Source organism: Schistocerca cancellata, chromosome 4, assembly GCF_023864275.1.
Source record: "Schistocerca cancellata isolate TAMUIC-IGC-003103 chromosome 4, iqSchCanc2.1, whole genome shotgun sequence".
NCBI classification, from domain to species: domain Eukaryota; kingdom Metazoa; phylum Arthropoda; class Insecta; order Orthoptera; family Acrididae; genus Schistocerca; species Schistocerca cancellata.
The window spans coordinates 234,823,186-234,967,364 of NC_064629.1; the positions used below are offsets into that span (position 1 = coordinate 234,823,186).

The following is a 144,179-nucleotide window of genomic DNA, read 5'->3' on the forward strand; positions in this document are numbered from 1 at the left end:
CATCAGCCTCACACTCCGCACTAAACGCAACACTGCTCCCGGCCACGACTGCATTACCTACCGCCACCTCAAACACTGCCCTCCCTCCTTCCTTTCAATCCTTGCCACCCTCTACAATGTCATCCTTGCCACTGGCTTCTATCCCGACCTGTGGGAAACCTCCCATATCCTGATGCTCTCCAAACCCAACAAGCCTCCATCTCATGCCTCTTCCTATCGTCCTATCTGTCTCACATCGGTGTTCAGCAAGCTCTTGGAATCCATCCTTTCCCGGCGCATCCATCACCACCTCCGCCAAAACCACCTCCTCCCAAACACCCAATGTGGCTTTCGACATTCCTTCTCTGCTGATGACCAACTCCTCCGCCTCACTCATCTCCTCTCCCTCCAGCTCAACTCCCGTCGCTCCGCCATTTTTGTCTCCCTTGACCTCGAAAAGGCCTACGACCGTGTCTGGCATCCCGGTCTCCTGTTTAAACTCCAAACCTACGCCCTTCCTATCAACTACATCTGTCTGGTTGCCTCCTTCCTCTCCCACCGCCCCTCCTATTTTACCATCCATAATGCCAATTCCCACACCTTCTACCCCTCTGCTTGTGTGCCCCAGGGCTCTGTCCGCTCCCCTCTCCTCTACCTCCTGTACACGGCAGATATGCCCCAACTCCCCCCTCCAGTACACCTCTTGCAATATGCTGATGACACCGCATTCCTCGCCCTCGCTCCTACCCTCCAACGGTCCCAACGCCTTCTCTAGAATCACCTCGACCTTTTTGCTGCATGGTGTAACCAGTGGCTCCTGAAACTCAATCCTTCCAAGACCCAGGCAATCATCGTAGGTCGTACCACTCGCTCATTCCAGCTCCTGGATTTCTCCCTTACTGTCTGCGTCCGTCCTGTCTGCCTCACCCCCACCCTCACCTACCTTGGCCTCACCATTGACCATCAATCACCTGGATCCCTCATCTCCGCTCCATCCAATCCAAAGCCCACAACCGCCTCCGACTCCTCAAACTCCTCTCTGGCCGGACATGGGGGTTGCACCTCTCTACCACCCTCCACACCTACAAATCCTTAATCCGTCCCATCCTCTGTTATGCCAGTCCTGCCTGCATATCTGCCCCCCCCCCCAAATTCTATAAGTCCCTCCAGATCCTTGAGCGTCATGCACTCCGCCTCGCCTTCCGTATACGCCTCCCGTCCCCCATGTGGATCCCCTATGATCTTAGTCCTTTCCCCCATCTGCTCCTATTCCTCGAACATATCCGCATCCTCTACACCTCCCGCCACCTAGAACCCCCTCACCCCCTGGTTGCTCCTCTCCTCTCCCATACCCGCCCCCTGCCACATCTTCACTGTTGTGTCCCGCCTACCCTCCATCTCTACACCCTACATCTCCTTTCCCAAGGTGGCTTCCATCAACTCCCCCTCCCGGATGATGCCCTCTCTCCGTCCATTTATCCCTCCTATCAACTCTGATCCTCACTCCCCCTCCTTTCCTCTGTCCTTTTCCCGGGCTCCCTCTCCCCCCCTTCCATCCTCTTTCTTCCGCACCTCCCCTCTCTTTGCCCCCTTCTCTCCCCCGAGTCCTTTTACATTTCCCTCCTCTGCCTCCTCTCATTCCCTCTCACGTCTGCCCTTCTCCCCCTTTATTAGTCCTCACCCTCCTTGGGTCCCCCCCTTCTCGTTTTTTCCTCTCCTCCCTCCTTGTTTTTCCCCCTCCTCCAGGTCCCCCCCCCCATCTGCCTTTGGCTCGGGAGTGACATATTTGTGCCGCAATTTTCGTGCAGTGTTTTACCGTGTGTGTTTTTCCAGTGCGTGTTCTGTGTTGGGTCTTTTGGGAAGTGTAGCGAACAGCCATCACACTGTCGCTGGGTGTGATTTTTTATCTCTTGTGAACAGAAACCAGACTGTCGCCCTGTTTTTTAATTGTGTGTATACTATGTTACTTGCCTGATTCCTGTGTATTTTATCAACATTGCCAACCCCTTTTGCTTTCTGTTTTAATTTTCCGCATTTTTACGCCATTTTACACTTTAAGTCTCCATTTTATCGCCTGTTTTTCCTTGTTTCTTTCTTCTTTCTTTTTTTAAAAAAAAGGTCTGTAGGCTGTAGAGCAGCGTACTAAGCTGCTGCCAGCCCGCCCCCTTCGGGGGGAATTGAAAATCAATAAAGAAAAAAAAAAGAGTTTTGCCAGAAAGCCCGGTGCCGTCTGCGATAAAACAACAGGAATCAACCAGGAACGATGAAGCACACACATATCAGAACGGATTTCGTACGTTCAAATACAACCCGCAAACGTTGACGATGACTTCCCATTTTACACAAAGCTTTCCATCGACGAGTGCAATAACATGTTGGTTTGGCGTTATAAATACAACACTTCTGGTCGAATGTTGTAAACAAACTTTACTTTCTTATCAAGAGATACAGGATGTCCCAGGAGGAATGATCAATGCTCAGGAACTAGAGGAGAGCGATCGTTCAAGGCAAAAACGTCTAGTAAACATGGATTCTGAAATGCATACCTTAAAAGCTATGTGCAGTTTTTCATCTGCGATACTGGTATGCACTTTAGAGACCACGTTTAATAAATGTTTTTGCTTCAAGTGATCGTTCCTGTCATATACCTGATTCCTGACGATTCCTTCTGGGACAACCTGTAGCCTATACGAAATTCTAAACCACAGAATAATAATTAAGTAATAGGATATTTTAAACCATTTATGTTAATTTACGAAACCTTGTGGCATTAGCTATTTATTCTTAGCTATTTATTCTACCAAAAACTTAATTCCTACAATATTCTTACTTCTACCTACATACTTTGCAAAGAAGGGAAAACACCCTAACAGATGGAAGTTTTGAGTTAAGACATGAAACGGGCCTACATACCTCAGTTGGTAACATCTTATCACTAAAAAAACTTTAAAATAGGATATTTGAAATAGATGCTATCTATTTCCATTGATCCCCATAAACATAAAAGTTTGCCAGTAGAGTTTTACACTGAGGTGGCAAAAGTCATGGGTTAGCGATATGCACATATACAGATGGTACAAAAGGGCAGTGCATCGGCAGGATTGTCCTTTGTACTTAGATGATTCGTGGTAAAAGGTGTCCGACGTGGTTATGGCTGCACGACAGTAATTATCAGACTCTGAACGCGGAATAGTAGTCGGAGGTACACGAATGGAACTTTCCATTTCGGAAATCGTTAGGGGACTCAATATTCCGACATACAAAGTGTCAAGAGTGTGCCGAGAATAGCAGATTTCAGGCATTATCTCTCACCATCAACACCTCAGTGTCCTACAACATTCCTTTCACAACCGAGAGCAGCGTTATTTGCGTAGAGTTCTCAGTGCTAAAAGACAACCATCACCGCGTGAAATAACTGCAGAAATCAATGTGGGACTTATGACGAAGGTAGCCGTCAGGACAGTACGGAGTTAATGTGCTATGTCAACAGACGACCGACGTGAGTGCCTTTGCTAACAGCACGACACCGCCTGCAGCGCCTTTCTTGGGCTCGTCAGCATATCAGTTTCAACTGGAAAACTGTGGCCTGTTCGGATGAGTCCCGGTTTCAGCTGGTAAGAGTTGATGGTGGGGTTCGAGTGTGGCGCAGACCCCAAGAAGCCACGGAACCAAGTTATCGACAAGTCACTGTGCAAGCTGGTGGCGGCCCCATAATGGGGTGAGCTGTGTTTACACAGAATAGACTGGGTCCTCTGTTCCAAATGAGCCTATCATTGACTGGAAATGGTTATGTTCGTCTACTTGGAGACCATTTGCATTCATGGACTTCATGTTTCTAAACAACGATGTGATTGGGACACAATCTCACTCACCAGTTTGAGGAATATTCTGGAAAATTCGATCGAATGATTTGGTCACACAGATTGCCCGACATGGATCCCGTCGAACATTTATGTGGCGTAATCGAGAGGGCCGTTCGTGGCCAACACCTTGTATTGGCATCACTTACGCCATTATGGACGGATATAGTGGAAGCATGGTTCAATATTTCTGCTGGGGACTTCCATCGACTTGTTGAGTCCATGTCACGTCAAGCTGCTGCACTACACTGGGCAAAAGGAGGTTAAACACGATATTGGAAAGTATCCTATGACTTATGTCACCTCAGTGTATACAGGCTTACTTCAACCGGTATGATCTCAAACGGATTCCAGATTACCATCATGAATGTAAATTTCGATGTTGTTGTTGTCTTTCTCCAACTAAGTTGCTCGAAGTATCATCCATATCCCCATGTGGTACATTGCGCAATTTCTTTCGACGAATTACATTATATCCCTTATTTTTACACAAAATCCACGAACAAACATGAGTAGGATAAAAATATGGAAACACCAAAATCCCAACACCTAACCTGTGGAATACGGTGAAGGAAATCCGTTGGCATACAAAACACTCACCACCAGTCTTCTCAAGTTGGATAAATACAGGACCTGTACGGTTTTCAAGGAGATATCATACTGTTCTTTTGGCAACATAGATTCTTTTCGCTAAATTGTGACAAGTTCAGGTAATCATGATGGTCATGGATAGCGATAAGCCGGTCGGAGTGTCCGAGCGGTTAAATGCGCTACAGTCTGGAACCGCACGACCGCTACGGTCGCAGGTTCGAATCCTGCCTCGGGCATGGATGTGTGTGATGTCCTTAGGTTAGTTAGGTTTAAGTAGTTCTAGGTTCTAGGGGACTTATGACCACAGCAGTTGAGTCCCATAGTGCTCAGAGCCATTTGAACCATTTTTTTGATAGCGATAACACAGCCTTCTCTCCAAAGGCTCAATAATATTGATATCTGGTGAAAGTGGTGGCCAGACGCTCACACATGGTACAAACATTCGAGGGACCTGAGTAGTCGAAGAGGACAAATAAACCTTGGCAGTGATGCGACCTTACAGGGTAACCATGGGACTCATAGAATACCATGATATTGTTGCGCAAGTCTTTACCTAACCCTCACCATGTTTCATTCTTGCGATGTAAATTTCGCCAGAAACTGGAAATAGTGTGAAACAAGACTTATTCCTCCATTGCTCCAAAGTCTGGATTTTCTTTTTTCGGCAACACATTTCCCTGTTATGGAAATTTGCGTCACAGATGTTTGGTTTTGCAGTTCCCGATCGTCCTGCCATTGCCAGCTTATTGAGCTGCCTTCGTGTTGTTTTGGTTCTGGCAGGATTAGCGAGCGTGACATTCAGTTCTGCAGTGACTTCTGCAGCTGTCGTACTCTTATTTTTCGTCACGATCCCCTCCAATGACTGTATGTCAGCACCACTCAGCACACTCCTTCGTCTGCGTTGTGACTCAGCAGAAGGTTTTTTCCCATTTTTCCTTTATGCAGTACGAGTATTCGATACGTTGATTCTTGGAACACGAGCCGGCCGGGGTGGCCGAGCGGTTCTAGGCACTACAGTCTGGAACCCCGCGACCGCTACGGTCGCTGGTTCGAATCCAGCCCAGGGCATGGGTGTGTGTGCTGTCCTTAAGTTAATTAGGTTTAAGTAGTTCTACGTTCTAGGGGACTGATGACCTCAGAAATTAAGTCCTATAGTGCTCAGAGCCTTTTTTTTCATTATTGATTTTCGGGCTGGCAGCAGCTTACTACTCTGCTCTACAGCCTACAGACTTTTTTGTAAAAAAAGGAAGCAGAAAGAAACAAGGAAAAACAGGCGATAAAATGGTGATTTAAAGTGTAAAATGGCGTAAAAATGCGGAAAGTTAAAACAGAAAGCAAAAGTGGTTGGCAATGTTGATAAAATACACAGGAATCAGACAAGTAACATAGTAGACACACAATTAAAAAACATGGTGACAGTCTGGTTTCTGTTCACAACAGATAAAGAAATCACACCCAGCGACAGTATGATGGCTGTTCGCTACACTTCCCAAAAGACAACACGGAACACTCACTGGAAAAACACACCGTAAAACACTGCACGAAAATGGCGGCACAAATATGGCACTCCCAATCCAAAGGCAGATGGGGGGGGGGGGGATCTGGAGGAGGGGGAAAAACAAGGAGGGAGGAGAGGAAAAAACGAAAAGGCGGGGGGGAACCAAGGAGGGAGAGGACTAATAAAGGGGGAGAAGGGCAGACGCGAGAGGGAATGAGAGGAGGCAGAGGAGGGAAATGTAAAAGGAATCGGGGGAGAGAAGGGGGCAAAGAGAGGGGAGGCGGGGAAGAAAGAGGATGGAAAGGGGGGAGAGGGAGCCCGGGAAAAGGACAGAGGAAAGGAGGGGGAGTGAGGATCAGAATTGATAGGAGGGATAAATGGAGGGATAGAGGGCATCATCCGGGAGGGGGAGTTGATGGAAGCCACCTTGGGAAAGGAGATGTAGGGTGGAGAGATGGAGAGTAGGGGGGACACAACGGTGAAGACGAGGCAGGGGGCGGGGATTGGAGAGGAGAGGAGCAACCAGGGGGTGAGGGGGTTCAGTGCTCAGAGCCATTTGAACCATTATTTTGAAACTCGAATCGCCTCGGCCAGCTACGAGCACGAACAATTTGCGGACATGACTCGCATCATGCTTTCGTATGCCATTTTTTCCTAACCTCTGTGAATTTTCACTTGAAGCTACTGAGCGGGCGCCATGTACCCGTTATCTCTGTTAAATAAATCTGCAATCATAGCATTACACGTGCAACAACAGTTCCCGAAGTTGACATTTCGTCAGGAAGGAACCCAAGGAATTTTGGAGGGTGAGAAAGATGTGTCAGAAGAAATATTTGTGCTTCTGCATGGAGAGTCAGTGGAATGTGTGGTTCGTATACGCTCGCCTGTGCGCACAATACAGATGAGCGGTACAATGATGACGATATGTGCTTAACAAGTGAAAGTGATACTGAAACAGGTCTCGAGCCATGTAGGTCATCATGCTTGTCGTCCAGGGAGACACAAATCAGGTCTCCAGTGAAACGTAGTAAAAGACAATCGTTGTCCATGGAGCGGACAGTAAACCTGATTGTAAACACAAAACGAAAAAGAAAACAATAGAGAGAGAGAGAACTGATTTCGAACAACTCCGCAGGAATATGATCGTGTAATACAGTTCATCATCTATAAATATATGGATGCAATATAGGATGACTTGCAATGTGATTAAGACAAGATATCTTCATAACGTAAGACATGGCAGTTGACCCTGAGCAACGAAAAGTATGAGTAACTCGACATGAGCATAAAAAGATTCTCTTAAATTTCGGTTAACGCTAAATTTGAAGATAGTCGATTGGTATAAGCACCTTGGAACTACACCTGCCAGCAACTAAAATTGGAACCACTCTACTTAAATAGCGAAAATGAAAGGAAGGCTGCGTGTTATTAGCAGAACCCTTGGAACATTATGACAAAATAGCGAGTGAGTGTCACGTATAAAATAAACGAGTTCAGGTAGATAGACCTTTTTCGCTGCTGCCATATCTTTTCGTGGCATTTCAGTCGCAGTTTTGTCCTTCGAATGTCAAAATATTTTTCTGTGTCTCATCTACAAACTTAACAATGCCGATCGCAATAAAATAAGATAAATTAGAGCACTCGCGGAAATACGTGGGTGTATCTAGAATGAAATTTTCACTCTGCAGTGGAGTGTGCGCTGATATGAAACTTCCTGGCAGATTAAAGCTGTGTGCCGGACCGAGACTCGATCTCGGGACCTTTGCCTTTCGCGGGCAAGTGCTCTACCAACTTTTTTTTTTAAACCTTTCTTTGCCTTTCGCTGGCAAGGGCTCTAGCAACTTTATTTTTTGGACGGACAAATAACATTGTAAATTTAATAAAAGTGCAACCGATTACACGTATTTTCCCCATTATATCAATTGTAATATAAACGGTAAAGAAAATGACTGTGTTGAAAATAAAAAAATAAAAAAAGACAGACGAACGGGACTCCATCCCGCGATTACGGGGCTTCAAGACTAACCATTTTTTTTTAATATAAAAGTGGGCAGGTGCTGTACCACCTTTTTATAGAAAGCTTCAATGTCTACAGCCTTTGCTGACATACATTGTGTTACACGACCGCATAAATAGTGTCCACAATGTCTAAATGTTGACAAATAGTGGCTAATTAGAAAATTAATTAAGTAAGTAAATGAATAAAACTGAAAATGTCCAAATGAAAAGGACATGAAGACATCGCGGATAGTACAAATACAAAAGAAAGAAAACATGCTCCTCTAACAATGAAATGAAATTCGTGTCGGGGGCAACACCTGCTCAGGATACGACGTTAGATAGAGCAATAGAGCCATCTATCGAACCGTTCTCCAGGCGTTGGTGTAAGACTGGGTCGTCTTCTCGAAATTAACTAAGGGTCCGTTAACTGTGAACGATGTCTATCTCGGCTTACTTCGTCTATCTCGTCTCTCACCCGTCACACCCCATCTTTCCGGCGGGTCGGTAAATGTGATTCCCAGGTAATTAGCGAAGACTTGCCTATATTTCTTATGCTGTTGCAGCTTCGTGTGTCCATCCAGGAGAAAAGGCCAAAAATCCATTTTGTCCTTTTCCTATTCGTTATAGACGTACCCCACAACCATTCCCCGTACCCATGTCACTGCATTGGCTTTTTGGACCGGAAAATAAGATTCTTAGGGGAAAAAAAGTGTGTCTGATGAAATTGTGTGAGGGGCGGCGCGTAACAGGAACGTCAATACCTGTCGTGCCAAGTGCAGCACCGGAGCCGTCCCACTACATGTTAAACGATGTTCATCAGTGTCCACTTTTGCACAGCCTAAACATAGTGGAGTGTCTGCCAAATGAATCGCGTGCCGCCGTTGATTCGTTGCGAACTTCCTATTTACCACCACATACCATGTTGAGCGTACCGACGTTGGGAGGTGATCGTTCCGTATAAAGCGCCATATCTGTCACCAGTTCTTGTCTGGGTACTTCTTTTCCAGGGTATTCCTGGGGCACCGGCGCAGTAAGAGTTGGTATACATCTCGCGTCATCGGTAGTCGGGTTGTTGGGAAGGCTTCTCTAACATAGCTAAGCTCGAAAAAGAAACACTTGAAATGTAACATCTTCGGTGAAATACGGCTCACATTGACTGGGGGCAGCATTGAAGTGGGCGCTAGTACAGATATTGCGAAATTGACCGCGCCACTCTCGTAAAATCGTACTGACGAATAACGCCTGTGACTTTTCATATACGTTCACCAGACCAAGTCCACCTTCTCCAGGTGGTAGCGTAAGCATTGTGCCTTGGATATTAAACAGGTGTCCCACACTCACGTAAGTTCCGAAAGGTGCTTGTATCCGTGATGCCATTGTGCGCGTTAAAGGCAGGACATGCGCTACGTGAGTGAGTCTCGGTGCTAGGTATATGTTAACATAGGTCACCCTCTGAATTATATCCAACGCCCTTAATTTCTTTGCCGGCCGCGGTGGTCTAGCGGTTCTGGCACTGCAGTCCGGAACCGCGGGACTGCTACGGTCGCAGGTTCGCATCCTGCCTCGGGCATGGGTGTGTGTGATGTCCTTAGGTTAGTTAGGTTTAAGTAGTTCTAAGTTCTAGGGGACTTATGACCTAAGATGTTGAGTCCCATAGTGCTCAGAGCCATTTGAACCTTAATTTCTTTAGCAGCGCCATTGTCCGCATCAGCTTCAATATGCGTCGGTAGTTATCCGCTGTTATCCGCTGCACATCCGTGTGGAACGTAATGCCTAGACATTTTATGGTGTTAACTAACATGAGCGGACCTTCCTCCCCGGTTGTAATCCTCGACCGACATTCATGCAGCGTGACTTCTGTAGATTAAGCACGCTTTCCGCCGCCATCCAGTATCGCTGTATCCATGCCAACGCCGTACAGTACGTACTTCGTCGCCTGTCCTTGCCATCAGCATCACATTGTCAGGATAAGCGCGGCAATGAAAGGTTAGTTGTGGCAACGGCACTCCCTCCAGCCGTCTTCGGAGACCATATAGACAGGGTTCCAAAGCCATCGCAAACAAAAATATCGAAAGGGGGCAACCTTGACCAACTGACCTTGAAATAACAATGTAGTCAGTGCCCCGCCCATTCACCGAGACCTTTGATCACTAGAATGAAGGCCTGTGGGATTCCCAATCTGCCCATCACTGCGTGCAAAAAAAATATGATCCACTCTGTCGAATCAACTGCGCTACCCAAGCACGACTCACGGCCCGTCCTCACAGCTGTAATTCCGCCAGTACCTCGTCTCCTACCTTCCAAACTTCACAGAAGCTCTCCTGCGAACCTTGCAGAGCTAGCACTCCTGCAAGAAAGGATATTGCGGAGACATCGCTTAGCCACAGCCTGGGGGATGTTTCGCAGGAGAGCTTATGTGAAGTTTGGAAGGCAGGAGACGAGGTATTGGCGGACTTAAAGCTGTGAAGACAGGCAGTGAGCTGTGCTTGGGTAGCTCAGTTGGTAGAGCACTTGCCAGCGACAGGCAAGGTTCCCGAGTTCGAGTCTCGGTCTAGCACACATTTTTAATCAGCCAGGATGTTTCACGTGGATGTTTTTTTTTCGCATGTGTCTTACAGTGGATGCATTAATCCTCTGCCACACACTTAAGTCCGAAACTCCAAAGTAATCATGCAGGTGTAGATTCCCATAATTATATCGCTAAGAATAAATTTTCAGTTGCTGTACAATAAATTGGACGATGGAATTCTAAATTGCATCTTCGTCCTCAACACACCATTAGCTGTATGTCTTTACTAATATCCTAATTCATCTTCCTTTGCTTCATATGTCAAATCACGGATAAACCAGCAATAAAACAAACAGCCGACGTGAATCCATGGAACAGGATTAGTGTTTTACTTTGATAGAAAGTAAATTAGTATTGACTCCACTTAGAGAAGAGCTTGTAAAGCACACTTTTCAACCGAACGCCATCTGTTGTTACGTAACGTAACGCTCGTAGTCCAACGAGCGGGTCGGCTATTTGCGCAATGACGCGGGTACTGACGCTACAGATGGGTATATCATTCTACTTTCCTTTAGGGAAGCTGCGATGTAGATAACACATCATTTAACACTCTGTCCCCAAACATCCTCACGTTAAAGGAGATTTTTGTTCTCGAATCCTTGCCGATTGCAGCAAGCTGCAATAGAAATATGCGTAGTGAAACAACGGTAGAGCGGAAGGTCCACGGCCGTATGTGATAAGACTATAGGAATCAGCCAGGAACGGCGACAGACGAGAAGACAGCAGCGGCATTGCACGTTGCACGACGCCCGCATGCGGTGACGATGACCTTCGTTTTCTGGAAATTTTCATGTCTCTGTTAAATGCAGACAATCTGACGAATACTTTCACGGCAAACACAATCGTCTTGGGTTCTTCGAGATTGCAGTTCGTATGAAATATATTCTTGATTTAAAAGTGTATTTTCACAACATGTATCATGTTTTGTTGTGCTCCAGAACCTTTCCTTCTAATCTAAACTACAGTCAACTCAAGTTTCAATATAATGCTATAATAAGATTCCGTCATATTACTAACATACGCATGCGTCGTCATTGTTCACGGTACTTCCACTTTACACCTACACGGTCCCAAGATGTGCAGAGGACATCTGGTAAATAATAGTCTGAATTAGAATTCATACCAAGATGTTTATCGCATCCGTGTTACCGGAACAAACGTGTGAAACAAAGTTTTCCATCTCCCCGCATTTGCAGGTAACAGAGCCCAACGCTGATTGTCGTCATAGAGCATTAGGATGAGCACTATCAGTAGAATGATTGAGTGCGTAATATTTCACGTGCAAACAGCGTGTTTAGTGTCTATTTTATTACACGACATTGTTACCACATTAATTATAACTGTACAAATTTAGTAATTGTCTTAGATTACTATCGTTGTTTCGTCCCACAACCGTTGTTGAAAGTGGAACACATGGTCGTCCATTAAGTACAGAAACGGTTCGTCTTCGAAAGTTATTTACTGTACAGTCTGTTATCCCCCGAGGCTCTCTACACATATATAGATACGACTTGTGCTTGTGGTTGGTTGGTTGGTTTGGGGGAGCGGACCGAACAGCGAGGTCATACCAGACAACACTCATGTATATAATTCTATGTGTGCGTCGTTTGTTTGATGAAAAAGTTTCAGTGCGGATGTACAATCAACGTCCGACATCCTAAGGGAATCAGACATCTTTGAATAGCGGGTTAATGGGGAACAGTCGTCGCGCTACAGTGAGCGGGAATATAGGAGTATCAGAAAGCGTGTCCGGATGTCTGAGGCAGTGGCTGTCTGCACTCAGCAGTACTGCGGTGCATCATAGGCATACATTTTTCCACAGTCAGAAGCAGAATGTATGTGTACATTATCAATGCCCCAATGTGACACGGCCATTATGGAAGCAAGTCAAGGACACTGCTTCTGCCTCCCAGATGGCAACAAATGCACTGTTACTGTCGGTCACGCATATCTAAGCGTCCAAATAATTAGGGTTTCAAGCTGCCTTTTCAACTACGCACCGAAGCTCTGATAGCGTCCCTCCACCCTATTTCACGACTCTCCGCCATGTAGCCGAGAAATGGGCATAGTTCAAAGCAAATCCTGCCTTGAATCGTGCCTGACAAGTGCCTGTCGATCTCCGTAGCCATACGCACTTCTGCCTCTACATCGGCGACTGCAGAGCTATTATCATGAACGACAGCCAACCCAGTACGTGCTCGGGATGTGGAAAGGAAGGCCACCTTCGGTCGTAATGTACATAGCGCATTGTTGCACAATTACCGCCTATGGACATTACGACCACACCAAACCCGACCACTCTGCCAGTAACGTATGCAATGGCACTTACCACTGCCATGATTTCAAGGAACCTACCACTTAACCACTCCAGATCACAACGTCCACCACAAAGCGACAGTTTGGACAATATGTAAGGACCAACAGACAGGGAAGGTGAACCAAGATACTCTTTGTCCTCGTCTGATGCAGGAGGACATGCTCGCAAACAGCTTTCGCCATGGTGACACAGGTGCAGGCATAGGTCGGTACCAGGAATTGATGACAATGTGATGCACGAGGATGATGATGTCACACATGCGGTCAAAAACCACTTCCTGATGTCAGCTGATGCTGACAGTGATGGTCAATCTTGCCCATTGATCACGCTATTCCCAAACCCTTCTATGAATGACATAATAAAAAACATGTGGGTGGAGGAAGATATTTCCCTGCCAGAATCTTAAATCCTCAACCTCAAAGCGAAAGATCGTTTGGATGCTGAACACTGTTAGCCTCACTCACCAATGACTTACAAGTGTGCCACTTGTGGCTGGGTAGGGCAGGGTGATGTCATCCATTGACTACACACGATTCCTCTCCCAGCAATGATGGATCAACGTTCAGTGACCTCACGACAAGATTAAGAAGTAAATTCACTCAGCACCAACGTGATTGTCAACATGGAAGAGACACAATCATTCAAAAATGGTTCAAATGGCTCTGAGCACTATGGGACATCTGAGGTCATCAGTCCCCTAGAACATAGAACTACTTAATCCTAACTAACCTAAGGACATCACACACATCCATGCCCGAGGCAGGATTCGCGCGGTTCCAGACTGTAGCGCCTAGAACCGCTCGGCCGCCCTGGCACGCCTAGACACAATTATTCCGAGACATGATTGGGATGTTGGATGTCGTCGTTACATTACTGCAAGAGATGCACATTGCGACGATTCCGGATGATTATGCATACCACTTGTATAAGTCCGTCTGGGATCAGGCTCGAATTGGGGTAACGGTCTACGTCCGAGAAGGGCTACCGTCAGTAATGTGACCACACACCGATTCTCACAGGGCATGGCCGTTACCCTATTCTGAGCGTGTATCCTCAAGGTATATGTCGTGTTTGGCGCACCAAACTGATGTCAATGTTTAGTGTTTACTCCGAAGCCATCGTCGTCCTCTTCCTTGGTCGTCTCGACAACTCTGTAGTTGGAGGTGACTTTAATTGTGTATTGCATCTGAAAGATCATTATCCTAGCTTCTCACCATCACCAGTCCTTTACATAATGGTTGAAGAACTTCGCTTTGTTGAGGCATGAAGAAGGTCCATGGTGGCAACCCCAGTCATACACATCACACAAGCAGGATAGATCGTGCCTATGTGTCGGGCACCCTTCTGGAGTGCTCCCAACAGAAAAATGGCCACTCGCCTTTTCAGACCATTGCACTCTCATCAGTTCCCTCGTACTTCCACTGTGTCAGTCTGACGCAGCCATTGGATATCGAAACTTAACACGTCCCTCCTCTATGACACAGTTTATCAACTCTGTGACTGCCCCATTTCCACGTATCCCTCCACTCTGATGTGGTGGTTCTACTGCGCCAAACCAATGACAGCCAGAGAGTACTTCCAACGCGGGAAAGAATCGGCCGCGTGGCACCGAGACACCATGAACTATTACTACACTGTGCCAGGGGAACAGGATGAATAACCCCCCGACCATCACCACCACCATCACCTGAAATGCAAAGGGAACGACAGTGCTTTAAGGCCAAGCTCCTTCCATTGACACGCAGTAAGTTACATGGTATAGTGGGGAGATCACGCAGACGAGATATCGTGCCCAAAGGTACACCATCTGTGCTCCATACCATTTCCGAGCGTCGGCGTCGTCGTCACTTGCTCATCTCCACCCTTCTCAAGCAAGACTGCCGTGATGTCTAAACTACGCATGCGATTATTGTCTCCACCTTTTCTTCCTACAGCAGACAATTTTTCGACGATAGGTCCACGATGCGACATCTGAGGATATTCTCCAACATGTCAGATTCTCCGACGAGCAAATCGCAAGGGCCAGACGGCCTTGAGGTTGAATTCTATGAGCGTTCCGTGCCTTGATGATCCAGTGAAGGATCGAAACGTTCTAAGAGTTCCAGGAGCTACTCATTCCCATCTTCCACGTGCCGAAGGCTCTTGTGGACGACGTTTTAATTCCAGTGCATAAAACATCCCGAGACCTGTGGATCATCAATTTTTGCTACTTTACTCTTATCATTATGGACTATAAGATCTATTCACACCTATCGGCTCACATACACATTGTAATGTATTGTATCCTTCCACTAAAGCAGACGTCTAATGGCTGTGGTGCCAACGTACAGACTGCCACAGACGAAATTAGATATTTCGTCAAGCTTGCCCCATCCTGTCACCTCCAAGCGTCACTGGTATCAGTCGACCTTGATAGTGCCTTTGATAGGTTCTGACACCAGTTCCTTCCGTCAGTGGCGATGCATATAGGTTTCCCTCCACCATTTGTCGTCACGCCTCCTTACCAGTGCCACATCAAGAATTCAAGTTAACATACGACAAGTCAGACTGATTCCAATACAGCTTTCTATCGCACTGTCGGACTATCCACTGTGCAGTCCGCAATCGCCCTCAAACTCCTTTTCGGAGGCTTCCTATCTCACCATGTGGGACCCACTCCACACAGCCACATGTTCCAATGTCGGGCATATCCGAACGATCACCTGCCTCTGGCATATACAACTATGTAAATACATAACGCTATTACATGGATACTATCATAATGAAGAATCTTGGAAAACGTTCCCATTGTAAAAAAAAAACAGATATGAACATCGATCATAGTATCCAAGATGAAGGAACACTGCTGCTGCCAACAGTGGCCAAAATGAGTTACCTTCGTTCACTTTTACTGGACATACCCATCAAAAGGCAGAGTAGCCGATCGCTATTTGCTTCAGAAGTATATGTTCACCAAATCCTCCTGCTGCCAATGATCCTTGGAGGAGAATTACATGTGGCCTTTGGGTTCTTCACATAAGCACAAACCATCCTTCAGATCTCCTATGATACCCTCAGTCTCCCACATCAGTGGGAGTACTCGGTCACACACATGCTACTGCCATGATATTTTCTTTATGCTAAATTATTATGACAAAATGTTGCCGTGGGTCTTACACATACCTTACATGCAACCTCTTGGATGGTCCTATACCAGCCTCCCCTGTATCAACAGTCAATATACCCACATAATCCCAACACTGTCCCACATGTCTCCACGCTTTGACGGGTTTTGTCGAACTCAGCTACGTACATGATGCCCTTCGAATCACACATGCACCACAAACGAGTTTACAAGCTGTTTTTGCGATGCATGCCACACAATACATTGGAGATCCTCTGCCCAGATATCCGTTGGACAGTGGTATGGATGAACAGCCATGTGCCCATCATTACAATCAAAGCATGTGCACCGTGGTACCACATCATCAATGGTAAACACCCAACAATCAGTGTTATTACCATATTGGACTGGCCAAATCACCATTATATCCTTGCTGCCACAGCGAGGGTACTAATGAGCGTTCTCTTACACAGCAGACAATGCACATTGTCTGGCAACTATGACAATGGATACCGGTATGTTTCTTCTGTTCTCTATCAGTGACAGTCACCCCACAGTTCTGTCTCCTTCCAAAGCACACACATTTTCCACTCACCAAGCACAAGGCTATCACATGGTTTAAGGTCCTGAAGATTGTCTACATCTTCAGTGATGGTCTATACTCCAAGTTAGATTTTCGATTCTATGTTTTGGATGCTTACACCACACTTGAATGGATGCTGTAATTTGCCTGTTACTTACACCATACAATTTATGAGCCCCCACCCTCCTCACTTTACCTTTAACATCCATTCAAGGTGCCTGACATCTCATTAGGAACATTATGGGAATGTTATGATGTATCAGCATTGTATGTATTGCATTGTATGTTAACAGGGGGCCTAGAAACGATGGAGGGAACGACAGAGACGCTCCATCCCTGCCACAGCCGCAGTGCTCCACAACCCCACAACAACTACCACAGTCCACTTCACCCCTCCACCGCCCCACAACGAACCACTCTAACCACTCTTTCAGGGTTATTGTGCGGTTCAGCCCCCAGTGGACCCCCCACCCCAGAGAACGTCTCACAGCAGACGACTGTAGCCTCTATGTTTGCGTGGTAGAGTAGAGGTGGTGTAGTTATACGTAGAGAACTTGTTTCTGCACCAATCGCCGACATAGTCTAGGTGAGGCGGAATAAGGGGGACCAGCCCACATTTGCCGACGCAGATGGAAAACCGTCTAAAAGCCATCCACAGACTAGCCAGCTCACCGGACCTCGACACAAGTCCGCCGGGGGATTCGTACCGGGGACCAGGCGCTCCTTCCCAATCGGGAATGCCGTGCGTTAGACCGCACGGCTAACTGGGGGAGGGGGGGGGGGGGGGGAAGGGGGGGGGGGAGGCATGTATCAGCATAGTCTCAGCTAGTGAGCTGGAGACGTTCTCGAAGAAGTGTGCGCTACACATCCCACCTTACGTTCCTCTGCTTTCTCCTTTATTCTTCCTCTCGTGTTTCTGTTGCTTGTCATGACCTCAAAATGTGTGTCTTTTGAAACTTTAGAGACGTCTACCCCTACTGAGCAAAGCTGGGGCGTAAAAAATTAAAAAGTATGAAAAAGAAAAAAAAAAGAAAACTGATGGTTGCCGTTCTAGCCCGGTTCTGTACATTTTGTCACTTGACAGAGAGATCGACACCAATGATGGGGGCGTCGTGGCCAGGCCTGAGGTTGCAAAGCCTGACAATCGTCATGCACTTCCTTTTTTTTAAAGATAAGGTAGCAGAGGAAAGACAGCTGTCGCCCGGTGCTAATGTCTGTACAATGTACAGCACTGAGAAAGAAAATTAGCGGCCGGCCGGTGTGGCCGTGCGGTTCTCGGCGCTTCAGTCTGGAACCGCGTGACCGCTACGGTCGCAGGTTCGAATCCTGCCTCGGGCATGGATGTGTGTGATGTCCTTAGGTTAGTTAGGTTTAAGTAGTTCTGTAGTGTCGCGGAATAGTAAAGAGTTGGAAACGTGGAATATTGTCAAAGTTTCGTTGCCTATGCCGAGAGCCAGAGGCAGTACGTTAGCCAAGAGGTAAGAGGACTGCGCATATATCGGAATGTGTCGTCACGCAGGTGCAATGGCCTGGTTACACACAACAGGCGAGAGAGAATTGCTTAGCACGCGGGTTTGTGTTAGACGGAGACTTTCGTAGAGTGCAAGACAGAGGTATAGCGTCGGCTGTACTGCATTTCACAACTTCGCGTAGGTCTGCCGTAACAACACGTAACTCTGTCGCAAGAACAAGTAAGGGGCGAGTACGACAGATAAATCAGCAGTATAAGTGGAACGAATGCGTTCATTACAAACGAGCATGACGTCAGGACGTCGCTCGTGCTTCCTTTAAATACGCCAGCTTTGATAGCAACAAGGCACTCGCACTCGCAGTTAGACTTGCAGTTAGATGTGTACTGGGTCGCTGCGTAGCGCTCAGCTCGGTGATCGACATGTTAATCTTTATTATGGAGATGTTGCAGTAAGGGCGGCCCATCCAGCAGCAGACGTGAGGGGAAAGTACCAGCTCTGGTCCTCTTTACTGCGCTGTCAATCAGTTCTAAGTTCTAGGGGACTGATGCCCACAGATGTTAAGTCCCATAGTGCTCAGAGCCATTTGAACCAAAGAAAATTAGCTGATGCAATGATGAACAACAGAAATAAAAAAGTGATTAACGAAAGAAAGAATGAAGAGAGAAAACTAGAAAAGGGGAAAAATGCGATTAAGGCAACTGCTGTAGGCATGTGGGGTATCCAGATTCGTGTCCCGATCTGGCACTCTCGCCCTTGCCTTGCTGCAGTGACCTGTGCTGCTGTATGTCATTGTTTTTTCCTATTCTTTCCCATACCGTTTCATTCTCATACTTCACACCACAGTTATTCTCATCTACACATTGCAGCGCTACCACTCAGGTCAACCACGTCACGTGATCCAGTGATCTCTAATATCGTATTCATATGGAATATGGGTCCCATCTTCACAACTAACACGCTGGTCTACTTCAAGTTTTAAATGACAGTATGAATGATAGTAGCGAGTAAACATGCTGCCACAATTCGGCCACCAGTGGTCAGAAGAACAATTGAAGCGACCACTCGCCAGCAGTGTACACTACTGTCATAAACTTGGTTATAAGACTTTGAAAAGTGCTGGCTTCACTATCTCTACTTAGTGTTTACTATTACACGCAATGTTTCTTGTGATATAATAGTACAATGATCTTATAAATAAATTATGTCTGGGATAACTGGAAAGTAACATCCTCCACATGCTTAAAAAACAAAAACTAAAAGCAAATCGACCACGTTTACTTGCGACAGAAAATCGTGTAATAAAGGAAACATGTACAGTATACGTAAAATACGCGTTACTTACACCAGTAAAAGAATGAATGACTCTTAAAGTGAACAATTCGTCAACCATGTAGTATTTATATTAAAATTATTAAATACCTAAAATATTTGTTTAAAAGAGAGACACTTTATGCGGTCGTCCATGATTATAAATATGGTATAATAATATGAACAACAATAATATGCCTAAGTAGTATTGTTGGTTCCAATGGTAGTAATGACTGATGCTCTTGATTCCTATATTATCAAAGTATTAAGAGAAGGCTGCGAATTTCTTATAGTAACTAGTCAAAAAGTTCAAAAAATTATCTTTTCCTAAAATCAAGTATTATACTGAAAGAGTGCTTTCTATGATTTTGTTTCGTGGGTGCCACTGAGTGAACATTTTGTAGACATACGTAATGTACAAATACATCAGTCTCCTGTGTTTTAAACTGTGCAGATTCTGCATCTACAGTTTCACATCAAGCCCAAAATGACAGATGGGTTAATGTTGGGGAAGAATGGTGAATATTCAGGGATATGACAGGAACGATCATTCGGAGCAAAAGAGTCCAGTATACATAGGTTCTAAATTGCATACCTTATGAACTATGAGCACTTCTTCATCTTCGCTCTGTGAAACACATCTCTTCTCCTGAACCAGTGCACATAACTCATAAGGTACGGATTTCAAAATCCACGTTCATTAAAAAATTTATTCTTGTTTTGCTCCATAGAATCTCCTACTCAGAATATGGAAAGCAAGGAACCTACAGTAGAAGAGATTCGCTTCGAAGTATCGAAGATGGAGAAGCGCTCATAAGTCTTAAAAGTATGTATTTTAGAGCACAGGTTTGCTAGATTTATTTGCTTTGAATGATCGTTCCTGTCATATCTCTGAATACTGGCCATTTCGCGTGGGACACCCTGTGTAAAAGATCTGGAGGCATTATTTTCAACGAACCACTCGTCACAGTCGCCAAATTACGGGGGCTATTCAGAAAGTAATGTCCGATGGGATGCGACATGGGAACCACAGTGAAAATCCGATGAAGATTAGCACAGATATGCTGGGCACTGTCTCATGTATGCCCGTCGATTGCGTCAGGACGCTCTTTTTAGTTCTGAGGGCACAGTGAACACGTAAAGATGTTTAGAACATTAGTGTCTCCCGCCAAGTACGAGGGCCTGGTGAGACATTTCGCCTGAAGCCATGCAGCCCACATAACATAACTGTCACGTTTCCTTCAGCATGACAATTTTCGGCCGCACTCTGAAGGGGCAATGAAGATGCTCTTGCAGCGTGTGGGAAGTGTTTGATCACCCACAAAAGAGCCTGTAAATGACTCTCCCTGAGTGTCATCCTGCTCACCTATGAAGACAACGTTCTGGCACAGACAACGAGCTGTAGACCAGCGTAGAGAATTGGCAAGAAGCATAGGCAACTTGCTTCTATGACGAGGGCATTGGAAAGTTGGTATAACGCTACGAGAAATATCTAAATCGGAGCGGCGATTATGTAGAGAAGTAGCTGGAGGCGTAGCTAACTGTTGCAAATAAAACATTTTTTATTTTCACCGTGGTTTCCAGTTTGCGACCGATCGGGCCTTACTTTTGGAATAGACTTTGTATTTCGGAACCCTAAAAAGAGATGACGTACAGCCAAAGCAAATAATTCATCAAATAGACTGCTAATTAGGATCAGGCAATTACAAAAGTTGTTTATAGTGTGTTTTCTCTTTAAAATAAAATTTTTGCCACTGGTAACAATAACAGATGGCAGTTATAAGAGTCGAGGGGTATGAAAGGGAAGCAGTGGTTGGGAAGGGAGTGAGACAGGGGTGTAGCCTATCCCCGATGTTATTCAATCTGTATATTGAGCAAGCAATAAAGAAAACAAAAGAAAAGTTCGGAGTAGGTATTAAAATCCATGGAGAAGAAATAAAAACTTTGAGGTTCGCCGATGACATTGTAATTCTGTCAGAGACAGCAAAGGACATGGAAGGGCATTTGAACGGAATGGACAGTGTCTTGAAAGGAGGGTATGAGATGAACATCAACAAAAGCAAAACGAGGATAATGGAATGTAGTCGAATTAAGTCGCGTGATGCTAAGGGAATTAAATTAGGAAATGATACACTTAAAGTAGTAAAGGAGTTTTGCTATTTGGGGAGCAAAATAACTGATGATGGTCGAAGTAGAGAGGATATAAAATGTAGACTGCCAATGGCAAGGAAAGCGTTTCTGAAGAAGAAAAATTTGTTAACATCGAGCATAGATTTGAATGTCAGGAAGTCGTTTCTGAAAGTATTTGTATGGAGTGTAGCCATGTATGGAAGTATGGAAGTGAAACATGGACGATAAATAGTTTAGATAAGAAGAAAATAGAAGCTTTTGAAATGTGGTGCTACAGAAGAATACTGAAGATTAGATGGGTAGATCACATAACTAATGAGGAAGTATTGAATAGAATTGAGGAGAAGAGGAGCTTGTGGCACAACTTGACTAGAAGAAGGGATCGGTTAGTAGGACATGTTCTGAGACATCGAGGGATCACCAATTTAGTATTGAGGGCAGCGTGGAGGGTAAAAATCGTAGAGGGAGACCAAGAGATGAATACACTAAGCAGATTCAAAAGGATGTAGGCTGCAGTAGGTACTGGGAGATGAAGAAGCTTGCACAGGATAGAATAGCATGGAGAGCTGCATCAAACCAGTCTCAGGACTGAAGACCACAACAATAAAAAAAAGTGGCTCTGAGCACTATGGGACTCAACTGCTGTGGTCATCAGTCCCCTAGAACTTAGAACTACTTAAACCTAACTAACCTAAGGACATCACATACACCCATGCCCGAGGCAGGATTCGAACCTGCGACCGTAGCAACAGCGCGGCTCCGGACTGGAGCGCCTAGAACCGCACGGCCACCGAGGCCGGCAACAATAAAAAGTAGTAACTGTCTCTACGTTATTCTGTATGTAAAGTCAAATATTAATGTCATCTCCGTGATACGTTTATTAAATGATGATTAAGATGAAATTCCCCCCCCCCAGTTTATATTTAGAAAACCCGACAAGGCATTTAATTTGGCTGGGTGGAATCTAAAACTATAAACAATGATTGTCGTACATCAAGGGCGTTTAAGATTTTGGCGAGCAAGTCGGTCACCTGCGCGAATGTGATAGCTGTCTCTCCAGGCTGTACACTTCCCCCCACATCAACGCCACAGTGCCTGAGTGTGAGGAGGAGTAAGAGGGCGAAACTGTGGAAAGTGCGACGTTTCAATGGCAATGCTGTCACACCGCATACAACCTTTCTTTATATTTCATATTTCTCAATAACACAGATAACAACAATATTACAAACTGTCGGCATGCGCAGACGCACACGCAGACAATTTCACAAATTTTCGCACTCTGGTTGACATGTAATAGTCAGATATTTATTTTCGTAATCGAAAAAACACGTTTCACACAGACATGTAGTCTGAAATATATCATGTTTGTAACCTCGTTATGGAGACTTGGAAACTCTTCCCAAAAAAACAACGTTGACCTCCCAGACAGTTTTAACTTAGAAGCCGGCCGCTGTGTCCGGAACCACGCAGCTGCTACGGTCGCATGTTCGAATCCTGCCTCGGGCATGGATGTGTGTGATGTCCTTAGGTTAGTTAGGTTTACATAGTTCTAAGTCAAGGGGACTGATGACCTCAGATGTTAAGTCCCATAGTGCTTAGAGCCATTTAACTCACAACAATTTGTCGTTTAAACGGGAATTACGCTGCATATCAAATTAAACCGCAAATACTCTCGAAAACAGCAAGAAAACAGATGCAAAACCAAGTGTAAGACAGGGAGTTGTCAACACGTTTAGAAAACTGTCCTTGCAACTCTTTCAAGGCGACGGTGAACTTTTCATGACTTGGGAAATAGAACTTTTTTCAGAATTATTCGTTTTCAAAATGTGATTTTCTTTCTAAATGCACCCCCAACAAATCAGAAATAAGTTGTTTCTCACCTTGCAGTGTCTTACCGTGGACTGTCCGCAGTCAAGGCTACTTAAACTGCGAAGTCGGAAATCCAATTCGGATGTTCTAATTTCCGTTTCTAATTTCCTTTTTTCCTTCATAAGTTCAACAATAGCAGGTTCCAAATAAAAAAATGTCCCTTGACTCAACCAATGTTCTTTGCAGTAATATATAAAGTCTCCATATTCTTCGCCCACTTCTATCGAAAACCACTGCAACAGTGTAATAATGATTGCGCTTTCAGAAAATTTACTATTCATACCGTCAATTTCATCAGGTCCTCCACGCCAGCAAATTTAGCCCAAATTGTTTCTTAATGTACAGAACAATGAATTTTATGTGTCGATCGTTGGAATTTTTTTCTTTCATCGCCAACTAAATCTTTAAATAATTTCTGCGTGCTGTTATAATATCGTTCCATAGAAAATCTGCGGTACCTGCTGACTATACGATTGCATAATTGATATTGAGAATCTTCATCCTTCTCTTCTGTCACTCTCATTAATTTTTAAAGGCTAGTGACGATAGACCAGTAGACTCCATCTTTTTATGCAAACGCCACGAGATCTGAGAATTTCCTTTATGCTACGGGGCGGCCGGAGTGGCCGAGCGCTTCTAGGCGCTTCAGTGTGGAACGCTACGGTCGCAGGTTCGAATCCCGCCTCTGGAATGGATGTGTGTGATGTCCTTAGGTTAGTTAGGTTTACGTAGTTCTAAGTTCTAGGATACTGATGACCTCCGATGTTAAGTTCCATAGTGCTCAGAGCCATTTGAACCATTTTTTTTTATACTACGAGCAAAAAGTGAAGGGTCAACAACACTGACACCACGAAGCTACGGGATTCAAGGACGTGGTACCAACCGAATAATATCGGATCACAGTACTAAATGAAATGTCGCGCTGTACTGAGTACTTCCGAAAAGGACCGAGCGAGACGGAGGCATGCTGAACCTCGGCTCACATGCAGTTTGGCACGCTGTGGCTGACGCTGTCTTAGATCGATAGTATTGCCACCAAATGCCACAACGTTACTAATATACATGATGGTTAAATAAAGTCTCACATATTCGTACGGGAGCTACTAGAAGACAAGTTCCTATAATGATATGTTGGGAAAACAAGGATCTGTTGGGATACGATCAAATCTCTCCTTACATACTGATATGTCTGCTACTTAGAAGTATGCACTATATGCAGTACCGCATATTATAACCACACATATTGACATATATTTTAGTCCTTCTTCAGCGTGCTTTACGCACTCTTTCAAATACACGTGGCTCTATACGGATTTCGTCACATAATTTGTTACACGTTCCTTTAACGTACGCACATTATCGACCGGTTGGGCATGCATCAATGCCTTTCTAGAATTGTTTGACGAGTCTATCGCCCGTGAAACGTTGCGGTGAAATATTATCACGTGGTGCATAGAAAATTGGTGGTGCCTCTTCGTGCGTAATCTACAGACGTCTTTCCGCAAGGGTAACGTTATGCAATAGCTCCGTCAATTCATTACAGATAAATCGGTGATATCCAAAACCCGTTAATCTGTTTGATAAGGTGTATGGCCCTATGAGTTTGTTATCCACAATTCCTGCTCATAAACTGATACTGAAGCGATCCTGATGCCGCACTCCCTGACTGCTAGAGAATTTTCATCTGCCCATATGTGCGTATTGTGGTAATTTACTATGCTATCCTTCCTTATCTGTAAATATAATGCGGGCTGTGAACTGCGCATATTCAACCGCCCATATTGAAAGGTGGCTACACTGAGCCACAGCGCCAGAAATCGCGCCAGAGAGTATTGTTCCGCCGCCTCCACTGGCAGTGATTATTGAGACGTAGCGGCAAGCAGTTCTTGCCGAGAAGTTGTGGTGGACACTGCTTGTAGCTGAAGTTGGAGTGAGATGGGGTAGTAGTGAGTGTTTGTTCCATATTTTATGCAGCTATGTGATGGGAGAGATAGCAGATGTTGTTCTAATGGAGACATTGTAATGATCAGAGTGCATTTCGTCAATATAAATTAAGGTAACAAACTACTTTTATTTTTCTCTCTCATTATTTCAGTGACCTAAATAATGCATCATCACAGGTTCAGTCAACAAAGCATCTGGCTTGTGTTCTTGTATTAGAATGTAATTTTGGTTTTCTTGCACAATTATAGTATTTCTAATTTTCTTTTATCATGTCAGTATAATTGGTATTAAAAAATACTTGTCTTGTTGAAGAAGAACCGTGCCAGATGTGCGTTGAGTCATACTACCACATACAAAACAGCTACACTTGTGCTTTGTTGGTTTCGTAGGTTTTATAGTTGCTGGGGACTTAATTAATTAATTGTATTAACTGAAATTTTCATTTCATTCTTTGTTGTTGTTCTATGCAGTCAGATTGCGTACTAATACTAGTCAGGGCCAGCCGTTTACGAAACAGCGTAATCGGACATACAGCGACAGAAAATTAAAAAGTATTTTCATTGCATTCTTATATCTTTATTATAATTAAGCCCCCATGCAATATCTCAACAGGTACTGGTTTCCAGACACATCAATATACTAACTTTATTTCTATCTTTGATCAATACTACCCCTTGCTGGAATAGATGAAACTTTTTTAAACACTCTGTATAAACGTAATGTTTGCTCCACATTCCTGCCTACAATTTTTCTGTTAATCTGTAAGATAACAGTCGTATAAGCCCCCAGTCATTGAGTGCATTCCACCTACACTGATTTAGCAAGAAGCACATAATATAAATGTTGAAGTGGACAGATTTGCAAAACGCCATTACACGGCGTGTGCGTTTAGTTATCATTAATGTGCTGCGTTCTGACTAGTCGAGAACCGTAGCATACGCTCCATTCAAATCTGACAGCCGATGAACACGTATTTGGTGCTAGTTTCTTAACAGTTTTACGTGCGTAGCATGGACTTGGTACGAAAGTGCATTTCGTGTGAATGAATGCTTTTCTGGCTGCATACATACTTATTGTTCATCATTATTGGTAGTACATACTTGTGCGAATTATCTTTGATGTCAGAGAATTATGTCTGTTTAGTTTTATTGATTATGCTTTGGCGTCCTTGAGTAATGATACAGGACGAGCGTTATGAGTAATTCTCCATTAATTAGAATTAGTTTGCAAATTTAATTTCATTATTTTTACCTCAGAATCTCACACATAGAATTAATCACTTTTGACTAAAACGTCAAGTTCATTCATTGCAGCATAGTGAGATTAGGTCACAACATGATTAGTTCGTCCAGCCCGTCGTGTTACACAATGCAGTTGTTTGAGAACCTCCGTCACGCTCTCACGGTGACTAAACGATCCTGTGACTAAGCGCATTATTCCTTGTTTGATATGGTCTGTCTCTATTATCACAACTTGATAATCATCACAGAATGATCAACTGTACTCAAGCAGGGGTCAGACAAGTGTTTTGTATGCCACATTCCCCGTCGGCAATTACATTTTCTTGCATCTCAAACTGTCGCCTGTTTTTCTTACAATTTGTTTTATGTGACCATTCCACTGTCGATAGCTCCAGATGGTTAGTTCTATTTTATGCTAGTTACTCATTCCAGTGATTTGTCGGCAATACTGTGATGGAATAATAGTGCTCCTCTTCAGCTGTTTATGTACAATATTTTACATTTATTTATTTTCAAACTCAACTGTCTATTAGTCTCCGCACCAACCGCCGATCCCCTGCAGCTGTTCCTACTCTTCGCAAAAGTCTTCTGGCGTTGTGAACTTCCAACGAATAATGGTCGAACAGGTATTTCTACAACATTCGATTTCGCACTTGGTCTTTGTCAAAATTCAGCAGATCTGAGATGTATGATCCCTAACCCTTTTTCACTATTAAATACACATGTAAAATAATCTGTACTTTGCTTCTGATACGCTTATGCGGTTAGTTATTTTACACACCTCCAATAAAAGGATCGTCCCTTGACCGTTCTCGATGTTTACTTTTGAAGTCGCATTTTCGGAGTGATTTCATGAGATAGACCTTCAATGTAAGTATGGTCTACGATTGAAATTAACCGTCCATTCCTTAACTTTTGAAAGTAAGGGAGTGGATTCCTTAAACATTTCCCATGCTTTGACAGTATATCCATTTGCGATAAACAGTACAAACCAAATAACTGTATATTGCCTTTAGTTTCTACTGTGACATGGAAAACTGAAGGGCGAAAGTAGCTTTCGCGTAATGTGTGACTACCATGTAACAGGGCTCAATAAAATTTGAACCATACATGGAAGGAATTGCTACAATAGAGTACGGAAGTTACCTGAAACAAACAGGCAGTGAGACGAAACGATATGACATTTATTCGAAGACAATGACTACACTAAGGTCACCACGATATTTGACACTCCCATGGACATTACAAAAGGCGAGACATTGTTCTTATAAGGTGTGTGATCACCACAGGTGGCAGTATATGCCGAGCAACCCTCTCCCAGTCACTGTGGTTGGCCGTTCATTCCTGCTCCGTCACGGTTGACAACTGAAAATACACGTGGGTGCTTCACGTGTTCCCACCTCACGCCGTATGCGCGTGTGTCCAGAAACGTTACGCAGATTGACTCTCTTGTCATCCGAGAAGAGCAAGCAGCCCACTCGTCACTGGGCCAGTCCATATGCTCTTGGCACCATCTCATATCTCCAGATACAGTAAACTCACTGGGTAATGTTATTGTGATATTGTACTTCTTACCAATGTGGGTCTTTTCAGAGGTGCATTCGGACCTCACGTCATTTATATGGATAAAGTTGCGTGACGGCATCGACCAGTGTAGGTAGAGAAGATTTTGGAACGAGCGGTTATTCGGCGAATAGATTGGCCTGCCCGTTTGCCCGACTAAAGGCCAGATGAATACGTGTGCGATGCGTGTGCGTTGTGGAGACTTTAGCTGCATGCCCACATGCACCAACCATCATCCAGTATTTGTCACCCGTAGTGGTGTAGGAATGGAAAGGCCTACCTCAAAGTTACCTTACAGACCTTGTCGCCAGCGTGGGAGCAAGTTCTACAGTATGCATTCTCGTCCGTTGTGACGACACACCCTATTAACAACCATGTCCTGCCTTTTATAATTTCCAAGGTACAAAAAATCGCGATGACTTCATTTTAATTATTGTCATTGAATAAAAGTGTCATTTCTGTTCGTCTCATTTCATTTTTCTTTCAGTTACGTTGTGTGCTATACTGTAGCAGTTACTTCTAGGTATGGTCCAAGTTTCATCGAACTATATTACTTGGGAGTGACAAATCACGCGAGTTACTTTCGGCGTTAAATTTTGCACACCAGTGCGATTTATCCATCGCAACAGGGCGTACTCAATATGGATCCTTTGAAAATACTGTGGAAGCTGAAATCATCTGGAAATAGTGTGACTCTTCAAATAAAGTGGAAATATCAGTTTTTAGTACTCGTTGCAAACGCTACCAAGACACAAGTGTTATAATCCACTGCATTGCATTACTTTACAATACTTTACTACGTTTACTCGTCTTCTTTATTTCTGTTCGTGCTGTAGATGGTAATGATAAACCGCCACTAGAGAAGATAAAAACACATAAAGATCTCAGTATTCAGGATGTTGAAGTATTTAAATGTCAGATTCCAGTTCAGTGAAGACAGGATCTCCAGCTACAGATTCTGTGTCCTTTTTCGGCATCATCGTGGTACTCTATAAAAGATATTTGCAAACACAATGTGAGGTTAGTTTACACGAATGTTGGAACTTTAATAGTGACAACTGTGGGATAGATATGCAGCTCAACGGCATTTAACAATGCCGTTTATATTAGACGTTAATTACACTATGTGATCAAAAGTATCCGGACACCCCCAAAAACATACGTTTTTTATATTAGGTGCATTGTACTGCAACCTACTGGCAGGTAGTCCATTTCAGCGACCTCAGTAGTCATTAGACATCGTGAGAGAGCAGAATGGGACGCTCCGCGGAACTCACGGACTTCGAACGTGGTTAGATCATTAGATGTCACTTATGTCATACATCTGTACGCGAGATTTCCACACTCCTAAACATTCCTAGGTGCACTGTTTCCCATCTGATAGTGCAGTGGAAACGTGAAGAAAAACGTACAGCACAAAAGCGTACAGGCCGATCTCGTCTGCTGACTGACAGAGACCGCCGACAGTTGAGAGTAGTAATGAGTAATAGGCAGACATCTATCCAGATCATCACACAGGAATCCCAAACTGCATCAGGATCGACTGCAAGAACTACGACAGTGCGGTGGGAGGTGACAAAATTTGGATTTCATGGTCGAGTGGCTGCTCATAAGCCACACATCACGCCAGTAAACGCGTCGCACTATCACAGCACAGGCCTACATTGATGTTTTAAACACCTTTTTTCTTCACACTGTTGAAGAGCAATTCGGGGATGGCGACTGCGTCTTTCAACACGGTCGAGCACCTGCTCATAATGCACGGCCTGTGGCGGAGTGGTTACACGACAATAACATCCCTGTAATGGACTGGCCTGCACAGAGTCCTGACCTGAATCCAAAAGAACACCTTTGGGATGGTTTGGAACGCAGACTTCGTACCAGGCCTCAACGACCGACATCGATACCTCTCCTCAGTGCAGCACTCCGTGAAGAATGGGCTGCCATTCCCCAACACCTGATTGAACGTATGCCTGCGAGAGTAGAAGCTGTCATCAAGGCTAAAGGTGGGAAAACACTATACTGAATTCCAGCATTACCGATGGAGGGCGCCACGTACTTGTAAGACGTTTTCATCCAGGTGTCCGGATACTTTGAAACGTCCCCTTAGAAAAGTTATTGAATTACTGTGCTGGTAAACCCCTTACGTTATTTGATTTTCAAACAGCTGAGCAGAACTGAACGTACTCAGACATTTCGCTTTTTACTTATTCTGATCAACACTAAACTGACACACAATATTTTTAGCGCAACGCCATCTGACTTTCAAAAATCCCTACAAAAGAATGGCCCTGACTAACAATAACCTATACCTTTCATGAATCACTTACCTCACAAATATCTTCGTTACTCCAACTACTGCAATACAGCGAGCGCCACTACTGCCAGCTAAATAAAAGATTCTAACTACTGAAGGCACTAACCACTGATAGGCATAGTTAGCAAATGAAAGATTTTCATCAAGAACAAACAAAGTATTTACCTTACTAGTGTTCAAAAGTCATTTTTTATATATATATATATATATATATATATATATATATATATATATATATATATATATATATATATATATATCACTTCATGACATCCAGTCTTACAAATTTACTGTCTCACGCATCCAGATCATCCGCTCTCAAAACTCCACCATCTCTCTCCCCACATCCACCACTGCTGGTGGCTCACCTCCAACTGCGCAATGCTACACGCTGTCCAACACTACAATAGCAAATATTACAACAATGCCAAACAGCCACAGACTGCACACAGCACAGCTAGTGGTTTTCATACAGACCGCTACGTGGCATTATCAATATAAAAACCTAAACAGCCTACTTACATAGCCCCCATGCTCCCCACAAAAAATTTTACAAATTGTTTTGGGCAGTGGCCAATACAGATTTGAAAAAAAATTTTCATAATTACAATAACAAAGAAATCAAATGCACACACTTATTGATACAATGTTGGTCAAAAGCTAAAATTTTCTCACAGTCCATAAAGACAGTCCAGATCGTTCATCACAGTAAAATTGCAGTATTTTTCTCAATGTCTGAGCAGTAAAAGAAAATACACACAGAAGTAGTGGATTTCCATGCAGTCTTGAAGAAGTAGTGTAGTCCTTCCAACAGAAAGACAGTGCTGACTCTTGACATGCAGACAGGTAATGGGCCACAACAGAGCAAACAGACAGCAGAGTCAGTCGAAGTTTTGAAGAATATTGGTAGGTAGGTCATCACAGAGCAGACCCACTGTAGTCCTGGTAGAGATTATGGTATTGGTGGGCCACCAGAAGCGCAGACCTACTGCAGTCCTTGTAAAAATAATGGTATTGGTGGGCCATCAAAGATGCAGACCCACTGTAGTCCTTGTAGAGACGGCCAGCAGCCATCTGTTGCGACTGTGCAGGTGCACAATCACCATCAAAGAGTCTTGCGTACAATATAGCAAGGCCATAAACCACCACTCCACCACTTGTGCACTCGCAAAGTTTTTGGAATTGTCCTTAGAACCAGCAATGCTGTTAACCAGTCCCTTGCTGAATTATCAACACACGTCCGAGCACTAACAGTCCCCTTTTTTATATATTGTGCATGTACTATGACCAACAGAAACGTGTGCAGTGAAATATAATTTAATTTGATGAACTGGTGTCAACTACAATTATAAATGTACGACATGAGAATACAATTACAAAGGTACAAAGTACATCATTAAAGAACATAACAATACAAATAACATTTGTGGTAATACGGGCTTTACAAAAGAATCGAATGAAATAAACAACTATGTAAAGCAAACCATAAAAACATCATTCAGTAGCCACGTGGCATTTCATAAATCACTAGAAATTCTCTCAACTCTCATAGAACGGCACTTGTCATAATCAGGTGTGCAGATGTAAGAATATTTTCCATCAATTCATAAGCATTTCAGTTAGTAGAACAAAGTACGATATGTTTCCAAGTAATGAGCGTCTTGTATTTGCGATGCTTTCTACAAAGGAATGTCAATAGCGAGGTTAATGGTCTCTTTTTTTTTCACCTAATGGCTTTTTCTCCAGGCAGGTGGCACAGCTGGGCGCCCACGATGCATTACGTGAAGGTCACTTAACTTTCTTACCGAAATATTTACGCCAGCGGTGACAGTCTCACATAAAAAAATTTCACAGGTTGAGAATTTGCGTTACAAATGTGTAGAAACAAAATCCTATAAATATAACAGTGTCCAAAAAATTTTCGCCAGCATTGTGATACATTCACACATATACACACATTTCATAACTCTTAAAGTACGATTCTTGGTTTCCAACATCCTTTTTCACAAATCAGAGTCCCTAACTTCTATTCATTATTCATATACATATAAACACGTAATCACATTCCTCATATACGGTAGCATCATCTTATTGATCATAAACATACCTCAATAGCATAAGACACATCGTCATCGTAATAATAACATATTAGTTAGGGCTCCTTGTGCTTGCCAGACACATGGTACACAAAGTAAGCGTGTACCCCCTCTGAGGATTAATGTAATTATACCCTCAGATGTTACAGATTACAGCAATCGAATGAAATGCATCACAGAAAACCTTTGTATCATTGTAATTCAAAAATCTTTAAAAATAAATGTTTTAAGTACAAAATTAATAACTCAAATACGTGTCCTTTAGCGCTAAATGTGCGTCTTGCTGCAAGATAATTCTGTAGAAGTGTCGTAGTTATCGTCCTCAGAAAGCTAAGTTCTGCAGAAGTCAATGTACTTGCCTCATCATAAACAACAGTGAAATGCTTTGCGAATAGATATCGTAGTTATTACATACAGTACCGTGATCAAGAAAGTACTATACTGGAATGTATTGTTGTGCTACAGAAGAGGCTGTCTCATTATAGCTATACCACAAAAGTTACTACTAAAACATGTTTTACTTTCCAGAAGAATTCAGAAAAACTGTTCAGATATGAAACAGATACAACGCAAAAGCAATAGGCTAATATAAATTGTGTCACTCATTAGTAGCATCGTGATATAATCGTGCAGCTGTCAAATAAACTAACCACTGTGTCATCTGGTACCTCTCAGAAATCACTTTAAATCCATAATGTATTTTCAAGTAAACCAAAATGTTGCAATAAAATCTCATTAGCAGTACCGGTATATGTTCTAAGTATGTAAGCCTTATAGGCGTTACGTAATCATGCAACGAACAAGAAAGAATGTACACACAACAACACTGTGTCGTCTGTTCACTATAACAATGCATTTGTAATTACTTTTCTAAATAAGTTCCCTTGGTTCTTGACTGGATAGTTAACTTTAGAACATAGTTGCATGTTAACAGTTTCTAAGTGTGACAAAGAGTACCAGTAACGTGAAAAAAAGTTTATAGCAAAGACTACATTAAAAAACAGATTATCTCTCAATAAACGGTTTTACATGTGAAATGTGGTGCAATCCTTTACTCTTCCTAGTACGCAGAGTTTAAACTTCAACGCAGTTATCATGTGGTATACGTCGGTAAAGAATACTGGAATTTTTCTCAACGTTAGCGTCTATGTCATTTTTCTCTGAGCCAGCCGGCGCACGTGGCTGCCTGCGGTGCGAGTCATTGTCTGCCTCTTTGTTGACGCGCGTCGTTATTGGGATTAGGAGACCAAACTTCTACAAATTCACCTTGACGAGAAGACCCTGCCTTGTTTGAATCTTGCCAGTTCTGATGAAATTCAGGTCTGTCGTTATGATTATATCGTCTGCCGCCATGTCGGTAATTTCTGTAATTAATTTCTTGTCGGTCACGTGGTGGAGAACTTCTCCCTGAGTCGTAACTGCATGGTGGACCGTTGTGTCTGAAGTTATTCCGTCTACCTTGATAATAACTATTTTGGTTCCCATATTGTCTGTTTCTCTGATTGTCTCTGTGATAGTCATTACCATGGAGAGGTGATCTTTCCCTGTAATTATTACTACTCTGCCAATGGTTGTCATACAGGTGGTGTCTGTTTTGGTCACGATTTACATTGTAAGAATAGCCTTGTCGTGTACAGTTATTATTTCTGTCATCGCTGAATTGTGACAGATGTGACCTGTAATTGTTGTGCTCCTGTTTCCGAGTTCCGCGATTGTCAGTGTCAATTTCCAATTCTTGTAACAGTCCTTGAAAAGCTTCAGTGCCGTCTTTGCAACGTCCCGCCAAAATAATATGTCGTAAATGTTCAGGCAATTTGATTAAGCATATGTGGATGAGATCTGAGGGGCTGTATGGGTTTGAAAGATACTGATTCTTATGTAACATGTCTTCGTAACATTTGACAAGACTGGAAAATTCAGATTGTTCGAAATGTTTCATCATTATGATGCTATGTTTTACTCGATCTTGTGTAGCTTGAGACCAATACGCTGAGAGGAAGGCATGATAAAATTCTCCTTCAATGTGACAATCGTGAATGACCGATCGCATTCTTACAGCTGGTTCATTCTCTAAGTAGCCACACATAAATTCTAACCTGTGCTCCAATGACCAGTTGGGAGGAAAACAATAAGAGAATTGATGGAGCCATGCTTGTGGATGAATGTCGTTGCCAGAATTCTTAAATGTTTTCAATTTACATATAGTAATAAACAGCTTATAGTTAAAATCATCATGTCGGCGAGTCGCATATCGGTCATTGTTACTTCGTTTCGGCGGTTCCATCTCAAAATTCGGTGTACCTTGCCAATTTCTTTCATAATTTCCGAAGTGCCCTGTATTATCATTTTGTCGCTGTTCGGTATTTCTATGTCCCTCTTCCCGTGTTGGAGCGCGAGTCTCCTCTGCAATATGTAATTCTTGTATTATTTGTGCCAACTGATCTTGTACTTCCCGGATTTCTCTTTTTGTGTTGCGTATTAATTTGATTCTGATTTTGCTTGAATTTCCTAATTTGTTCGTATTCTTCTGTGTCATTGTAGGCTACGGGTCTTGTGTTATTCAGAACTTCATCTACCTTTGTAGATAAGTCAGTGAACTGAACCGAAGTTCGGCAACTTTCTCCGATAGTGAACTTATTTCCTCAGTGTGTTTTTCTGAACCAAGTTTCAGAGTGTCCATTTGTGTTGAAATCGTATCTACTGTGTCCTTTAAGTTTTCCTGAGTTTTGCAAGTTGCGTAACCGAATCAGTAGATGCAACTGAGTCAATTTTAGCTTGCAAGGTGTCGAGATTTTCATGAACAATAGTTTGAAGTTCTTTTATGGCTGCTTCGTGATTCTGTAATGCATTTTCATGACGCGAAAAACTAGGTTGAAAATGCTCACAAATTGGTGTTTTTACGTCATTACAGACTTTTTGACATATAGATTCGATTTTAAGTAACTCAGCAGTTAAACCTTCACGTGTTTGTTGAAGTGTGGTGTCTAGCTTTTGAAGCTGTTGATGTGTTTGTCTCTGGTGTTGTTCCATTGTGTCTAGCTTTTGAAGCTGTTGCTGTGTTTGTCTCTGATTTTGTTTGATTTGTTGCATTAATTGCAATAATAGTGTATTAGTGCCAGGAATCTGTTCCTCTATGCTTTTCGGCAGTGCATTTGCACCGGCAACATTCGCATTTTGAAAAGCAGAAGATGTGTCTTGACTTATTTGAGAAAACGGTGAGGACGCAAAACCTGAATCTACAGTATTTGCAAGATTGTGTCCTGTCATTTCGGAATCCTGAGGCGAGCTGTTGCCGACCGATCGATCGATAATGCTTCCCTGTTCACTATTTGTTTCACTGTCTACGCCATTATTTGCCGCCCGCTCCATTTCCCTATGCACAAATGCCAAATTACTACTTTCAATGTCTGTTAATTCATTAGGTGCTGATAAGCTGCGCTCGTCGTCACTATTATTTCTCAATTTACTTTGGAGCCTAGTGTTACGTTTTTCACACGCCATTATTGTCACAATATGGGGATGATGCGATTCTGTAACATATCGGCGTACCTCTCACCCAACACGGTAGCAGTTACAAAACCAGAATCACGCATTTCCTCGAAGAAAAAAGGTCCAGTAACGGTAGATGTGGTAAATCCAACCCATCCGAGACTTTCTCGTCGTGCAGTGGAGTTTCCACAACGGTTCTAGAATTTTCGGTAGCCCAAATTGTGCAGTTGTGGGCGTTGACAGAGCCTCAGACTCAACCAATCGTCATCTTCCGTCATCTTTTGAAACGCCCGCACGGAAAATGCCCTCCGTTTTACTAGATCGCCAGGTAACAGTTCATGATGCCGATGGATTTTGTACGGATAGCATCGGAAGGTACGCCTCAGTGCGAACCAAACAGTAGTGTATGGAATGCCGGTGCGACGTGCGACTGCACGAGCGCTGACTTCCCCGTGCATAGACGAACCCGCTTCAGTCTCTATTTCTTCCTGAACTGTCTCAGCAGCAGTACGCCTTGTGCTCCGTCGGCCACTACGGGGTCTATCATCTAAACAACCCGTGGATTCGAACTTCGAAATCATTCTCGCCACAGCTGCGTTTGTCAACGGACAATTACCCGTTCGAATCCCCTTGCTATGGCGATAGAATCGTAACGCTGAACTAGCACATTCCCCATTCTGATAATACAGCTTCACTAAAAGCGCCTTTTCAGGTAACGTCAACATGCTGCGACTGATGGCGCATCTGATTCTCTCTCTCATTACAGCTCCTTTTATACACGATTGTCATGCGCAGTCACTGACGTTTTGCTGTCCAGCGCCATCTGTCGGACATTTTGTGAACTTTTTTTTCTGGTTCTAATAAAATCCCATGCCACTCCAAGCATGTGTGTCAATTTTTACCCCTCTGTCTACATTATTCCGTTGATTATTAATTTTTCCAATTTATACTGACTTTTTGAACACCCAGTATATACACCCATGTCACCTCAGCACAAATCGACTGTCCTTGTCGCATCAAACGCTTTCTCAGATAGGAGACGAAGAGAGCTTCGTGGAGCGAACTGTCTAATGTGCTGTCACAATGTTTTTGAAACAAGAACACCATAATGGGGTAAAAACTGAACGTGCCAGAGAATTTGAGAGATACCTCGAGCCGGATATGTGTTTTAAGAATGCTAAGGCTTCAGCACATCCATTTAAGGCCCGTTCTATAGGACCGGACCATATTACGGTTTCCCGCGCCATAGGAAGACTCTGCTTAAAAGTATCATAGATAGAATAGAAGAACGGCAGCTCACCTGGTATTGATATGTAATGCAAATCACAGATGGCCAGTGGAGATCCGAATGTAACATCCTCAGGGAAGAAGGAGAAGAGGAAGACCGAACGTTGTCTGGCTAGATGGGATAAAGGAGACCAAAATAAAAAGAGAAATAAAGAAACACGGAGAACAATTGGAATGTAAAAACGGACTGATATGTGGGATGCGGCGACAGCTGTACGAACCCATCAGGTTTAGGAGACGGCGGGAAGATGTGCGTCGTGACAGTGTTATCCACGGTCTTACAAGTTGCATGTGGTGAAAGTGCACTGTTTTACACTGCCAAGGTGGATAAAACATTTCAATGAAGAGCGCCAAAAAGTGACAGACATTGTCGGCCAGGTCGTCTCTTTGTCAGTGCCTAAGAAGTTTCTGGTCTTACTGCTGGAGTAAACAGTGATCGCGCTGCCAAACGATTCGTGACCTTGTCCAGGAGAGAAGACCAGTTCATACGTTCTGAAGAAATACCTGGGTTTCACAAAAATTCTTTCGCGATCGGTTCAGCATGATTTGACGGAAAGGTAGAAACAGCAACAGTATGATACTGCTCGCTGTGAAGGCGAATGAGAGGCTTTCTTATTCCGTATCATTATGTTGGACGAGACATGGGCCAAATCGTGTGAGTTATACCTCAAACGCCAATCAAGGGAAAGACGTCATTACGGGTCATCTCGACGTCTGATAGTTCGCCAGAATCACAGATATGGCGTCATTCTAAGGGATACCTTTCTCAAACAGTACAGCCGGCCGCTGTGGCCGAGGGGTTCTAAGCGCTTAAGTCTGGAACCACACTGCTGCTACTGTCGCAGGTTCGAATCCTGCCTCGGGCATGGATATGTGTTACGTCCTTAGGTTAGTCAGGTTTAAGTAGTTATAAGTCTAGGGGCTGATGACCTCAGATGTTAAGTCCCATAGTGCTTAGAGTCATTTGATCCATTTGAATCAAACAGTACGCTATTAATACACTGCATTACTCTTCTTTCTTTGTAACTAAACCAGCACTAATTTTGACAAAGAAGAAGCGACATATTTTATAGTATCCATTCATCATTTTTCGGGGCATTACTTGGGTGCACACAGCACAAGCTGAGACTGATTTGTTCGATCGATTGAAGAGGTGTACTATCCACCATAATTACCGGACGTAAGCCCTAGTGATTTATATTTGATTCATAAGATGAAAAAATCACTTCATCGCACTCGCTTCGGATTTGTTACAGAGATTCGTGGGGCAATAAACGTTACACCTGAATTAACAGCATTTCTAGTTCTGGTAAGGGTGTCCCGCTACTTGCACATCACTGGTAACTGGTTGTACAAAATTTTGGTGGATACTTTAAAGTGATACTTTGAAACAGGTGTAAGTAGGCTGTTTAGGTTTTCTTATTGGTAACTCCACGTAGCGCTCTGTATGAAAATCACTGGCTGTGCTGTGTGCAGTCAGTGGCTGGTTGGCATTGTTGTAATACTCGCCATTGTAGTGTTGGGCAGCTGGATGTTAACAGCGCGTAGCGTTGCGCAGTTGGAGGTGAGCCGCCAGCAGTGGCGGATGTGGGGAGAGAAATGGCGGAGTTTTGAAATTTGTAAGACTGGATGTCATTAACTGCTATATACATTGTGACTTTTGAACACTATTGAGGTAAATACATTGTTTGTTCTCTATCAAAATCTTTAATTTGCTAACTATGCCTATTAGTAGTTAGTGCCTTCAGTAGTTTGAATCTTTTATTTAGCTGGCAGTAGTGGCGCTCGCTGTATTGCAGTAGTTCGAGTAACGAAGATTTTTGGTGAGGTAAGTGATTTGTGAAAGGTATAGGTTAATGTTAGTCAGGGCCATTCTTTTGTAGGGATTTTTGAAAGTCAGATTGCGTTGCGCTAAAAATATTATGTGTCAGTTTAAACACAGTCATGTATAAATGTTTCTAAGGGGACGTTTCACAGGTACCTATTTTAGTACCAGTTGTAAATAAGCAGTTGCCACAGTCTTTGCAGTTGGAATCAAGCACTTACGACTGGCGTATGCGAAACATTAAAAATATTGCGAATGCCCACGTGCAAAAATGTCAGTTGACATGCATTTGCGATTTACATCTACATCTACATTTTTACTCCGCAAGCCACCCAACGGTGTGTGGCGGAGGGCACTTTATGTGCCACTGTGATTACCTCCCTTTTCTGTTCCAGTCGCGCATGGTTCGCGGGAAGAACGACTGTCTGAAGGCTCCGTGCGCGCTCGAATCTCTCTAATTTTACATTTGTGGTGTGGCAGTAGCACTGCTGGAACACATTCCCTCTCCTGATACAAAAATATCTGGAACCTCGCGCGTATTCCTTGGATTCATCTCACAGTTATTTCGAAACTCACTAGTACATCTACGTTTTCCTTCTTTTAGCACTGGCCCATGAAAAAGGAACTATGCAGACGTATGACAAACGAAGCGATACTGTTAGCGGTATTTAGGATGCATTCTGTCAAACGAGACCTGAAGGTGGGCGCCATCTGTTATAGGATCACAAAAGCTTTAAGTACATTGCGTCTGACCATCATTTTTTGTGTGAGAAACGTGTGATGAAGCATGAAACAAGCAGGTGAATTCAATTTTTACTATGGACTGTTGTGAGCGACGTACTTTTCCAGTGAGTGGTAAGTTGGAATTACAGTTGTATGGATATGAGACTGTGTTCTCGCATGGCCGTCGAATTTTCCACGCAGGCTTATAAATATCACTAATGAGAAAGATCTAACCGGAAGGTCCGAGGCCACCTGCGATTCAGCTATTGCAATCAACCAGGAACGGTGATAACCTCGCAGCGTAGGGATATAATACGTATGCAACCCATCCGCAGACGGCGACGATGACCTTCCTTATAGAGAAAGTTTTCGCCTCACAGTCATGTGAAGTTGCACTTTCAACAGAGTTAACAGGTAACGTTAATGTTGTTCTCACGAAATCCTATTGAGTAAATTCATGAAAGCGCTATTCCAGGAAGACTGTGCGACAGTTCTGCTGTCACTATCGTGTATCTAGCGTACGGATAATGAGACTAAAAGAAGGGAGATTCCTCCATAGGCACGTGGCTCGATCAGGACTTAATAACGTTAATATTGATATGAAGTACCGATAGCCATGCACTGTGCGGCACCTTGCGGAATTTTTATGTAGATATACAGGGTGTTTCAAAAATGACCGGTATATTTGAAACGTCAATAAAAACTAAACGAGCAGCGATAGAAATACACCGTTTGTTGCAATATGCTTGGGACAACAGTACATTTTCAGGCGGACAAACTTTCGAAATTACAGTAGTTACAATTTTCAACAACAGATGGCGCTGCAAGTGATGTGAAAGATATAGAAGACAACGCAGTCTGTGGGTGCGCCATTCTGTACGTCGTCTTTCTGCTGTAAGCGTGTGCTGTTCACAACGTGCAAGTGTGCTGTAGACAACATGGTTTATTCCTTAGAACAGAGGATTTTTCTGGTGTTGGAATTCCACCGCCTAGAACACAGTGTTGTTGCAACAAGACGAAGTTTTCAACGGAGGTTTAATGTAACCAAAGGACCGAAAAGCGATACAATAAAGGATCTGTTTGAAAAATTTCAACGGACTGGGAACGTGACGGATGAACATGCTGGAAAGGTAGAGCGACTGCGTACGGCAACCACAGAGGGCAACGCGCAGCTAGTGCAGCAGGTGATCCAACAGCGGCCTCAGGTTTCCGTTCGCCGTGTTGCAGCTGCGGTCCAAATGACGCCAACGTCCACGTATCGTCTCATGCGCCAGAGTTTACACCTCTATCCATACAAAATTCAAACGCGGCAACCCCTCAGCGCCGCTACCATTGCTGCACGAGAGACATTCGCTAACGATACAGTGCACAGGATTGATGACGGCGATATGCATGTGGGCAGCATTTGGTTTACTGACGAAGCTTATTTTTACCTGGACGGCTTCGTCAATAAACAGAACTGGCGCATATGGGGAACCGAAAAGCCCCATGTTGCAGTCCCATCGTCCCTGCATCCCCAAAAAGTACTGGTCTGGGCCGCCATTTCTTCCAAAGGAATCATTGGCCCATTTTTCAGATCCGAAACGATTACTAAATCACGCTATCTGGACATTCTTCGTGAATTTGTGGCGGTACAAACTGCCTTAGACGACACTGCAAACACCTCGTGGTTTATGCAAGATGGTGCCCGGCCACATCGCACGGCCGACGTCTTTAATTTCCTGAATGAATATTTCGATGATCGTGTGATTGCTTTGGGCTATCCGAAACATACAGGAGGCGGCGTGGATTGGCCTCCCTATTCGCCAGACATGAACCCCTGTGACTTCTTTCTGTGGGGACACTTGAAAGACCAGGTGTACAGCCAGAATCCAGAAACAATTGAACAGCTGAAGCAGTACATCTCATCTGCATGTGAAGCCATTCCGCCAGACACGTTGTCAAAGGTTTCGGGTAATTTTATTCAGAGACTACGCCATATTATTGCTACGCATGGTGGATATGTGGAAAATATCGTACTATAGAGTTTCCCAGACCGCAGCGCCATCTGTTGTTGAAAATTGTAACTACTGTAATTTCGAAAGTTTGTCTGCCTGAAAATGTACTGTTGTCCCAAGCATAATGCAACAAACGGTGTATTTCTATCGCTGCTCGTTTAGTTTTTATTGCCGTTTCAAATATACCGGTCATTTTTGAAACACCCTGTATATGTCAACCTTGCCTACTCCGGTGGCTGCAAACGCGTTAGGCACTGTGCCGTACCGTACTGTATCACAATCAGTTACGAAGGTGAAGGCACCATGGACAGAGGTTTCACCAATGAATAGTACGCTGACATGCAATTCATGTGTGGCAAAGCGAATGGCAGTATCCTTGAGGCTGCACGAGTGTATGAAGAAGCTTTTCCTCCCGGCACGCAGCGCTTTAGAGAGACCGCGAGTTTCGCACGTCATGTACGAGAAGATCGACGTAGACCCATAACACCCGACGTTGAGGAAAAGATGTTACACATTGTAGGCGAACGTCCGAATACTTCAACAAGGGGATTGCTACGCAAGAGCGTGTCCTGAGTCACAGCAGTGCGTGGAGGATTTTACATCGGCAGGTACTCTATCCATATCATCTCCAGCAAGAGGAAGCCCTCTACAATGCAGACTTCCCTCCTAGAGCGAATTTCTGCCAATGGGTGGAATAACAGTCTGCCCTGAATCCCCTGTCTGTAAGCAGCATTCTGCTCACGAATGAAGCTGGATTTACCCGTGACGGTATTTTAACTACCATGACTGTCATATTTGGGCCGATGTCAATCCTAATGCAACGTACGTATGACGACATCAGCAGCATTATTCATTGGAAGTCTGGGCAGGACTGCTCGGAGACCGCGTGACTGGACCACACTTCCTCCCACAGAGACTAACCAGACAGCAGTGCATGCGGTTTTTGCGGTCTGTACTTTCAGATGTACATGATAATGTACATCCGACTTCACGAACTTGCTGACCTGATCTCAAAATTGCCAAGACATGAATGGTGGTCACTTTCAACATCTGCTGTATTCTGGTTACTACTGTATTTCCTTTCCTTTGCTGCGTTTCTTCGTACCCTGGAATTCTCTTCTCTGGGCCACTGTTATTTCCCCCACCTCGTATATGGTGACTATTGTTCAGACATTTAAATGTATAGGAGTAACTGTAGAGAGCGACGTTAAGTGGAATGACCACATAAAGCAAATCGTAGGAAAAGCGGATGTCAGACTGAGATTCATAGGAAGAGTCTTAAGGAAATGTAACTCATCCACGAAGGAAAAGGCATAAAAGGCGCTTGTTCTACCGATTCTTGAGTATTTCTGACGTATATCTGTGAACCTTACCAGGTAGTACTGATAGAAGAGATAGAGAAGACCCGACGAGCCGGCCGCGGTGGTCGTGCGGTTCTAGGCGCTCCAGTCCGGAGCCGCGCTGTTGCTACGGTCGCAGGTTCGAATCCTGCCTCGGGCATGGATGTGTGTGATGTTCTTTGGTTAGTTAGGTTTAATTAGTTCTAAGTTCTAGGGGACTGATGACCACAGCAGTTGAGTCCCATAGTGCTCAGAGCCATTTTTTAGACCCGACGAAGAGCGGAGCATTCCGTCATGGGGTCGTTTAGTCTCCGTGAGAGCGTTACAGAGATGCTCAACAAACTCCAGTGGCAGATGTTACAAGAGAGGAGTTGTGCATCACAGAGAGAGTATTTTCCGGGAAGAGTCGGACCACACATTACTTCCTCTCACATACATCTCGCGAAAGACCACGCCGAGAAATTTCGAGAAATTAGAGCTAATTCAGAGGCTTACCGACAACCATTCTTTCCACGCATCTTTCGCGTGTGGAACGGGGAAGGGGTACGAGTTGGTAGGAACAGAAATACCGTTCGCCACACACCGTTAGGTGACTATCGGAATACGACGTAGACGTAAATATGTACTGTGATGCAGAGACATGTTTTCGAGTTGCCTATTACAGTATAGAATGAACTCTTACAGCATGTCGAATACCGAATTCCGCACACGGCTCGGTTATCATCGTCCCTCTGTGCCACATAGTATTTGAAACATTCCTTTCGTCCGTCCTCAAAGCTATCATGGCGCCGCTTGAAATCAGGCTCTCGGCCGTGGCCAGAATCCGTGCACTCTTGGCTGCGTGCAGCGTGCGAGGCTGATTTTGCAACGTTCTGCTCCACGGGTTTAATCGTAAGCGTATGTTGGGCAGTTCGCTCGCAGACGCTAAAGTGTTCAGAAGTGTTCCGCGGTCGCTCTTCTTTTTGACGCTTGTGTTTACCTTCCAGTGTGTGTGCATAACAGCTTTCCGTTCGTGGCGACAATCCCCGCCTTGTATGGTGGGCTATATGGAGAAGAGAGTGGTGATTTCGTCACTCCCACGAGACAGCATCAACAATAACCGAGTGTCCAGTGGCTACATCCAGACGCAGATCCGTTACCAGCTCATTCAAGACCTACGTTGGACAATACGGCGGCAGTTATGAGCCAGTCGTTAGTGGTTGTTCGGGGCGCCTCTGCAATATGCTAGGCAAGAGAGCAGATGGAGTTGTCGGTACAGGAATCCTCCGGCTTCTCCGCCACGAGAAAAAAGCGACAAAGCGAGGTTAGTCTGGATATAAAGAATCCCAAAACCTTTGTACCGGACGCCAATCTCGTCTCACCTGCAAATTATGTTTCAAATGTTGCTGATCCCCCTGTAACAACTGCTTTTGGTCTCATTCCTAACAACCATACCGTTCTCAACGCTCCACCCGTCGTTTCTGTACCTACGCAACGGTCCCTCAACTTCTACAAACGTACAGACAGTGTGCCGTACGTTGTTTATGTGGAATATTTGGACAAAAATTTAGGCCGCTTGCACCCTATGGCTCTCGGGAAAATCTTGCACCTCTCTATGCCAAAAATTAAAAAAAAAGAACCTTAACTCCATCCGGACAGACCATGAAGGCCCAACGGTACCGACCGGCCGCCGTGTCATCTGCAGCCCACAGGCGTCACTAGATGAGGATATGGAGGGGCGTTCTACCGGCCGTATGTCTGTTTACGAGGCCGGAGTCGCTACTTCTCAAATGCACCCCGCTTGCCAGTAGCGCTCAGCAGACCAGATGGACACCCATCCAAGTGCTAGTCCAGGCCGACAGCGTTTGACTTCAATGATCTGAGGGGAACCGGTGTTACCAATGCGGCAAGGCCGTTGGCTAGAAATGAAAAATGCTATTGTAAATACACTCCTGGAAATGGAAAAAAGAACACATTGACACCGGTGTGTCAGACCCACCATACTTGCTCCGGACACTGCGAGAGGGCTGTACAAGCAATGATCACACGCACGGCACAGCGGACACACCAGGAACCGCGGTGTTGGCCGTCGAATGGCGCTAGCTGCGCAGCATTTGTGCACCGCCGCCGTCAGTGTCAGCCAGTTTGCCGTGGCATACGGAGCTCCATCGCAGTCTTTAACACTGGTAGCATGCCGCGACAGCGTGGACGTGAACCGTATGTGCAGTTGACGGACTTTGAGCGAGGGTGTATAGTGGGCATGCGGGAGGCCGGGTGGACGTACCGCCGAATTGCTCAACACGTGGGGCGTGAGGTCTCCACAGTACATCGATGTTGTCACCAGTGGTCGGCGGAAGGTGCACGTGCCCGTCGACCTGGGACCGGACCGCAGCGACGCACGGATGCACGCCAAGACCGTAGGATCCTACGCAGTGCCGTAGGGGACCACACCGCCACTTCCCAGAAAAGTAGGGACACTGTTGCTCCTGGGGTATCGGCGAGGACCATTCGCAACCGTCTCCATGAAGCTGGGCTACGGTCCCGCACACCGTTAGGCCGTCTTCCGCTCACGCCCCAACATCGTGCAGCCCGCCTCCAGTGGTGTCGCGACAGGCGTGAATGGAGGGACGAATGGAGACGTGTCGTCTTCAGCGATGAGAGTCGCTTCTGCCTTGGTGCCAATGATGGTCGTATGCGTGTTTGGCGCCGTGCAGGTGAGCGCCACAATCAGGACTGCATACGACCGAGGCACACAGGGCCAACACCCGGCATCATGGTGTGGGGAGCGATCTCCTACACTGGCCGTACACCACTGGTGATCGTCGAGGGGACACTGAATAGTGCACGGTACATCCAAACCGTCATCGAACCCATCGTTCTACCATTCCTAGACCGGCAAGGGAACTTGCTGTTCCAACAGGACAATGCACGTCCGCATGTATCCCGTGCCACCCAACGTGCTCTAGAAGGTGTAAGTCAACTACCCTGGCCAGCAAGATTTCCGGTTGGTTCAAATGGCTCTGAGCACTATGGGACTCAACTGCTGTGGTCATAAGTCCCCTAGAACTTAGAACTACTTAAACCTAACTAACCTAAGGACAGCACACAACACCCAGCCATCACGAGGCAGAGAAAATCCCTGACCCCGCCGGGAATCGAACCCGGGAACCCGGGCGTGGGAAGCGAGAACGCTACCGCACGACCACGAGATGCGGGCGCAAGATCTCCGGATCTGTCCCCCATTGAGCATGTTTGGGACTGGATGAAGCGTCGTCTCACGCGGTCTGCACGTCCAGCACGAACGCTGGTCCAACTGAGGCGCCAGGTGGAAATGGCATGGCAAGCCGTTCCACAGGACTACATCCAGCATCTCTACGATCGTCTCCATGGGAGAATAGCAGCCTGCATTGCTGCGAAAGGTGGATATACACTGTACTAGTGCCGACATTGTGCATGCTCTGTTGCCTGTGTCTATGTGCCTGTGGTTCTGTCAGCGTGATCATGTGATGTATCTGACCCCAGGAATGTGTCAATAAAGTTTCCCCTTCCTGGGACAATGAATTCACGGTGTTCTTATTTCAATTTCCAGGAGTGTATCTCTTCAGCAGGGAAAACTTAAGTTAAGGTGCAAGTGTGCTATCCAGACAAGGCTAATTTCTTGGTTACCTGTACAGCATTGAAGCCTAAAAACATAGAAACTTATATTCCTTCCCTTGTTACACTGTACTCGCATTGGGGAGGACGACGGTTCAATCCCGCTTCCGGTCATCCTGATTTACGTTTTCCGTGAGTTCCCTAAATCGCTTCTGGCAAATGCCGGGATGATTCCTTTGGAAGGGCACGGCCGACTTCCTTCCCTAATCCGATGAGACCGATGACCTCGCTGTCTGGTCTCCTTCCCAAAACAACCCATCCTTCCTTTGTTGTCCACAGACTGGAAGTAATCAGGGAAGTAGACATAAACCTTAAAGAAGCGGAGATTTTGGAAGCTGTAAAATATCCCTTCCCTGTTATAGGAGTTCGGAGATTTACGAAGAGATATGGTAAAGATCAAATTGTCAACCTGCAGACCTACTTGTTAAATTTTGACCTTCAAACATTGGAGGAAACTATGTCTATCCATGGCACAAGATGTCGTGTAGATCTTTATGTGCCAACTATCAAGCATGCTTTAATTGCCTTCGTTATGGGCACATAAGCAAAAAATTTCGATCTCAGATGAGATGCGTGAAATGTAGTGGGCCACATTCTGTCGAATCCTGTGCCTCTTGTATCATTATTTGCGCTCACTGCGGGGGACCACAGACAGCCACGGATCTGTCCTGCCCTGAGTGCCATATACGGCGACGAGCTCAAGAATCAGCTACGTTCAACAATATTTACTTGAGGGATGCACTATCTCTTACTCATATGTCATCCTATGCATCTGTCGCCGAGGGTCAACAGAATTTCTTTTCGGCGCCGATATTTGCTGCTCCACCATACTTAAGTGCTATCGAATTTCAAACTACATAACTCTTCCCGCCGCTGCTGGCCAAAAGCATGCAGAGTCAACGACGCGGAAGTGGGGGCGGAACGCTATGTGTGAATGTGCCCCGGAAGACTACTATCGCTTACCGACCTCCCCGGCGGCAGGCAGAAGTAAACAAAGCTAGTAACGTCCGTGAGCGATCTCAGTACCGCAGCTTGTTATATCCAACGTAATATGTGTCCACTCCTCTAAGTCAGGATCCCTATCAGCCTGTTGCTCACAGCTTAGCAACTTCACAAGTACCGAACTAATGACGGCCTCCAGTTCATGCTGAACTCATCGATAAAATAATGAATGTTATCGAAATTCTTCTGCAAAATACGAGACGAAACAGTGTTATGAATGATTCCGATTTCCGGCAACTGGTCATCGGTAGATTCCAATCTCTCTCTGCTTAAATTATGACTGCTTTAAAAGTATTGCAGCGGAATGCGAGATCGGCTAACTCTAACAGAGAAAGTTCGCAAAGAGAACTATTCATTAGTCAGCCGGATGTAGTTCTGTTATGCGAAACTTGGTTCAAGTTTGAGCGGACATTGGGTATACTTTCCCAGATATATCAGTGGCTCGAAGACTCCCTAAGTAATAAAACCCAGTATATTGTCCTTGTCGTCTAGTGTTCATCAGAGCCTTGTTTTCTGTGTAGGTAAAAGATCTGGCTGACAAGGTGGGCAGCAATCTACGGTTATTTGCTGATGATGCTGTGGTGTGTGGGAAGACGTTCAGGCTGAGTGACTGTAAGAGGACACAAGATGACTTGACAAAATTTCTAATTGGTGTGATGTATGTCAGCTAGCTCTAAATGTAGAAAAATGTACGCTAATGAGGATGAGTTGAAAGAGCAAACCTGTAATGTTCGGATACAGTATAACTAGTGTCCTGACTGACACAGTAAATTCGTTTAAATATCTGGGAGTAATGTTGCAAAGCATTATGAAAGGGAACGAGCGTGTGAGAACTATGGTGGGGAAGGCGAATGGTCGACTTCGATTGTAAGGTGGCTACAATTCCGCACCTTACAAGCACTCATCTACATACTTTGCCGTGATTTAAAACCGGAATTGGGTATCATTTGATAGGTTGTGCATCGTATATATGAATATTTAAAGAAGACTGACATTGTCGCGTACACCTTGTAAATAGTTGTTAATGCTTATTGCATGAAAGGTGATGGAGTGTCTTTATCATCAAAACGGCGTAGTGGTTCAATTGGCTCTGAGCACCATGGGACTTAAGTTCTGAGGTCATCAGACCCCTAGAACTTAGAACTAAGTAAACCTAACTAACCTAAGGACATCACACACATCCATGCCCGAGGCAGGATTCGAACCTGCGATCGTAGCGGTCGCGTGGTTCCAAACTACAGCGCTTAGAACCTCTCGGCCACCCCGGCCGGCACGAAGTAATGAATGAGTGCCTATACTAGTATAGGCTGGAACATATGTCCGGCCCCGGTAGCTGAGTGATGGGCGGCACGGTAGCTCAGCATGGTAAGTCAGAGAGCTGGTTGGCCTCTGTAATAAAAAAACTGAGTGGAAGGATGAACATACGAACTTGACCAGCTGTCACGTGACGTTCGCAACGACCAAACACAACGACCAAAAACGAACGAAATAAAAAAAAAGTGTTCAGCGCGACAGGATGTCAACTCTAAGGGTCCGGTTTCGATTCCCGGATGGGTCGGAGATTTTCTCCGCTCAGGGACTGGGTGTTGTGTTGTCCTAATCATCATCATTTCATCCCCATCGACGCACAAGTCGCCGAAGTGGCGTCAAATCGAAAGACTTGCACCAGGTGAACGGTCTACCAGACGGGAGGCCCTAGTCACACGACATTTTATTTACCAGTGGAAATGAAACGGCAGGCATAACTCAGGCCCTGGGTGGGAAAGCCCACACAGGTGTGTTGGTCCTGCTTAACAGAGGAAGTAGCCCTAGCCGGACGGTCGGGACACATCAGCACTGAAGCACAATAGAGTGGCAGCTGGCCGGTATTGTAGCTACGCTGGAAGGATAACCGGAAACTCTCAAAATCTTGGACGCAGCAGAGAGGGACACGGAAACGTTACTTCGGAAATCACGCAGGCTGGGTTATTTCCGAGGATTTTTACTCTGAGAAGCGTGCCAGCGTATGAATTCCTAATTAACGGGGATAGATATTTCCTCGCAAACTTTCCGCGTTGGACGACAAAAGACTAAAATACGGCTGGTCGGCGTTCGGAAGAATCTGTAGAGAGGGAGAATATTCCGTGGTTTCGAGAATATGATTCGCTTTCTGCAGTTACGAGGACGAGGAGTCAAGCTTTGCTGGGAAGCCAGCGGTGGAGAGAAGGAAGTCTTCGGTTTTGAGTGCCCGTGTTTGACGGTCGCTTAGTATCAGCTTTTCTTGATACAGATGGACTTGCTGCCTTTGCTCTCAGGAGATCTTATAGTTAGAACGCTTAGGCACTGTAATGTTGCGAACCTATACGATTCTGAACTTCGCCTCCGGGTAGGGAGTCGTCGTTGAGTACGCAGCGTTCAGTCACTGAGAGCACTTCTTCTGCCAATACCCACGTTAAGACGTGAATTCCGTCCTTGTGGCTTCGAGTTCGCGTTTCTCGTCTGTAAAACATAGAGAGGAGAAGACAGTATTAGATTATACTAGTCAGAGGACCGCCTTCTGCCGTCCTAGTGTTTGAATGAGTTGTTTTTATATTTTGTAACTATAGTTCTTCCGTCGTCTCAGACATGTATCATCAGTCCCGGACGCAGTACATACGGTGGTATTGCTAATTGCTTCGGCTTATTAGGGCTATAAAGCTAAACAGCTGTGATCACGTAACTTTTATTTCCACTGAGGTTGCACACCGCTGTAGATCATCTTTGAAATGAGTGTCTCTAGTGTTTGGTACTTAGATGATATCAGACATCTCGCGTTATTTATATTAGATCGCGTAGCCATAGAAAGGGGCAGATTTGGGCAACTGATCAGTAATGTTAGTTAGGAAATTCATTTGTGTCTCTTTATGTCCATTGGACATTGATATATAAACATTTGTAATATATAACAGGGGTTTTAATCTACAATAAATGTATAAGCAGAATCAACATTAATCATTTTGTAGTTACTAGTTCCCTTAATCATTCGTTTATGTAATTTATATCTTAAATAGCAACAAGGAGGAAATAATATTACCATTAAGAGATCGTAATATCTGCTTCAGCGGGTAGTCATGATGATGATGATGATGATGTTTGGTTTGTGGGGCGCTCAACAGCGTGGTTATCAGCGCCCGTACAATTACCCAATCTTTGCTCAGTCCAATTGCGCCACTTGCCTGGATGATGATGAAATGATGAGGACAACACAAACACCCAGTCATCTCGAGGCAGGCGAAAATCCCTGACCCCGCCGGGAATCGAACCCGGGACCCCGTGCTCGGGAAGCGAGAACGCTACCGCGAGACCACGAGCGGCGGACGCGGGTAGTCAGACAGAGCCAAATCTTCATTTTCGCGTTCAGTGTTTTCTTTTCCGCACATTCATATTTACACCCGCCTGGAGTAGCATCTTAGATATGGATTACCCTACCAGGATCCTACTTAGAGTCTTCTGATAGTAGTTATAAAGTGGTTTGAAACATCGAAAATTTTCAAAAAAATGTTTTTCACATTTATAATGTTTAGGTGTTATTGATAGTGATCACCAGCTTGCGTGTATAGTTTGCAATGATAACGTCACGAGATAACATTAAAAATAATATTTGTGTATTTTACTGTAGTTGTTTTCAGAGGAGTTGCGCTTCAGCCCGCTGGCAGCAATTTATTGATATTTATGTTACGTCATTTGTCGTTGTATTTTGTTTGTCTAGCTAGTTTGTTGTAGATTGGTTCAAATGGCTCTGAGCACTATGGGACTTAACATCTGAGGTCATCAGTCCCCTAGAACTTAGAACTACTTAAACCTAACTAACCGGACATCACACACATCCATGCCCGAGGCAGGATTCGAACCTGCGACCGTAGCAGTCGCGCGGTTCCAGACTGAAGCGCCTAGAACCGCTCGGCCACACAGGCCGGCCTGTTTGTTGTAGATATTTTATTTTACATGCCCGTTACATAATAATTATGGGTAGCGTAAATTACGTGTACTTTTAAGAGAGAGCTGTTATCAGGGATCAGTCCATGATAACTAGAGCGAAAGCGCACTTAGTAGCACAACAGATCACTAGTTGCAACAATATAGAAATGACAGATACACAGAGTAGTCAGGAAAGCCTATGGGATGAGAAAAAGTTAGCTTTGTTAGCAGCACAAGGCACAGGTGAGGAGAATACCGATCCATGGAACTTTTTGAGGATGATAGACACAGTCAAGCCCGTGGTGGTCAATCTGATAGCGAAGATGAGGAACAGAGACACACTGAGGCAATCGTAAAGATACGCGACTGTAATGTAGGGAGTTCAACCGTCACGAGGCACTATATCAGGGGCGCGCAGTGATGACTTTCTTGAATACCAATAAATGGAAAGGGAAAAGGGTAGAAGATCACCTAAGAGCAGACGAAGATAAAGTCACAAAAGGAGAGAAGATTTACATAACACAGGTGTGTTGGACATCCTTGCATACCTAAATGAAATGAGAAATGAAATGAAAAGTAAAATTCAAAAGGTCAGCTCTGAATTGACAAGGCAAATAAAAAAAAGGGGGATGATGAAGTACACTCTGAAATGGGAAGTAAAATTCAAAACATTACTGTCGAGATTCAGTCGATAAAACATGAAATGAGGGAAGTGAAAAATGAGGTAGTGACGCTGCGAACAAAGTTAGAACGAGAGATTGCGGAGGTCAGAAGAACCGCGAACGAGGCGCGATTACTAGCGAGAGGCGCAAAGCGGATTGCTCTTGAAACATTAGAGAAGACAGAAAACACGACAAAGACAGGTAGAGGTGCATTAACGAAGTTGCAGAGGCGCGTGAAACAAGTAGAAATAATGCATCTGCAATAGACACAAATTGCACAAAATAACGCATTGACCGAGAAGCTCTCCAATTTTAAACAAAACATAGAAAACGAAATTAAGCAATTATCTCAGTAAGTCAGGTCGCAAACTAGTCAAAAATCACATCTCAGAAAAGAAATAGTAGGAGATTTGGAAATAACAGAAACCGAAAGAGCCAGTTCAAACTCAGCCCTGTCATATCCTAGGCCAGACGATACTAGAATGTGCTCGAATGTAAGAGTTGCTCGTCAACTACAGAATGAAAGCGTATCTGCAGAGCAACGAAATATCGCTAAAGATATGGCCCCCGCGTCTACACAGGGCACGACTGGGTCGCAAATTCCGAATATGGAGAACAGCAATGAGATATTTCATATGTATAATTCTTACCCGATAATGCACACCACGGAACATTTATTCCAATGATGAAAACGTAACAGGGAGTAGAAGAGAGGATGCAATAAGTAACGGTAGAGAGGAAAAGTTAGGGCCAAGTGAGAATGTGTTAGGCCGAGTGGGAAGAAATTATAATGAAATTTTCGATTTTAAGCATTTTATCTCTGTACGAAAATTGCAGCATTACAAAGAGGAGGGTACTTTTTTACACCCAAAAACTTTCATTGGACAATTCGATTTATCATTACCTCCTCACTGGCCTCTGATGTACAAACTAGACTTCGTATGTTCACATATCAAGGGAAATATGTGTTGTGTCTAAGTAATATGAATAGCCGACGGAATGGATTCGTCCCGAAAAAATTTTTTTCTGTACCGATGATCTGAAGATGGAGATTTAATTTCTCTGAAACTAGTACTCATTCTGTATTTTTGTGTGACTCTGACGAATAAGCTTCAGTAATAAGGACAACCGTTCCTATTTTTGCTTAGTTTGTTGATGCCGTATTGCTGTTGCCGACAGTGCACCCAGCGTCTCTTCACATTGGCCTCCCGGGCAATCCGTGCCGATTCACATACAAACGATTGCATTTCATTCACATATTACCTATAGGCACGGGCTAATGCGGTGACAACGTCGACTTAAGAAGAATTAGAGAAGGGCTAGGATATAATTCACGAAAACATTGAACAGTTATTCGCTGTGCACTGTTAGGACTTTTTTAAATTTTTTTCCCATGACCGAACATTCATTCACATTCCCAGATGTTGATTGATTAAGTCTAAACCAGTTACATAAAGAAATAAAAAAAAACTCCCAAAAGTGGCTCTGGACGGATTATTCATTCATCCGCGGGGTCTCTGAAACATCGTTAAGATGTATAAAACACTGCGTTGGGTAATGAACCTTCTCGGTCTAGCGCAATACATATTGCAACAAATTAATTTATGAACTCTGGATTAAGAAGTTCGTTGCAGTATTCGTTAGTCTGCCAAACAGGGGAAGTATAGTTTACATTTATCGCGCCATCGACATCAAACTCATTAGACGTAACATACCATACTAAAGCACAAGAGAACGATACTTACGGCAGTCTTGTTGAAGTAACCATAGTGGATGTAGCTGCAGGCGACTTACGGAAACTACGGGTCAGAAGTGTCAGGCTTAACTACAAAGTTAATGATCTTCCAGACCGCGCATACTAAATGGTGCCAGAAGGGGTACGTCAGTTGCCAGAGGCGACTCCGACGCCTGTTAAATCTCGAAAACGAGGGAAATATTAATCTGATACCGATAATAAGCAAAGAATAAAGTAAATGTCTAAAGGCGCATTCTAAAAGTATGCAGCATAGGAAGAAATCGAGATCCATAGACAAACTGTTCGGGTTCCAAGCAAAATCAAAAATGTGATTTTCCCTCAAAGTGGTTGAGGAGGAAGAGTGTAATATCACACTGCATATATTCGGTGAATAAGAAGGAAAAGGAGGGTGCATTTGGTCTTTCAGTTCGGAGAGGCGTCTAACAACAGGTTGCAAAATCGCACAAGATGCGGGTGCCGCTAGAGAGGAATGGCAATATTATGCGGGGTTTTAATTTCTTGGGAAGACCATAAGAGAATAAGAACGATTCCCTTTGGGAAAGACTCCTCATGCCGTTTTCCTTGGAAAGTGGAATCGAAAACCAGCGCAGAGACATTGCTCATGCAGTGTAGTTGCAAGGCAGGCAGCAAAAACGGTTTCTCGTATCGTATAATAAAACTACTACGAATAAATTCAAAGTGACCCTATAAACACCCGAATACTCGATGTAATACTCCACACAGCTTGAGAATGTAGCAACAGTTTCGTTTTCGAAGAGTGTCCTGCGTTGCAATAAGTTTCTACATCAGATGATTTTTATCGCCGCTCGCATTTAAAGTTAGCAAATCATCCGTTGCATTTGTTTTCGTTTTCTATCCACACATGCAGTTTCGAACATGATAAAAATCTCTCTTTAGCGAAGGTTTCGCGGTATAGGTACTATAAATTTCAAATTCATATCCTTTCTCCAACTAAAGGAAAAAAAGTATGTGAGACTTGTTTAAATAAAAGTACTTTTATTATATCAATGTATCTATAGAAATTATTCAAAGCTGCTTTTTTATACAGGAATTATGTTTTCTATATGACTTTAATGTTTAAAGAAACATATAATTAAAGACCGATTTAAAATGAAATGTACTTCATCTCATAAGCTAAAAATCATGTCTATTATTGCTTTTCTCCCCAGTGTTTCCTTTCGTATCTATATATTTGTCTTATTTACGTTCCAGTATAATACCTTGTTATAACGTCATGAATAACAACTACAACAAAAAGTAATTTTTTTATGTTCTGGGGTAATTTTTCTTTATTCACTTTTACGGTTTTCGTCTTCTTAGGCCATCTCAAGGTTTCAACTGACTGTGCAACAGCTAATACGGGGTGGTGGATTAAAACTGGCCCGGAAAATATTTACAATAAGACTGATGTGGACGTGACGCTTGTTAATGAACGTTAGAACTGCCCGCCGCAAAAAAAAAAAAAATGGTAACAACCACTATTTCGGTGGTTCTTGCGTTCTGCCAGTTGTTGCTAAGTGGAATATAATCAGAGCATTTGCATCCTTTGTTCCTTATTTCTTCAGATGACCATGGTTCAGCCTGTCAGAGTTTGTGAATTCACAGAACACATGCCATTATCCGTTAGAAAATCCCCATCAGTACAATGAAGAGCTGTTGCCAAATCTCAAGTACGATGTTTGGTGCACAATGTCTGGTGTCCGAATCGTAACAAAATTTTTGCATCGAACTGCTACTGCTAACTGTTATGTCCAGAAACCGGTTGATCCGTATGTGGATCAAGTCGGAGATGATGAACTACCGTACGGGTATTTTCAGCAAGGCAGAGCAACGGCACACACCGCCTTGAGAAGCTTGTGGCCTTCGGTGAGGTGATGTTCCGAGAGGAGAAGACACTTAGTAGGAGCAGTGCAATCCTAAGCTACGAGACGCAGTTCTGAATGCAAGAAAATTTTACAACGGTAACTCTCATCCCAATGTTAGGCCGAAACCTTTACAGTGGGACATTCACTGGACACAATGAGACGCCGGAGAAACTGGACTGACCGCCATCAAAAGCCATCCTTGTCCCTGCTTTTACCGACGACCCTTCAGAAAGCCGTTCTACAGGAACACGGCTGGAGATGACTGATAAACTTCCAGAGAAATCCAGTTCAGACCACTGATGAGCCACTGTGGCCACCTGCATAAAACCCCATGTGGAAAGAAGCTGTTTATCGCAGTATTACGTAGCAGAAGATAAACTCTGCCCTACAAAAGACACGATGCCTGTGATAGGCTACAGAAACTCAAGTGGGTGGAGTTATAACAAGCACGAATACTCTGATTGGCCAGAAAGAAAAAGCGTGGCCACCAGCTTTGATATAGACAAAGTGCAGGCAAAGAAATTCGCTCTTTCCCTTGCAGCAAATCGTCGAGTGTTTGAGCAAGGCGACTCGCTCAGCGCTGAGACTATTGCGAGAGTAATTAAATGGCCACTTATTCACAGGCTCATCTTAACTCGTAAGGAGTTAAACCGCAAACTCTCCTAGTACACAGAATTGGACCGAACAATGGCAGTTAACGCTTGCGAGCGATTTGATGTAAACGACGTACGAGCTATTCCAACCAAGTAGCGTGTATAGCGTGTACCACGCCAATTAACTTAGATAGGGTACAACTAGGTGTCTCGGCTTCACCAAAGACGCAGGAAATGTATTAGATTGGTGGTTAACGTCGAGAGAGATTTAGAATAGCTTCTCAGGTTCACAGCTCACGCCAACAGCAGCCACCGGTGAAATGTAAAAATGCGCGCTCGCGCTACGCCAGCAAATGTTATGCAGTTGACACTCAAAATTACGGTCGTATCCGTCTCTCATATTTTTTCGTACATTGAACCATGACCTGTAGTTAACCATATTCATGATTGTCGCGATTAATTGAAGCAGAAACGAGAGATATCCGATTTAAGGAAAAGAATTGATCAGCCGTTGTAGAGTGCTTTATACTCTGAAGTTATTGAATTGTTTTAATTCTGTACTTCTTTCTGATTGCTGTTTACAGACACTACACCCATTTTTGTTTTTGTTTTTTTTTAATTGTGCATTTTAGCTTAATTGACATCTCTAGCCCGAATCGTACACTCCTGGAAATAAAAAAAAAGAACACATTGACACCGGTGTGTCAGACCCACCATACTTGCTCCGGACACTGCGAGAGGGCTGTACAAGCAATGATCACACGCACGGCACAGCGGACACACCAGGAACCGCGGTGCTGGCCGTCGAATGGCGCTAGCTGCGCAGCATTTGTGCACCGCCGCCGTCAGTGTCAGCCAGTTTGCCGTGGCATACGGAGCTCCATCGCAGTCTTTAACACTGGTAGCATGCCGCGACAGCGTGGACGTGAACCGTATGTGCAGTTGACAGACTTTGAGCGAGGGTGTATAGTGGGCATGCGGGAGGCCGGGTGGACGTACCGCCGAATTGCTCAACACGTGGGGCGTGAGGTCTCCACAGTACATCGATGTTGTCGCCAGTGGTCGGCGGAAGGTGCACGTGCCCGTCGACCTGGGACCGGACCGCAGCGACGCACGGATGCACGCCGAGACCGTAGGATCCTACGCAGTGCCGTAGGGGACCGCACCGCCACTTCCCAGCAAATTAGGGACACTGTTGCTTCTGGGGTATCGGCGAGGACCATTCGCAACCGTCTCCATGAAGCTGGGCTACGGTCCCGCACACCGTTAGGCCGTCTTCCGCTCACGCCCCAACATCGTGCAGCCCGCCTCCAGTGGTGTCGCGACAGGCGTGAATGGAGGGACGAATGGAGACGTGTCGTCTTCAGCCTTGAGAGTCGCTTCTGCCTTGGTGCCAATGATGGTCGTATGCGTGTTTGGCGCCGTGCAGGTGAGCGCCACAATCAGGACTGCATACGACCGAGGCACACAGGGCCAACACCCGGCATCATGGTGTGGGGAGCGATCTCCTACACTGGCCGTACACCACTGGTGATCGTCGAGGGGACACTGAATAGTGCACGGTACATCCAAACCGTCATCGAACCCATCGTTCTACCATTCCTAGACCGGCAAGGGAACTTGCTGTTCCAACAGGACAATGCACGTCCGCATGTATCCCGTGCCACACAACGTGCTCTAGAAGGTGTAAGTCAACTACCCTGGCCAGCAAGATCTCCGGATCTGTCCCCCATTGAGCATGTTTGGGACTGGATGAAGCGTCGTCTCACGCGGTCTGCACGTCCAGCACGAACGCTGGTCCAACTGAGGCGCCAGGTGGAAATGGCATGGCAAGCCGTTCCACAGGACTACATCCAGCATCTCTACGATCGTCTCCATGGGAGAATAACAGCCTGCATTGCTGCGAAAGGTGGATATACTCTGTACTAGTGCCGACATTGTGCATGCTCTGTTGCCTGTGTCTATGTGCCTGTGGTTCTGTCAGTGTGATCATGTGATGTATCTGACCCCAGGAATGTGTCAATAAAGTTTCCCCTTCCTGGGACAATGAATTCACGGTGTTCTTATTTCAATTTCCAGGAGTGTATTTAATTTATTTGTATTTTATCGACCCCAGACATGGTCATCAACCATCTTACTATTAAAGAACCTTGGAATAGTTAGGGATTTCGCTTCACCCAATATCAATATTTTACCATCCTGTACATATCTGAATGATGATTACTATGTCGTAAAGTCAGACTTAGAGTAAAAAAGAAACTTAATAATGAAAATCTAAGATTTTCATTTTTGTGAACGTATAGTTACGCCTGAAACCGTACACTAATTTCTGTTAGCGATAAAGTTTCCTTTACAGGGAGTGTAGAGGAACTGGCATTCAGATCATGGTCTGTCCATACTGTCCATACTGCTGCACTCTTCTGAGTTCTGCATGTGGGAGATGGTATCTTCCTACCTTGCAGGCCGCAGGATCAACTATAATCCCCCAAAACACTCACAGAGCGTCCTTGCGCAACTGTGGTAGGAAGGTAGAGCATGACCAGTCTCACACATGTTAGACTTGCACCAAGTTATCACCATATGAAGTCCTCAGGCCTTTCTATCTATTGATCGTTTCCAGCAAACTTTCGATAAATTCTGTTTTCCATTTTGACCATGTTAACCCTACACATGTTTCGCGTTTGATGATTCAGGTTGGACGTGCACATCTGTGTTGTACCAACGACCATATGGTCCTTGAGTAGATTCTGTTTGCCCCTAGAAGACTGACTGCTATATAAATTCCCATCTCACTGACAAGGGAAGAGTTCCAGATGCAAATAAATGCTCTTGATGAAACTTTGTGGGTATGAAGGGTCAGAACAATGCAAAACATATTTTTTTCGCTTTTGCCCAATTGTCTCTTTTAAGGGGTAAAACACACTCGAGAAGATAATTTGGCATATTTGGTTTGCAGGGAATATCTTCTAAACCATCATATATAACAAATTTGTTTCATATAAACTTTAAAAATTAATTTAACGTTCTTGAAATCTGTATAATGAACTGTCGTAATAATTGGAAATGTAGGAAAGTAAACCATCACCATCAGTTTATACTGGAAAATAAAAACTTTTGTTACAATATGAATTAAAGAAGCTTTCCCTTCACATCCATCCATGTGTCATAAAGATAGTTCCAGAAATAACGATTTTGGTTAAATAAGCTGTATACAGTGTGCTGTTGGAGTATTTTCAACATCCCTAATTAAAACATCTAATGTTTCTTTATTATTCTAATAGTTTATTATACTTATTTTTGTTTTATGTTTTAAATTGTGATTTCATGTTTTGCACTCCAGTTTTTTTATTTTACAATTTCACATAATTTATACTCATTTTGTTAACTTAAAATAATGAGTAACCTATTATTATGATACAAAATCATTGCAATAATAATAATCTGTAAGGAAATACTTGAAACGTAAAATTTTTTGCACACCATACACATAAAATTAGCGAAATTTCTTCACATAAAACTCACGACAGGCAACACAACATAAAATTCAGTAGAATTCGAAATTGTGCAGCGTCATCCTTCGAATATCTAGATTAGTCCCAAGCATATTTCAGTACAGTGGAAAATCCTTGCGAGAAGAATGGATTATGTATTAGTGACCGAAGCTTGATTATATTGTTTCGGAAGTGGAGAATGACACCATAATGATTCAGCAGAGCTTGAGTTGAAAATCTTCTCACAAAGTTCTTCCAACATTGTGTCCTGTGGCTGTATCTCTTCCATCGAGCCTTTTGGTATCATCAGGTGAACAACCTCGTTGTCCTCAGGTGCGACGCTCAGAATGGTTTTTACACGTTGACCACCTCCCTTACCACAGTTCTAAAAAACGATAATGGAGACTTTGGACCGTGAATTGAAGAATCTCATTCTGAAACCCGGAATGTTCTTGATACAGTATCGTCTGACGTCTGTCCACGTCAAAAGATATTGATACAATTTTTCTTTTCCCAGTGTGAAAGATGAGAAAAATCTTCAGATCTGTACCTGCTCAGTCATAATTGTGTCAATCTCTACCTGAGAAACTACACTCCTGGAAATTGAAATAAGAACACCGTGAATTCATTGTCCCAGGAAGGGGAAACTTTATTGACACATTCCTGGGGTCAGATACATCACATGATCACACTGACAGAACCACAGGCACATAGACACAGGCAACAGAGCATGCACAATGTCGGCACTAGTACAGTGTATATCCACCTTTCGCAGCAATGCAGGCTGCTATTCTCCCATGGAGACGATTGTAGAGATGCTGGATGTAGTCCTGTGGAACGGCTTGCCATGCCATTTCCACCTGGCGCCTCAGTTGGACCAGCGTTCGTGCTGGACGTGCAGACCACGTGAGACGACGCTTCATCCAGTCCCAAACATGCTCAATGGGGGACAGATCCGGAGATCTTGCTGGCCAGGGTAGTTGACTTACACCTTCTAGAGCACGTTGGGTGGCACGGGATACATGCGGACGTGCATTGTCCTGTTGGAACAGCAAGTTCCCTTGCCGGTCTAGGAATGGTAGAACGATGGGTTCGATGACGGTTTGGATGTACCGTGCACTATTCAGTGTCCTCTCGACGATCACCAGTGGTGTACGGCCAGTGTAGGAGATCGCTCCCCACACCATGATGCCGGGTGTTGGCCCTGTGTGCCTCGGTCGTATGCAGTCCTGATTGTGGCGCTCGCCTGCACGGCGCCAAACACGCATACGACCATCATTGGCACCAAGGCAGAAGCGACTCTCATCGCTGAAGACGACACGTCTCCATTCGTCCCTCCATTCACGCCTGTCGCGACACCACTGGAGGCGGGCTGCACGATGTTGGGGCGTGAGCGGAAGACGGCCTAACGGTGTGCGGGACCGTAGCCCAGCTTCATGGAGACGGTTGCGAATGGTCCTCGCCGATACCCCAGGAGCAACAGTGTCCCTAATTTGCTGGGAAGTGGCGGTGCGGTCCCCTACGGCACTGCGTAGGATCCTACGGTCTTGGCGTGCATCCGTGCGTCGCTGCGGTCCGGTCCCAGGTCGACGGGCACGTGCACCTTCCGCCGACCACTGGCGACAACATCGATGTACTGTGGAGACCTCACGCCCCACGTGTTGAGCAATTCGGCGGTACGTCCACCCGGCCTCCCGCATGCCCACTATACGCCCTCGCTCAAAGTCCGTCAACTGCACATACGGTTCACGTCCACGCTGTCGCGGCATGCTACCAGTGTTAAAGACTGCGATGGAGCTCCGTATGCCACGGCAAACTGGCTGACACTGACGGCGGCGGTGCACAAATGCTGCGCAGCTAGCGCCATTCGACGGCCAACACCGCGGTTCCTGGTGTGTCCACTGTGCCGCGCGTGTGATCATTGCTTGTACAGCCCTCTCGCAGTGTCCGGAGCAAGTATGGTGGGTCTGACACACCGGTGTCAATGTGTTCTTTTTTCCATTTCCAGGAGTGTATATAATCAAGCTGCAGTCAATCAGTAATCAATTCTTTTCGCTACGCATTGCCGATGTACTGAAATATGCCTGATACAAATCAGGATATTTAGTGGATCGTCACTACAATCTGAGCGTGCTGCTGAATTGTGTTTTCCAATATGTTGTCAGTCGAACGTATTATATGAAAAAAATTTTGTTCTTTTTATTTACAAGGTAAAAAAAAGTTATGTTTTAAGCATTTATTTACAAAATATCGGTATTGTAAAGATTTTGTGTAACTGTAATGAATTACTTATTACTTTTAATTCATGAAATACACTTATTTAAAATGGTAAACTAAAAATTATAAACTATGAATGTAAACCGTAAAATAACGATTTAAAACATAAAACAAAACACATAATTAGAATAACAATGAAAGTTTATATTTTTTTGAGTAGATAATATTCCAACAACAAACTGCGTACAGCATATTTACCAAAAATGGTATTTCTGAAACCAGCTACATTACATATGGATGAGTGTGATATGAAAGCTATTTTAATTTATGCTATAACAAAGGTATTCAATTTTCAGCATTGATTAATTGTGTTAGGTACTTTGCAAAATTTCAGTTTATTATGAAAGTTGATTACATAGTTTTTAGTAACGTTAATTACGTTTCAGCTTTTGTATGAAACAGATTTTATATGCATCATGGTTTCGAAGATATTCCCTCTAAACCTAACATAACAAATTGTCTTTTACACATTAAAAGTGAAACTGGGCAAAAACTAAAAAAAGTGTTGCATTATCTTGATGTGCCTACGATACACACCCGCCAAGTTTCATCAATGTTTATTTATGCCTGCTAATGTTCTGTTGTGAGTGGTATGTATAAATGAAGGCCCACAGGCTGGAAATGTTTATAATATGTTGGGATTTCTTAAAGTTATTTAACTTTTATTAAATATGGTGCACTTAGATGTTTGTCCTTCTCAAACCCTCCTCCAATCGAAATGCATGCTGGTACGTAAATAGTATGTAAATTATTCCTGTAGTTTTCAGTGTAAATGATTGTGTGATGTGAGACCGAGAGCTTATTACTTTTACTAAGTTATTCATATCTCTCAAAGAACCTGTACTGACGCTAAATACAAAGACTGCTTAGTGAAAGCCCCATTTCATCTGAAAGAACAATAGTGATAAGATTTGTCTCCTGTTTCCTCTGTGAGATAAATACTTGCCTGGTAACAAAAGTCTGTTTCATAGAATATGGTTCATTTTTCTTCTTCGCTCCATACTTATACCGTTGAATTCCTACCTTCCCGGTGAAATCTCCGTTCTGATTATTAAATGTGTGATAAAAGTATAATAAACCTGTTCCCTGTACGATCACGTCGAAATCTCCATATTAATTTCCACTGCGCGTTCAGTTAATTTACAGGGTCAATAAACTAAATTTTCATTGGAAATTCACATGATATTGTACACAGTGGGGCTGGAGTACATAAATTCTGTTTCCCACCTTTACAGCAGTTGCAAAACTCTAAAGAATTTCTAAATATATGGCGCAAGTAGTGTCCCAGAAAATAGTCTCACAATATGACTAAGGGTCAAGAGTAGGGATAAAAATTTAACAAAGAATAGGGCCCCTTTCAGTCTGTGATCCTCCCACGTAAATGACTTTTTAGACGAAATTTAAAACGTCACGTTTCACTTGTCTTCTGTTGCCATATGGGACAGGTTGTTGACTGACAGACGACCGCACTCCTTCTCAGTAGACACCACTCTGTTGAGCATTTTCTACTTCTATTATTACTTCACATGCCCTCCCAGGTACTATACCTACATTAACACACTTCCATCCATTAGAAGTCAGTTTATACGTAGTCGTACACAGCACGGACTAGCTGCTGTGTCTTATAGAAACACACACAGTTCCACCCCCCCCCCCTTTCTAACCCCCACCGCTCTGGGAGGGATGGTGGTGGTAGAAACAGTTAGTGCCCACTCCCGATATTAAACATCACATAGGGTGCTCTCTAAATAGTTTAAATGATGGTGGTGGGTACCATCTGGTGGCAGCAACAGCTTAAACATTGGGGGCTCAATTGTGCTCTTACGGTAAATGCTCGCAAGTGTTTAAGATGCACTGCACATTAAATGTGCTGAAATTCGTGGAAAACAGATAAAATTTTAGAAAGTTACACATGACATGATTCTAACCCAGAACCTTTCGTTTGCACTGCCTAAGATAAGTGACCTAGATTTGCCATCTCGGCATGGAAGTGGGGAAAAAGGGAGGAGTAGAAGTAACGATGTCATAGTGGGTGAGGGAGTAGAGGGAAGGATGGGCGCAGCGCCGGCCGGAGTGGCCGAGCGGTAAAGAAGCTTCAGTCTGGAACCGCACGACCGCTACGGTCGCAGGTTCGAATCCTGCCTCGGGCATGGATGTGTGTAATGTCCTTAGGTTAGTTACGTTTAAGTAGTTCTAAGTTCTAGGGGACTTATGACCACAGCAGTTGAGTCCCATAGTGCTCAGAGCCATTTGAACCATTTTTTGATGCGCGCAGCGTAGGGTGGGGGTGTAGTTACAATGTTCTCTTGAAATCCGTAATATAGTATCGTAGATGGTCTCCCAAGTGCACCAGTTTCGACTTTCACCCACCAATCACATTTCCCTGTTGGGGGTCCATAAAGGTTTTGTTGCTACTAATGTTAAGGGATGGTGTAGAAACTGCCATGTTGTTAATATTGTCTTAGAGATGTTAATGAAAATATCCTCCTGTGACATTAATGCACAATTATGATCTGTGTGCTAGTGGTAGTCTAACAATCTCAAAACAACGAGGAGTTTAACGAATGGTGGCTGCAGCTTCAGCCAAACGGGGAACCAGCTCTGATGGTGTGTCTGTCTGTGTCTCCTACTGCAAACATTTCATCTCCGCCAACAAAATGGAATCCGTAGAAGGACGGAAACGTATTAGAACCATATTCATCACACAGCAGTTAGAACAACGTCTCTGAACATTATTAGTGGGGAATCGGTGCATCTATGACTTGTTTCTCACTTAGAAAGTATTTTCTTATCTTTTTTAAAAACTCTAAAATTTGAGTAAGTAAGTTTTTTCACCCAGTATAAACAATTAATTAGATAAAGGTCAGTAGTACTCTAAGGTTATTCTCTGGTATGTTTTGGTCCACACATTAAAGTATCATCGCTTCATTATTGTAGGAATATGCAAAACGACTTGGATGGTGTTTGCATATCGTGCGTTAAATGACAGCGCTCCTTAAATGAAGATAAATACAAGACGATACCGATAAAAAATATAACATGCCCAATAGCGCCCAATGATCAAGTTATTAGAAACCTCAGAGGCTCGCATCAAGAATCAACTGGTTATCCTACGAAGCGATGTCAAATAAAACAAACACACGAAATAAATGTGAAAGAGACCGAATGAAACCTTAGAGATGTTCCGATGTTTAGAAGCCCTATGAAGGTGTGAAGGAATTCAGAGACTCGCTGCTAGTATGGCAACAGATCCGTACAGCCCCTAACGAAGTTCTAACTGAGATTCTCGGAAATCTTAATTCATAGTATTTGTTAGAAACGCAGCACTGTTCACGCTAAACCTGTCGGATCTTCAGAGAACCAGTAATCTAGCAACATCGTGCAGGTATTCCGCTACCTCCATCTTAAATTTCTGAGGTAGGCAACGGTACGGCAGCAGAGATCAGTGCAGATTATAGTCTGCAGTTGTTGTTCTCTCTCACTAAAATCAAACAGAACAGAAAGAACAGAGCGTTTCTAATATTGCTGTAACGTGCCCTCCGCCATGCACTGAACTGTGACCTGTTGTGTGTGTAAAGTAAATGCAGGTCCATCTTTCGGCTTCACATTCCTCGATTCTCAAAACGGAGTATTCCTTCTACCTTATGGTCTTTCTCCAACGAGACATTACAGTGCTTAAGGTACTACACCCGCATTCGTGATCAGTGGTGTTCAGATCTTCATGCGGCCACACATCTTATGGTTTTCAACGTTTTCTGTCAATCAGTTGGGGTGAATGCCCTGATGCTGGTCACTGAGTGATTCTGAAACCTTTATAGCCGTGTCTGAGGCTCCTAGTAACTTCTAATATGGTTGTAATAGCAAATCGGTACAAGAGTTTGCTCCTGTAAATATAATAATAATAAATAAACAGACTTATAACTCCGCCATAGCCGGTCCCAAGCCCGGTTGAAAAAGGAGGAGGGGGAGGAGTAACACCTCATAAAAAAACCTTGGTTCACCTGGCCCGGGTGATAGGACCTCGTGAGGGCCCCTTGCCAGGGACACGGTGAAGACCTCAACGGCAGTGAAGGCGGAGATGAAGATCATCGGTACGGCGGAACTGGCGGAAGAGGCAACCTTGCTTTATGGGATAGTATAAAAGCTATCGTCCAAGGCTAATTGGACAAAGGGCACGACGGTTCCACAGGTTAGTGGCGGTAACCCTACAGCTTCTGTTCCACATGTTAGTGGCGGCTGCTCTATAAAACTCAGAAGTGGAACTCTGAGCTTAACCAGACTGAAATCTCAATTTCAGTCACAAACCCAGTCCAATTAAATCAACATGGATACAGCACCTTCAAAGACAAATTACCCCAGTGGGTCAAATCCCACGGTTGAAAAACTGCAAGTGGTCTATTCGGATTCTGGGGAGACCACAGAAGTGTGCATGGAGGTAAATCGGAGTACCTCAAAACCCCGTAATAACAAAATCAAACCAAAATCTAGAATTTGGCTAATGACATTTAATGTAAATTCTCTCTTAAAAATGAGAAAACTAAAAAACATCCTGGACAAATCCAGAGAACGTAAAATCAAAATTATTGCATTTCAGGAATCACGATATACAGATGAAAATCCTTTTGATTCGGAAGGATACAGGGTATACAAAGGAAAACCTGGAAAACGAGCCATGGCAAATTGTCCACAATTTGGAACTGGATTTATAGTAGATACATCAATACTTGATTCAGTCGCAACTTTCAAATCTTACTCGGGTCAGCTCTCCACGATGACAATAAAATCAGCTAATAAGATATACACCCTAATCAACGGACTTGCACCAACTAACATCACTAACAAAAACATAATAGAAGAAGTAGAAGAATTCTGGAACCAATTAGATAATATTCTCCAAAATATCCCAAATAACCATGTCAAAATACTTATGGGCGATTTCAATGCACAAATCGGTAAAGAAAAGAAATATCGATATTGGGTAGGTAAATGGTCAGGGCATACACAGACCAACCGGAATGGCATGCGACTCATTGAAATCTGCAAAAACCATGACCTATTTTTCAAATCAACATTTTTCAAGAAAAGGGCCTCGAAAACGAAAACTTGGATCTCACCTAATCCATTACTAGGTGAATATCAGTTGGATCATGTAATGATCTCCCGCGTAAATACAGTAGACATTATGAAACTTAAAGTCCTTAATGGACTAGATCTAGATTCCGACCATTACCCAACAAAATTCTCCCCAGATGTCATTCCAGAAAAAAGAAAATTCACTAAGAAATCTCCACACCGTAAATATGATGTACAAAAGATAAATGGCAATGAACAATTTACAAAAGAAACGCAAAATTTAAAACCACAAAATTGGCAACAACTGCAAGCAGGACTTTTAAATGCAGCTGAAACTGTAGCACCGCAAACAAGAACACGTAAACACCCATGGTGGACAGATGAGTGTGACCAACTGATAAATCTCAGGCAACAGGCGTGGCAAAATTGGTTGGGCAACAGAAATCAAAAGACCCTGGAAGATCTCAAAGATACCAGGAAAACAGTCACAAAAGCAATACGAACAGTGCGTAAACAACACGAAGACAAAAAATTGCAAGACATAGAAAATGATTTCAAGAAAAACAATTCCCGAAATTTCTACAGAGTATTCAAACAAAAATTAACAAAGTACTCTCCTCCATCACTCCAGTTCAAAAATGACCATGGGGAAATTGCTCATACCAACACCGAAAACTGTGAAATTCTTGCAAAATACTTTTCTAAATTACTGAATTGTGAAAAGCCTGCAGAAAAATTTGAGTTCAATCGTACACAACGAAACCCAGACTCAAAGCCACCAACTTTATAAGAGATTAAAGAGATAATTCAGTCACTGAAAAATAACAAAGCATCAGGAGAAGACCAAATCATCGCAGAACTATGGAAGAATGCAGGAGAAAATCTTATTGCAAAACTCAAAGAAATTATACATGAAATCTGGAAAACTGAAAAAATCCCCACAGATTGGAAGACTGCAATCATACATCCTCTGTACAAAAAAGGAAGTAAAACAGTCCCCAACAACTATCGTGGAATCTCTTTATTATCAATAACATACAAAATTCTGTCTAAGGCCCTACTAAACCGCGCAGAACCTCAGCTGGATTCAAAACTAGGCGAATACCAAGGTAGGTTCAGAAAAGGTCGATCTTGCGTAGAACAAATCCTTAACTTGAAAAACTCAATGAAATATTTACATAGTACTTCAAACAAAAGTTATGTCATCACGTTTGTCGACTTTAAAAAAGCATATGACAGTATAGACCGAGAATCCCTTTTTGAAGTATTAGCAGAATTTGGACTAGATCAAAAGACAATAAACATCATAAAAGAAACACTCACGGAGACCAAATCCAAAGTAAAATTTATGGGAGAATTGAGCACAGAATTTGAAATAGACACAGGAGTACGACAAGGGGATGGACTGTCCCCAGTGCTCTTCAATTGTGCTCTTGAAAAAGTTGTTAGAGAATGGAAAAAAGCAGGTGCACCAGCACACAGACTGGGACCAAGACATAAGGGCATAGAATTACACTGTTTAGCATTTGCTGATGACATGGCACTGAACGCACAAGACATTGCCGATGCACAGAAACAGCTAGAATTATTACAAGAACAGGCAGCTAAAATAGGATTACAAATTTCATTTGAAAAAACAACATTTATGACTGACGTCAAAGATGCACCTTCTGATCTCAAAATTGGTAATAACTACATCTCTCGAGTAAAAGAATTTAAATATTTAGGTGAATGGATTGCGGAAAATTGTAATGAAAAGAAATCTGTCAGATCAAGAGTCCAGAAAATGGAGACGGCGTTTCAGTTAACAAAAAACATTTACAACAAAAAGAGTCTCTCGTGGAACTGCAAAATACGACACTACACAACAGTAATTAGACCCGAAGCTCTCTACGCATCTGAGACACTAAACCTTCAACACAGAACACTAAAAGAGGAATTAGAAGTGAAAGAACGTAAGATAATGAGGAAAATCCTAGGACCAAGAACTAAAGATGGGGTACATTATCCAAAACCCAATGCAGAAATATATAAAAATATCTCCAAAATAACAGACACAATGCGCATGAGAAGAATCCAATTCATGGGGCACTTAGAAAGAATGGACTCAAACAGGTTAATGCACAAAATCCATACACTTTTAAAGAACAGAACTACAAGACCGAACTAGTACAAACAGACGGAAAAAGACCTGAGAGAAGTAGGGTCTCCAAATCTACATGATAGAAATGAAATCAGAAAATCACAAACACACGGGGTTTTGAGGAAGAAGAGAGAAAAACTAACCGACATACATGGTCTACGCAACGAAAGCTAGCCCATTCGTTGTTTATGAAGGAATACTGGGCGAAAAGGAAGGCCAACAAATGTTGATTACGCGTGGTCCTAAGTGATCCATCCGCGAAGAAGAAGAATAAACAGACTTATTTACGTGCATATGTGAGTGGTCATGCTGTTTCTAATTACGAGCCAAACAGTTATATTAACGGAGGCCAAATATAATCTTTGCCACGTGAAGGCATAGTAATAGTAATCTTTGACAGAACTTCCCTCCAGTCAACAAGTAAGACGTTGGCAGTAGCTGTTAAAGGAGAGACGGGGACGCATCAGCCTTGACTAAAACTTTGTTTCTTTGTGGTAAGTTCTGTAGGCTTGTCAAAGTAATTCCGTTTAATTTTGTGATTGAATATAAAGTTAATGCCGGAAAATTCATAAAATGTTATTTTTAAAGTTTTGTGCAATGTTAGGAAATCGTAGTAGTGAATAAAGTGTGATGTGGATTGCTTTCCCTTCTGAGCCTGGTGATTTAAGCAGCGGTAACTGCTTTCGTAAAAGTTATTTTAAGCTACTATAATTCTCTTGTTGCGAAGTATTATAGTAAACTGGCGTAAATTTTTAGTAAGGTGATAGCCTGACCCTCTTCGTCTAGGGAAATTTGTGGGCGTGGGAAAGGCAAAGTGCAATGCCCTATTCAAAGACCAGTTCTGTTTTCTGTTGAAAGCTATGCATTCTCATAGAGAATGGAAATCGTGTGTTGTGATACTTCCCAAAGATCATACAGCAATAAAATAAAATAGTGCATATTTGTTGCTCCTGGAACGTTAACTGAAGTGTTATGGTAACGTTGCGCATTATCGTCGTAACTGCAACAGGTAACGTAAATTACTGTTAAATGTTTTTAATTGCTTGTGTATCATCAACTTGTGGATAATTGAACAGTTTTGGATAACTGAACGGCATTCCTAGTCCCTTCGGGACATGTGGAAGCAGGGCTGCGTAACAATTTCACCAAAGTAGCATTAATTACAAACAGCTTTGGGCCTGTTCTGTTTACAGGCATTGAGATTGTACGCGGTCGAACTCTCATCTCGCTCCTACCTTTAACATGTTTTTATAACTGTTCAACATGTCGTTAGACGGATGACAATGCTCAGATGGTATGTTCAGTCCTCATAATGAGGAAATGCAAATGGCCGTAATACTCAATGTGGGTGGAACCGACGCTACACTCGCAGTGATATGTTCGGCGATGTATTTGTCTTTCCAAAAGACGTTTATGTGGCAGTAGGTGACAGTTCGATTACTAAATTTGTGGTGCAGCACTGTCGACCGAAATCCTTCATTAATTACGAAAAGATAGTGTAAAAGACTCTGTTAAAATACAAGAGTTTGCATGTCCGATATACATGTACAGTGAGCATATTGCTTTCTCCTCGTCTGCTCATATGTTGCGTTAAAAAGAATCGGAGGAGTGAGATAGGACAGCGATAACGCTTTGTCCTGATAAACTAGCAACTAGCACAAATAGTACACCTCAACACATTTCTTCGCGAGCAGCTATTTGAAAGCGAAAACATAGGTTAGACTATTGATTATACGAATTTTTTTCGGTTGTAGGCTGGGGTGGCTGCTGTAGCGTAACACGACGTGTAGGTCAGGTTGAAAGGTGATGTTTCTCAGTTGGCAAACCCACAAATTTCACGAGGCAGCTCAGATCGTTATTCCTGGAAAGTGATGAGCTTATTTTACATTTCCATTTATTCTACCTTTCGCTCGGGCAACGGCCTTGCCACAGTGGATCCACCGATTCCCGTGAGATCACCGAAGTTAAGCGCTGTCGGGCGTGGTCGGCACTTGGATGGGTGACCATCCAGGACGCCATGCGCTGTTGCCATTTTTTCGGGGTGCACTCAGCCTCGTCCAATTGAGGAGCTACTCGACCGAATAGTAGCGGCTTCGGTCAAGAACATCATAACGACCAGGAGAGTGGTGTGCTGACCCCACGCCTCTATCTGCATCCTCCACTGAGGATGACACGGTCAGATGGTCCCGGTAGACCACTCGTGGCCTGAAGACGAAGTGCTTTTTTATTTATTCTACCTTTCGCTCATCACCTACAGAATTTTGACTTCACACAACCTTTCAACTGCCTCATAGCTCAGTGGTCAGCTTCTGGCTGTTATACGGAGTATTTGGGTTCGATTCCTGGTACTGCAAAGGATTACTTGGTGGGAGGACCGGAAAGATTTGCACTAAGCCTTGTGGTGCTATTTGAGTAGCAAGGTAATCGAGAAGCGGCTCAAAGGTTAAAACCAACGCTGAGAAAGCGGTGTGCTGGCTGCACATCCCATTCCGATTACATGGGTGATACGACGGTCAGTCTCTGTTGGTCCATAAGTCCCAGAACACGGAACTTTCTTTTACAAACTTACATTGTTACGTGTGATAGACTTTATTATACTTCCTCACGTAGTAATTTTCTTAGTGCTTCCACATTTCATTCAGATTACATCGTTTTTGTAGTCCTATCGTCCTCAGTTGCGTATACTACCGTATCTTGCATTTTCTCTTTGGGACTGTCCAGTTAGGACTGAAACAGTTCTTTGAAAGGCACCTTAAATTGCCTGGAATGTTTACATATTGTTTATACTATTTACATTTACGTTATATATTGGTTATAAACAGTCAAAGCCGTTTGATTTCGTTAAGAAAAATGCCAACTGAGGAACAGAACACGTGTAGAACAACCTTAACGATGCCTGTGAGTATAACTTTAAATTATTACGTCATAGAAAAACAAATTGCCGGAACTCTTCATAGCCCATATATACGTTCTAAATGTAAACTAAAAGGTAAACCCAAAAATTTGTACGTGTATCAGGCCGCTGAAGACTCCTTGCAAAGAGGCGGGATGCGATACACACATGGCACAAAAATTTTGCATGTTGTATTTCGACGGTCCCAAAGTAAAATTTATCAACATACCATGATGTCATTAGGCTTAACGCGTTCACCGTATCCTTGTAATTGGCTAATTTTTGCTAAAATCTTCTTCACTGGAAGATTTCATTCTCACTGCAAGGTGAATTTCTCTTAAATTTTCATCCTTGGTTCAAGATGACATATTAGAGCCGTGTTATTTACTGCGAGGTATATGGCCCCTTCCACATTCATGAAAACTGGGTATACTTCGGGCATTATAAACCAAAGGATAGCTACAGAACTGATTTTGCTGTTTTGTACCATCGGCTTCAATCGTTAACTTTCCTGTGCAGTTTTTGGCGCGAACCTAGAGTCCGCAGTAAATAGGCGAACGTGGTTCTTAGAGCTGCCCAGATATTAACTGGGTTCTCATCTCATTTTGGTAATGATAAAACGAATGGGCCGTTCTGTACCAAGCGTAATACTTAATTTATGGTAACATAAAGTTCTCCCATGTCACACCATGTCATATTTCATTCGACGTTAAATGCCGATAGCCTCTCTCGTATTTTCTCAGTAATTTAGTATACCTGCTATTTCAGGTCATTCTTCACGTTCTTGAGTGAAACCGTCCACGTAGTGTTCAAAATGAAGCTACGTTATAAACATAGGCGTTATAAAACCTATTTTAATAGAACTGAAACCATATGGAACAATTTAACGAGGTGTTATTCCAGTTCTTTCATTTAAACATCCACCGCATGTATAGATCTCACATTACGGACGCGTGCCGCCGTTACGAAAATTAGTTTCCGCATTGTCTGTGTCAAATTCAGTCCCGCTCAGTTCCCCAGATTGAAAAATGATCCATGGAATTGTAGGGAAAGGAAAAATCATGTAGACGGCCAAGGCACAGCAACGATCGCAGAGGATAATATTCAACAACTTTCTGCGGTTGTGGGCGGATTGTGAGACTTACAAAACTTCCAGAAACTGTTTGCATAATATTTGTGAAAGACTCGTAGCCTGCGCATCGGTTAAGGTAAGATTTGGTGGCAGGCTTCAGACCTTTGTCAAGACACCCAAATTCAGGTTTCCTTCCCCCAAATCATGGCTGGCAAAGCGAGGTTCGCAGCATGCTCCCCTCCAGTGAGCGTTAGTTGCGAAGCTGAGAACAGTTTTGGATAATTGAAGTAGTTAAATGTTGACGAAACTGACTTTAAAAAAATGCTCTGCAGTGTCGATGGTGCAGAAGCTGTGGTCGGTAGCGAAAATGATTTCTTTGCTAAATTAAGACGGAGTACTGTAAAATTTCTTTGCGTTACCCATCAGCAAGCACCACGAGGAAGTCACTGCTGTCCAGTGAGCTGTAACGAAAATTACCGATATAATGCGCTGACGAAAGCCATCAATGTTCCCTCGAATCATTTTTCGGAAGAAATTAATGGTTAATACGGAGAAATGTTTCATCGCGAAATTCGTTGCGTACAGGTAAATGTTTAACTCGCTTTCGTGCAGTTAGAATCTTATTTTTGAAAGAGGGAGGTTGAAGCAGATAGTGCAGAATTTGATGAGGTGAAGGATTCATTTGATCAGAATCAGCGTTTCCAATAATTTTAAAAATCATTTACATGATCCCAGTTTACACTGTCAAGGAAAGAACGCACTATGTGATAGGTATACGGATGTTAGTTGATTCTGGTGGGAACTAAAATTGTTTAAATTGTAACTAAGCAGGGGAAATGTTACTTCCTAAGGGCTTGCACATTGAAATAAATACATGGAAATACAATTTTCGAGATTTAATTCCATCATTGGTGAGGTCGGCAATGGATTTGTCATTTTAAAGATTCTAAATGAATAGAGCTAGGTATCATTTTTAAAAATCCAATGGAAATTAAACTTCGCAGTGTCAGAATTTCCAAGAATCAGTTCGCAGATTACGAAAGACCCATTCACGTTATCCAGAACAGATGTCGAAATATTCTAATCATGCCACAAGATCGCTAGCCTAAAATGACTTTGCTCTTAAGCTCTTTCCTTAGGTCGGTATACGTTAGTGATAAATTTTTTCTTCGAGGTACATTGAATCTACTTACTATAATACTTCGTCGAATAACTTGTTGGAATGTAAAAACTCCTTTTTCTAAAACGCAAATTGAAATCGAATAGCTAAAACCGTGGTGACAGGTATAACCTAATATCTAAATGTATGATTAATGTAAGAGTGAGTTAGACAAATAAGTAAATAAAAACGTTTCAGTAGTGCATGTCTCTAGGCGTCTGCATTTAGGTAGTTAGTATCCGCGACTAACAGATCGTTCGGCGCGGATGGGTTCGGGACCGTAACGCCACTGAAACCTTATAGGGGTGGCATTTGATTGGGGAGAGGGGAGGGAATGAGGGTGTCGTGGGGTTTCCTACGAGCAGCGGCGCACTAAACCTGTCAGAGGCCCAGGCCGGCAAAACAAATTGAGGCTCCCCTTGCTGCCCCCTCCCACCCTCCTCACCACACAGGAGTTCTCAGAGTTTCAAACGCAAACGGAAGTCCCACATCGCTTATCTTCATTTTGTGTCATAATTTACAAGGTATAACGTCATTTTACGTAACTCTGAAAGTGATTGCTTTCGTAATCTCGTTGCTATTATTTAATAGCTGTTGCCCCTTATAAGACAAATCATTACAGGATTTATGTTGTTCTAATCTATTATGTTCCACAATTAAGTCGGCGTGTGTATAAAAATTAATCCCTATTTCCCAAACCAAAAAGGTCACTGTCTACATAAAACTTTGTTCAGTGCATGGTGGAGGGTACGTTGCTTACGGATTTCAACAAAAGCCACAGTGCTGCTCCAATCTTGATGAAAATTTGTACATTTGATCTTCAAAACAAGGGGAACCTCACCATCTACGTGAAATTTCATAAGGTGTATGGCAGAGGGTACCTTAAAAAAATTAAACACCGTTTGATCAGCTTGGGAGTTGGCTCATGCATGTATGTTTTCGTGGTGAAGGCATTTATACAAGCCAACGTATGCTGGATGGCGGAGGGTTGTCCTACCTTTAAATAAATGCGACAGTTTCGTCAATGAGCATGAAAGTTAGCAAATGGTTGAAATGGCTCTGAGCACTGAGACTTAACATCTATGGTCATCGGTCCCCTAGAACTTAGAACTACTTAAACCTAACTAACCTAAGGACATCACACAACACCCAGTCATCACCAGGCAGAGAAAATCCCTGACCCCGCCGGGAATCGAACCCGGGCGTGGGAAGAAAGTTAGCAGATATACCTATTTTTTCATAGGTGGGGAAGGAGGAGATGGCATGACAGGCAGAGGAGCAGATATACGGAGAGGAAAACGTGATGGGGGCGGGGAGGGTGTGCATCCAGAGACGTAAGAGAAGCAGATTAAAAGAAAGAGGGAGCAGCAGGTAAACAAAGGGGAAGATGGTGAATGACTAATGGAACACTGTAATAGATACATAAATTAGTTATTGTGAATTTGATGTACTACTAGAAAAAGCGGAGGAGGTTGTCAGACGGGAAGATGGATGGGGAGGGAGAACGGAAGGAGCAGGTGGATAGACGAGATAGGACTAAATGGACAAGACATGAGGGAAGAGGGGATGAACTGGGATGAATAAATATCTGGGCAACGCCGGGTTTACTATTAAAGATTTACGCGACAATGGTCGTGTTCATCTGAAAGAAATTACAGAATATTTTCCTATGGTTAGATGCGGTGTATAAAGTCTCGATAACTAGTGTTGTTCTTGATGCCTACAGATGATAAAATTCGTTGCTTAATATAGATGACTCCACCAAAGTTCATCTAGTTGGAATTTCATATTTATAAAATGAACTACATAATAACCAGTTTAAAAATGCTGGTGTTTGAGCACAATAAAGGCAAATATGATCGTGTTTAAGACTCTGGCAGAAAAGTGGGCAACCAGCTGAGTCACCATCCCGCCTTTCTCACCAAAAATTCTGGAAGCTTCACAGGACGAGTGACCATGTTATGTAAGAAATTTACCAAGTAAAATTTGTTTTGTTAAAAATTCAATAAATAGCAGATTTTGTATTAGAACTTTAGAAATACCGTTAAATGCGTACTTTCGTGAATGAGATCTACCAAATACAAATAGTTTCGTATGACATGACGAAACTCCAGAATCGGCAAGTTAACTTTGTGAAATTGATTCTGGTAAAATGTGTGCTGCATTTACACATACGGTCTTGAAACAATATTTTTTAAGGACCACAGTAAATACCAGAATTTTTCACACATCATGGTAAATTTATCTAACTTTTCGAATCTCTAGACCTCCTCCGAGGTGACGCTCGTGTTAGACTAAAATACTGTAACTGTGAACATTCAGACTGACGTGAAAATAAGAACATTCCTTCATATTCTATCAAGGCTTAGGACTGGCTATGCACGTAGTACATAGGCATGTTTAAATTTTTTCGTTTTATTTTTATTGTTCAACATCACAGTAGCAAATTGATAACCATTTTTCCTTATCAATCGTAATTTTTCAATTTTTTGTAAGAAGGCTAGAGATTTTAAACCTTTTTAAATCTCAAGACTCTTCATATGTGAAGATCTATGTACCTCATCTTTTTTGAAGAGGTAGGCCAATGGGATCTTTTAATTTCAATTATAGCATTCACTACCTCCTTCAGCTTTTGAATCACAAAGTAAACATTTGAATGTTTCTGATTTATTGAGTTGAGTTTTCTATGCCAACCTTACACAGTATTCGTGTTCTGTGTCGTTGGTTAAAAACATTCCACATTTCAATAGGTATATTAGGATTTTCCATCCACTGATCAACCATATAGTCAGCAAATGCTGTGATCTTCTCTCCACTGGGCATTTGTTCCATTATTAAAATCCACGCTTCATCGACAGTGTTAAGTGGAAGATGTGCCACTGCAGCACACATGCGACAAAACAATCGGACTTCCGCCCTATCACTGTAGTCTTCCGTTAATCCAAGTTCCTGTATCTTCCACAGGCACTAGTTAGTGAACATTATAACCGGAAAGTTGTTTCAGGAAACACTGAATTCGTGGCTTTAATTGTAGCCACTTCAAAATCTAGCATTGCAGTTTTTGGTGACCACCCAGGCATCTTAGATTTCAATCCAGAAAGTCTTTCGTATGAATTTTGACTTTTGTCTGGCACCAAATCAAATAAAACAGGAAATATCTTAGTTGCCTCTTCTGTACTTCCGATGTCGACATGGATTATGTAAAATTATTTGAACTGTTTCGAACAGCTGTCAAATGTCCCATCCATAAGCACAGTTCCATTGTCACCAAAGATTTTCTCTGCTTCTTCACAGGCAAATACTAGAAGCCTCTTGCCTGGAGCCATCAATCTTCAAAAAACTATTAACTTCCATTAATTTCAAAAGGTCTTCGCTAAGGTGAATTTCCGAACTAGAGCCAGGGTTCTGGGTTGTCCCAATAACTCCTCTTCTCGCCTTACACAAATGAGTCTTGGAGCTGTCATAATTCGGAATATATGCCACGAATTCTAATCCTTTATCTTTCAAATCTTGAAATTCCTGCTTAAAAATTTGGGCTATAGGCACTGTCTTTCCTTCACGAACTCTTTTACTGCAATTATGTAGGCTTTTATCTCCATATGTTTTGTCAGATGGACAAGAATGTTGCTGTTGAGCAAAGCTTTCACAATTTGCAATTTTTAAACGGCCTTTGCACCTACTCCGTTCATAATTGACGCACATCCAGTTCGTATATTCATTTCTCCTATAAATACGGTAGCGATGACCATCCTTGATAAGACACGGCCTCCTTTTTGTTGTTACCACTTCCATCGTGTACGCTGCATAGAACAGAAGTCGTATAGGAAAACGCACGGAACGAAAACTATCGACGACGACACTGTCTGAGAAACGGTGACAACACCTGCGCTGAGGGTGTTTAATATTAAGAGGCTCATGTTTATAATGTTTAAAATGTCAACCCCTTTAGAAGTCATTTTGGAACAACTTTCTAATTGCCTTTAAGATACGGTAACATCGAATGGAATGTTTGTGATACGTTCTTGTGTATCCTTAACTACTTTCGTGTTGAGGTCATGCTTAAATCAGTCATGTCCCTCCGGAAGTCACGTAATGAGACGATTAGGATGCTACCTCGTATCAGCTTTAGCCCCAATGCAACTTTCTTTCCGGCTGTCGTATGAAGTCTCAGAAATAAAGCCTGTCGTGGGCGTTAGACTAGTGAAACTTCGACAGGATACTGCATTATGCAAGGAGCTATATCGAAATAAACTGAGGTAGCCTATTTCCATGTTACGGATTTCATGTATTAAGAACGAAGACGAAAAACATGTCAACTGGGGAAAGACTGAGTTAAATCGCAAGTTTTTGTAGTGGTAGGAAGTGTCATGAGCGACATCCTAAAATCCCACCCTTAGAATGTGTGTTGGGTGTTTGAAGCTCATTCATGTTTTTATTGAATAACTCGTAAACCGCGTGCTCTAGCAACAGCCATCTCCAGTACAAAATTATGCTTCAATAAGTGTCTTACAAAAAGGTCCTAGTCTCTCTAATTCTAGTTACAATGCTGCAGAAGACGGAAAATCGCTTACTAAAAATAGTTCTAATATTATAAAATTTGTTTATTGTTGAATAAAGTGGGTTAAGGAGGAATATTGATGGTTTGTACCATATCTAAATGCAGGAAGACTGTAATAAAAGGTGAAGTGTGTTCTGGGGGCGTGATATGGAAAGGGAGGTGATACAAAGCTTGAGTAGGTAGGTTGCCGGATTGCTGTCATCACTTGTTTCTTTCATAGGTCTGCAAAAGGAAAAATGAGCAGGCAGTTCCCCAGTCCTACCGCACGTCAGAAAAAGCAACTACTGGGTTTGTCACAAAGATAAACTAACCCTTCTGCAGCTCGCCCTGCGAATCACTGATGAGTGTGCGCGGACGCGCCAGTCGGATAATTAATTTGCACAAAGAGCATTGACGCTGCATGGGATACAGATACGAATTGCTAACATTTACGGAAGGAATGTTTGTGGACAGGTTAGATGTAAATCGCTGCACACTATTTTGCGGCTACAGGGAAATTGATTTTTAGACATCCTTCTAAATAGTGCCGTTCTCGCAGAAAGGGAAACTTCTACCGCCAGCACTACTTGCTTTTTCAGTTGGGATAGCTCTCCAGCATTTCCTCTCCAGTTCTGTTACGTATGTAGACAAATGAACTTTGCTCAGCTCGTGTTCAGATATTCCAGGTATTTTCAGTCTATTTATTTACAGTTGTTAGCGAGCTTTTATGCAAAATACGATCCTATACAGGATGAGAAGAGCTTAATTTGAATCCAGTTACCTTCGAAGAGTTAATTGGAAAGAGGTTGGATTGGTAAATGAGGCATCTTGCTGCCGCTGCAATCGCCGCCCTGTCGTTGACTGCACAAGTTATCGCACTTCTCATAATTTTTACGGATTGATGCATAAATATCTTCCATTCAGCAATTCGTAGCAGTGCTACAGTGACCTAACCTCAATGGAGCCGCTTAATTGACATCACCAATATACTGTGGAAGATGGGTATCAATGCAAAATGGGATAAGGCTGAGCATGTTAGTTTAAAACATGATTTGCTGTATTGCATTGCTTCGTTTCTGTTCAGACATCTGTACTTTCATAACATCAAAGTGACCTTCCACAGACAGCCAATTTCAGCCTCTCTGCTTCTTCAGATGCTGAGTGCAGAGGCTGAGGTGGTGATGCATTATACCTTCAAGCTGTGAAAAACGTGGTAGCAAAGTACAGGAGAGATATCAAATCAACATTAACGTCTTGGGTTGTCGGGTGTTCTGCCAGATACCAGCGTCGTACTTGAACGATATTTCGGTCACGTAGACGGTGACCTTCATCAGGTGCGACCTGACACTGCTAGAGTTTTTTTTGAGGTGGAGCCCCTCTATGCCCACACCGGCATGATGGCCAACACAAAAGATCTAATGCCATCTCTGCATAAGGGTTAGTATTCACTAAAGTGAGGTGTCGCAGGATGTGGGTACTGCGATGTTTGCGTACGTCTGGTTAGGATTAACCATTAACACGCGCTCATCTGAAGATATTGATGGAAATCTGGCAAAGGGTAGCGGCTTGAAGGGCAGAGGAAAAAGTGCCAAGGCAAGAGCCAAGGGAAAAAACCTCTGCGAAAGTTAGGTCGCGTGGTAAGAGCAGTAGTGGTTGTCTTGCTGCCTGCGATAGGTTGTGCAAGGATAGGCTTTGTTAGTAGTGGGTATCATGCATGTCGATACCTTGACGTTGAGCGTTTGTGCTGCTCGGCGGCTGGCGCTGGGTGCTGGTAGTCCTCATTCAGCGTCAGCAACAGCAACGCCCCAGGGGGGTCCACAACTCTTGTGGATACGTGCGTAGCGAGCACGGGACCCCGAGCTAATGTGGCCCTCCTTCCTTTCCGGGCTGCATACATTCCCTTTCCACATCCTTCCCTATCCCCAATCTTCGCCCCCCCCCCCCCCGCCCCTCACCTGGCTCTTTCCTTCTTTCTCCCCCTCTGGGAGTATGGTTTGTGCCTACGTCCGGAGATGGACGCTCGTAAATGTAACGCATTCTTCGCCTTCTGTTTGTCTTCATCCTTCCTTTGTCCTTCTCTTTTCCTTACCTCTTCTCTTTATCCTGTTCTCTGCTGCGGCGTTTGAGACCTCTCTTCTATCCTTTCACTTTCTTTGTTTTTCCCTTTCTCTTTCTTCCTCCTTGTGTGTGTCTGAAGGTCTACCCACGCATTTTGTGCGTAGCTGGTGACGGGGTAACACGTAATTCCCTGCCCCCAGGTAGACAGGTAGGACACGTATGTACCCCCTGGTAACAGCCAGGCCCAGGGAGGGGTGATCACCCGAGCTGATACCTTCCGAAAGTGCCAAACGGTCCCTCCGTCAGTTTGTCAGGTGTGACCTGAGGTGTGAACAATCACCTAAGGTGGGAGTGCCCTCAGAGGGCCCCCACAAGGGAGGAGCGCGCCATCGGAGACGCCGGTAATCATGGGGGATTCTTCCGCAATGGTTTCCTCACCTTCCACTGTCAGCTCACAAGCGTAAGTTCGAGTCTCCGCCACAGACAGTTCTTCCATCGTTGCCACAGTTCCTTGTTTCTCGGTCTGACGAAGGTCACGACTTCTCCACGGTCAACCCTTTCATTATTCAGAAAGGTGTAGACGCAATTGCAGGTCCTGTAATGTCTTGTTCCAGATTACAGAATGGCACCTTCTTAGAAAGTCAGTGCCCTCCAGGCACAAAAATTGCTGCGTACTTCACTGCTCCACACCTTCCCTGTCCGGGTTGAAGTGCACCGCACTTTAAATTCCTCGCGTGGAGTCGTTTATACACGCTCCCTCGATGGATCGTCTGACGAAGAAATTCAGCACTACCTGTCTGACCAGGGCGTAACGGCTGTTCATAGTTATGAAAATGGTTGACACCCCCCCCTGCGGCTCTGGGGATTAGAATAGGCCCGAGGTATTCCTGCCTGTCGTAAGAGGCGACTAAAAGGAGTCCATCCCCTACACGGGGGTAGTTAGCGCCTGCGTCCGGAGACGGACGGTTCCTCGACCTATTATTGTGGTCTTTTTGGTTTTTCACTTCTCGTTTCTTCCTTCCTTTTGTTGGTTCCTTTCTTTGCTCTTCTCCACCTCACTGTCTTCCTTACTCTTCTCCTTGCCTTCTCATTGCCTTCTTCTCATTGCCTTCTTCTCCTTGCCTTCTTCTCCTTGCCTTCTCATTGCCTTCTCCTTGCCTTCTCTGGTCTCCGCCTCGGCGTTTGAGACAGTCTGTCCTCTTTCTCCCTCTCTTCTTTTTCCTCTTCTTCCTTCATCCCTGTGCGTGCCTGAAGGCCGACCCACGCGTTGCACGCGTAGCCGGTGACGGGGTAACGCGTAAGTCACCGCCCTGGGTAGACATGTAAGGCACGTGCGTACTCCCTGGTAAAGGCCAGCCCGGGGAGGGGTGATTGCCTGAGCTGATACCTTCTGACCATGCCGATTGGTCCCTCCGTCTGTTTCTCTGGAGGTGTGACCTGAGGTGTAAACATTCACCTAAGGCGGGAGTGCCCTCTGAGAGGGTCCCCACAAGGAAGGAGCGCGCCATCGGAGACGCTGGCAATCATGGGGGATTCCTCCGCAATGGATTCTACTCCATCTCTCTCGACTTCGACCCAAAAACGGAAACGTGACCAGCCAAGTGACAAAAGTACTACCGCCTGCCCCACAGTTCCTCGTAGTTTCTCGATCTGAGGACGGAAAGGATTTTTCCTGTCAACCCTTTCGTTATTCAGAAGGGCGTAGATGCCATAGCCGGATCTGTCAAATCTTGTACCAGCTTGCGTAACGGCACCTTATTACTAGAAACTGAGAGTGCCTTTCAGGCACAAAAACTGCTTCGGGCCACACTCCTGTACACGTTCCCTATCCGGGTGGAGGCCCACCGAACTTTGAATTCGTCTCGTGGTGTAGTCTATACTAGCACCCTCGACGGATTGACTGACGAGGAGCTTCAATCTTTCTTCGCTGAGCAGGGCGTGACGGCTGTCCATAGGGTCATGAAAAAGGTCAACAATGACCTTGTACCGACCCGGACACTTTTCTTGACCTTCGATAGTGTTAAGCTGCCATCGCGCATCAAGGCGGGCTACGAGGTTATTTCTGTTCGCCCCTATGTCCCGACACCTACGCGCTGCTACCAGTGTCAGCGTTTCAATCACACTCGACAGTCTTGTTCCAATGCGGCTAAATGTCACTTGTGGCAGGGATGCCCATGAGGGTGACAGTCCACCTCCGTCTCCTCGTTGTGTGAACTGTCAGGGTGACCATGCCGCATCCTCCTGCGACTGCCCTGTCTATAAGGAAGAACGCTGTATCCCAGAAATTCGGGTCAAAGAGTGTCCACCTCGGCTGCTAGCAAGCTATTGGCTAGTAGGAAGCCCACGCTGCTCCCAGCGGGGAAATACAGTACTGTCCTCGCCTCTCCTCGGACTACCCGGGAGGTAGCAACCCAGACATGCGATCTGACCTTCAGCACCACGGTCGTCCGTTCGGCCAGTGCTAAGATCGCGCGGTCGACGTCTCCTCTTCCTCCCATCACCCCACAGACACCAGCCCCTTCCTCAGCTTCTGCTAAGACGAAGACCCCGAAGTCAGATGCACGGGCCTTCAAGAAGGAACCATCCCGTGCGCACTTCCTCCGTACCTCGACCTCCCAGCCTTCGACCGGTACTTCCACCAAACGTCCTTCCAAAAAGGCGCATAGGAAGCACAGTTCTCCTTCTCCGCCACGGCGCATTTCTTCTCCTGCGCCACCCAGCGGTTGCCGCCCCAGGCCGTCATCCGTCTCGCCTGGCCGCACCGCTGGTAGCCGGACATCTGGCCGTTCACCGGCGGAGGAAGCTCCCCCTCCCGGCCATCCTCCCGAGATGGCCGATGACCCTATAGACCCAATGGACGACGACTGTCCGCCTACTGATAGCGGCGGCAGTGCTCGCTCGAAGCCAGGCCCTAAGCGGCCTTCGAGGTGACCCCTTCTTTCATCTTCCTTTTCTTACGATGGCACTTATTCACTGGAATATTCGCAGCATTCGCTCCAACCGAGAGGACTTGAAGTTGCTGCTCCGCTTGCACCATCCGCTCGTCGTAGCCCTCCAGGAAACGAAGCTACGCCCATGCGATCAAATTGCCTTGGCACACTACCTCTGTGCGTTTTGACCTACCCCCTGTGGTAGGTATCCCAGCTCATGGAGGGGTTATGTTGCTGGTCCGGGATGATATTTACTACGATCCCATCACGTTGCACACCGGCCTGCAGGCAGTTGCCATCCGCATTACTCTCCCCACTTTTACGTTTTCCTTTTGTACCGTTTACACTCCATCGTCATCTGCCGTTACCAGGGCAGACATGATGCAACTTATTGCTCAGCTACCTGCACCATTTTTGTTAACTGGAGACTTCAACGCCCACCATCCCCTTTGGGGCTCTCCAGCATCCTGACCAAGGGGCTCCTTGTTAGACCTTTTCAACCAGCTCAATCTTGTCTGCCTCAATACTGGCGCCCCTACTTTTCTTTCGGACACATCTCACACCTATTCCCATTTAGACCTCTCTATATGTACTCCCCAACTTGCACGCCGATTTGAGTGGTATGCACTTCCTGATACATTTTCGAGCGACCACTTCCCGTGTGTTATCCATCTCCTGCAGCATACCCCCTCTCCGAGCTTCTCTAATTGGACCATCTCCAAGGCAGACTGGGGGCTCTTCTCTTCCAGGGCGACCTTTCAGGATCAAACCTTAACAAGCTGCGTTCGTCAGGTCGCACACCTCACGGAAGTCATTCTCGCTGCTGCTGAATATTCCATCCCTCACCCTCCTTCTCCACGTCGCGTACCGGTCCCCTGGTGGACCGCAGCATGTAGAGACGCTTTACGTGCTCGTCGACGTGCTTTACGCACATTTAAACGCCACCCTACAGTGGCGAATTGTATCAATTATAAACGATTACGTGCCCAGTGTCGTCGTATTATCAAAGAAAGCAAGAAAGCCAGCTGGGCTGCTTTCACAAGCACATTCAACAGTTTTACTCCTTCTGTTGTCTGGGGTAGCCTGCGCTGGCTATCTGGCAGTAAGGTCCACTCACCAGTTTCTGGCTTGAAGGTCGCGAATGACGTCCTTGTGGCCCCTGAGGCTGTCTCCAATGCCTTCGGCCGCTTTTTCGCAGAGGTTTCGAGCTCCGCTCATTACCACCCTGCCTTCCTCCCCCGCAAACAGGCAGAGGAGGCTATGCCACCTAACTTCCGCTCCTCGAATTGTGAAAGTTATAATGCCCCATTCACCATTCGGGAACTCGAAAACGCACTTGGCCGATCACGGTCCTCCGCTCCAGGGCCTGATTCTATTCATATTCAGATGCTGAAGAACCTTTCTCCTGCGGGTAAAGGTTTTCTTCTTCGTACATACAATCGCATCTGGATTGAGGGACATGTTCCCGCATGCTGGCGCGAGTCTATTGTTGTCCCGATTCCTAAGCCGGGGAAGGACAAGCACTTACCTTCCAGTTATCGACCTATCTCGCTTACCAGCTGTGTCTGTAAAGTGATGGAACGAATGGTTAACTCTCGATTGGTTTGGCTGCTCGAGTCTCGACGCCTACTTACCAATGTACAATGTGGATTTCGTAGGCGCCGCTCTGCTGTTGACCATCTGGTTACCTTGTCGACCTTCATTGTGAATAACTTCTTGCGGAAGCGCCCGACCGCGGCTGTGTTCTTTGATTTGGAGAAGGCTTACGACACCTGTTGGAGGGCGGGCATTCTCCGCACCATGCATACATGGGGCCTTCGCGGTCGCCTCCCTCTTTTTATTCGTTCCTTTTTTAATGGATCGACAGTTCAGGGTACGTGTGGGTTCTGTCCTGTCAGACACCTTTCGCCAGGAGAATGGGGTGCCACAGGGCTCAGTTTTGAGCGTCGCTCTCTTCGCCATCGCGATCAATCCAATAATGGATTGCCTCCCAGCTGATGTATCAGGCTCCCTTTTCGTGGACGATTTTACCATCTATTGCAGCGCGCAGTGTACACGTGTCCTGGAGCGCTGTCTTCAGCGTTCTCTTGACCGTCTTTACTCCTGGAGTGTCGCCAATGGCTTCCGTTTTTCTGCCGAGAAGACGGTCTGTATTAACTTCTGGCGCTACAAAGAGTTTCTCACACCGTCCTTACGACTCGGTCCCGTTGCTCTCCCAATCGTGGAGACAACCAAATTTTTAGGCCTTACATTTGACAGGAAACTTAGCTGGTCTCCTCATGTCATATTTGGCCGCCCGTTGTACCCGTTCTTTAAATGTCCTCCGTGTTCTCAGTGGTATGTCGTGGGGAGTGGATCGAACCGTCCTACTTCGTCTATATCGGTCGATCGTCCGCTCCAAGCTGGATTATGGGAGCTTCGTATACGCCTGCACGGCCATCCATCTTACGCCGCCTCAACTCCATACAACATCGGGATTTACGACTTGCGATCGGAGCATTTTATACCAGTCCCGTAGAGCGTCTTCATGCTGACGCTGGCGAAGTGCCACTCACCTACCGGCGCGATATACTTTGTCGGTATGCCTGTCGGCTACTGTCAATGCCCGACAATCCGTCTTATCGTTCCTTTTTTGACGACTCTCTTGACCGTCAATACGGGTTGTATCTCTCTGCCCTGCTACCCCCTGGAGTTCGCTTTCGTCGCCTCCTTCAACACCTTAATTTTTCACTTCCTGCAACCTTTCGAGTGGGCGAGAGCCGCACGCCACCTTGGCTCCAGATTCAGGTCCGCGTTCACCTTGACCTCAGCTCTCTCCCAAAAGGTCACCCCCGGTTCGGTCTACCACTCCTGTTTTTTGGGACTTCGTTCGAAGTTCATCAACATGACTTTCATTTATACAGGTGGCTCTAAGACCAATGACGGGGTCGGGTGTTCCTTTATTGTCGGGGCACACAGTTTCAAATACCGGCTCCATGGCCATTGTTCGGTCTTCACAGCTGAGCTCTTTGCCCTCTACCAGGCTGTTCTTTACATCTGCGGCCACTGACATTCTGCTTATGTCATCTGCTCAGATTCCCTGAGCGCCATCCAGAGCCTCAGTGATCCGTACCTGGTTCACCCTTTCGTACACTGGATCCAACACTCTCTTCAGCAGCTGTTGGACGTCGGTTCTCCGGTTAGCTTTATGTGGGTTCCTGGCCATGTCGGTATCCCTGGGAACGAAGCTGCCGATGCCGCGGCCAAGGCTGTGGTCCTCCAGCCTCGGACAGCTTCTTGTTGTGTCCCTTCGTCCGATTTTAGCAGGGTCATTTGTCGGCGCATTTTATCGCTGTGGCGTGCCGATTGGGCTGCACTAACAGACAAGAAGCTTCGGGCCTTAAAACCTCTTCCCGTGGCTTGGACGTCCTCCTCACGCCCTTCTCGGCGGGAGGAGGTCGTTTTAGCCCGGTTAAGAATTGGACACTGCCGGTTCAGCCATCGCCATCTGCTGACGGCTGCGCCGGCGCCGTTCTGCCCATGTGGGCACTTGCTGACGGTTAGACACATTTTAATGTCCTGTCCAGATCTTAACACACTGCGCATCGATCTTAACCTGCCAAATACTTTCGATGCCATTTTAGCGGATGACCCACGAGCAGCTGCTCGTGTTCCTCGTTTTATCAGTTTGACAAACCTCGCTAAGGACATTTGATGATGCTGTTTTTTAATCCTATGCCTGTCAGTCTTTTATCGTGTTTTCCCTTTTAGTTGTCAACTTGTGCCTCGCAGTGCATTCTTAGTCAGGGCGCTAATGACCATTGAAGTTGTGCGCCCTAAAACCACAAAAAAAAATGGTTGACACGAACATCATTCCAACCAATACTGTCTTCTTGACATTTGACAAAGTTCAACTCCTATCTAAAATCAAAGCAGGCTATGAGATAATTTCCGTTCACCCTTACGTCCCAAACCCTACGCGTTGCTATCGATGTCAGCGGTTCAATCACACCAGCCAGTCCTGTTCCAATCTGGCCAAATGTGTTACGTGTGGCAAGGATTCCCATGAGGGTGCTTGTCCACCTCCATCCCCTCGCTGCATCAACTGTATGGGTGACCACGCTGTTTCCTCTCGAGATTGCCCCGTTTTTAAAGACGAAAAGCTCATCCAGGAAATCAGAGTGAAGGAAAAGGTGTCGACCTTTGCTGCTCGAAAATTATTCGCCAGTCGACAGCCCTCCGTGCCTCAGACAGGAAAATACAGTACTGTCCTTGCTTCTCCTTGGCCAACAAAGGAGGCAGCCATGCAGACTTGCAACCTCACCTTTAGTGCCATGGTCGTCCGATCGGCCAGTGCAAAGATCGTCCGTTCACCACTTTCGCCTGCCCACTCTGGCTCACCCTTCATCGGGTTCTGCTAAATCTAGAGCCCAAAAGTCACACTAAGACTTCGAAAAAAAGAGCATACTCTTGAAGATTTTTTATGTACCCCAACTTCACAACCATCGGTTCCTCCTTCATCTAAACATCATATTTCCAAGAAGGCTACAAAGAAACCCAGTTCCTCTCCTTCTCTGCCAAGGCGTGTCCCATCTACAGCACCACCTGGCGGAAATCGCCCTCGGCTGTCTTCTGTGTCGCCGAGGCGCACTGCTGGTGGCCGGTCAACCGGCCGATCGCTGGTGGCAGGGACTGCTCCTGACCAACCTATGGATCAGGATCTTCTGCCTTCGGCTGAATGCCATTCCATGCTGTCGGTCGCAAGCTCTGAGCAGTTGTAGAGTTGACAGCACCCTTGGTCACATTCCTCCATTTTCTGTTCACCCTATGTCCGTTGTCCACTGGAATATCCGCGGCATTCGAGCCAATCGGGATGAAATGTCGATCCTCTTACGATCCTACTCGCCGGTCATCTTCTGTCTTCAGGAAACAAAGCTGTGTCCCCATGACCGCTTTGTTCTCCCCCATTTTCAGTCCGTCCAATTCGATCTCCCCTCCGTTGAAGGCACTCCAGCCCATGGAGGACTCAGGATTCTTCTCCATGATACTCTCCATTGTCACCCAATCCACTTACACTTCCTTCCAAGCTGTCGCTGTCCCTCTTTCCCTTTCTGGATATACCTTTTCTCTTTGTACTGTATACATTCCATCGTCCACACCAATGGCACGAGCTGATCTCCATCTCGGTCAGCTTCCGCCCCCTATTTGCTGGTTGGGGACTTCAATGTCCACCACCCGCTTTGGAGATCTCCACATCCTTGTCCACGTGGCTCACTATTGCTAGACGTCTTCCACCTCTGCACGGCCATCCATCTTACGCCGCCTCAACTCCATACAACATCGGGGTTTACGACTTGCGATCGGCGCGTTTTATACTAGTCCCGTCGAATCTTCATGCTGACGCTGGTGAGTTGCCACTCACCTACCGGCGCGATATAATGCTTTGTCAGTATGCCTGTCAGCTACTGGCAATGCCTGACCACCCGTCTTATCGTTCATTTTTTGATGACTCTCTCGACCGTCAATACGGGTTGTATGTCTCTGCCCTGCTACCCCCTGTAGTTCGCTTTCGTCACCTCCTTCAACACCTTAATTTTTCACTCCCTGCAACCTTTCGAGTGGGCGAGAGCCACACGCCACCTTGGCTCCAGGCTCAGGTTCGCGTCCACCTTGACCTCTGCTCGCTCCCAAAGGAGGTTACCCCCGGTTCAGTCTACCACTCCCGTTTTGTCGAACTTCGAAGTTCATTAATATGACCTTTATTTATACAGATGGCTCTAAGACCAATGACGGGGTCGGGTGTTCCTTTATTGACGGGGCACAAAGTTTCAAATACCGGCTCCATGGCCATTGTTCGGTCTTCACAGCTGTGCTCTTTGCCCTCTACCAGGCTGTTCTTTACATCTGCCGCCACCGACATTCTGCATGTGTCATCTGCTCCGATTCGCTGAGCGCTATCCAGAGCCTCAGTGATCCGTACCCGGTTCACCCTTTCGTGCACCGGATCCAACGCTCTATTCAGCAGCTGGTGGACGTCGGTTCTCTGGTTAGCTTTATGTGGGTTCCTGGCCATGTCGGTATCCCTGGGAACGAAGCTGCAGATGCCGAGGCCAAGGCTGCGGTCCTCCAGCCTCGGACAGCTTCTTGTTGTCCCTTCGTCAGATTTTAGCAGGACCATTTGTCGGCGCATTTTATCGCTGTGGCATGCCGATTGGGCTGCACTTACAGGCAACAAGCTTCGGGCCTTGAAACCTCTTCCCGTGGCTTGGACGTCCTCCTCACACCCTTCTCGGCGGGAGGAGGTAGTTTTGGCCCGGTTACGAATTGGACACTGCCGGTTTAGCGGCCATCTGCTGACGGCTGCGCCGGCACCGTTCTGTCCATGTGGGCAATTGCTGACGGTCCCCCACCTTTTAACGTCCTGTCCGGATTTTAACGCACTGCGTCTTGATCTTGGCCTGCCATGTACTCCAGAAGCCCTTTTAGCGGATAACCCACGAGCAGCTGCTCGCGTTCTTCATTTTATCAATTTGACAACCCTCTCTAAGGACATTTGATTATGCTGTTTTCCTTTTTTTTAATCCTATGCTTCAGTCTCTTTTATGGTGTTTTCCGTTTCGTTGCTATTTTAAACTTGACTCGCGGTGCATTCCTAAGATAGTCTGGGCGCTAATGACTGTTGAAGTTGTGCGCCCTAAAACCCCCCCCCTGCGGGTTCGGGGGTTAGAATAGGCCCGCGGTATTCCTGCCTGTCGTAAGAGGCGACTAAAAGGAGTCTCACATGTTTTGGCCTTATGTGATGGTCCCCTCTCGGGTTTGACCTCCATCTTTCTAAATTATTCCGAAGAGCAAGCGAATTGGGGAAGGGCGCCTTACATGGTGCGCTGTATCCGTCGTGCAATTAGACCTTTAGCCGGCTTTCACGTCGTTGCAATGATGTCCCGCTCGTTTTCGATCTTTAGGGCGGGGATACGTCCCTGGGTGCGATTACCACGCTGCCCTCTGCAGTGTTTCTTTTAACTGCGACGACGACCTTGGACAGTTTTGCACCTAAGATCCAGCACGGTAGCCAGTCCGTTGTGGTGGGGCCGCCATGTACCCTCTTGGTTGTAGCCCCCTGACAACACAAGGATCGCTCTACTGATGCCTGCGCCGTTAACTCCCCACGTATGCCAAGGAGTAGATGCCTATCCTCCTGGGGTATCAGGACTCCCGGCAACGGCCATCCTGCCAGGTGGCCTTTGCTGTGGCTGGGTGGCGCCCGTGGGGAGGGCCCTTGGTTGGAGTAGGTGGCATCAGGGCGGATGACCCGCAATGAAGCGTGGTACATCATCTCTCGCTGGCGGCCAGCCGCCAGCAGTCTCTAAGCGTTCTCGGGCTCAATTTAATGCTCAGAAGTACGATCCGAAAACGTTCCCCTCCCTGGCCACGCCGTGGGAAGAGCGTAAGTCCCAGGATGGCGGTAACAGTTATTCGCCCCGATTCTTAGTTTGCACGAGAGCTGATGGGGAGTCTTTTCTCTCCACAAAGCCTCAGTTCTTCGTCGAGCATTTAGAGGACAAGTTTGGGGAGGTGGAGGGCTTGTCTAAAATGCGCTCTGGCTCAGTACTGATACAAACGGCATCCTCCGCCCAGTCACGCAGGTTACTTGCTTGTGACAGGTTGGGGGATGTTAACGTTACTATTACTCCCCATAAGAGTTTAAATATGGTCCAGGGTGTTATTTTCCATAGGGACCTCCTTTTGCAGTCTGATGACGAGCTGCGCGCCAACTTAGAACGTAGAGGTGTTCATTTCGTCCGGCGCGTTCACCGGGGTCCGAGGGACAATCAGGTTGCTACCGGTGCCTTCATCTTGGCCTTCGAGGGTGATACGTTACCGGAAAAGGTCAAGGTGATGGTCTACCGATGTGACGTCAAGCCCTATATCCCTCCCCCGATGCGGTGCTTCAAGTGCTGGAAGTTCGGCCATATGTCTTCCCGCTGCACCTCCAGCCTCACATGTCGAGATTGCGGACGCCCATCTCATCCCGATACTCCATGTGCCCCGCCTCCCATCTGCGTCAACTGCGCGGAGCACCATTCACCTTGCTCGCCAGACTGCAGAATATTCCAGAAAGAGCGCAAAATCATGGAATATAAGACCCTGGACCGACTGACTTATACTGAGGCCAAACGGAAATACGACCGATTACATCCAGTGCAAATGACAACTTCCTACGCCGCTGCTACAACACCTGTGCTAGCCCCATCAGTTTCGCGCCTTCCGGCCGGATCGACGAGTGGTACAACTCCTCCTGCCCCCTTGCCAGTGGGGGGCTCTACCCACTGGATTGCTCCTGTGCCACCTACCTCAGGAGCAACACCATCCCCCCCATCGGGGACGTCGGTCCCCGCTTCTAAGCCGGAGAAGTGTCCAACTTCTTCGGCTTCTCACGCTCGCAAGGGGTCCCTTGGGTCCCTCCCTTCCCAGGTCTCCACCGGCGGGAAGGCTGACGATCGACAGTGGCGTAAGTGCCCACAATCTGCAGGTCGAAGGGCTTCCCGATCCTCCTCAGTCCCGGAGACTGAATCGGTGAAGCCCTCCCAGCCAGTTCAACCCAAGGAGCAGCATGAGAAATCAAAGAAGAGCAGCTCTAAGCCCAAGGAACGCGCGGTGGTAGCCACCCCATCGCAACCTTCTAGCTCTGCGTCTGCGGACGAGGTGGAGATTCTGGCGTCCGCTGAGGACCTCGATCTCACCGGTCCCTCAGACGCCGTGAATAGCAATAGCACTAGCACGGGTGCTCAATCGGAGGCAGCAGGTGACCCAGCGGCGTAATCTGCCGTCCCAGTCCCGGCGCGCCTTTCTCAGCCATGGACAAAACCATCCTCCAGTGGAACTGCAGCGGTTTCTTCCACCATCTAGCTGAGCTCCGCCAACTTATCAGCCTTCACCCTGTCCTCTGCATTGCTCTGCAGGAAACTTGGTTTCCAGCAATGCGCACCCCCGCCCTCCGTGGCTATCGGGGTTATTAAAAGAACCGAGCAGCTTATGAAAGGGTGTCTGGTGGCGTCTGCATCTATGTCCTTAACTCTCTTCACAGCGAGTCTGTCCCTCTACAAACAGCTTTAGAGGCTGTCGCTGTTAGGGTGTGGACGCCGCAGGCTCTTACCATCTGCAGTCTTTACCTTCCACCGGAGGGTGATGTCGCGCAGCATGTCCTGGCTGCGCTGATAGCCCAATTGCCGCCACCTTTCTTATTAGTGGGCGACTTTAACGCCTATAACCCTCTGTGGGGTGGGTCAGTGGCAACAGGTCGAGGCGCCACCGTTGAGCATTTATTGTCGCAGCTCGATCTCTCGATTTTGAATGATGGTGCCTCCACACACTTCAGTGTGGCGCATGGCACCTACTCCGCCATTGACCTTTCAATCTGTAGCCCTAGCCTCTTCCCATCTGTCCACTGGAGTGTGCGTGACGACCTGTGTGGTAGTGACCACTTTCCGATTTTTCTGTCACTACCACAGCGTCACTCTTCTGGGCGCCCTAGCAGATGGGCTATGAATAAGGCTGACTGGGACTTGTTCTCCTCCACTGCCGCTATTGAGTCTCTCTCAACTGATGCCATTGATGCGGTGGTTACATCGGTCACCGCCGGCATCGTCACTGCCGCCGAGTCTGCCATTCCCCGTTGTTCTGGGTCCCCTCGGCGGAGGGCTGTGCCTTGGTGGTCGCCTGAGATCGCTGAAGCGATTAAAGATCGCCGGCGGGCGCTCCAGCGTCACAAGCGACATCCCTCCATGGACCACCTTATCACCTTCAAACGGCTGCGTGCGCGGGCCCGCCTCCTTATCCGCCAAGGCAAGAAGGAGTGCTGGGAGCGGTATGTGTCCACCTTTGGACTCCATGTTACTCCATCGCAGGTCTGGGCCAAAATTCGACGGGTCTTCGGCTATCGGACCCCTGCCAGCGTCCCTGCGCTCTCACTGAATGGAGCAGTTTGTACTGACTCCGACGTCATTGCAAACCGCTTAGCAGAGCATTTTGCTATGAGTTCCGCTTCTGCGAATTACCCCCAGGCCTTCCACTCCATTAAAGAGCGGATGGAACGTCGGAACCTTTCTTTTCGCACCAACGCTTCTGAACCCTACAACGCTCCATTCAGTGAGTGGGAATTTCAGAGTGCCCTTGCCGCTTGCCCTGATACCGCTCCCGGGCCAGATCGCATCCAGTGTCAGATGCTGAAACACCTTTCAGTGGACTGCAAGCGACGCCTCCTCGACCTTTACAACCGTCTCTGGGTCGAGGGTGAGTTTCCGTCGCAATGGCGGGAAAGTATTGTCATCCCCATTTTGAAACCTGGAAAGAACCCTCTGGAGGTGGACAGCTACCGTCCCATTAGTCTCACCAACGTTCTTTGCAAGTTGCTTGAACGGATGGTGAGCCGGCGCTTAAATTGGGTGCTGGAGTCTCGGGGCCTTCTGGCTCCGTCTCAGGGTGGGTTCCATAAAGGCCGCTCCGCCACCGACAATCTGGTGAGCCTTGAGTCGGCCATCCGTACAGCCTTTGCCCGCCGTCAGCACCTGGTCTCTGTCTTTTTCGACATGCGGAAGGCGTACGATACGACATGGCGTCATCACATCCTTTCTACGCTTCATGGATGGGGTCTTCGGGGCCCTCTGACGATCTTTATCAGAAATTTTCTGTCGTATCGTACCTTCCGCGTGCAAGTCGCGGCCTCGTATAGTTCCTCCCTCGTCCAGGAGAACGGGGTACCCCAGGGCTCTGTCCTCAGTGTCTGCCTGTTTTTAATTGCAATAAACGGTCTCGCTGCGGCTGTAGGAAATTCTGTCTCCGCTTCCCTGTATGCTGACGACTTCTGTCTTTACTATAGTTCTATTAGCATTGCAGCAGCTGAACGTCAGCTACAGGGCGCAATCCGCAAGGCGCAGTCTTAAGCTGTAGCGCGTGGTTTTCAGTTTTCGGCTGCCAAGACCCGCGTTATGCATTTCTGCCGGCGCCAAACGGTCCATCCTGAGCCGCGGCTTTATCTTGCCGACGTACTTCTTGCTGTGGTGGAGACCCACAGGTTTTTGGGTGTCCTTTTTGATGCCCGGTTGACTTGGCTGCCTCATATCCGGCAGCTTAAACAAGCGTGTGGGCGGCATCTCAATGCCCTGCGTTGTTTGAGCCACACCCGCTGGGGCGCCGACCGATCTACCCTGTTGCGGCTTTACCAGGCGTTAATCCAGTCTCGCCTGGACTATGGGTGCCTAGCTTATGGCTCAGCATCCACATCTGCGTTGCGGGTGCTGGACCCAATTCTCCACAGCGGGATACGCCTTGCCACTGGTGCTTTCCGCACCAGCCCTGTGGACAGCGTCCTAGTGGAGGCAGGTGTACCTCCACTGCGGATTCGACGCCAACGTTTGCTGGCCGCTTATGCTGCCCATGTTTTTAGCTTGCCCGGGCATCCAAATTATCGTGTCCTATTCCCGCAGTCGGTCGTCCATCTGCCAGACCGTCGGCCCCGGTCGGGTTGTCCGATCGCCGTACGCATCAAGGAGCTTCTCTGCGGGCTTGGGTTTTTCCCAGTTCCACCTCCTTTCCGGGTGCCTCTGCGTACACCCCCGTGGTGTGTTCCTTGCCCTTGCCTTCGGCTCGACTTGGCACAGGGCTCGAAGGACTCGGTCCCTCCAGAGGCCTTCCGCCGCCGCTTTTATTCCATCCTGGCCACGTATCAGGGCTCTGGAATTGTTTACACCGACGGTTCGATGGTTGCTGGTCGTGTCGGGTATGCGCTAACTCTAGGGGACCATTCCGAACAACGGTCCTTGGCGGCTGGCTGCAGCGTTTACACTGCTGAGCTAGTCGCCATCTTTCGTGCCCTAGAGTATATCCGCTCCTGCTCAGGTGAGTCCTTCGTTATCTGTAGCGATTCCCTGAGCGGTTTACGAGCTCTCGACCAGTGTTTTCCTCGTTCTCGTCTGGTGATGGCTATCCATGAGTCCCTGCATACTCTTGCGCGTTGCGGCCGCTCTGTGGTCTTTGTGTGGACCCCCGGTCATGTCGGTATCCCGGGCAATGAACATGTTGACCGCCTGGCGAAAGAGGCCACGAGTAAACAGTCTCTGGACGTTGGCCTCCCAGAGACTGATTTGCGGGCAGTCCTCCGCCGAAAAGTTTTTGCGCTTTGGGACGCTGAATGGCGCAATCGGATCATGCCCAATAAACTCCGTGCCATCAAGGAGACGACGACTGTGTGGCGGTCATCCCTGCGAGCCAACCGCAGGGACTCTGTCGTCCTTTGTCGGCTCTGCCTTGGCCACTCCCACCTGACACAGTTATTTACTGCGCCGGGAGGACCCTCCTGTATGTCGCTGCGGGGCGGCTTTGACAGTGGCCCACATTTTGTTGGCCTGCCCCCTTTTAGCTGTGGTCAGGCAGACATTTGCGCTGCCTGATACGCTCCCTGCCCTCTTATGTGATGACCCTGGTATGGCTGACTTAGTTTTCCGTTTTATTCGGGCAGGGGGTTTTTATTATTTACTCTGAGTGTTTGTTCTGTTCTTTTGTGTTGATTCTGGCCATTGGCCTACGATTTTACGCTGAGTTTTTAATGTGTTCTCGGTGGTTGGCTTTTCCTTTTTATCTCTATGGTCGGCCAACCACTGTCACACTCTGTGTGATTTTGTTTCGTCTGATCTCTGTAGGAGTATTTCTTGTCCTGTGTCGTCTTACGTCTTTCCTGTTCGTTTTTTTTTATTCTCTTTGGGTGGTTTCCCTTTTTTTTTGGAAAAAGGGACCGATGACTGTCGCAGTCTGGTCCCTTTAATCCCCCCCAAACCAACCAACCGCCCTAAAACCACAAAAAAAAAAAGTCTTCCACCAAGCGGATCTAGTTTGCCTCAACACTGGGGTCCCTACATTTTTGTCTGCCTCCACGACAAATTTCTCATTTGGACCTTGCGGTCGGTACTGTTCCGCTAGCTCGGCGCTTCGAATGGTTCGCCCTTGATGATACACACTCGAGTGACCACTTTCCATATGTCCTTAGACTGCAGCCTCCACTGCCATATATGCGCTCGCGACGCTGGAAATTTGCCCACGCCGATTGGACACTTTTTTCGTCTCTAGCGACATTTGATGACCGTCGCTTTCCCAGCGTCGACGATGAGGTCACATATATTACCGACGTTATTCTTACAGCTGCGGAACGTTCAATACCACGCACCTCCGAATTGCCCCGGCGCCCCCCAGTTCCTTGGTGGAACGAGGCGTGCCGTGACGCAATACGTGAGCGGCGACGTGCTCTTCGCGTTTTTCGCCACCATCCGACTTTGGCCAACTGTATCCGCTATAAGCAGTTCCATGCGCGATGCCGTCGCGTCATCCGCGATAGCAAGAAGGCAAGCTGGAAATTCTTTATTAGCTCATTTAACACCTTCACTCCCTCCTTGGAAGTTTGGAGTCGGCTTCGACGGTTCTCAGGCGCGCCTAGTTTCTTCCCGGTCTCTGGGCTCACTGTCGCGCATGATACATTAGTGGACCCCGTCGCAAATTCTAACTCATTGGGTCAGCACTTTGCAGAGATTTTGAGCTCTTCAAATTACCCGCCAGCGTTTCTCCCGAAGAAACGTGCAGCGGAAGTGCGACCTCTTGCTTTCTCCTCTCAAAATCGCGAAAGCTACAATACTGTTTTCTCCATGCGGGAACTCCAACATGCACTCTCTTCTTGTCGCTCATCCGCCCCAGGACCGGATGGTATCCACGTCCAAATGTTGCTGCATTTATCAATCCATAGTCTGCGTTACCTCCTTCGCCTTTATAATCGAATTTGGACCGACAGTACTTCTCCCAGACGATGGCGGAAAGATATCGTCGTTCCTGTTCCGAAACCTGGAAAGCACAAACATCTCCCCTCTAGCTATCGCCCCATTTCTCTCACGAGTAGTGTATGTAAGGTTTTGGAGCGTATGGTGAATTACCGTTTAGCTTGGTGGCTGGAATCCCGCAGTCTTTTAACACCTGCCCAATGCGGATTCCGAAAGCATCGTTCTGCAGTTGACCATCTTGTTGCCCTCTCCACTTACATCATGAACAATTTTCTTCGGAAACGCCAAACAGTAGCAATATTTTTTGTTCTGGAGAGCATACGATACCTGTTGGAGGACAGGCATCCTCCGCACACTATTCTCTTGGGGCTTTCGAGGTCGGCTGCCCCTTTTTCTTCGCGAATTTATGGCAGAGCGCATATTTAGGGTGTGGGTGAACACTACTCTCTCCCGTACTTTCTCCCAAGAAAACGGGGTACCCCAGGGCTCCGTGCTGAGTGTTGTACTGTTTGTCATCGCCATAAATCCAATTATGGATTGTCTCCTTCCTGATGTCTCAGGCTCCCTCTTTGTGGACGATTTTGCGGTCAACTACAGCTCTCAACGGACGAGCATTCTTGAACGACGTCTTCAAGTATGTCTCGATCGCCTCCACTCTTGGAGCATCGAAACCGGCTTCCGTTTCTCTCCCAGCAAGACCTTTTGTGTTAATTTTTGGCGACGTAAGGAGTTTCTTCCACCCTCCTTACATCTAGGTCCTGTCAACCTTCCGTTTTCGGACGTCGCTAAATTCTTGGGTCTTATGTTTGACAGAAAACTGTGCTGGTCCTCCCACGTTTCCTATCTTTCGGCTCGCTGTCTGCGATCCCTCAACACCCTCAGTGCCCACCTCCAGGGGAGCGGACCGAGTGGTCCATCTCCGCCTCTATCGCGCCTTAGTGCGCTCGAAATTGGGCTATGGAAGCATAGTCTACTCTGCTCGGCCGTCTATTCTTCGGCGTCTCGACTCTATCCACCACCGTGGATTACGTTTAGTGTCTGGAGCTTTTTACACTAGCCCTGTGGAAAGCCTTTATGCTGAGACTGCTGAACCTCCGCTGTCCAATCGGCGAGCTGTCCTGAGTCGTCATGCTAGCCATCTGTCTTCCATGCCTGCTAATCCAGCCCATGACTTTTTTTTTCGACACCTCCTTTGATGTAGGGTATGCAGGCTGCCCCTCCTCCCTACCACCACCGAGAGTCCACTTCCGTCAACTGCTCCATTCTTTCCTTCCGCTTTCCTAAAACCTTCTTGACAACTTGGGGTACAGCACCGCCTTGGCTCCGTCCCCGGATCTGCCTGCTCCGTGACCTTTGTCAATTTCCCAAGGATGGTACCCCTACACTTGTTTATCGTCGGACATTTGCTGCTCTATGTGCCCAAATGATGGACGCCACATTTATTTACACCGATGGATCGAAAACATCGTTAGGTGTAGGCGTAGTGCCTATATTGTTGGCGACACCCCAAATCACTTTCGGCTTACCGACCAATGTTCGGTTTATACTGCGGAGCTTTACGCTGTTCTCCAGGCTGTCCACTACATCCGCCGCCGTCAGCGGATACAGTACGTTATCTGCTCAGATTCTCTCAGCTCTCTCCTCAGTCTCAAAGCTCTTTACCCTGTGCACCCTCTGGTCCACCGGATTCAGGACTGTCTGCGCTTGCTCCACCTGGGGGGCGTCTCAGTGGCGTTCCTCTGGCTCCCAGGACACGTTGGTATCTGTGGAAACGAGGCGGCCGATATAGCAGCCAAGGCTGCAGTCTCTCTTCTTCGGCCAGCTATTCAATCGATTCCCTTCGCCGATCTACAGAGCGTTTTATGTCGTCGTGTTGGTCTTTTATGGCACGCACATTGGTCGACACTTCCCCATAATAAACTGTGGGACGTAAAAGCTCTTCCTTGTGCTTGGACCTCTTCCTCCCGAACGCGTCGTCGGGAGGATGTAATTTTAACTAGACTCCGGGTAGGGCATTGTCTTTTTAGCCATAGACATCTTTCAAGCGGCGATCCTCCCCCACTCTGTCCCCACTGCTCTCAGCTGTGGACGGTAAGACACCTTTTAATTGAGTGCCCCTATTTTAATCCGTTAAGCTTCCGTCTACAGCTGCCTCCTGATATATCGTCGATTTTAGCAGATGACACGCACTCAGCCGATCGTTTTCTCGAGTTTATTAGTGCCAGTGAAATGACGTCAGTCATTTGAAGCTTTTTTGGGGACAACCAACCCCTTTCTGTAGTGGATTTTTAAGACTTCCTTCTGCTTTTAGTTTCTCCAATTTTGACTTTCGTTCCCATTGCTGCTGGTTTCCATTTTCGGTTTTTTGCTGTTTCCTAAGTCACAGACTGGACGCTAATGACTAGCAGTTTTGCGCCCTAAAACCAAAACAAAAAAAAGAACCAGCGCCAGGTACAGCGTGATGCTGTGGTGGGGAGGCAAGGCTGACGACAGGCTGAGCAGAGGGTACAGAACGTGTAGGCGCCCTATTGCTCTGCCCCTGACGTCCTCGATGTGGGCTTTCCACGTTAGCTTCTGGTCGAGAGTGACGCCCAGGTAGCGGCCAGTCCTGCTCCATGGGACGGGGCTTCCCATGTCGGTGACTGGCGGAAGATCTGGTGGCAGTGGTCTTCGTGTGAACACCACTGCCTGGCTCTTCCCCGCATTCTGTTTCAGGCGCTACTTCGTCGACCAAGCACAAAGGGCCTCACATCCACGCTGGAGCAGGCGGCGCATCTCGACTGCCTTTATACTCCGCACGAATAGCGCCGTGTCGTCGGTGTATAGTGCCAAGTTCACCGGCGCCACGCGCGGAGCGTCGGCCGTGAATGAGTAGAGCAGGGGGCCGAGAAAGGACCCCTGCGGCACTCCAGCACGGATGGGTCAGTGCGTGGACGTCCCATCGTCCAGGCGGACGTGGAAAGTCCTGTCAGCCAGATACGACCGGAGTAGGACCACGTGCGACGTCGGGACCCCATGCACAAAAAGTTTGTACACGAGGCTGTCGTGCCACACGGAGTCAAATGCCCTGGAGACGTCGAGGAACACCGCCCCAAGGTATTCCCGCATCTCCAGGGCGCGCATGGCCTCTTCCACCAGCCGCATCAGCTGATGGACCGTGGAGTGACCCCTCCGGAGGCCGAACTGCTCATCTGGGATCACTCCTTCTGCAGTCACGTGGCGAAGCAGGAGCCTGGCGTAGAGGCGTTCGAACACCGTGGAGAGGGCCGGTAGCAGACTGATGGGTCTGTAATTGGCAGCGTCACGCGGTCCCTGTTCGCTTTAGGGATGGCAACCACCTCTGCATGTTTCCACACAGAGGGGTAGACACCAGAGTGAAGGACCTGGTTGAAGATACCCGCCAGCAGCAGATGGGCCCCTGCTGGAAGGTTCCTCAGCAGGTGGTTGGTGACCCCATCAGCGCCTCCGACCTTCGTAGTATTGAGCGCCTTCAGCTGTGCGGCCATCTCCGCCTCAGAGATGGCTTCGATGACGTCCCCATCGTCCCTTGCCTCCAGGAACACTGGGAGTTGCTTGGCTACCTGCTTGATGTGGTCTTCATCCAGATTGTCGTCCACTGGGGTGAATGACGATTAGAACTGGTCCACCAGGACACCTGCTTTGCTGTCGGGGCTGCGGACGTCGTCTTGCCAACCAGTATTGGTGGTAGCGCAGGAACGACTTCTGTGCGCCAGATGCTGCCGTCCTCTGGGTTGATGGAGGCGACGAAGGTTGACCACACAATGTTCCTGTGCACCTCAGCTGCTGCTTTGATTTCTCTCTGCATGCAGTTGAGGCGTCGCTTCGTCGTGGGTTGGCGGGTGAGCTGCCACTCCTGGGACAGCCTGTTCTTATCCCTGATTGCTTCCCGTATCGGAGGCGGTAGGTTGCGGGAGAAGTCCCTGGGCCCCTGTGGCTGGGGGGGGGGGGGGGCGGGGGTGGCTGCGTCGGCTGCGTGCAGTAGCTGGCGGGAGAGGACACGCAGAGCGGCGTCCGCGCCCACGGCGTCGGGATCGGGTGTGTCTGCGATCGATTCCAGGACTCTCTCCTGGAAGCGCTCGCAGTCCATGCGCCGGTACGTCTGTCGGCGTGGTGGCAGCGTGGCTCCGGCGACATCTATGGCGAAGACCACCGGCAGGTGGTCTGACGACAGTGCACACCGTGTGGAGGCGGTCGTGTGGTGCCCGATGCCTTTTATGACTGCTACATCGAGCATGTCCGGCCGTCCCCTGGCTGGGTAGATTGTGGGCTCCTGTGGGCCCAGGATCAGGGCGCCGTTCCTCGCGTCAGCGCGGGAAAGTCGGCGGCCACTGACATTCGTGAGGCGTGATTTCCATTCTGGGTGCTTCGCATTGAAGTCACCCGCAATGAACACCCTCCTCCAACTGTCAGCAGCGCGTCGACGTCCGCCTCCTGGAGGTGTCCGCATGGTGGCCTGTATGCTGCCACGAACGTGATCTGCCCGGCTGTCGTGGTGAGTCACCCCAGTGGCTTCCAGGGTTGCCAGGTCCGGAAGTTGCACCTGGTGGTGCCTGAGTGAAGCACGTACATAGATGGCGGTGCCACCGCCAGCTGTTGGCCTGTCATTGCGGTAGCAAACATAGTTTGCTACACGCACGTGGACGCCAGGTTTAAGGTGAGTTTCGCCGACCAGGCAGAGGTCAATGGTCTCGTCCTGCATGAAATGGCGAAACTCACCTTGTTGGGAACAGGCTGTTCGCGTTGAAACGGTCAGGCCATGGATGAGTGGATTATCCACGGTGCAGCTTCATGGTGACGGTAGCAGCCTGGAGGGCGTCCGTGACTGCCGTGACTAACACAGGCAGTTGTTGGAGCAGGGCAGAGCGCCCAGAAGGGCTCCCAGGTCTGCGGCTCCTGGTCCTGTTGGTGCAGGTACAGCTGCAGCGGCGGGCGCGGGGACGGCCGGCCGCGGCGTCGCCGTCGCGTCTGTTCGCTGGACCGTGCGCCCAGCAGCCTGCGGCGCGGGAGTGTTGAGTGGGCGGGCAGTGTCGTCCACCCTGGTGGTGGTCGGCCTGGGAGGCAGCCTGTGGGGCTGACGAGCCAGGCGCAGTGGATGGTGCGGTCTCGTTAGTCCCGTGGCGGAAGTGGCGGGAAGGCCGCTTGTCTCGTGGTGGCGTCAGCGGACTCCCCATTGGTGGCGGAGGCGTAGCTGGTGCCAGGTTGCACCTTCTTGGCAGGTGCTGATCGTCCGTTCTGCCGTGGGCGGCGGCGGAATGCAGTGCAGCCTCTGTAGCTCGCCACATGTGGCTCGCTACAATTGCAGCACTTTGGCGCCTCCTCTCTTCTTCGTACAGTCCCGACTCCGGTGGGAGTCGGCGCACTTGACACAGCAGGCCGGCATGGAGCAGCAGCGAGCCACATGGTCAAGGCACTGGCAGGAGAAGCACTGGGCGCGCCTCCCCTTGGCCTTGAGCGGCTCCACTTCCACCCCAATTCGGGCCATCACCTGCAGCTGGAAGATTTTTCGGGTTTCGAAGTTGTCTGGGAGGACAACTAGGAAAAGAGGCATGTCTCGCCTCGTCCTGGGCGACTTCATGATGGTCACGGAGCTGGCCATGTAGCCCAGCCCCGCCAGTTCTTCTTTGAGGTGCGAGGGCTCCATTTTCAGTGGGAGGCGGCGGAAAACCACCTTAAGCTGCTTCACGGGCTCCGCATTATGTGTAAAGCAGTGTAGCTTGTCAGTCTCGATGTTCATGGCTGCGCAGTAGTCATCCATGGTGGCGGTCGAAACCCGGTATAGGTCTCGCCCGACACATTTGACCTTGGCAGCGGACGCAACTGTCTCAAATTTATCAAGGACGGACTTGTAAGTGGCCGTCCATGACAGTTACCGGCGGTGGGGCGGGTGCCCGCCTCTTGGGTGGCTCAGTGGCCTCCATGGCCTCTGGCTCGTCCACATCGATGAGTTTGTCGTCGGAATCTGCTGCACTGTTTGGAGCAGTTTGGCCCGAGCAGTGTGCCGCTGCTTCGGGACGGTGAACCGGTCGTCTGGTGTCTGGTCTGCCTCAGTGGGGGCAGGGTCGTCTGCCACCTTCTGCTTCTGGCTTCTCCTGCAAGCAGACTGAGAGAATGTGGAGTCGTCCTCTATTGCTGCCGGCCTCTTCCTGGAGGGCTGCGGTGTTGCCATGGCTTCTGCCTCGAGCAGGTCGCCAAGGTTGGCCTCTATGATAGTGTCGTCACGGGGCAGGACGGTGACGTCTTCTCTCGTCACCCCTGGCGGTACAGTTTTCGGTATATCTGTGACCTCTTCACTGGAAGAGACTGGAGTGGCAGCCAGCAGTGCACCAGTTTCTTCTGGAACTGGGACTGGTGGCGGAACACTCATTGGGGCCGCCGCTGACAGAACAGTGTCGTTTGTATTCAACACGCCTGCCAGGGCTCCCGGCGGTACTCGTTCCTCTTCATTGACCACGCAACAGAGTGACTTGAGGTACTGGTGGAACAAGTGGAGAGCTCGTTCGTCGGCTGCTCGTTCCCGGTAATCAGTATCCAGTGACATTCGGTGCAGGATGACGTACAATTGCGCCGCTGTAAGCGGGCCTGTTTCCCTAGGATATGCCGTCTCGTGGTCCATTGTCGGTTGCTGCGTCGTCATACGTGGGAGGCCGGATGGGGCCGCAGACGGGGCGGACTGGGTCGCCCGAGCCCGTCCCGCCTGGCGGCGATCTGCCACACCCTTCGCTTGAGTAGCATGGTCCTGCTTGCACTGCATCGCTTACTCAGCATCGCTCCAACAGGTCGTGGTGAGCGGGCGCGGACCGCAGGGGAAACGCTTGGTACCCCAGACCGTAGATGAAACCCCCAGGAGCGGGTTTGGTGGGCGCGGACCGCAGAGGGAACACACAGAACCGCAGCGGACGGAAAACGGAGGAGCAAGGCTCCAGCAGGTCGCAGGGAATGGGCGCGGACCACAGAGGATGCACCTGCAGCCGTTGGCGGAGGGGAATGCCATAGGCATGAATACTGAACCAGGTCCACTCGAGGAGCAGTCTCAGGTCGCACCTGATGGTCACGAGCTACGTGACCGAAATATCGTGCAAGTACGACGCTGATATCAGGCAGAACACCCGACAACCCAAGATGTCATTAGATCGCCGGGAAAGCCCAAAGACTCAAATCAACATTGTTGGAACATACATTGACAGTATATTTGTGGTAGGCTAATCAATGTGGGAGACAATTAACCGCTCTAGCTGTTGAGCTTTTCAAATCTCACTTGAAAGCAAATAAGTATACGCTTAATAAACTGGAAACAACCCCACTACATAAACAGGAGTTCAATGAAGTTCTGTTCACTTGCATAAGAGAAATGGACAGGATGTAGAACAGTCGTAAGATCTAAATTAACTCTGACCATAAGCGTTTTTGGGTTAGAACTGGTAATACATCTCTCTTCGATGCAGTGTTAATTCTCTGGGAAAAGAAATCACAATGGCCTGTCCGCACATTGTCGCCAATGATTCATAAGGCGAACTGCTTAAGGGTCGGTATAGCTGCATGAAATACCCTGTAGTTGTTTCTAATGACGTAGTGCGGTAGGGAGGATGATTTGCGTTCTTGCTTGTCAGTTCTGGGGGCCTATGGACGTCCACAGTGCAAGACATAATACGGCGACCTACCTACCTCAACTGCATCCCTGCACTACCAGCCACTTCCAACCCAGAACACAACTTACTCCTGAAAAAGGCTTCTGCTGCAGTTAGATGTGGCAAAACATTTTTTCTTAACACACGTAATTTAATGTTAATTTTATATCATCTGTTTCTAAACACATTGCGATTTGCCATTCTTTGCAACGCGAAAACCTAATTCTGGAGAAAAATGTATAGAACTTATATTGTAGGAAATGTAATAGTTAAAATCTGTAGTGCGAAACACTTCCGTCAGACAACCCAGTTTTCGAGATACCAAAGAAAAACCCGAGCTATCGTCACACCCTATTGGTGAAGAATTTCAGTATGTTCATGACTACACATGGCTCTCGCCGACGCGCCCCCCCCCCCCCCCCCCCCCCCCCCGCAAAACCATGGCCTCTGTACAGTTTGCGACGACACGAATTTTGCTTATAAAGTTTCTTCGTTGAATCGACTACAGGTGGTCGTTTACTTGTAAAATAACGCATTTGACAAACCTCAAAACTGCCAGCGAAACGCTCCTAACTAGAAGACTCAGTTACCTAAATGCCCACTTATTCCGTTCATGCTGCATTTCCTGATATGTAGTCCCTTCAATAAAATTCCAAAGTCCTGGCCCGTCGCGTTACAGCTGTATGGTAGCAGTCGTTGGTTTTCGTAGTTAATGAGAACCTAATGTTGGGCGTAACATTGCAGTTTACTTCCCCATTGCAGAGCAACAATGCCTTGTTTTCACCCTTGCAGTAGGATGCTCAATACTGCTAATCTGTTCAGTACCATGAGGACATTAGGGTATTAAAACAGCTGTTGAGGAAAATGAAGCGCTCTAGTAACTTGGATATTAATTTTAATTCTACTTCCCATCCTGAACAAAAAGCTTGTAGTGAAACTTCAAGCTTTTTGTCAGGTGATATCAAAATTGTAGTTTTGGGTATTTTACGGATTTTGGGGGAAGGGTTGGGCGCCAGGGGAAGGATGTGGGCAGGCACTTCAGGCGGCTTACCAGCCATTTTTCTTCGCGCTAGCATTACGCGACTGAAACTGGAAGAGGCAAAGAGTTGCTACTACACCAAGAACACTCACCAAACAAGGTGGCTTGCGGAGTTCACCTGTAGAGCTGGACGTATACGTTGAAACTTCCGTCAGAAATTCAACTGGACGTTCACGGATATTTGCGTAGGTAGTCATAAAACTATCTTGATGCTGATGGTAACTTTATCGTAGATTCAGTTAATTGAATCAGTATTCGAATGTTGGCCAAGGAATGCTCTAGTTTGTCAGTTACAGTTCACTTAATTTTTAACGTGTATGTTGAAAACACGTAAGAGGCATGAAGATGGTCAGAAATTCGAATGAATGTCGGTGGTCTCACAGTTCTACTATTGTTGATACGTTCATTCCTAGAGCCATATATGCTCCATAACGCTTCAGTTTTATAACGAAATTCAAAGCAGCAAATGAAGCTATACGAATTAATTTAACTGCGTTTCCAGTAAGCCATGTTACGATTTATTGCCAAGTCTGCATACGGACCACTATTCACTTTCCTGTTTGAACGTGCGCTCATTTTAGGACTTAGGCTGAATGAGATGGTGTGCAAATATTCAAATACGATTGGGTCAAAGAAAAAGAAATTTTCTCACGTACAAAGCCATCTACATCGTTCATGTTTAGGCAAACAAGCAACACGCTTAAAAACCATTGTACATAACGTAACTGTTCACTAATTTACTGATAAGTGACTGTCGAGTAATATTTTCACAAAGCGCGATTTTTCAAATTCACAGCTCCAGGAGACACCATCGGATCTACGCAACGGGACATCTAAAATGCAGCCTTTAGCAACCTCCAGCCCACTGTCCTCAAAGATGCGGAATTCATTTCTGTGCAGCCCCTCGTTCAATGAATCGACGTTGAGGTCACAATCTTTCAACGAATCGACGATGAGTACGCCCCCATTCGGTGATTCGACGTGCAGACCGCACTCGCATTGCGTTCGCAGGAGATTACCCATCAAGGTCTTACCACGGCCCTCAACTGGTGATTCGACGTGGAGATCGCCCTCGTTCAACGATTCGACGTGGGGACAGCACGCACAGTGCGTTCCTAGACGGCTACCCATCACAGTACAGGCGGCACCACAGACCTCGCTACTACAGATGCAGAATCCTTGCAACCAATCCCAGGCAGTGGGATGCTACGCTCATCAGGGGTTTCAGTACCAGGTGATGACACAGCACACAGTTACGACGACGACTACAACAGAGTTCCGGATGTTCTCTGGGGTCCAGTCATCACAGATTTGTCCACATCAGTGGATGTGATTTCTGCACCAATTCAAAAATTCTACAGGTAATTGTGGTGGTGGTGGTGGTGGTGGTGGTGGTGGTGGTGGTGGTGGTGGTGGTGGTGGTGGTGGTGGTGGTGGTGGTGGTGGTGGTCTCCTCACCGTCCCACTTAGTGGCTAAAGAGTTTGCTGAGAACCTGTGTAGTCCTAAATTGTCACCTTGAGCTTAGTGTACCTTATATTAGTTGCACCTTCGATAAACATATCTGCCGTTGAATGCCAAGGCTAAAAACGTAACGACACTGTAGTTAATTGTTCGGTTTGGCCATCATTAAACTGGTACCTCTGTGGGAGAATGGAAGCATGTCTGTCGATGAAAATTATTGCTTTAATGCCTTAATATGCGAAATAGTGGACATTTCAAGTCTTGGAGCCATGAAAGATAATGGGTCTAGTGAAATCTCATCCAGTAGTATGCACTAAAGTTGTGGTAACATAGGGGGTTTGGGGTGGGGGTAGGAAAGAGGGGCGCCAGAAACAGGTCATTCTGTTTCACCTTAAAGCAGGCATTTCAGGTGACGTTTCGGAAACTCTGGTTCTTCGCCCAGGATAGTCAGCTTCCTCACATTGCTCTGCAGACGGCCAATGTAACATCCGTAATGTGTGTGCTGGAGACTGATCAGCTAGTATTTAACCCTTAAGGATGTATTGTTGCACAGAGATTATAGCACTCCCTATGCTCCTGTGCAGTAGCAGTAGGTCGACAATCACATAAAGCAATCAACTTGGAAACATTCCTCCTCGCACAGCCACAAATACAGAACCATTCCAGCGTGATCTGCCCATATTTGGTGTAAAGGGATTTGCAGATGTCAAAAGTTAGTTAGCTACATGAACGAGGTGGTAGAGTAAAAGCTCGGTTTCAACAAGGAGGGGATAGTCAGTGTCATCAAAGGAAACAAGGTGATAATTATATCCAGTGTCTTTGAAACAGCCCGGGAAATTAGAACTGAAGTGGGTGAGACCCCATAAGAAGAGAAACCAGCAGAGTTTCAAGATTCTGCTAGTTGAGCAAACTGAAGTCCATGTAACCAGTCCAGGAAAGCAGATGGGAATGTGAGACTGTTGAACGCCCATTCCGGTATTTACCTTAAGCGATTTAGGGAAATGACTGAAGAAAGCGGATAGAAATACCTCATAGATAAAGTCGCCAATTACGATGAGGTCCAGTATACCAGTGGGGTCCCCGCCAGGGGTCCACAAATCTTTTGTGGATACGTGCGTAGCAAGCACAGGACCCTGAGCTAATATGGCCTTCCTTCCTTTCCGGGCTGCATACCTTCCCTTTCTGCATCCTTCCCCATCCTTATCTTCGCTCCTCCTCTCCTCCCCTCACCTCTGGCTCTTTCCTTCCCTTTCTCCCCATCTGGGAGTATGGTTTGTGCCTACGTCCAGAGACGGACGCTCGTAAATGTACTGCATTCTTCGCCTTCCTTGCTTTTATGTCTTCTTCCTTCGTCATTTTCCTTACCTCTTCTCTTTACCCTTTTCTCCGCTGCGGCGTGTGAGACCTCTCTTCTTTCCTTTCCTTTCCCTTTCTCTTTCTTCCTCCCTGTGCGTGTCTGAAGGCCGACCCACGCCTTTTGTGCGTAGCCGGTGACGGGGTAACGCGTAATTCCCCACCCCGGGTAGACAGGTAGGACATGTACGTACCCCCTGGTAAAGGCCAGGCCCAGGGAGGGGTGATTGCCTGAGCTGATACTTTCCGAAAGTGCCGATTGGTCCCTCCGTCCGTTTGTCGGGAGGTGTGACCTGAGGGGTGAACAATCACCTAAGGTGGGAGTGCCCTCAGTGAGGGCCCCCACAAGGGAGGAGCGCGCCATCAGAGACGCTGGTAATCATGGGGGATTCTTCCGCAATGGTTTCCTCACCTTCCACTACGTCTGCTCACAAACGTAAGTATACTGAGTCTCAGCCACAGACAGTTCTTCCATCGTTGCCACAGTTCCTTGTTTCTCTGTCTGACGAAGGTCACGACTTCTCCACGGTCAACCCTTTCATTATTCAGAAAGGTGTCGACGCAATTGCAGGTCCTGTAATGTCTTGTTCCAGATTACGGAATGGCACCCTGTTGTTAGAAACAGTCAGTGCCCTCCAGGCACAAAAATTGCTGCGTACTTCTCTGCTGCACACCTTCCCTGTCCGGATGGAACTGCACCGTACCTTAAATTCCTCGCGTGGAGTCGTTTATACACGCTCCCTTGATGGTTTGTCTGACGAAGAAATTCAGCACTACCTGTCTGACCAGGGCGTAACGGCTGTTCATAGTTATGAAAAGGGTTAACACGAACATCATTCCAACCCGCACTGTCTTCTTGACATATGACACAGTTCAACTCCCATCGAAAGTCAAAGCAGGCTATGAGATAATTTCCGTTCACCCTTACGTCCCAAACCCTACGCGTTGCTATCGATGTCAGCGGTTCAATCACACCAGCCAGTCCTGTTCCAATCCGGCCAAATGTGTTACGTGTGGCAAGGATGCCCATGAGGGTGCTTGTCCACCTCCATCCCCTCGCTGCATCAACTGTATGGGTGACCACGCTGCTTCCTCTCGAGATTGCCCCGTTTTTAAGGACGAAAAGCTCATTCAGGAAATCAGAGTGAAGGAAAAGGTGTCGACCTTTGCTGCTCGAAAATTATTCGCCAGTCGCAAGCCCACCGTGCCTCAGACAGGAAAATACAGCAGTGTCCTTGCTTCTCCTCGGCAACAAAGGAGGCGGCCACGCAGACTTGCGACCTCACCTTTAGTGCCACGGTCGTCAGATCGGCCAGCGCAAAGATCGCTCGTTCAACCTCACCACTTTCGCCTGGCCACTCTATGGCTCACCCTTCGTCGGGTTCTGCTAAATCTCGAGCCCAAAAGTCAGACGCCAAGTCTTCGAAATAAGAGCATACTCGTGACGAGATTTTACGTACCGCAACTTCACAACCATCGGTTCCTCCTTCATCTAAACATCATTCTTCCAAGAAGGCTACAAAGAAACCCAGTTCCTCTCCTTCTCCGCCAAGGCGTGTCCCATCTACAGCACCACCTGGCGGAAATCGCCCTCGGCCGTCTTCTGTGTCGCCGAGGCGCACTGCTGGTGGCCGGTCAACCGGCCGATCGCTGGTGGCAGGGACTGCTCCTGACCAACCTATGGATCAGGATCTTCTGCCTTCGGCTGAATGCCATTCCATGCTGTCGGTCGCAAGCTCTGAGCAGTTGTAGAGTTGACAGCACCCTTGGTCACATTCCTCCATTTTCTGTTCACCCTATGTCCGTTGTCCACTGGAATATCCGCGGCATTCGAGCCAATAGGGATGAAGTGTCGATCCTCTTACGATCCTACTCGCCGGTCATCTTCTGTCTTCAGGAAACAAAGCTGCGTCCCCATGACCGCTTTGTTCTCCCTCATTTTCAGTCCGTCCGATATGACCTCCCCTCTGTTGAAGGCACTCCAGCCCATGGAGGACTCATGATTCTTCTCCATGATACTCTCCATTATCACCCAATCCCCTTAAACAGTTCCTTCCAAGCTGTCGCTGTCAGTCTTTCCCTTTCTGGATACACGTTCTCTCTTTGTACTGTATACATTCAATCATCCACACCAATGGCACGAGCTGATCACCTTCATCTTCTTGGTCAGCTTCCGCCCTCTATTTGCTGGTTGGGGACTTCAATGCCCACCACCTGCTTTGGGGATCTCCACATCCTTGTCCACGTGGCTCTCTATTGCTAGACGTCTTCCACCAAGCGGATCTAGTTTGCCTCAACACTGGGGTCCCCACGTTTTTGTCTGCCTCCACGAAAAATTTATCTCATTTGGACCTTGCGGTCGGTACTGTTCCGCTAGCCCGGCGCTTCGAATGGTTCGCCCTTGATGATACACACTCGAGTGACCACTTTCCATGTGTCCTTAGACTGCAGCCTCCACTGCCATATATGCGCTCGCGACGCTGGAAATTTGCCCAAGCCGATTGGACACTTTTCTCGTCTCTAGCGACATTCGATGACCGTCGCTTTCCCAGCGTCAACGATGAGGTCACACATATTACCGATGTTATTCTTACAGCTGCGGAACGTTCAATACCACGCACCTCCGAATTGCCCTGGCGCCCCCCAGTTCCTTGGTGGAACGAAGCATGCCGTGACGCAATACGTGAGCGGCGACGTGCTCTTCGCATTTTCCGTCACCATCCTACTTTGGCCAACTGTATCCGCTATAAGCAGCTCCGTGCGCGATGCCGTCGCGTCATCCGCGATAGCAAGAAGGCAAGCTGGAAATTCTTTATTAGCTCATTTAACACCTTCACTCCCTCCTCGGAAGTTTGGAGTCGGCTTCGACGGTTCTCAGGCGCGCCTAGTTTCTCCCCGGTCTCTGGGCTCACTGTCGCGCATGATACCTTAGTGGACCCCGTCGCAATTTCTAACTCGTTGGGTCAGCACTTTGCAGAGATTTCGAGCTCTTCAAATTACCCGCCAGCGTTTCTCCCGAAGAAACGTGCAGCGGAAGTGCGACCTCTTCCTTTCTCCTCTCAAAATCGCGAAAGCTACAATACTGCTTTCTCCATGCGGGAACTCCAACATGACCTCTCTTCTCGCTCCTCCGCCCCAGGACCGGATGGTATCCATGTCCAAATGTTGCTGCATTTATCAACCCATAGTCTGCGTTACCTCCTTCGCCTTTATAATCGAATTTGGACAGACAGTACCTTTCCCAGACGGTGGCGGGAAGCTATTGTCGTTCCCGTTCCGAAACCTGGAAAGGACAAACATCTCCCCTCTAGCTATCGCCCCATTTCTCTCACGAGTAGTGTCTGTAAGGTTTTGGAGCGTATGGTGAATTACCGTTTAGCTTGGTGGCTGGAATCCCGCAGTCTTTTAACACCAGCCCAATGCGGATTTCGGAAGCATCGTTCTGCAGTTGACAATTTTGTTGCTCTCTCCACTTATATCATGAACAAGTTTCTCTGGAAACGCTAAACAGTAGCAATATTTTTTGATCTGGAGAGAGCATACGATACTTGGAGGACAGGCATCCTCCGCACTCTGTTCTCTTGGGGCTTTCGAGGCCGGCTGCCCCTTTTTCTTCGCGGATTTATGGCAGAGCGCACTTTTAGGGTGCGGGTGAACACTACTCTCTCCTGTACTTTCTACCAAGAAAACGGGGTACCCCAGGGATCCGTGCTGAGTGTTGTACTGTTTGCCATCGCCATCAATCCAATTATGGATTGTCTCCTTCCTGATGTCTCGGGCTCCCTCTTTGTGGACGATTTTGCGATCTACTACAGCTCTCAACGGACCAGCCTTCTTGAACGAAGTCTTCAAGGATGTCTCGATCGCCTCCACTCGTGGAGCATCGAAACCGGCTTCCGTTTCTCACCCAGTAAGACCGTTTGTGTCAATTTTTGGCGACGTAAGGAGTTTCTTCCACCCTCCTTACATCTAGGTCCTGTCAACCTTCCGTTTTCGGACGTCGCTAAATTCTTGGGTCTTATGTTTGACAGAAAACTGTGCTGGTCCTCCCACGTTTCCTATCTTTCGGCTCGCTGTCTGCGATCGCTTAACACCCTCCGTGTCCTGAATGGTACCTCCTGGGGAGCGGACCGAGTGGTCCATCTCCGCCTCTATCGCGCCTTAGTGCGCTCGAAATTGGACTATGGAAGCATAGTCTACTCTGCTCGGCCGTCTATTCTTCGGCGTCTCGACTCTATCCACCACCGTGGATTACGTTTAGTGTCTGGAGCTTTTTACACTAGCCCTGTGGAAAGCCTTTATGCTGAGACTGCTGAACCTCCGCTGTCCAATCGGCGAGCTGTCCTGAGTCGTCATGCTAGCCATCTGTCTTCCATGCCTGCTAATCCAGCCCATGACTTTTTTTTTTTTTTTCGACACCTCCTTTGATGTAGGGTATGCAGGCTGCCCCTCCTCCCTACCACCACCGAGAGTCCACTTCCGTCAACTGCTCCATTCTCTTTCCTTCCGCTTTCCTAAAACCTTCTTGACAACTTGGGGTACAGCACCGCCTTGGCTCCGTCCCCGGATCTGCCTGCTCCGTGACCTTTGTCAATTTCCCAAGGATGGTACCCCTACACTTGTTTATCGTCGGACATTTGCTGCTCTATGTGCCCAAATGATGAACGCCACATTTATCTACACTGACGGCTCGAAAACATCGTTAGGTGTAGGGAGTGCCTATATTGTTGGCGACACCCCAAATCGCTTTCGGCTTCCCGACCAGTGTTCGGTTTAGACTGCAGAGCTTTACGCTGTTCTCCAGGCTGTCGACTACATGCGCCGCCATCAGCGGATACAGTACGTTATCTGCTCAGATTCTCTCAGCTCTCTTCAGTCTCAAAGCTCTTTACCCTGTGCACCCTCTGGTCCACCGGATTCAGGACTGTCTGCGCTTGCTCCACCTGGGGGGCGTCTCGGTGGCGTTCCTCTGGCTCCCGGGACACGCTGGTATCTGTGGGAATGAGGCGGCCGATACAGCGGCCAAGGCTGCAGTCTCTCTTCCTCGACCAGCTATTCAGTCGCTTCCCTTCACCGATCTACGGAGCGGTTTATGTCGCCAAGTTGCTCATTTGAAGCTTTTTTGGGGACAACCACCCCCTTTCTGTAGTGGATTTTTAAGTATTCCTTCTATTTTTAGTTTCTCCACTTTTATGACTTTGTTCCCATTGCTGCTGGTTTTCAATTTCGGTTTTTTACTGTCTAAAGTCACGGGCTGGGCGCTAATGACCATAGAAGTTTTGTACCCTAAAACCAAAAACAAAAAACCAGCGGGGTCACTGTAGAGTAATCCATATGAACCGACTTAGCTCAGCACCCTTCAGTTTGACATAAAAGTAATAAGCTAAGGCACACTAGCCGTTTCGTACTAGGCGGAATAGTTGGAACATTAGTACACACGGAATGCCATAGGCATACATAGTGCTACTAAACAAATAGGCACAAGGTTGTAGATGTATTTCAGATATATTGCTGGAGGAAATTGTTGCTAACGGCATTGACTGTGTGGTATAAATCCGTCGTTCAGAATACGGGAGATACACGCAAAGGTATGTTTGAATCACACTGTCTCGAAAACTTCGTGCCCCTGCGGGTCTGGGGTAAGAATAGCCCCTAGGTAGTCCTGCCTGTCGTAAGAGGCGACTAAAAGGAGTCCGTCCCCCCTCAAGGGAGTCATTTTGGCTTTCTGCTTATTCTGGTTCCTTCCTTCCTTCCTTCATTCCTTCCTTCCTTGCCTTCCCTTTGTGTGCTTCTCCCTCTTAAGTCTTCCTTACTTTTTACCTTGCCTTCTCCTCCCTATGGTCCACCTCAGCGTTTAAGACAGTGTCCTTTCTCTCCCTTTTTGCTATTCTTCTTTCCTCCCTGTGCGTGCCTGAAGGCCGACCCACGCATTGACACGCGTAGCCGGTGACGGGGTAATGCGTAATTCCACACCCTGGATAGACAAGTAAGGCACGCACGTACCCCCTGGTAAAGGCCAGGCCCAGGGAGGGGTGATAGCCTGCGCTGACACCTTTCAACCATGCCGATTGGTCCCTCCGTCCGTTTCTCAGGTGGTGTGACCTGAGGTGTAAACATTCACCTAAGGCGGGAACGCCCTCTGAGCGGGTCCCCACAAGGAACATGCGCGCCATTGGAGAAGCTGGCAATCATGGGGATTCATCTGCAATGGATTTATCTTCTTCTCTAGACTTCTGCCCAAAAACGGAAACTTGACCAGCCACCAGTGACAAAAGTACTACCGCCTGCCCCAAAGTTCCTCATAGTTTCTAGATCTGAGGATGGAAAGGATTTTTCAGCTGTCAACCCTTTATTCAGAATGGTGTAGATGCTATAGCTGGACCTGTCTTGTACCAGGATGCGTAGCAGTACCTTCTTGTTGGAAAATGATTGTGCCTTTCAGGCACAAACTCCTTCAAGCCACCCTCCTGTATACATTCCCTGTCCGGGTGGAGGCTCACCCCACTTTGAATTCGTAGCGCGGTGTGGTATCTACTCACACTCGACGGATTGACTGACGAGGAAATTCAGTCTTTCCTCGCTGAGCAGGGCGTGACGGCTGTCCATAGGGTCATGAAAAAGGTCGACAACGACCTTGTACCGACCCGACACTTTTATCACTTTTGACACTTTGATAGTTTTCAGCTGCCGTCGCACGTCAAAGCGGGCTATGAGGTTATTTGGGTTCGCCCCTACGTCCCGACACCTACGCGCTGCTACCAGTGTCAGCGTTTTAATCATACCCGGCATTCTTGTTCTAATGCGGCTAAATGCGTCACTTGTGGCAGGGACTCCCATGAGGATGACTGTGCACCTCCGTCTCGTCGTTCTGTGAACTGTCAGGGTGACCATGCAGTGTCCTCCCGCGTCTGTCCCATCGAAAAGGATGAACGCTGTACACAAGAAATTCGGGTCAAAAAGAAAGTGTCCACCTCGACTGCTCGCAAGCAGTCCCGGCGGGGAAATACAGTACTCTCCTCGGCCTACCAGGGAGGTTCGACACAGAAATGCAATTTGACCTTTAGTGCTACAGTTCGGCCAGTGCTAAGATCGCCCGGTCAGCGTCTCCTATTCCACCCGTCACCCTTCAGACACAAGCACCTTCATCAGCTTCTGCCAAGTCTCTGACCCAGAAGTCGGATGCACAGGCCTTCAAGAAGGAACCGTCCTGTGAAGACTTCCTACGTACCCCGAACTCCCAGCCATCGACCAGTACTTCCATTAAACGACCTTCCAAGAAGGCTCACAGGAAGCACGGTTCTCCTTCTCCGCCACGGCGCGTTTCTTGTCCTGCGCCACCCAGCGGTTGTCGCCCCCAGGCCGTCATCCGTTTCGCCTGGCCGCACCGCTGGTAGCCGAACATCTGGCCATTCACCTGCATAGGAAGCTCACCCTCCCGGCCATCTTAACAAGATGGCCGACGAACCTATTGAACAAATGGACGATGATTCTCCACCTATTGATAGCGGCGGCGGTGCTCGCTCGAAGCCAGGCCTTCGAGGTGACCCCTCCTTGCTTCTCCTTTTTCTTCTCACGATGGCACTTCTTCATTGGAATATTCGCGGCATTCGCTCCAACCGAGAGGACTTGAAGTTGCTGCTACGCTTGCACTGTCAGCTCGTAGCAGCTCTCCAGGAAACGAAGCTACGCCCGTGTGATCGAATTGACTGGGCACACTATGCCTCTGCGTTTTGATCTACCCCTGTGGCAGGTATTCCGGCTCATGGAGGGGTTATGTTGCTGGTCCGGGATGATATCTACTATGATCGTCACATTGTACACAGATCTGCAGGCAGTTGCCGTCCGAATTACTCTCCCCACTTTCATATTTTCCATTTGTACCATTTACACTCCATCGCCGCCTGCCATTTCTGGGGCAGACATAATGCAAATTATTGCTCAGCTACCTGCACCATTTTTGTTGACTAGAGACTTCAGTGCCCACCATCCCCTTTGGGGCTCTCCAGCATTCTGCCCGAGAGGCTCCCTCTTAGCAGACCTTTTCAACCACCTCAATCTTGTCTGCCTCAATACTGGCGCCCCTACTTTTCTTTCGGACACAACTCACACATATTCCCATTTAGACCTCTCTATATGTACTACCCAACTTGCACGCCGGTTTGAGTGGTACGCTTTTTCTGATACGTATTTGAGTGACCACTTCCCTTGTGGTATCCATCTCGTGCATCATACACGATCTCCATGCTTAAATACACTGCTGGAAATGGAAAAAAGAACACATTGACACCGGTGTGTCAGACCCACCATACTTGCTCCGGACACTGCGAGAGGGCTGTACAAGCAATGATCACACGCACGGCACAGCGGACACACCAGGACCCGCGGTGTTGGCCGTCGAATGGCGCTAGCTGCGCAGCATTTGTGCACCGCCGCCGTCAGTGTCAGCCAGTTTGCCGTGGCATACGGAGCTCCATCGCAGTCTTTAACACTGGTAGCATGCCGCGACAGCGTGGAAGTGAACCGTATGTGCAGTTGACGGACTTTGAGCGAGGGCGTATAGTGGGCATGCGGGAGGCCGGGTGGACGTACCGCCGAATTGCTCAACACGTGGGGCGTGAGGTCTCCACAGTACATAGATGTTGTCGGCGGAAGGTGCACGTGCCCGTCGACCTGGGACCGGACCGCAGCGACGCACGGATGCACGCCAAGACCGTAGGATCCTACGCAGTGCCGTAGGGGACCGCACCGCCACTTCCCAGCAAATTAGGGACACTGTTGCTCCTGGGGTATCGGCGAGGACCATTCGCAACCGTCTCCATGAAGCTGGGCTACGGTCCCGCACACCGTTAGGCCGTCTTCCGCTCACGCCCCAACATCGTGCAGCCCGCCTCCAGTGGTGTCGCGACAGGCGTGAATGGAGGGACGAATGGAGACGTGTCGTCTTCAGCGATGAGTCGCTTCTGCCTTGGTGCCAATGATGGTCGTATGCGTGTTTGGCGCCGTGCAGGTGAGCGCCACAATCAGGACTGCATACGACCGAGGCACACAGGGCCAACACCCGGCATCATGGTGTGGGGAGCGATCTCCTACACTGGCCGTACACCACTGGTGATCGTCGAGGGGACACTGAATAGTGCACGGTACATCCAAACCGTCATCGAACCCATCGTTCTACCATTCCTAGACCGGCAAGGGAACTTGCTGTTCCAACAGGACAATGCACGTCCGCATGTATCCCGTGCCACCCAACGTCCTCTAGAAGGTGTAAGTCAACTACCCTGGCCAGCAAGATCTCCGGATCTGTCCCCCATTGAGCATGTTTGCGACTGGATGAAGCGTTGTCTCACGCGGTCTGCACGTCCAGCACGAACGCTGGTCCAACTGAGGCGCCAGGTGGAAATGGCATGGCAAGCCGTTCCACAGGACTACATCCAGCATCTCTACGATCGTCTCCATGGGAGAATAGCAGCCTGCATTGCTGCGAAAGGTGGATATACACTGTACTAGTGCCGACATTGCGCCTGCTCTGTTGCCTGTGTCTATGTGCCTTTGGTTCCGTCAGTGTGATCATGTGATGTATCTGACCCCAGGAATGTGTCAATAAAGTTTCCCCTTCCTGGGACAATGAATTCACGGTGTTCTTATTTCAATTTCCAGGAGTGTATTTGGGACATCTCCAAAGCAGACTGGGACTCTTTTCTTCCAGGGCGACATTTCAGGATCAAAATTTCGCAAGCTGCGATAGTCAGGTCGCACACCTCACAGAAGTCATTCAAACTGCTGCTGAATATTCCATCCCTCATACTTCTCCACGTCGTGTACCGGTCCCCTGGGGACTGCAGCACGTGGAGATGCATTACATGCTCGTCGACGTGCTTTACGCACCTTCAAACGCCAGCCTACGATGGTCCCCCCTGCGGGTCCGGGGATTAGAATAGGCCTGAGGTATTCCTGCCTGTCGTAAGAGGCGACTAAAAGGAGTCCATCCCCCTCACGGGGGTAGTTAGCGCCTGCGTCTGGAGACGGACGGCTCCACGACCTATGATTGTGGTCTTTTTGGTTTTTCACTTCTCGTTTCTTCCTTTGGTTGGTTCCTTTCTTTGTTTTTCTCCACCTCACTGTCTTCCTTACTCTTTCCCTTGACTTCTTCTCATTGCCTTCTTCTCCTTGCCTTCTCATTGCCTTCTTCTCCTTGCCTTCTCTGGTCTCCGCCTCGGCGTTTGAGACAGTCTGTCCTCTTTCTCCCTCTCTTCTTTTTCCTCTTCTTCCTTCCTCCCTGTGCGTGCCTGAAGGCCGATCCACGCGTTCGCACGCGTAGCCGGTGACGGGGTAACGCGTAATTCCCCGCCCTGGGTAGACATGTAAGGCATCGACGTACCCCCTGGTAAAGGCCAGGCCCGGCGAGGGGTGATTGCCTGAGCTGATACCTTCTGACCATGCCGATTGGTCCCTCCGTCTGTTTCTCTGGAGGTGTGACCTGAGGTGTAAACATTCACCTAAGGCGGGAGTGCCCTCTGAGAGGGTCCCCACAAGGAAGGAGCGCGCCATCGGAGACGCTGGCAATCATGAGGATTCCTCCGCAATGGATTCTACTCCATCTCTTTAGACTCCTGCCCAAAAACGGAAACGTGACCAGCCACCAGTGACAAAAGTACTACCGCCTGCCCCACAGTTCCTCGTCGTTTCTCGATCTGAGGACAAAGGATTTTTCCTCTGTCAACCCTTGCGTTATCCATAAGGGCGAAGATGCCATAGCCGGATTTGTCAAATCTTGTACCAGGTTGCGTAACGGTACCTTGTTACTAGAAACTGAGAGCGCCTTTCAGGCACAAAAACTGCTTCGGGCCACACTCCAGTACACGTTCCCTGTCCGGGTGGAGGCTCACCGAACTTTGAATTCGTCTCGTGGTGTAGTCTATACTAGCTCCCTCGACGGATTGACTGACGAGATTCAATCTTTCTTCGCTGAGCAGGGCGTGACGGCTGTCCATACGGTCATGAAAAAGGTCAACAATGACCTTGTACTGACCCGGACACTTCTCTTGACCTTCGATAGTGTTAAGCTGCCATCGCGCATCAAGGCGGGCTAAGAGGTTATTTCTGTTCGCCCCTATGTCCCGACACCTACGCGCTGCTACCAGTGTCAGCGTTTCAATCACACTCGACAGTCTTGTTCCAATGCGGCTAAATGTGTCACTTGCGGCAGGGATGCCCATGAGGGTGACTGTCCACCTCCGTCTCGTCGTTGTGTGAACTGTCAGGGTGACCATGCTGCATCCTCCCGCGACTGTCCTGTCTATAAGGAAGAACGATGTATCCGAGAAATTCGGGTCAAAGAGAGAGTGTCCACCTCGGTTGCTCGCAAGCTATTGGCTAGTAGGAAGCCCACGCTGCTCCCAGCGGGGAAATACAGTACTGTCCTCGCCTCTCCTCGGACTACCAGGGAGGTAGCAACCCAGACATGCGATCTGACCTTCAGCACCACGGTCGTCCGTTCGGCCAGTGCTAAGATCGCGCGGTCGACGTCTCCTCTTCCTCCCATCACCCCACAGACACCAGCCCCTTCATCAGCTTCTGCTAAGACGAAGACCCCGAAGTCAGATGCACGGGCCTTCAAGAAGGAACCATCCCGTGCAGACTTCCTCCGTCCCTCGACCTCCCAGCCTTCGACCGGTACTTCCACCAAACGTCCTTCCAAAAAGGCTCATAGGAAGCACAGTTCTCCTTCTCCGCCACGGCGCATTTCTTCTCCTGCGCCACCCAGCGGTTGCCGCCCCAGGCCGTCATCCGTCTCGCCTGGCCGCACCGCTGGTAGCCGTATATCTGGCCGTTCACCGGCGGTGGTAGCTCCCCCTCCCGGCCATCCTCCCGAGATGGCCGATGAACCTATAGACCCAATGGACGATGACTGTCCGCCTACTGATAGCGGCGGCAGTGCTCGCTCGAAGCCAGGCCCACAGCGGCCTTCGAGGTGACCCCTTCTTTCATCTTCCTTTTCTTACGATGGCACTTACTCACTGGAATATTCGCAGCATTCGCTCCAACCGAGAGGACTTGAAGTTGCTGCTCCGCTTGCACCGTCCGCTCGTCGTAACCCTCCAGGAAACGAAGCTACGCCCATGTGATCAAATTGCCTTGGCACACTACACCTCTATGCGTTTTGCCCTACCCCCTGTGGTAGGTATCCCAGCTCATGGAGGGGTTATGTTGCTGGTCCGGGATGATATTTACTACGATCCCATCACGTTGCACACCGGCCTGCAGGCAGTTGCCATCCGCATTACTCTCCCCACTTTTACGTTTTCCTTTTGTACCGTTTACACTCCATCGTCATCTGCCGTTACCAGGGCAGACATGATGCAACTTATTGCTCAGCTACCTGCACCATTTTTGTGAACTGGAGACTTCAATGCCCACCATCCCCTTTGGGGCTCTCCAGCTTCCTGCCCGAGGGTCTCCTTGTTAGCAGACCTTTTCAACCAGCTCAATCTTGTCTGCCTCAATACTGGCGCCCCTACTTTTCTTTCGGACACATCTCACACCTATTCCCATTTAGACCTCTCTATATGTACTCCCCAACTTGCACGCCGGTTTGAGTGGTATGCACTTTCTGATACATATTCGAGCGACCACTTCCCGTGTGTTATCCATCTCCTGCAGCATACCCCCTCTCCGTGCTCCTCTAGTTGGACCATCTCCAAGGCAGACTGGGGGCTCTTCTCTTCCAGGGCGACCTTTCAGGATCAAACCTTCACAAGCTGCGATCGTCAGGTCGCACACCTCACGGAAGTCATTCTCACTGCTGCTGAATATTCCATCCCTCACCCTACTTCTTCTACACGTCGCGTACCGGTCCCCTGGTGGACCGCAGCATGTAGAGACGCTTTACGTGCTCGTCGACGTGCTTTACGCACATTTAAACGCCACCCTACAGTGGCGAATTGTATCAATTATAAACGATTACGTGCCCAGTGTCGTCGTATTATCAAAGAAAGCAAGAAAGCCAGCTGGGCTGCTTTCACAAGCACCTTCAACAGTTTTACTCCTTCTGTTGTCTGGGGTAGCCTGCGCTGGCTATCTGGCACTAAGGTCCACTCACCAGTTTCTGGCTTGAAGGTCGCGAATGACGTCCTTGTGGCCCCTGAGGCTGTCTCCAATGCCTTCGGCCGCTTTTTCGCAGAGGTTTCGAGCTCCGCTCATTACCACCCTGCCTTCCTCCCCCGCAAACAGGCAGAGGAGGCTAGGCCACCTAACTTCTGCTCCTCGAATTGGAAAGTTATAATGCCCCATTCACCATGCGGGAACTCGAAAACGCACTTGGCCGATCACGGTCCTCCGCTCCAGGGCCTGATTCTATTCATATTCAGATGCTGAAGAACCTTTCTCCTGCGGGTACAGGTTTTCTTCTTCGTACATACAATCGCATCTGGATTGAGGGACATGTTCCCGCATGCTGGCGCGAGTCTATTGTCCCGATTCCTAAGCCGGGGAAGGACAAGCACTTGCCTTCCAGTTATCGACCTATCTCGCTTACCAGCTGTGTCTGTAAAGTGATGGAGCGAATGGTTAACTCTCGATTGGTTTGGCTGCTCGAGTCTCGACGCCTACTTACCAATGTACAATGTGGATTTCGTAGGCGCCGCTCTGCTGTTGACCATCTGGTTACCTTGTCGACCTTCATTATGAATAACTTCTTGCGGAAGCGCCCGACCGCGGCTGTGTTCTTTGATTTGGAGAAGGCTTACGACACCTGTTGGAGGGCGGGCATTCTCCACACCATGCATACATGGGGCCTTCGCGGTCGCCTCCCTCTTTTTATTCGTTCCTTTTTAATGGATCGACAGTTCAGGGTACGTGTGGGTTCTGTCCTGTCCGACACCTTTCGCCAGGAGAATGGGGTGCCACAGGGCTCAGTTTTGAGCGTCGCTCTCTTCGCCATCGCGATCAATCCAATAATGGATTGCCTCCCAGCTGATGTATCAGGCTCCCTTTTCGTGGACGATTTTACAATCTATTGCAGCGCGCAGTGTACACGTGTCCTGGAGCGCTGTCTTCAGCGTTCTCTTGACCGTCTTTACTCCTGGAGTGTCGCCAATGGCTTCCGTTTTTCTGCCGAGAAGACGGTCTGTATTAACTTCTGGCGCTACAAGGAGTTTCTCCCACCGTCCTTACAACTCGGTCCCGTTGCTCTCCCAATCGTGGAGACAACCAAATTTTTGGGCCTTACATTTGACAGGAAACTTAGCTCCACATGTCATATTTGGCCGCCCGTTGTACCCGTTCTTTAAATGTCCTCCGTGTTCTCAGTGGTATGTCGTGGGTAGCGGATCGAACCGTCCTACTTCGTCTATATCGGTCGATCGTCCGCTCCAAGCTGGATTATGGGAGCTTCGTATACTCTGCACGGCCATCCATCTTACGCCGCCTCAACTCCATACAACATCGGGGTTTACGACTTGCGATCGGAGCATTTTATACTAGTCCCGTAGAGTCTTCATGCTGACGCTGGCGAATTGCCACTCACCTATCGGCGTGATATACTGCTTTGTCGGTATGCCTGTCGGCTACTGTCAATGCCCGACCATCCACCTTGGTGCAACGGATCCAGCAGTCCCTCCGTTCTTTCGCTGAGGGTGGCTCTCCTGTCAGCTTTCTGTGGGTTCCTGGCCATGTAGGAGTGCTTGGGAATGAGGCTGCTGATGCTGCAGCCAAGACTGCAGTCCTCCTCCCTCGGCCAGCCTCCCATTGTGTCCCGTCATCTGAAGTTAGTGGGGTTGTTTGTAAGAGGCTTGTGTCCTTGTGGTGGGACACTTGGTCCTCACTTCAAGGAAACAAGCTCCAGGCAGTAAAACAGTTCCCAACTGCTTGGACAACATCCTCCCAACCATCTCGGCGAGAATAGGTCCTTCTGACCAGGTTGCGGATTGGTCATTGCCGGTTTAGCCACCGCTACATGCTCTCCGGTGACCCAGCCCTGCAGTGCCCTTGTGGTCATGCATTAACAGTGCGCCATGTTTTATTGTGTCCCCGTTTTAGTCAATCTCGTGTTGTCCTGTCTCTGCCATCTACTTTACAGGATATTTTAGCGGATGACGCTCGAGCAGCTGCTCGTGTTCTTCGTTTCATTACTTTGACTGGCTTGTCCAAAGACATCCAACTCTTTCACTTATTTTATCTGCCTGTTGGTAAGAACTTTCTGGTGTCCCACCCCCCCCCCCTTGAGTTTTATTAGATTCTATGTGCTCTAACAATTGTGACTGGGCGCTAATGACCTCAGTAGTTGAGCGCCCTTAAACTCCAAACAAAAAAAAAATCCACACAGTGCATACATGGGGCCTTCGTGGTCGCCTCCCTCTTTTTCTTCATGCATTTCTAATGGATCGACAGTTCAGGGTATGTGTGGATTCTGTCCTGTCCGACGCCTTTCGCCAGGAGGCTGGGGTGCCACAAGGCTCAGTTTTGAGCATCGCTCTCTTCGCTATAGCGATCAATCCAATAATGGATTGCCTCCCAGCTGATGTATCAGGCTCCCTTTTTGTGGACCATTTTACCATCTACTGCAGCGCGCAGCGTACATGTTTCCTGGAGCACTGTCTTCAGCGTTGTCTTGTCCGTCTTTACTCCTGGAGTGTGGCCAATGGCTTCAGTTTTTCTGCCGAGAAGACGGTCTGTATTAACTTCTGGCGCTACAAAGAGTTTCTCCCACCGTCCTCACGACTCGGTCCCATTGTTCTCCCATTCGTGGAGACAACAAAATTTTAAGTCTTACATTTGATATGAAACTTAGGTGGTCTCCACATGTCATATTTGGATGCCTGTTGGACCCGTTCTCTAAATGTCCTCCGTGGTATGTCGTGGGGAGCGGATCGAACCGTCCTACTTCGCCTACATCGGTCGATCGTCCACTCCAAACTGGATTATGGGAGCTCCTCTGCACGGCCGTCCATCTTACGCCGCCTCTATACAACATCGGGGGTTACGTCTTGCGATCCGAGCGTTCTATACTAGTTCCGTCGAGTCTTCATGCTGAAGCCGGTGAATTGCCGCAGACAGCTTGTGGTGTGCCTTCATCTGATTTTAGCAGGGTCATTTGTCAGCGCATTTTTATCCCTGTGGCATGCCGATTGGTCTACTCACTGAAAAAAAGCTTCTGGCCTTGAAACCTCTCCCCACGGCTTCGACCTCTTAAAGCCCTTCTTGGTGGGATGAGATCGTTTTGGCCCGGTTACGGATTGCACACTGCTGGTTCATCCACCGCCATCTGCTGACGGCTGCGCCGGCGCCGTTCTGCCCATGTGGGCAATTGCTGACGGTACGCCACATTTTAACGTCCTGTTCGTATTTCTATACACTGCGCATTGATCTTGGCCTGCCATGTACTCTGGATGAAATTTTAGCAGATGACCCAGGAGCAGCTGCTTGCATTCTTCGTTTAATCCACTTGACAAACCTGTCTAAGGATATTTGATTATGCGGTTTTATTTTAATCCCTTGCCTGTTAATGTGCCTTTTATAATGTTGTCCTTTTTAGTTGTTTTAACATTGTGCCTCGCAGTGCATTCATAATTTAGTCTGGGGGCTAATGACCACTGTAGGTGTGCGCCCTAAAACAAAAAAAGACGCATGAAGAGGAACTCCATCTCTTATTTCAGGGTAGACCACTGTGGGTCTCTAGGAGACTCGTTTTCGTAAATTGTACACCACTGAGCTACGAGGACGACGTAAGTGGAGAGAGCTAAAGGAGGGAAAGGTATTTTGTCAGTACAGACCACCACTCGTCGCCACTCAAGACTTGACAAGCAGTTACTGTATCAGTGCATGTGTTATTGGTTGACAATATACTGTTCACTTGGCCAAACATGACACTTGAAAAGGCCCTAACACCTCACTACACAGCTTCCCCGCCCCCTTCATCATCTGTGATGATGCTTTCGGGCTCTGCAACTAACTGCCCTAGGTGTAAAGGAATTGAGAGGCTTCGCGTGTCATGTACATACGTGCTGAATGCGGGACAGAGCACTCACATTTGCAAAGAAACTGGGTCGTTCTCTGCCATTGACCTCTTGTTTTGTTCTCCAGCTTTTCCTCGCTGGGAAGTGGGAAGTGGTCGATGACTTCCACAGAAGTGATCACGTCCCGATCTGGATTCACCTGCCAGAGGGGATGGAACCCACAAGGAACCCACCGCGATGGGTGATCGGTAGAGCCAACTGGACACTGCATAGCTAGGTGGCCCAGTTCGAACATTGTGCGAATGTTGAGGCATGTGTGGATCATATCAGAATGATCCACCACGCCACTGCAGCGTCCATTCCGCAGTCCACAACAGAAGAGGTCACCTGTACCTTGGTGCAGTGCTGAATGCCGCTGCAATCCAGACCAGGCGTGCAGCTCCATGTAGGTTCAAGTTTCGGCCATGTGCAGAGAATCTCGCAGCCTTTTGAGTGGGGAGGGCAAAGTGTCGTTGGATCATTCTAGAGAGCAAGGAGAGGTGGCAACAGTGCCTTAACACCATCAATCGTTCCAACAAAAGTTCTGTTGTGTGGGAGACCATCAGGAGTATTTCTGGGAGAGGAGGCAGGTGCCCCAGGGCTGCTGTTATGGGCACAACACTCTCCAAACGAATCCGCGAGACATTGCCGAGACTATGGCGGTGTGTTTTTCCAGTTACTGCAACAGCCAGTCAGGATCCAGATATCCAACGCCATAGAGCGATTGCTGAGAGGTATGGCTTGTACTTTGGGTCTACCTCCGAAGATCGCAGGTGCCCATTTTCCATGTAGAAGCTAGATTCTGCATTGTAGGCGGCTCGTGATATCCCCTGGTCACTACAGGATCTATTACAGTACTCTGCTGTATGTCACAAGGCGAAACAGATAGCCGCCTCGCAAATAACACTTAGACTTTTGGATGAATGGGCTCAGAGGAGAGGTTCTTAGTGTTCCACCAAGAAGTCTGTTCTTGTTATCGTTCCATATTTAACTTTGCTGAGTTAAGGATGAGGGACACAATCCTTACTTTGAAAGACGGTGACGTTTCTGGGCCTGATTTGACTTCGTTACCACATCTTAGTGACTTGAGAAAACGGTCACTTAGTGCTTAAAGTACGTCAAAATTGCTTAGCCACAGTGCATGGGAGCAGACATGAATTGCCTGCTTCGGTTTTACAGGGCATTCGTGCGATCTAGGCTCAATTATAGGTGCACAGTCAATTGGTCTGTGAGACCGTCGTATTTAAAGATTTTGGACGTGGTGCACCATGAAGGGGTTCGGTTGGCCACTGGGCATTCAGAAAACCACCTTGCCAAGCCTCTGCGCAGAAGCTGGTGAACCGCCACAGCACGTCAGGCGATGGCTACTTAGGATGCGCCAGGCATAAAAGACGGTCTACACCATGCGCACCCGCCTACCATACTGTTGCTCAGCCTCCACTGGAAAGGCCTTTCCATAACCAGCAACAGGCAATGAGGCCTTATGGGATCCGTGCACAGGATTGCCAAGTAGACACAGGTATAGCCAGTCTTAATTTTTCACATAGCAGTGGGAGCAATTTCCACGCCGCCTTCTCCAGAGCCCCAGACTTGCTTTAGACGACGAATTTTAAGGAAGGTCATCTGTCAGAATTTACACTTTAATCTGTTTTTAACATTTAGATATGCGTCACGGTTTCACAGTAGGGTAAACTGATCGTACCAAACAAGGGAATTTCCTTGGCTGCTCCGTCGTGTTCCCTGACCACGCGATCTTGAAGGAACTGGAGCAGATACGTCGTATTTGGGGCAAATGGTTTCTCACTCGCTCAGATTCCCTTAGTGCCTTATCGTCACAGAACCTGTACCCAGTTGAGGAGTTGGTCTGGCTGATATGACCAACTGTACTTGCGCCAACGACAGGGTAAGCAGGTGTCATTCTTCTAGGTGCCAGGTCATGTAGGGATATGGGGAAATGAACACGCTGATCAGGTTACTAAAGTGGCCTGCAGAGGACAGGATGTGGCAGTGTCCTATTCCCTTTCAGGCTGCTTCTACACTTCACAGGAAGTGTGTGCAGTTGTGGGATGAGCAATGGCTGGCGGTGACTGCCAATAAGCTGAGCTTTGTGAATCAACAACCTGGCCGTGGCGTTTTTCCTGCCAGTTACTCAGGTGGGATGAAGTTACCCTCATGCATCTTAAATTGGGCACTGCCCTCACACATGGCTTTTTACTACAGGGAGAGGACCCCTTTTGGTGATGCTTGTAGTGTGCACATCTCTATCTGCCATACTTTAATGGTGTGCATTTTAAATTTTGATGCAAGGGCAGAAGCATTTATTGGTGGGCTCTGCCGTCTATTTTAGCTGATAAGTGTGACAAAGGTTTTAAAGTTTTGTGATGTCTGGACTGCGGCCTAAAATTTAAAGATTGAGGTTTTAGTGCGTTGCAGAGTGGCTGGCTTATCCTTTCCATTCTTGTGGATGGCCTGATACGTCCATCGGCTGTATTGTTTTAGCTCTTTACACCACTTTCTCTGTGTTCATAATGTTTCACTTATGACGCAATACTTCGTCCTGTGGTTCGGTGCTGGTGTACATACAGTTTTTCAACGTTTGTCATCGGTGTTTTAAGTTTTGTTTTATTTTCCTGTTCTGTTTATTTTAGTGACGCCCGTCTCAATCTGTTTCCGTGCGTGTGCTAAAAACCCTGTCGTGCCCCTACAAACGTGTCCGTCATGTGGGACAACCTCAGATGGCTCTCTGGGACCAAGATCCATTCGTCAGTTTCTGGCGTTATAGAAGCAGGTGATGTCATCACGGACGCTATTGCTGTATCAATCTTGGGTCGCTATTTTGATTTCGAGCGCCTCCCACTGTCATCCTACTTTCTCCATTGGAAACGAGCAGAGGCGCCTCAGGCGATACCTTTCGCTTCTCAGAATCGTGTTTGCTACAATTCTATCCTTACCATGAGGGATCTAGATCATGCTGTCACTTCATTCAGATCCTCCGCCTCAGGGCCAGATGATGACATTGATGTTGCAGCACCTTCCTCTGATGCACACCCACTTCTTGCTTCATATGCACAACATCTGGACAGAGGGACGTTTCCTACGTGCTGGCATGAAGCCACTGAAGTACCCATACCTATACCCAGTAAGGACAAACACCTTCCTTCTAGCTGTTGCCCATTTTCTCACCAGCTGTTTTTGCAAGGTAATGGAAAATGATTGACTGGCTAGTATAGTGGCTCGATGCTCTCACTTCCCTAACCACTACACAGTGTGGATTTCGAGCGCGCTGTTCTGCATTTGACCCTCTTGTCACTTGGTCAACCCACAGTCAGGAATGGTTTTCTGTGGACATCCCAGATAGTGGCCGTGTATTTAGATTTGGAGAAAGTGTGAGTCATCTGTTTGACTGGTGTCCTCTGTACTCCATATATGTGGGGCTTCTATGGCCTCGTACCCCGTTTCCTTCCAGGGTTTTTTGAAAGACAGCTGTCAAGGTACATGTGTGTTTCGCGTTGTTAGACGCGTTTATCCAGGAAAATGGTGTGCCTCACGGTTCTGTCCTGAGTGTCGTCCACCTTGCTATTGCCATTAATCTTATGATCTGTCTCCCACTGGGCATCTACAGCTCTGTTTTCGTGAACGTTTTTGCCGTCTGATGCTGTTCTCAAAGGACTCGCCTCATTGAGCGGTGTCTTTAGCGATGTCTCGATCGTCTTCTCTTGTGGAACATCGACAACAGCTTCAGTTTTTCCACAGACAAAACCGTTGAATTTCTGGCGACGCAAGTGCCTTGCAACGTCTTTCGATCGTGGGCCTGTTCTTCCGTCCGTTGAAGCTACGAAATTACTGTGGCTGTGCGCTTTACACCGCCCATCCCGTTGTGCAGTGGGTCCAGGAAAACTCACTTGCTGACTCACGGTGGTTACCAGTGTGATGTTTCTGTGGGTTCTTGGTCATTTCGGTCTGCCAGGAAACGAGGCTACTCACGCTTCTACCAAGGTTGCAGTCCTCGTACCTTGGCCCACTAGTTCCTCCATTCCCTCCGATGCTGTGTGTTGCCATGTCAGGTGGTGGTGTCCTTTTGGCATCGCCAATGGTCTTCCCTTCACGGAAATAAGCTCCACCTTGGGCCTCTACCAGCACCTTGGACGACTTCCTCTCGGCCCTCTCGTCGTGAGAACATTTTAGCTAGGTTGTGTATCGGGCACTCTTTTTTAGCCATCGCCATTTAAGTGTGCTCCCTCGCCAATTTGTTCTAATTGCCCTCAACACGTTACAGCCCGCCATTTCTTGATGGAATGCCTTTTTTAACCACTTAAGACATTGTGTTTGCCGTCTGAGTTATCGGCGCTTTCAGTGAACGACGCACAACCTGTATCCTGTGTTTTACTGCCTATCCGTCGTAGCAATATGGCGAAGGCGTTTAAATTTTTAGTTCAGGACCTTTGTTCCTCTAAGGCGTATTTTAGACCTTTCTCAAACTCCCTGATTTAACTACATTCTCTTCCGCTGATTGGTATTAACGTGTAGTCATCTACAGTTCCGACGTAGGAACGTATAACCGTAGTTCTTGCGCCCTAAAATAAAAAGCCGCTCAATTCTGTCCATTCTCTGCGTCTCAAGTCATGAGGGCATCCAAGGGAATGAACTGGCTGACAGTTTTTCTAGAGGCAGATACTTACCCATTCCCTTTGATCGTTCCAGGTATAGAAATGCGGATACACATCAAATTTCTCTCTGCCAAAAAGTGGGAAGACATCTGGTGCGCTAATGGCCGCAGTGGTAAACTATACACAATCAAGGAGACTGAAATAGTTTCGTGGTCTCCCTCTCGGAGGTAGTTAAGTGTCGTATGCCGTCTACGCATAGGTCATATTAGGCTCACCCGTTCTTTTCTCTTCTGACGAGCCACCCCCACAATGTGGCTGTGGATCCAGACTGACTGTATTGCATATATTGGAGTGTCCCTTCTTTTGGCCCTTCCAGATTCCTTGCCTTCAGTATTAGCAGATGATTCATAGATCGTTGAACTGGTCCTCAATATCCTACGTGAAAATTATTTCCAATCAAAAGGCTTTGCTTCACTCCTGCACAGGAGTAGGGTGGCTATTGTTTGGTCGTCTTCTCCAGTTTTTCCTTTTTGTTTTCCTTTTTTCCTTGCCCCCTCTGCTACCCCCTCTCTCAATGTAATTGTATAGGAAAGTGTGATACGACGTTACAAAATAGAGTATCATGCATCTGAGACAAGATGTCAGTCCAGCGTTTACCTTAATGGACTTCAAAAACGGCATAGAAACTGCGTCAAGGCTGGTTGGCATTCCATCCGCAGTCAGTCTTGCGCGTCTCCTGGTGTCAGAGGTGGTTGCTTAATGTGCTAGACTACAGGTTCGGGTCGAATTACTCCTGTTACTGTGTAATTTAAGTTGTCCAGTCTCTGGATCATAAGATTTGTCAGGTTACAACATACTCCTTCACATGGTGAGGCGCTTCTAATTTCCGCCGGCTTACAGGCACCAAATGGTACGCCACAAGCGCGGATAATCCCACGGAAGCTATCTCCTGGTATAGTTCAGTTGTTCCGCAAACCATCAGTGTTTCTCTGCAACCTCAGTAAAATCAATAAAAATCCAGTTGAAATACGAAAATGGCATGATGTGCCTTATGTCCATAGTTAATTACCTAGAGGTGCAAATTTCTGAAAAAAAGGACCTACACTCCTGGAAATTGAAATAAGAACACCGTGAATTCATTGTCCCAGGAAGGGGAAACGTTGACACATTCCTGGGGTCAGATACATCACATGATCACACTGACAGAACCACAGGCACATACACAGGCAACAGAGCATGCACAATGTCGGCACTAGTACAGTGTATATCCACCTTTCGCAGCAATGCAGGCTGCTATTCTCCCATGGAGACGATCGTAGAGATGCTGGATGTAGTCCTGTGGAACGGCTTGCCATGCCATTTCCACCTGGCGCCTCAGTTGGACCAGCGTTCGTGCTGGACGTGCAGACCGCGTGAGACGACGCTTCATCCAGTCCCAAACATGCTCAATGGGGGACAGATCCGGAGATCTTGCTGGCCAGGTTAGTTGACTTACACCTTCTAGAGCACGTTGGGTGGCACGGGATACATGCGGACGTGCATTGTCCTGTTGGAACAGCAAGTTCCCTTGCCGGTCTAGGAATGGTAGAACGATGGGTTCGATGACGGTTTGGATGTACCGTGCACTATTCAGTGTCCCCTCGACGATCACCAGTGGTGTACGGCCAGTGTAGGAGATCGCTCCCCACACCATGATGCCGGGTGTTGGCCCTGTGTGCCTCGGTCGTATACAGTCCTGATTGTGGCGCTCACCTGCACGGCGCCAAACACGCATACGACCATCATTGGCACCAAGGCAGAAGCGACTCTCATCGCTGAAGACGACACGTCTCCATTCGTCCCTCCATTCACGCCTGTCGCGACACCACTGGAGGCGGGCTGCACGATGTTGGGGCGTGAGCGGAAGACGGCCTAACGGTGTGCGGGACCGTAGCCCAGCTTCATGGAGACGGTTGCGAATGGTCCTCGCCGATACCCCAGGAGCAACAGTGTCCGTAATTTGCTGGGAAGTGGCGGTGCGGTCCCCTACGGCACTGCGTAGTATCCTACGGTCTTGGCGTGCATCCGTGCGTCGCTGCGGTCCGGTCCCAGGTCGACGGGCACGTGCACCTTCCGCCGACCACTGGCCACAACATCGATGTACTGTGGAGACCTCACGCCCCACGTGTTGAGCAATTCGGCGGTACGTCCACCCGGCCTCCCGCATGCCCACTATACGCCCTAGCTCAAAGTCCGTCAACTGCACATACGGTTCACGTCCACGCTGTCGCGGCATGCTACCAGTGTTAAAGACTGCGATGGAGCTCCGTATGCCACGGCAAACTGGCTGACACTGACGGCGGCGGTGCACAAATGCTGCGCAGCTAGCGCCATTCGACGGCCAACACCGCGGTTCCTGGTGTGTCCGCTGTGCCGTGCGTGTGATCATTGCTTGTACAGCCCTCTCGCAGTGTCCGGAGCAAGTATGGTGGGTCTGACACACCGGTGTCAATGTGTTCTTTTTTCCATTTCCAGGAGTGTATTTGATGGGAGAAGGCTTGGGAAGACAAAGGTCCTCATTAAGAGAGGGTCCAAACGTTTCATTTTCTGTGTGAAAAGACATAAAGGACTCTATCGTACATCACTGTGCTTGAATGGTAATGTTATGAATACTTCGTAACAACCTTTCGAAATGTTCGTTGTCATAATTGTATATGTGCAGACGACTGTTTGAACACTGACTGGACGTACATCTTTTCGCAGCACTGGCAACACCTCAGGCCCTGCAGCTCCACGTGTGGGCAGCGCTCTGCAGTGTGGGGGTCGTAATCCTCTTGCGTAGTCGATCTGCAACTACTTGGACATCGATCAATGCCAAGGAACTAGATGGGTTTCCCAACAGCCTCCTAGAACATCTACCCAATGTAGAGCAGTAGCAAAATTAAATATTAAATGATTTCATATAATTTTGATTTTCTCGTATTAGTAGTAAAGATGGAGCAAACGTCAGTGGAAAATGTTTAACAGCGATTCATTTATAGTTTTGATAATTTGCCAGAAATAAGTAACTTTTAAAATAAATGAGACTGATTTTGTAATGTATTTTTGTCTTACTTTCATATTGTGAATTAATTTAAGCCTTAAAAAATTCATTGCAGGCAATGTATTTTATTGTAGCCACATGAATTTTTAGTCTAATAAAGCTTCTTTCTATAAATTTTCTTAGATGTTAAATTCTTCAAATATGTTTCCTTCCACAAAAAAGCGTAGTATTACAACAGGGAAACAATGAGAATTGCTCTGTAGCTGACTGCGTCCTGTTTTCAGTGCTGGAAATATGGGCAGGGGTTAAGTATCATTACTACTTAATGCTACTTCTATTAGACCATCAACCGTACATTCATCACCTGTTAAATACCAAAGTTCGTCGGCTAACGACGAGTGAACAAATTCAGATTGGATACCATGCCTATCGAGAATGTAAAGTTTCCTTGGCCACAGGTAAAACATGGCGTTCTGACGGTCTTGGGGCAGTGGGAGGCTCGGACTGTTCCGGCTTGGAAGTAGGCTGTTTGGCAAACAGGTATACCATCATATTCATAGATAGCAAAAGTGTAGTCTGGTAGGCCTACAATGCATCACAAAACTTCGATCATTTCTGTAGAGTTGTATCATTAATTTGGCCTAAATCGGAAAGAGCTATACTGGACTAAATACTTCCAATAAATAAAAGGCGAACAGGAGAAAGTGGCATGAACAGATCACTGAGGTCTGTAAAATAAGATGAAATATTGGACCTGTTCACCGTAAAACACTTATGAATGCGGAAGTACAATAGCATCATCAGCCGTTCGAAGACCGACGAGGAAGGTCAAGGCTTAAACTAGCAGACCTAATTCGTCACTTTCTACTTGAGGAGAAACAAATGACTCCCCCTGCAAGTGAGTAACATTCTTTGTATCTGTGTCGCAATCAAAAATTGTCATGGGTGGTTTGCACTAGACTAGCTTCATTTTTAGTATCTTACTGTAATAACTTTCTTACCTACTTTCAAGTTATCACGTACAGCAGTTCAGCACGTACCTGGGTTTCTGGAATTTCCTAGGTTACAAATCATTGTCATAAAGGTGCGCTACAGACAGGCGATGCCGTAATTTTACTCTGTGAACCAGTCAAAACTTTTAGGTGAACAACTTCCAGAAGTTGATCAGTTTTCACCTAAAATATGTTCTGGTGCAGTGCACTAAGACGTCCGTAAAAATAATTTAACGGGAGACTGAAGTATGGAGAGGCGGTGTAAAATTTCCTTGCGCAACGCAAAATTTTATATCGTCGTCGAGAACCGCTTGCGGTCAAATTATGCTCACGTCCGTCATATTCACAGCCCTGCATGCCCATAGACTGTTAAATCAATGGAACTAGTCCAGTAAGATACTCCTATCTTACTCGCAATGGATATCTAGTATCAGCATTCCCCAAATACTAGCAGGCAGTGTAGGTGAGGAGGGGCAGGAAGCTGTCATGAGCAGGTGCGAGTTTTCAAGTTGCCTTTCAAAAAACCTAATTTTCCTCAAGACATCAATAAGCGATCTTGCTGCTGGTACTTCGAAGACTCACATTGCATGGATGTGGGAGGCAGGTTGTGTGACTAAGATATGATAAACTTCTGGCATATTCACTAAGCACGAGAGCTTTATTCACAAATTATTTACCAAAATACATAAACTATGGCGTGTGGCTCCACTATATATGGACACAAGGGAAGAAATCATTCCATTATCACTTAATGAGCACTTCATGAAAGGGCAGGAACACAGGGAATAATATTATAAAGCAGTCAGATGTTTAAGAATGGCAAAGAAATGTAGGATTAGGAGTGTAGAATAACTTAGCCATATACAGAGACAAGCAAGGTCCCAATAAGCCCATTTTTTTTACTGCACACCAGCTTAAGACTAGATGAGTAGGAATGGATCAGGCATGTGTGATAGGCTGAGGCGAATTTGTCAATCATGTTAAATGCGACAAACATTTAGAAACCGGTGACCACCGGAAATTTCATGGACAACGTATTCATTGTTTATGTGGGTTCCTGGTCACCTCGGTGTGACTGGAAACGAGGCCACTGATGCTGCTGCCAAGGCTGCAGCCCTCGTTCATCGGCCCACTAGCTCCTGCATTCCCTCTGATCTTTGTGTTGCCATCTGTCAGCAGGTAGTGTCACCTTGACATTACCACTGGTTCCCTCTTCATGAGAATAGGCTCTGGGGAATTAGGCCTGTCCCTGTGGCTTGGACTACCTCATCTCGGCCCTCGCACCGTGAGCAGATGATTTTAAAAAAATGGTTCAAATGGCTGAGCACTATGGGACTTAACATCGGAGGTCGAGTCTCCTAGAACTCAGAACTACTTAAACCTAACTAACCTAAGGACATCACAAAACACCCAGTCATCACGAGGCAGAGAAAATCCCTGACCCCGCCGGGACTCGAACCCAGGAACCCAGGCGTGGGAAGAGATTTTAGCCACGTTGTGTATTGGGGACTGTTCTTATGCTACCGCCAATTCTGTGGTGCTCCCCCGCCACTTCATGCTCATTCCCTTCAACCTTTGACGGTGCGCTGTTCCCTGACAGTCATTTTTTAACCACTTACTTTTACATTTGTTTGCTGTCTGAGTTACTGGCTGTTTTAACGATGTACAAGCTGTCGATTGAACGTCCTTCACCATACATATAAAAAAAACGCAATCTCTAGTTCAGGACCTCCGTTTCTCTATGGTGTATTTTATGAATTTTGAGTAGTCCCTGTCCCCAGCTGTCTTTTCTTCCGCCGATTAAGCTTTGTGTAGTCGATTTTAACTCTTTTTTGTCTCTTCTACGGTTATGACCCTAGTTCTTTTTGCGACCCAAAACAAACACACCCTAAACGTAATTCGCTACGCACTCGGGGCGCTGGCAAATACATCATGTGCTGTATTATTTCTACAATAAATCGCACATTTCAGTTTCCAGTGGAATCTTACTCAATCCCTAACAGTGACTTAAATCCGTACTTCAGTATTAAAAATCTACATCTACTCTCAAAGAAAACAATTTAAATGGTGAGAAATTGGTTGAGAAATGTATTGCAGTGTAGTGTAAGGGGGTTTGTGTTGTTGCCACCAGGTGGTGACGACCAGGTGGTGACGACCAGGTGGTGACGACCAGGTGGTGACGACCAGGTGGTGACGACCAGGTGGTGACGACCAGGTGGTGACGACCAGGTGGTGACGACCAGGTGGTGACGACCAGGTGGTGACGACCAGGTGGTGACGACCAGGTGGTGACGACCAGGTGGTGACGACCAGGTGGTGACGACCAGGTGGTGACGACCAGGTGGTGACGACCAGGTGGTGACGACCAGGTGGTGACGACCAGGTGGTGACGACCAGGTGGTGACGACCAGGTGGTGACGACCAGGTGGTGACGACCAGGTGGTGACGACCAGGTGGTGACGACCAGGTGGTGACGACCAGGTGGTGACGACCAGGTGGTGACGACCAGGTGGTGACGACCAGGTGGTGACGACCAGGTGGTGACGACCAGGTGGTGACGACCAGGTGGTGACGACCAGGTGGTGACGACCAGGTGGTGACGACCAGGTGGTGACGACCAGGTGGTGACGACCAGGTGGTGACGACCAGGTGGTGACGACCAGGTGGTGACGACCAGGTGGTGACGACCAGGTGGTGACGACCAGGTGGTGACGACCAGGTGGTGACGACCAGGTGGTGACGACCAGGTGGTGACGACCAGGTGGTGACGACCAGGTGGTGACGACCAGGTGGTGACGACCAGGTGGTGACGACCAGGTGGTGACGACCAGGTGGTGACGACCAGGTGGTGACGACCAGGTGGTGACGACCAGGTGGTGACGACCAGGTGGTGACGACCAGGTGGTGACGACCAGGTGGTGACGACCAGGTGGTGACGACCAGGTGGTGACGACCAGGTGGTGACGACCAGGTGGTGACGACCAGGTGGTGACGACCAGGTGGTGACGACCAGGTGGTGACGACCAGGTGGTGACGACCAGGTGGTGACGACCAGGTGGTGACGACCAGGTGGTGACGACCAGGTGGTGACGACCAGGTGGTGACGACCAGGTGGTGACGACCAGGTGGTGACGACCAGGTGGTGACGACCAGGTGGTGACGACCAGGTGGTGACGACCAGGTGGTGACGACCAGGTGGTGACGACCAGGTGGTGACGACCAGGTGGTGACGACCAGGTGGTGACGACCAGGTGGTGACGACCAGGTGGTGACGACCAGGTGGTGACGACCAGGTGGTGACGACCAGGTGGTGACGACCAGGTGGTGACGACCAGGTGGTGACGACCAGGTGGTGACGACCAGGTGGTGACGACCAGGTGGTGACGACCAGGTGGTGACGACCAGGTGGTGACGACCAGGTGGTGACGACCAGGTGGTGACGACCAGGTGGTGACGACCAGGTGGTGACGACCAGGTGGTGACGACCAGGTGGTGACGACCAGGTGGTGACGACCAGGTGGTGACGACCAGGTGGTGACGACCAGGTGGTGACGACCAGGTGGTGACGACCAGGTGGTGACGACCAGGTGGTGACGACCAGGTGGTGACGACCAGGTGGTGACGACCAGGTGGTGACGACCAGGTGGTGACGCAAGCGAACACGAGAAGTAAGTTTAGACAGTTTATTAACAAAGGCGGATTATAAAACACGCACGCTAAGTGCACCCATCATTGCTGTCTGACATCCTAACACCGGCTAATTTGATCGTATCTAAAGGCTCCATGGTGAGCTAAGGAAAGAGGCATATTTGCGCCCGAGACCGCGCTAGTTAATACTGCTCGCAGCCGACGGCGGCCAGTGACGTACCGCCTTCGCAGTGCGGCTGGATGCGTGTCTGCTGACAAAGGGAATTGTCAGCATTCCAGATAGACCAGCTGACGAGCGCGTGTTAACGTACTGCACAGCTGTGTGCAACATGTAGACGCTTACATCACTCTCCCCAGAGAAAAAGAGCAACCATAAGTGGCTCAAAACGATCTCCTGGACGTTATGAATCTATTTCGCCATTTGTGGCATCAGAAGGCATTGCAACATGTATATCATTTGCAGACACAGTTCCATACATGACAAATGCTGTTGACAAGACTAATAAAAGCAATAAAAACACAATACTGATAAGTGTTAACATTACTGGAGGAATCGAAGGACTTCATTGTATTTGCTGCTTCAATGAAATTATTGGAAGAGATTACATTTTCATGGATGTCCTTAATCAAATTGTCTTTAGAAAACTTGATAAGGGATGCTTTCCATATGTAAATATGTAAGAATCATTGTAATAAACTAGATAGCATTCTAGATAATGGCAAATGTCCAATTACATGAAATGAAATGTAGTTGGCAACACACTAGGCATATCAAATAGTTCACATGATAAATCTCAATGTGTGCCATTCAAGATTAATCCACTATTCAGTTTTAGTGTGAAGGGTAGCCCAGGTGTATCATAGTTTTTACATGTAAATGTGACATGAAGGGTGGAGTTAAATGAAAAAAGTATACCTTCAGATGATCGTTTAAGAATTGGCTGATAAAGATGCGTTAAAATTCTAGGGCAGTCATCTGTTGGGGAGGATTCATAAACCATTCTTTCTCAGAGCTGTACACTCTAGTGTCTAAGAATACTGCCGATTCAGGGCAAATTAACTTATGACTACGTTTACACATATGCAAATCCCTTTCATTTAGGGACACAAAAATCTTCGATCCTTGCTTATCAGTAGATAATCATTCAGTACATACTGCCGGTCTCCATTTCACAGGGTAAGTATAAAGCTTATACATTTCAAAAATGTGCATTGATCTAGCAATGGGAGTAGAAACAAGTTAATTCATCTTGAATCATTAAGGAGTGTGTGGTGGTTAACTTATAGTAAGCATATAAATTGTAGGAATTAACAGGGTAAACCATGGTATATGTTGCATCTAGCTTTCGTTCAACTGATAGTAGGATCTGAAAAAATTGTTCTGTATGTAGTAGTACGCTGCTCAATCACTTGAACTACTTTCTAAAGCTGTTTTTAAGTTAAGGCATCAATTCTAGCATTTGACAAGCTATCAATAACCCTTAACAAAAGAGTATTTAAATCTGAGTGTGCACTCGCAGCATTTAATCTTTGGAATAGTTCTTGGATGTTTGCGTTTGTTTCATTACGAATTAAGTGGAAATGTGAGATAAATTGCTTTAGTCAGTTCAATGAAAGCTGTGGGGTTAGAAATGGTTCTTTGCATATTCTTTAATAGTATAATTTGATTAGGGATGTTGGTTGAATTTGTACTGGACTGTCGTTCAAGCGCTAATATTTTGCCTTTAACTTCCAGTAGATCTCGAATAGTTAAAGTACCAAACACAGTATGAAGGATGCTCCCTCCAAAATCAAACCAGGCACGTTTACGCCTAATTAAATTTTTGTGTGGTAAAAAGCTTTAAAAAAACAGTAAATCTCTTGCTCACAATCAGCAAATGTAGACTCTACCTGCATTTTGGCTGTGATAGTTATTATACCAAGATGTACCCATTTCCCAATTGTATCATCACCCTTAACAGAACGAATTAGATAAATTTGCTTCTTTACAGAACTGAACTGTTGCTGGATTTCACTCAGATTGCACTTGAGTACAAGTTTTGCATTACTTGTTGAAACTACCATGTCTGATCGTGGTTCAAACAAAACACCTGTACTCTGTGGTACTATTACTACAGCATTAGTAGAATATGCTCTCATAGCAAACATTAGAATAAAAATGAACATGGTTAATTAGTTCTAAATACTAGTTAACAATGAACATAAAATAAATGAATTGCTTGTCGCAACCTGTGGAATAAAGGGCTTAGCTTCACTTGTGCACTCGTGTAATAGCTTCAATACTAAATTTTCACAACATATTCACATAAGCACATGGCTGAAATAAACACACGCATTGCGCTTTCACACACTACACACATTTATGGAGATTGTAGGGGTGTCTGGAACAGGATTGCTCAGAACGTGGCGATGCCTCGGCCTCGAAGTCAAGACTGCGACCTCGCGATTCTCGCTTCCTGGGTCTGAGAACAGCAGGTGTGCCTCTCGGTTGGTCCTCGTCTTGAGATACTATAGGAAATCTACACAGAAATGGCTTTACACGATTGACATGAACGACAATCGAACGAAAGGGCAGGTGGAGCTTAAGTGACTGGCGACAACACCTCCAAGATTGGATATGGTCCTTTCCAAAACTTCTTAAGCTTTCTGACTTGACTCTTCTTTAACACCACGTTGCTAAGATACACAGTATCTCCAGTTCGATACTGTGGCACTGCTGTTTGGCGGTCTTGTTGTCTTGCTTTGCTGAAGAAAGGATCGATGATTCCACTGTTTCACTCCCCTCCATGCTTCCTTTAGCTTGCGTGCTAGATCCCTTAGTTGTTCATTGCAGATTCCGGCAGTCGATCGTGCAAAGTCCAAGGGTGAATACATTCTTCTTCCATAGACGATCTCATATGGACTTAAGCCAGTTGAGCTGTGCATTTTGGCATCGTAACAACTTACCAAGTATGGTAAACAGACATCCCAATTGTGTTTGGTGCTCACATGGTGGCTAACCATTTTGATTAGTGTTCTGTGGACTCGCTAGACTCTTCCATTTCCTTAAGGGTGTGCTGGTGTAGTCCTTAACTGAGTTATTTGCATGAGTTTACAAGTCTGTTTAAGTAATTCACTTATAAAATTCGTTCCTTGATCGCTGATTATACTTAATGGTGATCCAAACTTAAGAAGCCATTCTTTTACAAAAACTTTAGCTATAGTCTCAGCTCTCTGATGAGGTATTGCTATCATGAGAAGGTATCTAGAGAAATGATCGAACATTGTCAATATGTATTTGTTTACATCTTTAGTCTTAGGCAACGGTCCTATGACATCTAGTCTTACTCGTTCAAATGGTCCACTTGTTTCTGGCAGTTCTTGCAATGGCGCTCTACTTTTTCCTACATTGTTTCGTCTGTTACAGAAATAACATTGTGAAACAAACTCGAAAACGTCGGCTTTGCGACTTGGCCACCAAAACATTCGAGCTATTTTAATGTTTGTCGCTTTCTTACTGCAATGTCCTGATAATAAAGAATCGTGATGCTCTCTCGCGATTTGCTCTCTCGCGATTTGCTCTCTCGCGATTTGCTCTCTCGCGATTTGCTCTCTCGCGATTTGCTCTCTCGCGATTTGCTCTCTCGCGATTTGCTCTCTCGCGATTTGCTCTCTCGCGATTTGCTCTCTCGCGATTTGCTCTCTCGCGATTTGCTCTCTCGCGATTTGCTCTCTCGCGATTTGCTCTCTCGCGATTTGCTCTCTCGCGATTTGCTCTCTCGCGATTTGCTCTCTCGCGATTTGCTCTCTCGCGATTTGCTCTCTCGCGATTTGCTCTCTCGCGATTTGCTCTCTCGCGATTTGCTCTCTCGCGATTTGCTCTCTCGCGATTTGCTCTCTCGCGATTTGCTCTCTCGCGATTTGCTCTCTCGCGATTTGCTCTCTCGCGATTTGCTCTCTCGCGATTTGCTCTCTCGCGATTTGCTCTCTCGCGATTTGCTCTCTCGCGATTTGCTCTCTCGCGATTTCTGGAATAACTAGGCCGTTTCCTTTACTAGTGATTTTGTACAATAATCCATCTACACTCCTGGAAATTGAAATAAGAACACCGTGAATTCATTGTCCCAGGAAGGGGAAACTTTATCGACACATTCCTGGGGTCAGATACATCACATGATCACACTGACAGAACCACAGGCACATAGACACAGGCAACAGAGCATGCACAATGTCGGCACTAGTACAGTGTATATCCACCTTTCACAGCAATGCAGGCTGCTATTCTCCCATGGAGACGATCGTAGAGATGCTGGATGTAGTCCTGTGGAACGGCTTGCCATGCCATTTCCACCTGGCGCCTCAGTTGGACCAGCGTTCGTGCTGGACGTGCAGACCGCGTGAGACGACGCTTCATCCAGTCCCAAACATGCTCAATGGGGGACAGATCCGGAGATCTTGCTGGCCAGGGTAGTTGACTTACACCTTCTAGAGCACGTTGGGTGGCACGGGATACATGCGGACGTGCATTGTCCTGTTGGAACAGCAAGTTCCCTTGCCGGTCTAGGAATGGTAGAACGATGGGTTCGATGACGGTTTGGATGTACCGTGCACTATTCAGTGTCCCCTCGACGATCACCAGTGGTGTACGGCCAGTGTAGGAGATCGCTCCCTACACCATGATGCCGGCTGTTGGCCGTGTGTGCCTCGGTCGTATGCAGTCCTGATTGTGGCGCTCACCTGCACGGCGCCAAACACGCATACGACCATCATTGGCACCAAGGCAGAAGCGACTCTCATCGCTGAAGATGACACGTCTCCATTCGTCCCTCCATTCACGCCTGTCGCGACACCACTGGAGGCGGGCTGCACGATGTTGGGGCGTGAGCGGAAGACGGCCTAACGGTGTGCGGGACCGTAGCCCAGCTTCATGGAGACGGTTGCGAATGGTCCTCGCCGATACCCCAGGAGCAACAGTGTCCGTAATTTGCTGGGAAGTGGCGGTGCGGTCCCCTACGGCACTGCGTAGGATCCTACGGTCTTGGCGTGCATCCGTGCGTCGCTGCGGTCCGGTCCCAGGTCGACGGGCACGTGCACCTTCCGCCGACCACTGGCCACAACATCGATGTACTGTGGAGACCTCACGCCCCACGTGTTGAGCAATTCGGCGGTACGTCCACCCGGCCTCCCGCATGCCCACTATACGCCCTCGCTCAAAGTCCGGCAACTGCACATACGGTTCACGTCCACGCTGTCGCGGCATGCTACCAGTGTTAAAGACTGCGATGGAGCTCCGTATGCCACGGCAAACTGGCCGACACTGACGGCGGCGGTGCACAAATGCTGCGCAGCTAGCGCCATTCGACAGCCAACACCGCGGTTCCTGGTGTGTCCGCTGTGCCGTGCGTGTGATCATTGCTTGTACAGCCCTCTCGCAGTGTCCGGAGCAAGTATGGTGGGTCTGA

The 144,179-nt window shown here is 47.0% G+C and overlaps 1 pseudogene; it reads left to right on the forward strand.

Moving 5' to 3' along the window:
- The first annotated feature begins 71,446 nt into the window (after positions 1–71,446).
- Positions 71,447–71,564, forward strand: LOC126185696 (5S ribosomal RNA; annotated as a pseudogene).
- The last annotated feature ends 72,615 nt before the right edge of the window (positions 71,565–144,179 follow it).